Below are 128,697 nucleotides of genomic sequence, written 5' to 3' on the forward strand. Positions count from 1 at the left end.
TGGGGATTAGTTTTGAGAGCATGGATTCCGGCCTGTTAAACTGAGAGTTCAGCCACCTTATACCCTATTTCACAATATTGTTGCTTTTTTTTAACAATTTTATTTCAACTTTCAATGTTGATAAAAGGTCAAACTCGGCTCATAATTTGTTACCTTGATCATTAAGAATGGGCGTGTCAGTGTCAGCATACTGTGTATTTACCCTCAGTAGCTGATCTGGGAACCAGACTGTCCTGTCTGAATCTGCCCTTTTCTGCTGAGAAGCAACAGAAACTTGGCCTCTCAGACATGCTTCACATGACTCCCACGACTCTTTCGCCACATCAGGTGTGTCGTTTGTCTGAAAAAAACAAGACATTTCCTCTGAAAGGAATTTTTCGAATTGTGAGTTATTTAAAATTAAATGGGAGAGCCTCTGAGTGTGGGGAAGGCTACGATTGGAGAAGTGTATAACAACCCAAGTTGGTGCATGATCTGAGATCGCTGAGAACGACTTGACCACAGTTTAGCCTTTCAACCCTATCCTCACAGCTGTTCACTTTCACTTTTCTCACCTGCATGTTGAGCATCGCAGGACAAATGAAAGCACTTCAAGGACACGATGAGCAGACTGACACCTCTATGGACACAAGATACAAATTGATACGCTTACCTCTTACCTGTGTACCTGTTACAGGGAAGGCTTGGCATCAGGAGACGGAAAAGAATGATGTCGACTAATGGATGGCAAGCTACCTGAAGGAACCTGGACTGGATGAACCCTTTGTTTTAAATAAAGTTCCCCCAGCCATTTATCCCACTAGTGTGGCAGGGTTCTATTGAACAAACACACATTTTCCCCCTGCTTTAATATTCAAGATTTAGAGTAACAGACAGTGATGGAGTTAAGGAGAGGCGTGGTTTTGTCCCACTCATTACATAGAGTATTTTTGTGATTTTCAAGGGGCTGCTGAAGATGCCATTCAACTATTTCATTTTTTTTCTGATGAACATTAAAGAGGGGTATCATTATTTCTTTAACCCTTGTATTATGTTCGTGTCACCCCCCCCTTACTTTGATGTTCCCGGTCAAATTTGACCGGTCTGGTTTAACTTCTCTTATATTAACACAAAAAACACCATTCAAGCATAATCATCACAAGATTTTATTTAACACGCTTCCAATGATGTAAACAATGTCTCCAACTCATAGTGAACATTTATGAATGCAGTCAGTTTTTAAACGTAAGATTATGAGGGTGTCTGTGAAAAGATGTGATGCATTGTTTAGTCTGGAAAGTGTGGTTCCCGTGGAGGAATAGGCACATAAGCGCGGGAAAGAGACATGTTACAGAAACAAACACTTATTTGTTTTGTTTGATGTGCCTTTGAACAGGTATGATGCATTAGTTTGGAAAGTGGTTCACGTGGAGGGATAGGCACACAAGGGTGCAAGAGAGAGACAGGTTCCCATAATTGACACCTAATGCTTCAGCCTAGATGTGTGTATGTGTGTGTGCGTGAGGGGAGAGGGGGTGGTGGTTGTGGATGTGTGTGTCTGCATGGATGTTTTCCCATCTAATAGATGAACATAATATAGTATAACCCATTCATTTTCTATGCCGGTCATTTTTGACCGGGAACACCACAGGTGTTTCAAAGTTGATTGGACCAGTCAAAATTCAATGAAAGTGGTGATCAGCAATTTTATCAGTGGGGAACCTTCAGGGACTTCTAGGCCTTCAGAGAAGGCCTTAAAAATCTGGACCAAAAAATATACGTATCATAGATCTATATATATATATAATTTCTCATTTAGTTGAATAAAATACATTTAATACATCATGTAAGTTTTAAAATTAAGTGTACTGCAAAGTTCACTTCAGCAATGAAAGAGTTACTGTCTTGAAACATGTTATCTCTATCGGAGCCCAGTTTGCTGGCTCATTAAGTGGTTAGGACTTCATGAAGGCCAGGCTGTGTTTTGGTTTGGAGAGAGACAGGAAAATTGACCAATCACAATTTGATCAGAGGATGACCATTAAAGAGGGGTATCATTGTTTCTATAAAGATGTTATCCAATTTTTCAGGGCTACTGAAGACCCTGTTCTGATACTTTATATGTTTTCTGATGAACATTGAGGAGGGGTATCATTATTTATTTCAGAATATTATCTGATTATTCAGAGCTGCTGAAGACCCCATTCTACTATTTTATTCTTGACGAACATTAAAGAGGGGTATTATTGTTTCTTTAAAGATATTATTTGTGGTTGAAATCCTGCATAGGGCCATTGTATTATCTAAGTAATATGTTTCGTTTAAACCCTTTCTCAATACAACTGGTAAAATGATTGAACTGGTTTGTGTTTATTGATTTATCCACTGAGCTCCAGAGAGACGAGCCTTGCTTAACATCTAGCTGAATATTATAGAACATAGATTTGTATGCACACACACACACACACACACACACACACACACACACACACACACACACACACACACACACACACACACATACACACACACACACACACACAAACACACACACAGACACACACAGACACACACATAGTTACCTCTATAATTTAATTATTATAGAGGTAACTTAAATATTGTTACTGTATGCAAATACTTTGTAAAATTGTCAGTTTTTGTGTCTTAGATGGAGATCAGAACACACCGTTTTATGCAGAAATTCAGCTCATTACAAAGGTTTCACACACTTTTTCTTGCAACTGTAACGAGGACAGAAAATCTTGTTGGAATAGGCGATCCTCAGGGAGGCTGAGCTCTGTGTTTGTTCCACAAAGTATCATTACAGCAGGTTTTTAGTGGGTCTGTGCTTTGCTTTGCTTCCTCTGAGACCACATGAGGGTCCAGCCCAAACATTCAACAAAGAGACCAAATGAACAGCAACAATTTTTGAAAACTTAAATAACATTTTTTTTTAAATCAACTTCAAGCCAAACACTTCACACTGACTTCAGAAACAAAGATCAGCTGTCTCCTAAATGAGTGAGATTTATGTCACTCGTACAGGAAACACATAACTCCCACTCAGAGTGACCGCCTGTCCCTTAGCGCATATTGTTGGAGTGATTCTTCCACAATGAGCTCTCAGCAATTTGCATCCCCTCATCCAGTCGATGGCTGTGGTGAGTGGGTGTATTTTGGAGGGGATGGTAATATATACACACCAGTATGTGCTCTATATGTACTCTCAATCCCAAGAGGATGATTTGGCGGAGGAGTGAGCTCTTCACTGGTGTTTTGTTCCATGAGTTGTGGCTGATAAATTCATCCGACCTTCAGGATCACATGACGTTAACCAGTCATATCATTTTACCTTCCTGATGTCTTCTCACACTCCTGGTCTGGGGTTTAATAAGCAAGCTTAGAGATCTGTGTGAGTGAGAGTGTGTGTGTGTTCTTCATAGAGAGATCAATACACACCCCTGGCTGACAGTTTTGACAGTCCGTCTTCATCTAAATGTCACTTTTCCTCATCTTTAGGATCGCTCCTGAGTTTGAAGGGCCGTCAGTCAGAGGACACACTTAATCAATCTGCAGTTTGTTTGACTTGTGACAACGGCCTCCTCTGCTGAAAGACCCGTCACAGACACAGGGTGCATAAAAATGTGCCCCTGAGGTGGCATTCGAGGAAAACAAAGGCACAGATGGGGACTTGAGTTTGTGACTTTTACTTAAGTCGCGCTCATGCAGACAGAGATTCAACTCTGACTCGTGTTTTGGAACTTGTGAACAATCATCATGTTTTCTTTTCTGGCATATTAAGATTGAGGAAACTTTGACAAACTTATTGTGATTCCTTCCTTTTTTTCATGGTAGCCATGGTAACCACTTAACACAACAGGTGTGTGCCTCACAGCATCAAAAACTCATGGCTATATAAACTTCAAAGAGGACAGCACCAACAAAAGGAGAGCTGACTGCTAAGTCTGAAGAATCCAGATCAAAGATGCTGGATCCACCACAGCAAAGTTTATCAGGCACCTGAAAACTCACCCAGATAGGTCAGTCGGATTGTGGACAGTTAGCTCGGCATTAGCTACATAGCATTCACTAAGCTTTCTGCTAGCTTTGTAACTGAATATTTCAACAGATGAGTTTTTACATTAAGATGCATTGATGATGGATGAGTAATGTTCATCAACAATGTTCTGCTGCCGCCATCTACTGGCTAACATTAACCGCAGAAAAATACACAGTTACACTGAGTCTGCGCAATGGGGAGGTACAATGTACTGTAACTGTGTTCATGTTGGAAGAATACAGTTTCCTTTAAAGGAAAGCATTCATAGCATTCATTGTGTGCTTTCTTCTGAGTGCAATGGCCTATTTAAAGTGATCATAGATAAAACAACTAATCAGTACCGATACTGTATGCTAACAGACATGAGTGATAATAATACAGTAAATGTTTTGAATGCTTTTCGTAGATATAGCCATGCAGTATTCTTAGTAGATCAGATAGCAGCATATGACTAAAACTCATAAGATTTATTTTTTAGAGAGTTGGGACTTGACTGAGACTTGTGACCAAAGAGTTGAAACTCGACCAAGTCTCACCCCACGAAGACCTGAGACTTGACTTGGACTCATGACCAAAGACATGGGACTAGCAAAAACTGGTATAAACATGTATAGTTTATAGGTGGAAATATAGGCAGCCTTCACCAATAAACTATTTCTATAACAGGGCTCCATCCTGCTCCTTCACTTTTCTCTGTCTGTTTTATCCATCATGCTGAAAGTGTAGTCTAAAGATTGCCTCTACCTTCAGTTCATCACTATGTTAGCACTCAGTCATGTTAGCCAGAGCTAGTAGGGAGCTTAATTTATACTGTGTACGGTGTATCCTATGGTGACGGTTGTGTGACTAACTGACATCACAGAGGAGGAGCTGCTTTATCAGATTACTCCAATAAAAAGAAAGGATCCTCGTGTCGTCACGAAAGTCGAAATCTCGAAGCCAAATGGCAATGACCTATTTTCAGAGGCATCAAATCTCGTTCTAGGATATCAGAAAAAAAAAAACAATATCTCATTTTTTGAAAATTCAGGGGGTGAAAGGTCTTGTTTTCAAATTTATTATTTCATATGTAAGTATCAAATCACAGATCAGCATGATATGTCCCCTTTAAATGCTGCTGTGACTCCTGAATTCCCCCTAGGGGATGAATAAAGTATTTTCTATTTTATTCTATTCTATTCTATTCTATTCTAATTAATACAGCTCTGCAGAAAAACAGCAAGTAGAGATGGGACGTTCATGAACCAGTCAGTCGATTGAACGGCTCTTCTAAGCAAATGATGAGAACTGGTTTGCAGATGATACTGTAGTATGAAAAGTATCAGTGTTTTGATTTAAGGATCCATTTTAGAGCACAGAGAGCTGGCATTGGCAGTATCAATATTTCAGTATCAATCTGTACATCACTAATATTGGTGCTGAAAATCTCATTTTAAAGTGTGGATTAGGATCAGACATATATCTAGAAGGGAGACTTTTAAGACCACTTTCCAACTCCTCACAGCCCCTTTAAGGTCATAAAATTGTCCAAAATTATTGCAGTTGCACAATTTTGCCAATATGTGCAGCACTGATGTTTACAATGAAAGCAGGAGATAAATGAAATCATAATCAATATTTCTGATTAATTCCCGCCAAAGGAGTATAAATAGGTGGGATTTGAATGTTTAAATTATTCTGATCTAAAATGTATTTTACAACTGCTACCAGTGGTTGTTTCCTTCATAGGAATGTTTTACCCCTGGTTTACCTCTGAAGAATAAATGAATATAACAACGAGGCGGTCTTTTGAACGACTCTTTGAAAAAAACGCCTCCTCAAAGCCCCATTTCCACCAAGTTGTCCGGTATGGATCAATACAGTATGGTACGGGTCAGATTGTTAAGCCTGACCCTGTTTGTGTTTCCACAGCCAGCCATGCCCTTCTTGGAAGGCGGCGTTGTAAGGTAGATGCTTCAGTTATATTTTAGCATGACAGCATAGCGACACAGTGTACCCCGCTAATAAATCCAGCAAGGAAGAAAAACATGACAAGGTAAAAACAAAGAGCAACGATGGAAAACATCCAATAATTTGTCTTCTTTGTGATTGGGATGTAGCTCTTTGATACAAAGAACGATCAAGCTTTGTTTCAGAGAACACTGTTTTTTTTCCCCTGAAAATAAGACAAAAAAAACTTGGTAAGATTTCAGTTTTTTGTAGTTTGGCTCCACCATCTGCACTGTAAACCCAGATAAGTTGAGTTTACTTGAAAAATGCTTGTAAACTGGTTACCTTAAAAAAACAAAGTAGTGAAATAAGTCAATTTAACTCAACATCTTAAGTAGTTAAAAATTATTATGGAAAATAATTCTACTGAGTGTCTTTAATCAAATAAACCTGATGCTTATTTGTTACAAATTGAAATATTAAGTAACACACACAAAAAAATGCTTCATATCAGTGTGAAACACAAGTTGACCTTACTCACATTGAAAGGTGTAAAAGCAATTAATTTGCCTCATGAGTTAAGTAAATGTTATAATAAAAAACTGAAGCAGCTGTGAACTAAATTGAATAACTTTTCAAAGTACAGCTGTGTCTCATATCCACAGCGTTCCCTCCTCACTCATGGTTTCAAACGCCATCACATCAAAAACCAGCTCTAATTTCATCACTTTAGTAATGGTGAGTGAGGAGGGAAGGCAGTAGATATGAGAAAGTTATTTATAGAGCACGTTTAAAAACAACCTTGGTTGACCTAAGTGCTTTACAGGGGTACAAAACAATCTCTCATACACTTTATATTAAGGAGCTAAAAATTAAATATGCATAAAAACAGAAATAAAATAAGGATAAAAACAATAAAAGTAGAGTAAAAGATAGGAAAGGGAATAAAATGTAAGGGATAAAAGATACAAAGATAAAAAGATAAAAAGAGATAAAAAAAAACAAAATTACTCATTTAGTTGGGATTGAACTCCAAGAATAGAGATGGGTTTTCAGTAATGTTTTAAAGTGCTTAGTTGACTGTGCAGCTCTAACCTGGATAGGTAGGCTGTTCCACAGCTTTGGTGCCGCCAACGCAAATGCTCTATCCCCCCGAGTGGAGAGCCTTGTCCGAGGTACTGCCAGGTTTGATGACCTAAGCGCTCTGGTAGTCACTTAAAAACAATCAGTAAAACTTTAAAATGAACTCTAAAATCAACAGGCAGCCAGTGCAAAGATGCAAGGACAGGTGTAATGTGGTCAAAGCGTTTTTTGCCAGTCAGTAGGCGGGCAGCTGCATTCTGGACAACCTGCAGAGGGCGCAAAGCTGACTGGCTAAGGCCTACAAATAAAGAGTTGCAGTAGTCCAGGCGTGATGTGGTAAAACAGTGAATAGCCCTCTCAAGGTCTTTCTTTGGAAGATAGGCTTTTGCTTTGGCCAATAATCATAATTGGTAGAAACGGGTTTTTACAGTGGAACGTATCTGCCTGTCAAGTTTGAGTTCACTGTCAAGAATAACACCAAGGTTTTTTGCAAAGCCATAGCCATAAGAACTCAATGTGCCAATGGCGCTATAATACCCATCGAGAATGTTTTGTTGACCAAATAGAACTATCTCAGTTTTATTTTTGTTCATGGATAAAAAATAAAAAATTTAAAAAATAATAATAATAATAATTTCCATCCAAGAATGAATATCATTGAGACAGTTTAAAAGAGCCTGAATAAAGGCTTGCTGATCTATTTAAAAAGATTGATTTATTTTCTTTCGACCCAGTTAGACCACACCACATAGAGCATGGACAGCTGATTGATACCACAGACAGCTGGTCCATGCTGTGACACACAGACATACAGTCTGTGTCATGTGGAGTACAGAGAACCTGTGCCACTGCAGCATATCTAGAGTTCAGAAGGGTCTGAACTGCTTGGTGTAACTGGGGCTGAAGATCCAGTTCCCTTCAAAGAGCCTGAATCGCATCTTCACTTTGTTACTCTGGGTGCACTTCTTGACCTTTTGTATTAACATTGTGAAGGTTGAATCAACACTGCTGTCCACACCACAGTCCTCTTTCACACGTGTGTCTCCGTCTGTTCTTGAGAAGTAAAGTGTTTTCTTCAGCCACTGATGTTCCTTCTGTCAGATTGAGAGTGAAGACTGCAGCACAAGATTCCTATATGCTCAGCATCTAATCTCACAGCCAAACACATACACACACACACACATACACACTCACACTCACGACAGTAGTTTCTCACATTGATGGTGATGCCTTGAGGAACACTCAGCAGTTCATCATCTCTCCCAAGGACACTTGGACATGAAGGCTGCAGGACCTGAGAGTGCAGCACATCGTAAGTCACTCTCTGTTAGACCCGTTCAGTCCCATAAATGATTCCTCTGAAGCACATATGACTTTCATTGCTGGTTACACCCTGAGCTCCTCTTTGTGGACTCTGCTTACATATCAGATTTGAGGGACAAGGACAAAAGGAAAGGACACAAACATCAAGACACCAAACCCAGCTTTTATTTCTTTACTTTAATTTAAATTTATGAAGATAAAAGTATCTCAGAGTAACTTCTGATCCAGGCCATGGACTGGATTACTTTAGCAACAGGAAAATAAAGAGACAGGCAACAGGTCGTGTGTGTCTTTCTGTGTGTTTTTCTGTCATAAACACAATAAAATATTCATTTCAAAGCTTTTTGTATCCACAGCTCTTAAGTAAATTTTATCTGTAAAAACGCTCTACACAGCAAATTTGGCTGTGTTTCGTGGCGCAGCGCAGGGGGCGCAAACCTGGCGCACCCTGTGCAGTGCTAATTTCGTGCAGCGCACCGCTGTGCGCTGCCAATTTGACAATTTGGTAGACTGTCTGTGCAGAGATGGGTGTGACTGCGCGCCAGGGGGAGTTGACCGTGCACCAGGGGGAGGTGTCAGCAGATTCATGTTGGTGCAGTGACAATTTCATGCCAAAAACAGTGCAGAAAGTGCGCTGAAAGTTTGCCAGCTCCAACCTGGTCTATTCTCGGCGCAAAGCGGAGTGCACCCTCCACAGCTGTAATTTGGTGACAGGCGCACATGTGCGCTCACATCATCAAAGCCTCAGAGGCAGGTTTCCAGAGTGTCAGGCACATTTTAATGCAGTAAACAATCACAGCAATCACTATTTAATGTAACCGTCTGAACCAGCATATACATTTGTATCTATATTAACTGTCCCGTCACATCTGATGTCAGATTAAAGCCGTTTGTCATAATGGAAAGTTAACCTGACGGCAGCTGGAAGTTTGATGCACATCTTACAATTAAACAATAAACAGCCCTAACATCTGATACTGAGTAAATATCTGACTTCTCTCATTTCATTTAATTCAAAGAAAAGAGGGAGAGAAAAGACGAAGAAAAAAGAGACAAAATAAATGTGTGTCACTCAGGATTTACCCGTGATTTCTCATATTTCTCTGTTTTAGTCTTTATTTTTAACGTGATCTAAAAAGATGGAGTATATTATTGTAAGAAGGATGAGGTGGAGACACCAGGAGAGTATACAGTATATCACCAAAGGTTCTGCTATTTGGCGATGACAAACCAGGAGTGCAGGTGGATCAAAAGTATTCTGAATGGATAAGCCAGCTGTGTAACTGTCTCTTCATTTTGTTCTCCTATTAATGACAAAGGAACAGATTACATCTGTCCCGGGAGCTGGCCCACACGGTGAAGCGCTTCATGTCCTCCGATGTGCCCCGCTGTCGATTCTCCTGCTGCAGGGACAGCGGCTCTGACCGTCTCCGCTGCCGGGTCTTTCCAGCAGACTCTTTTCCGCAGTGCTGGGGATCACTCAGACCAATCAGACGCTGCGCCTCGGCTGCAGGGCATTTTAAGGCGAGGAGAGGCGCTCATTTGATTGGTGAAAACAGCGCTCGGCTGTGTTAAACCCACTCACGGCTTTTCTTCTCCCTTTCTGCCATTTCTGTGGAGGGAGGCGTGGACGCGCAGCTCTGCGCTCCTCTGCGCTCCTCTGCGCCTTGACTGCGCCTCTCTTAGCACTGCAGGAAACTTGCAAAGTGCGCCAGTCAAGCCCTGTCCGCGCAGCAAAGGCCGGCACTTGCCTGCGCTTGCACCTGGTCTATGAAATGAGAGCCCTGAGGTTTAAAGTTTCTCTTTGCTTGGAGAAGCTTTTTAAGTCTTGTGGGTGTTAAAATGTGACTCCCATTTATAGCTCTTAACTACACTATGCATTCCAATACAACAACAACCATATAATGTAATGAACAGGCATACATGTAAAAACAAAGCATGCATCTCACAGCTTTACTGATCACAAAAGGACACAGCGTCACCTATTGACATGGAGTGAGATGGGCTCAATAAAGTCTAAAGTTAGAATTTGTCTATTGAAATACTACAATTGACTCAAATTTTGTTTTGAGCAGTGCTGTCAAATAATGAAATTCTTCATCAAACAATTTTGCACTTAACATGTTTATTAAACATCTTTAACAGTTCATGTTGACACAAAACTTTGTGCTTCTTGATGGAGTCTTGAACAATGCTTCTGCACAATAGACTGTTAAAAGAAAATCACAGTCATCTTCCTTGGCTCGAAGTGGGGTCTCCACAAACTGCTCCCCCTCGTGGCTGGCTGCAGTATAGGTAAAAAAAAATCTGGCTCTCCAGTCATTCCAGATGGGCTGTGGTCAAACTTTGAAAAATAAATACACCTGGTAGAAATGTTTCTCATGTCTGATTGTTGTGGTGATTTGAAGATATCATTTGGCTGACTAGTATTCAAGTCCTCTTTTTTTTTCAAAGTTTAATTTTCATTAGTTATAAGAGGTTAAAATTAGGTTTTACATCACTTTTAATGATGATTGACAGCTGCTGTTCTTGTGGGGTTTTTTTTTTCCAGGGATTGTAAAATATGTCAGAAGAGAGAGCCAAGAAGAGATAAGACTCTCAAAAGAAAAAAAAACAAAAAAACATTATTTTTGTCACCAATCTCCACCCAGATTCTCCCAGAATCCCTCACAGTCTCTACTGCGCAGACTCTGGCTGCACAATGGATGCTAATAGTAGCGCCTGTGACAGGGGAACTTTGGCTTCAAGACAGTACAATGGTAAATAGCAGAGCCACACTGTCCACTCTATATACAGTCTATGGTCTTCAGAGGCAACTTATACAAACCTTTGTAAAAACCGTGTCCATGATGATATGAATGGGTCTGGAGTTTGGTTCAGTCCACTTGGCAGTTGTGTCGATTTGTCTAAAGTAGACCTAATGAAACCCCAGTGTTCCATGAGTGTGGTTTGTCGCAAGCTGGGCGGCACGTTAGCCAAAGTGCTAGCAGAAAAGAAAACTTCTTCCTGCAGAGTGGACAAAATACTGTGTGGTGGACTTTTCAGTCTTTTCTTTTCTTTGTACTTGCACAAATTACCCAAATGCATTGCCAGAGACATTTCAGAAATTATAAATCACTCTGTGCAGCAGAATAGCTAATTGTGTTAAAATTCTTAACCAGATTAATTATGATGATGGGATAATTTTGATTAATGCATTAATTTTGTTTACATAGACTTGGGAAATTTAACTCTTTCACAATTTTTTGCTCAACTCTGGATTTCTTTCACTCCCAAGTATTGTTGTGTACATCAAACTAAACACAATTCATTGTTAAGGACTTCTTCTGAGTTTGAACATCTGTTGAAAACTGGATATCTGAAGGTCTCCAGTTTACAGGGTCACTCTTTAAACTGGAACACCAGGAGCTGACAGAGACACACTATCAGATTCAGAGAAGACCATTGATTAGGAGGTATTGTACCAGTGTGATTGGGTTACATTAACAAAATCACTTTTATGGGCGCATTACACTAAATATAATGGTACCTACACTACTTGACTAGACTCTAGGGATGCTCTTTCCTGTGTTACTGAAGCTATATTTGTTTGTGGCGCTTGCAAAAATCCTGCCTGTGCGTTTGTCTGGGCTTTGTTTCCATAGAGACCAAACGCAAAGACAACGCTTCCTTCTGACGGTGGAGCCTCTAAGAGAATCGGCTGTGAGTGGAGGTCTGAGGCTGGACTGTCTTGGGAAATCACTGAAATGAAAACCAGTATATGTGTCACATTTAGCTTAAGTGGGATGGGAAAGTCTTGCTGGTTTCTTGACACATTTTTAAAGTTTTCATCGTGTGAACTTGAGGTGAAGGAAGTCCAGGTATTCAGTTTGACACAGAGGAGAAAGAAAATGGGAAATTTTGTGAGGGGAATAAAAACTTTAGCCCTAAAGAAAGTACAAGACTTGACAGAAGAAACAAAATATGGGTATTGTTTTTAAAACCCACCTCTGGCAGCAGGTGCACAGGCAGGGAGATAGGCTGTTCTCTCCATGGGCCTGTAAAACTCAGAGGTAGAGTATTTTGGGGCATAACTGGGCTGCATTGATTTGCTGTCAGAATATAACAGAAATCCAAGAATTCAGCGCTGCTTACAGTAAACCCTGCAGTAAACCCTCTCAGCACTTGCTGGAGAACGATCCTTGGCACGCGCTGCTGGTGAGAATGGAAAAGCCCGTCTTAAGTCAGGATCATTTCAGCCTTCAGAAAATCATCGCTCTGAGTAAAATCAATGTGGTCAGATCACAGAGGAGGTTGTAAAGGTGTCATGAAAGAGCCGGTGAAGTTGTGTTTTTTTCACGAGAGCGGCTCAGCCTACCTGGACACTGTACCGCCTGCAGGAGAACACGCTGTAAATCGCTGCTGCTTGATGTTCCGTCTCCCTCCATCTCCCTCCGCCACAGAGCGCCTCATCTGACAGAGCGTGCATCACGAGCAGTGGGCGCCATCCAGGCGTTCCTGCATCCTCGCTTTGTTAGATTCAAAACATGTAATTACAGCCCTGCATCGACGGTCTGGGTTCCCCGGAGGAGCTGCTGTTTAGAGAATCCCACAGGTCCCTAATGATGCAGCGAGGCCCTGCAGACTTGTTGACATCCATCCCCGGTTCCTCACTGTAAACAAACGTCTTTACACGTCCTTCATTTCTCTCAAAGTGAATCCTTCTGTGTCGCTTTAATAACCTTGGATCAGACTCTTTAATCCCGATTAATACAGCAAAGCGAACGTATGACCCCATCATGACGACACCATGATGTGGTGGTGTTGTGTGGAATGAACAGACGGTGGTTATCTGAGCGTAGCTGCCGGCTTTTAAAACGATGCATCGATTAGTCCCCAGGAAAACAAATTGGACATCAAATTTTCATCGACCCAGCGCGAGTCATAAATATTCAAGGCTCATATTCAACATGTAGTCCACCTAAGCCCACGATTCCTTTTCTTTCTCTCTTTTTTTTTTCTCCCTGAACATAAAAAATCACCAGTATACGCCATAGCTGCCAGCATTTGGGATTCATCATGAATTATACATTCATGCTGCTTTCTGATGCTGTCTCTCTCTGTCTTTGTTATCTAAGGACACAAACACTCTGCTTTTATTTGGTCCCACATTACCTTGATATTTGAGGGGAAATAGATCAGGTCTGACTTGCCTTTGGGATTTTAAATTAAGAATATGAATCATTTTTTCGTCAGGCAGCATCTTTGTTATGTATAAATTCATAAGACTTTTGATATCTGTATATTTATGAGACGGAGGAGAGAGAAACAAAGTTTGATAAGAGTAACCTCTGAAAATCAGGAAGTATACTTTCCTGAGCTGTGTGAGAAAACAGATGAAGAGGGGCTGAATGCACGACTGTTATACAGCCACAAACCAAACCAGAAGAGAGCTCCCTTTAAAGTATTTAAAGACACAGCTAATAATTTACAATGAGAATAAGAGGAGCACTCATCTCTTCTTTCTCCTCAAAGCCTCTGTTTGAAGGTGACTGTTAGTTACACTGAAGGGCCCAGTGATTGTCCACTGCTGTCGTGTTGTCAGGTGTTTCTCTCAGGTGATCAGAATTTATACAATGACCTTTAAGTTTAAAATAATGACACATCAACATCTAACACATTTTCAGCCCAAAAGAGCAGAGTCTGGAAATAAAAGCATGGAGGACAGAGCGAGGCTTGTTTTCTCATTTTTCGTAGAGAGCGTGCTCTCTGAACTAATAGGACCTGAACTTTACGTGTGCAGAGGTGCGGGAAGTCTGGATGCATCTGAGACCTGCCAGCCCTGCTCAGCTCTGAAACACCAGCAGCTTTAACGCAGCCTCCACACAGCACACTGTCCTCATACTGAGTCCACAAAGTCTCACAAAGCTGCGTCGGTTACATCAGAACCTGCTGCTGACAGACCAAGCTGAGGAGAGACGTGGATCTGTGGGCTGAGCCCTCACACTGCTCCGCACAGACTGATGTTTTTAAAACGTCAAAGAGTCACAAAGTTACACAAACAAAATTCAGCAAACAGTCAGCACAGCATGTAGCTTTAGGTGCTCCTGTGTTTTCACTCAGGTCACTTCACTGAGCAACTTTCACAAGTACCGGAGCGATAATTGATCAAGAGGATGTGACTCCGCTAATGAAGATGTGCTCTTTGTTAGTGATGATGTCAGAGGCCTTAATTAGTGCCTCACACCTTCCCACCAGTGATTGGACAGGGTGATAACTAGCTAACCAATTTAGAGATCATCTGACAGTCTTTGGATGTGGACCTTCATGTATTTATAAGTTTAATTAACCTGCCCTGTCAAGATGAGCTGGCTGGGTTCACTTCAGGTCACACAAAGACATCAACACACTCCATCAATGCAAAACGAAGACAGTGTTTCTCTCTAGTTTCTCATGACAGATCTTATCAGACCTAATGTGAGACATATTCACCCAATAAGTCAAGAAAATGTCTTACTTCAGGATTTGGAGCCAAGAATTGACCTATGGTAAGCCACGCCCCCTCTATGCTAATAATGATTGTTGGAGACAGAAAGATCACAGATCATCTTTCAGTCACCAAAAGTCTCTAAAGTCCACATTGGAGGGAGATATGAATCATTTTATTGTTGAGAAGCTCGATAAAAAGCTTCAGTTACAGACTAAATTTACAGCTCCCATAGCAAACCTGATAAACAGCATCTGGTTAGCATCAGCACCTCAGACAACAAGACAGAGGATCAGCATTGGTCAGGACAAAAATATAACCTCCTTTTTACCAACTTTACCAAGAGTGTGTCTCTGTTAGTTTGGAGCTACAGGATTTACACTGAATCATTCAGCACAAGGTTTGACAACCTTTGTTATCTCAGCTATTACAGATAAGCTAATGAAGCTAAGCTCCAGAAGCTAACGTTAGCTTAACTAGAGCCCTTTGGACAACAGTTAACACTGATGTACAATCACCAAAGAACAAAAGCTACAACAAAACAGGCCAATGAACTCCCAACAAACAAAGACACATGATGAACAACACAGCCAGGAGCTAATGTAGGCCAGCAGCGCGGCATGGGTGGGACAAAGCCTCTAGTCTGTATGTTTTTTTAGGGAACTTCAATAAACTTCTTATCCCTTGCCTTCTTTTTGGTTTGCTACTCCTTGAATAAGTTTTCACATATTTACATATAAGTTTTTTTTTCAAAATATGGGAATGATCTGCCACCATTAAGGAAAACACTTAGCTGATGATTTCAAAAGGGGTTAGAGTTCCACAAAGAGGTCATAAATAGGACTGGCCGCTTCACAAGAGATGCGCTATGTTCCCCATCACCAGAGTTAGGGTTAGAGCTCAGCATTTCAACATTCAGCATTTGCTATAAGGACATCCCCCCCCCCCCCCCCCCCCCCCCCCCCCATTTTTCAGCTGGTGTGTCTTTTGGATTCCTTGCTCCACAAACCCCCTTCTCTCTGATGGACCAGCCCTCTGGAGGCAGTGGCGTAACCAGGACATTTTTACCAGGGTGGCCAGGTATGTGTGTATGCAGTGAAGTCGCAGGCAGGGATTGTTGAGTGACGACATCAACAGTTGCTCCGCTTCTATTGGTTGACACAGAAATAGCAGCGTTTGGAGATGGCGTCACAGTCTGATCCTTACAAGTGTGAGATGAGACTGCAGGAGAAAGCTCTGCTTCAAGCTCATCAATATGAATCACTTTAAAATATTTAATGTAACTTTTGCGTTCGCTACCGTGCTGCATGACCAGAAAATCAGCGAAGCTATTGAGACGTTCTTTCTTTTCGTAAACAACGATGCTACCACGTTGTTACTGAAAAATGTTGTTAAAGTACTAACGATGCTATTTGACGTTGCTTCCCAACACTGTAAATTACCATACCTCTCAATTGTCTGAATCCATTTTATCAAGTTACATTGTATGTTGTCTCTGTCCTGTTTCAGGTTTCAGGAGCTGCAGGTGACACGGAGATGCAGCGTGCTCATCTCGTGGCTCTACTGATCCCAGACCTGCATGGTCACTGGAAAAAGCTCAGCTGATCAGAAATCAGCTCTCTGCAGCCTCAGTCCGACCATATTGTGGTAGTTAAAAATGTAAAACTGACTCTAGATCAGTCAGTCAGCCATCACCATTGATTGACAGCATTTCTCTTGTTTCTTGTGTTGACGAACTTGGCCAACTACCTATCAGATCTGGGGTGGCCAAAGGGGTGGCCAATGAGTTTTTAGGGGTGGCACTGGCCACCCCAGGCCAGTCCCTAAAATCGCCACTGTCTGGAGGCCAATTAAACGTGATGAGCCAATCACAGTGCATATTGCCTTCCAATACACTTGGATATTCTCTGCCAGATCATCCGTTGAAATACATCGCAGCAAAGTCACAATCTGCTGCCTCAGATACGATGTCAGCTGACCTTAGAGCAGATGGAGACATCCTTCTTCATTTGATTCACACAGAGCTGATGTTGATCTACTGCTCAACTTTATCCAAAGAAGACACTTGTCTCTGTTCAGATGAGTCTGAGGAAAGGGTTAAAAACACACCCCGTCACCCAGACTCTCAGGATACTTTGTGTCAGAGTTACATGTACCTAATGAACACCATTTGACCATTTTTAAACTGACTGAACCTTACAGAACTGAATGAAAACTGACTTTAATGGCAGCAAATGTCTGAGTATATTTGAATGGCTATGCACACTGTGATTGGCTCATCAAGTTTGAGAAAGTGGCTTAGCCATTGGTTAATTGAGGTTCATTTCTTGAGCTAGGGATACTTATTCAATTTAAGAAACTTAAAAAAAAAAAACATAATTCTTGGTCCATCAGCAGACTTTTTGTCTTTAGCTGGTACTCCTTACTCGCCTTTTTTGACTTCTCATGTCTGACATTTCCCTAACTTTTGAGGTGAAACTTGCTTGCATGAAGTGTGTTTGAAACTCCCCCCAAAAAAACTATAAACAGCACTGTTGCTTGTTTTTGTTTTGCTTCTTGCAGTGCAGTGACTAATTTTACAGCTCTGATAACTTAATCTTCAAAGAGAGAGAAATGTATTCAAGCTGCAACCTTCAAAATGAAACTGATGATTCATAGAAAGAATAAAAAACAGATAGAAATGACAACAAGGCCTTATAGATTTGTGCTCTACCGTCACTGCTTTCAAACATCATTCTGAAGAATTACTGATAAATGAGACTTAATCTGCCCCCACTGCTGGGATTATTAGTGACGGCTGTCTCCGTCACACCCCGCTGTTTCTCTTCCTGTTGTCGCCACAGGAGCACACCTCATCCTGCGTCACTACTTTACACTCTGAGATGTGTTCACAGTGACGCTGTCACCAGGTCAGGATCGTGACCTCTCACATCACCAAACTACACACGTTCTGTGAGTCAGCCTCGTGTTAGGTTTTTAACATCACGAACCTCTTGACACACACAAACAGAAGGTGACTGAACAACCACTGGAACACACACCACACTTTGCTCACAATTTATGGGGAGAATTCCACAGACACGAAATCCCAAACTATCAACATGATTTCAGAAGATAAACAAAGATAAAGGACAACTATGGGTCAGCTGAATGGAAAAAAGGGAGAAGAATCTGGGTAAAAAACACCAGAACAGGCTCTTCTCTTCAGGATTCCACTTGGCTCTGGGTGTAGTCATGTGATGGTTTTCTGCCTTATGACCTGTTAAAATAGACAACATCCAATTTGTGACTCTTCCCAGTCTGCTCCTCTCATAGGTTTTTGCTAATGACTGAAAATTGTTAAAATTCAAGATCCCTGGTTAGGACCAGACATGGACCAGGACCAGTGAAATAACTGTACTGACACGACACTCTTAAGTTTACCTGGAAAATAGATCAATTATAGCATACACGGAATAAGTTCACACACCTTTGACCATGGAGGGAGAGTAATTTATTATTCATTCATTTATTCATTTATTTATCAATGGTGTGTCTGTACAACTGTGGCGGCAGCTGGTCAGTCAAGGAGGGGAAGCTCATTTTTTTCTGGCCTACACCATAAATTTGTTTATTTATTTAAAGATAAATTCTATTTCTGTTCCTTTTCAAGAAAATGATCCGTGTGTCCAGAACAACTGAGAAGATGCTCTGGTGGAGGGTTATACTTCAAGATCGCTGACTGGCTCATTTCACTGTCAATCAAAAAGGGATTCAGCCTCAGACAGATCATCCAATCATCATGCAGAAGCCCAGCGTCCAGGCCAGCCCACTGCCTCATAGACCCCCAGAGACGCTGAGCGTCCGAGGGACAAAGCCCAGCGTTTATCCAATGACCATCCAGTTCCTAGAGTGGAACAACCTACTCTACGCTTCCCCACTGAAGTCAGAAGACACTCAGCGTCCAACTGCGTTAAAGCACTGAGACACTGCGGAGATGAATGAGGACGGGGTGGAGCCAGTTACCTGTGATAGGTGGCTGATTCTGAACAAAAGATGAAGGAATTCTAGCACAAAAATAAACACATTCAAAACTTTCTGAACTGTTAGAAAAAAGACAATGGAAGGAAATTAAACCATTTCTCACTGCATGGCTAAGCATGGAAAACCATTTAAGGAGACTTTCCTATCGATTGTTGATGATTTTATGAAGTATGTATCAGCACTTTGGGCGTGGGTGTTCTTTAAAGTGTATCGAATCATGGAAAAGGTTTGCCTACCCCTGGTCTACATGTTAGCCATGTGAAAGGCTGAAGACTTGTCAGCACAAACACCTTCCTAGTGCCTGTTGACATCAGCAGTGGAATTTCAAAGGGACAAGTTTGATATGATGGCTAAATCTTGTTTCCAGGCACTGTCTGATGTAGAGAGTGTAAATGCTTTCTCCAAACCCTCTTAAGAATTAATAACAATGTAATGTCTTTCTTTCCCCGATGGCAGATTGTTTTTGAGCAGTTCAGGCATGGTTTTTGTCTCAAATCTTGAAATGCGATGTTTTTCTGGTCTTTGGTAAATGCGGCTCATATTAAGACTGATCACATGTTTATTTTGAGAAATAAGACAAACATTTAGATTTCTGTTTTTCCACTGTGGAGAAAGTTGTCTCACTTGGCTGATTGTAGATCAACTGTTGACTAACGTGTACTTTTTTGATTTAACAGTTTTTTGTTTTTTTTGGTGGAGGATTTTGACTTCTGTTCATTGACAACCTGCTTTATTTACTGAGACAGACTGAATAATAAAACGTCCGTCTGGTGTAAGAATAGTTTGATGCATTAATTAACATCCAGGAACAAACATTTTCTTTCCAACTTAAAGTCTCCTCAGTCACTTCTCCCCCTGCAGGCTCACCCTGACAGAGCAGACGTCCTCCTCTGCCTCTTCCCTTCAGAGCTGCAGCGATAAGACGGCCACAGTTTGAGGAACGGACAGACTTCCTGAGCTCTGACGGGATGAGGACATTTTCACTTACATGGGCCCCATTTCTGTCCAACCTGAAAACTCACTAAACTGCTCCTTCAGACTCGCTGTCAGAGACTCAGCACTCTGTGGTGTTTTGAGTGCTGCTCCTTCGGCAGCTCTGTGCAGCTTCTTCGATTTCAGCTCGCCTTCATTTACCAGTTTTATATTCAGGTTTCCTCCAAAAACACTCCTCATGTTTGGAGAGTTAGTTTTCCTTTATCAGGACCGGAGGAGCCTGGGATGATGGTTAAAGAAAAGAGCCTCAGTTGATTATTAAAGAGCAAAACCTGATGGTACTCATTCTGTGAAGTCTGTCAGGTCATATTTTGGAGCACAAACAACTCGGACAGGCTCGAGAAATGAGTGTTTATGTCAAAAATAATGAGCCAGTGCTGAGTTTGGCTGTCAGTGGGGGACACATCGACCTCCTGAGTGAAAGAGAAGTGCTGTGAGGAACGCTACGTTCTCAGGAAGGTGAGGAAGCAGCATTTAAAGTCCCTCTAGGTGAGCGATGACGGAGTCTGAGTCCACGGTCCAGAGGGAACTTTTACCTCAAAGGAGCTCGAAATGTGAAAATACTCTGTGTTTAACTCCATACTACAGAGAGCTGGTCTTTATGTCTCACATGTTTGTCACTGATGGTCATATCAACATGAACACACTCTTTAAATCACAGGAGCTGCTCAGACCTCTCCTCAGCTGGTGTCAAATCAAATCAAATCAAACTTTGTTTATACAGCACTTTTCATACATATTAAAATGCAACTCAGAGTGCTTCACAAGATAAAATAAAATAACAAAACAGAAAACAATCAAAAATGAAAGCCCATCCCTCCCACCTCCACAAATAGACCAGATCCCCCACACACACATATGTGTGCATACACAAACACTCCCACACTCGCACCCACTAACACAGTAAATAGACTAATAACATGACATGGCACTGAGGATCCAGGCGAGGAGAAGCCACCCATGGGTGACCATCCTCACTGAGAAGTAGCCCGCAGCCACAGGAAGCACCGCCACAGAGACCTCCCCCCACAGCGTGGACAGACCCCTGTCCCCCAGGTTTGAGGGATCTCCAGGACAACATCCCCATCCTGCAGACCAGACACAACTCTACATGTGGAGGGCCCCCACGAGGAAGCACTGGAGCACTGGAAAAACTAAAAGATGAAGACAGACAATAATGATAAAATGTCTAGAAATGTGAGGGTTTGGATAATAAAGAATGCACAAGACTTAGAATAATAAAAATAAAATAAAAATCATTGTAGGCATAAGAATAGTAAAATAAGAAAATTAAGATAGTAAAATAAATCAGTTAAAAGGCAAATATCTATATATTTAAAAAAATATCCACAGTCTCTGCGGTCCTGAGGTTCTCTGGGAGGCTGTTCTACAGATAAGGCCATAATGGCTGAAGGCAGCCTCGCCGGTTTTTGTTTTAACTCGTGGGATGGTTAAAAGGCTGGTGCCAGAGGACCTCAGGGTCTGCGAGGGCTGATATGATAAAAGCAGGTCAGATAGATAAGATGGTCCCAGACCATTAAGACATTTCAGAACTCATAAGAGAACCTTAAAATAGATCCTGAAGTGGTCAGGAAGCCAATGCAGTGATTTTAAAGCTGGTGTAATGTGCTCCCGCCTTCTGGTCCTCGTCACCACGCGTACGGTTGAGTTTTGTAATATTTGTAGAGTACAAATACTCTATTTGGGAAGACCAGAGAGCAGGGCATCACAATAATTTAATCTACAGGAGATAAAAGCATGCATCAGCACCTCCATGCTGGCCTGAGAGATAAAAGGGGGGAATCTGGCTATGTTCTTAAGATGGTAAAAACCTATCTTTGATAATTTTTTTTTTATGTGTGGAATACAAGTGAGCTCAGAGTCAGAAATAACGCTCAAGATCTTTACATATTGTGAGGGTTTAAAATCTTGTATTTTTGGAAAAAGTTTCTCTCTATGGCCCTCATGCCCAATAACTAAAAACTCTGTTTTGTCCTGGTTGAGCTGTAAGAAATTCTCTGCCATCCATGACTTGGTATCCAAAAAACAGTCAAAAAGGATGTCAGCTGGCCCTAAGCCATCAGGAGACACAGCGATGTACAGCTGTGTGTCATCAGCATAGCTGTGGAAGCTGATGCCGTGCCTCCTGATGACATCCCTCAGCATAGAGAGATTAAAATGAACTGGACCTAAAATTGACCCTTGAGGCACCCCATACCTAGTTTCATGTCTTCTGGAGGAACATGTATCCATACTTACAAAAAAACATCGGTCTGAGAGATAGCAGTGAAACCAGTTAAAAACAGTACCAGAGAGGCCCACCGGGTTTCTCAGTCTATTCAATAAAATGTGGTGATCTACGTATCAAAAGTAGCACTTGAATCCAGAAGTACCAAGACTGTGAGTTTTTGTGAATCCACGTTACACCTGAAGTCATTTAAAATCTTGAAAAGGGCTGTCTTGGTACTGTGGTTTATTCTAAAACCAGACTGATATTTCTCTAAAATATTGTTTGTATTTAAATAAAAAGTTAATTGGTTAAAAAAAAACAGTTTTACTAAGATCTTACTTTAAAACGGTAAGTTTGACACAGGACAGTAAGTTGATAAAAATGTCGAGGTCTGAATTGCTCTTCTTCAGAAGGGGCCTCACCACCGACGTTTTAAAGGAGGTGGGGAAAACACCCATCTGAAGACAGCAATTTATGATATTAAAAATCTGTTCATCAAAGAAACCACAAAATGTCTTTAATAGTGATGTGGGTATTGGATCTAAAAGACAGGTTGTGGGCTTTACCTGGGAGAAGACTCGACCAAGTGTCCTTACATCAACCAGGGGAAAACTCTCCAGTGTTTCCTCGGATAAAAGCATCTGTCCAGATGTGTTAAAAGTCACATTTTGATGTGTTAAAAGACCAGACCTAATGTCACTGATTTTACTTCTGAAGTGGTTTGCAAAGTCCTCGCAGAGAGCATCTGTTGGTGCCTCAGAGGGATTTTCAAAATTGGTATTGGTTAAGAGATCGAAGGTTTGGGAAGAGAATTTAAGGGTTGTTTTTATTGTCTGTGATGAGTTTTGAGAAATGTTGGTTCCCTTCAGAGGGACGAATCACGATGAAGCACACAGCAGCCAAATATCAGCGTCCCCCTCTGTGATTGAACATTATGGAGTCACTGAAGCATGGAGGCACCACCTTTGAACACACACACACACACACACACACAAACACACACACACACACACACACACACACACACACACACACACACACACACACACACACACACACACACACACACACCTTCAGACAGCACAGACTGTAAATCTGAAAGTCTAGACATCAACATGAGTCAGCATTTCCAGCTGGAAGTGCTGACTCACGTTGATGTGACCACAGTTTAAAACTTCACTGAGTTAAGACTGAACTTCTACACTTCCACACTGGTTTAGAAAGAAGCAGCAGAGACAGTTTCTTACCCTCTCCTTCTCTGACGCTGCGTGGTGTAGAATGATGGACGGACCGTATGGACCCGTCTTCATATATGATGGCTGAAATGCCACGGTTACAGGAAAAAAATGTGACTCATACATATCGGTGCTTCCTCCTCCTAAATATGTCTTTGTGACCAGTCTGTTTTTTTTGATTGGCTTAGCACCTTGTAGCTGTTGAAGTTGTTTTGCTTACATATTTCATCAGTGCTGACGAGAGGAGGTCGACACTGGCTGTGTTTCCATGAAGTCATTAACCATTTGATTAAAACCCACACATTAAAGCTATGTTCTATGATCTGAAACCCAGTTTGGCTGATGAGACACCTTTGAAAAATGCAGCCTCACTCACCCCTCCCCTCCGTGTTCCAAGATCCCACCCCCCAGCTCGTATCGCCCTTTTTCGCCTCCTAACAACATGCCCCCTCTGACAGAGCAAGAAGTGGCCGGCAGAAAATGTAACAAACAAGACAGTTATCCTCCTTGTAACACACAGTGGTAGCTTTTTCAATTGGACCGGCGCGATCAAAACCATGAATTAGCCAGTGAAGCAGGTCTGGCGTTGCCACTGCCAGCTGATCAGTTCAGAGCCGACTGTGAGCTAGGCTTTAGGTTTCTCTGCGTGTCTTCACCAGCTCAGTGTACAATGCTAAAGATGTGTGGCTAACTTATGCTAAAATCTATTGACAGAGCCGACCCGTTCCGCCCAGCAGCATTCAGTCATTAGCCAGTACAGGCACAGACTAACCAGAGTTATTCAGCTGACATCTCCCACTGTGGTAAACAAAGTCATTACCTGTTCAACAGAAACTCAGCTGTCTCTGCGTCAGTCTTCAGTCCCAAATCCCTCTGCAGCTTTTTCCACCAGTCGTACATTTCTCCAATATTCAGTCTCTGTTGGCACCTGTATCGCTCATAATTCTTCCCTGCTTCAGCCTTTTCCTTGAAACTTTTTCATTTTCTTCCCTTCCCTGTGGAGGGTAACAGTAACAGCTTCCTGGTTTTGGTCTTCTCTGGCTCCATGATGCTTCTATAGCTGAGCAGCTAGCTGACGTGAGAGGGGTAGTGGGGAAGGACGAGGTGGGACCATGGGCATGATGGTGCGAAGCAAGGGAGACAGGGGATTGGATGGACTCATGGACCAATCCGAATGCAGCTTTGCAGCAGATATACTGAACAGATTTTTTCCATTCTTTTTGGTCTTTATATTGTGTAGATTGGACCATAGGACCATTACAGCCCTATAAACGGTGTTGTTAAGATGTACAAAGCTTCCAAATAGTACACCATAGCTTTAATATCCACATGTAGTTTTCATGCCCACAGAAAGCTCAGAAACCCATAAAAAAATATATTTTTTATGACAACAAACAGAGCACCAAGCAACCCAAACAGCAGGGAGCAAAAACAGAACATCAGGATGAAGGAGGAGAAGAAGAAGAAGAAAAAAAAAACGTTATAGAGGAGATGCCCAGAAACCAGTTCAAGCTCTGGAAAGTACAACAGAAAGGTAAAACCAGAGATAAAAAGTTGTTTTCTGCAATATGTGTGACTTGTCCCCTTCACTGTCTAAATAACAAAGATAAAAAAAAAAACTAAAATTAAAGAAACAGGTGCTTTTGTCACCATGTTTGCAGACAAATGTTCCCCTGACCTTATGGGAAACCCCAGCACACACCAGGTGTTCGGGTCACATCAGACCTCAGAGCTGTACTCTGCAGAGTGTCACTTTGTCTGTTCCTCATTAAAGGTGAGTCAACGAGCTGCACCTGGTGCTCGTTACCACCTACCCAGGCTCAGTCAAAAGGCAGGTACACTCTGCAGGATTTCCCCTTATGATCAAAGCCAGCAAAGGACTGTCTGATGTCTGCAAATGACATGGTGTGTGATTTTCCTGTGGTGTGGGGTGTGTTCAGAGTGAGTTTGTCTGGTCAGAGCCGCTCCAAGGACTTCTGATTGAGAGATCTTAGATGATGAACATGTTTAATATTTGCGCACTGAAAGGAACCCAGCAGGTACAGTGTGTAATGTCCCTTGTACCGGAGCAAAGCCAATCAAGACCATAGCTGACTCAGCTAACCGAGCAAATAGGAAGACAGAAATCTATCTGTAATCGTGATGGCTATACCCTCCTCCAACTCAGACTGTTATTCATACAGCCCATATACCTGCTGTCTTTACAACTTTTTCCTTTTTTTTTTCTTTTTGAGTGTTTTTAAGAAGCTGAAAACGGGTAAGGTCGCAGGTAAGTGATGCATATGCTGTGACATTGATTCTGAGAGACGGCAGATTCAGTCTTGGCGCGCACAAAACATTTATTCAAAACGTCATACATTCACCAATCCAAACTTAATCTGTCGAAAAGTAGTTAATATCTCAACCGGGACATTCTGGAGGAGAACGAGGACCTGACCGGCTTGACGAACTACATCGATCAGTGTCATGATAGGATTGTCATGGGGAAGCCGAGTATGGCATCAACCCCGTCCACCTCATCCAAGACGAAGAGACCGCGCAACGGGGAATCATCCTTTCCCTTCATCGCTGTTTCTTTTCTGATATCACTATGTTCAGGTCAAGCAGTAATCTTCAAACTTGGCTATATACGGAAACAAAGGAAAAAAAATCCAAAACACTGATGAAGAGTATCATTTTAAAACTCAAGGGGAGCCTTATACACAAATGGCTCCCCTTGGAAAAGTAACTGTGTTCTGCACACATTGGCAGCCAGACCATAATTCTGTTGTGACACTGGACAGGACAAGTTAAAAAAAGTAAATGCACAAAAATAATGATAATGAAAAATAAGGGGCTGAAAACAACCATCATTGCCTTTTCCTGTTAGTCCATCATGTTTGTTTACATCAACATCATCACGCCTTACCATGTGAGGTTTAGAATACTGAGTGTGAAGAAGCTGATGCCATGCTGAAGAGTCGGTTAGTGTGTGGTGTCTTCAGAGTGCACACACCACACATGAGCCATGTTTACATGGACCCAAATATTCTGCTTGCATTCAGTTTATTTGCTCAAACGGAAAGAATTTAACCTTTATACACCTCATTCTGAAAGAAAAATGCTAATCCAAATGGACATTTAATCGGTTTCACAGGGGGTGGAATATTCCTTTCCCCAAACCGATTGAGGTATCATGTATCCACTCAAACAGAAAGTTGTCAGGGTGTGTTCTTTCAGCGCATGCTCAGATATGAAGTAAGACGCAACCAGAGACATTCCTCAACTTAAAAAAAAATGGCTGTGAGCCGTCAGCACTGGACTGCTGCTGAAAGTTTGTTTTTGATCCAAACTTTGAAAGAAATGAACATGATATCAAGACTGGATGGACGACAAACTTGCAATATGGAGTATTGAAACACCGTGATAAACAAAGTGTCGTCTTCCAGCTTTGATAAATCTCGTGATGTTTATGTTTTTATGCCCATGCCCCATTGACTATTCTGTTTGATTATAGCGGCGCATGTAGACCAGAGATTGGAATATTCCTTTCCATGTTTACTATTGTTTTCGGAAAAGTCATTCGAAAAGATTCCATTCGGAAAGACGAAAAACTCCTCATGTAACCGTGGCTACTGTAAGATCAGCATTTTTTGTTACCATCAAGTGTGTGCTCTCGGAATGTGTAAAGGTTTGAATTAGGGCTGTCATTTTATTGGTTAATTAGATTAATTAATTACACCGCAAATTAAAGTATTATAAAAATTAACGCAGATTAATCTGGATCCCAAACCCGCGGGGCGTTCAAAGACACACTTATTTTCAAATGTCTGACATTTACAAACCATTTGTCCTACTTGGAGAAAGTGGTCTCCTCGTCAGATTTTCAAATTCCTGACGGTCCCTAAGTGTGTCACACTTGACGTCAGCATCATGCTTTAAACCGGGGGGGAAGCGAGACTGATTTTTGGGGGACTGCCGTCCACATCTTGTTTATTCACACGTCCTTTTTGAAAATCTGCAGAAAATCAACTGTTTGCTCTAGCTCAATTATGTAAAAAACAGATAATCCTACACTCTTTACTGCTGTAAACAAGCCCTGAATGATCCATATTTTTCCTGTATTTAAATCTAAAGAATTCTTTGAAAATTTCCTTCCATCTTCCTGGTGTCATGTTTCAGCTTGGGGCTGCTCTGCACCAAAGAGCAACAGTTTGTGTGTTCAGAGCATGTGAAACTGAGAATACTTCACTTTTCTTTGACCCAAGACTTGAATTAAGTGTTTTGTACATAGTTCCTCACAGCTTTTAGCCTTTAGCCCTGGTTCTCCTGACCTCATAGAAGTATAGAAGTTCATATTGCAGTGAAAATTGAGTCCACATCGAGTAAAAATGTGAACAGAAGCAAAAACCGTCCTAAAAATCAAATCAGCTTATCTTAGGTGTAGGACTGTGTAGATTTTGTAAAGATAGAACCATAACACTTTTTTCATGTGTTCCTTTTGCCTCAGGGTACTTAAAAATGTGTTGCATATATTCACACCTTATTTTTAAACGTTTTTTTAGTGTCTTTTAATGTAATTTTAATGTCCTGGAATTGAAATTCTTTATTTTGGGACCTTGAGCAGATATGAGATTAAAATGCGATTAATTGGATTAATTAATTACCAATCCTGTAATTAATTAGATTTTTTTTTTAATCGCCTGACAGCACTAGTTTGAAGAATGCTGAAGAATGTAATGTGAGCCAGCCTTCAAAGAGGTCTGATCCACAGTGCTGTGAGCCTGACTTCTGACTATCATAGAAAACAGCACTGAGGAGGAGCTCAGGAGTAAGACCCACCTGTCCCTGTAACCAGTCATGACCCTGGTCCTGTTTGTTGTTCACATCTCTCAGCCAAATATCATCAAGGAAAATCAGTTTCTGAAGTTTCCTCATCACTTTCACACTGTTTTTCAGTTTTCTGAAAGCTTTGCCCCTGGTATGTTACAACATGGACAACCAAGCTTCTTTTATTTTATGCGTACTCATTTCTCCTTTTATTCCTGTCTTTGTTGAGGAAGAGCAATTACTTTGCAGTCAGCATTTATTCTTCAGCAGAATTTAACAAGTATATTAGTTAAAACATGTTTGGCAGTTCTTCAGTAATTGTCCATTGGACCAGATTCTGTCAATTCTGAACCTTGAGGGAGAAGGGCAGCATCTCCAGAATATGATATTGATGTTATTTGAATTTAGTCATCACCAGTAGGGGAATCAGGTTTCAACCATTTCCTTTACAGATCTTTTTTGCGCTAAATTCTTATCACTTATATTCATGCCATCATGGAACAAGTCACCCACATAGACTGCGCTGCAACTAAAAGGGATATCAATTCCAAAAGTATCATTAGCCGTTTCCATTATACAGAGAATTATGCAAAACCTTAATATTGCATAAAAAATGGTAATGGAAACACCCAAATTTCTAGAAACCTCTCAAATACCAGTAAAAAGTTTTTATGTTCTCATGAAGTGGTTTTTTAGAAGTTTTGATATTGAAGTTTCTATAAAAGTGCAAAGGAAACATCTTTTTTCCCAAAACATGTCACGTTGTCATAACACACCTCCCTCACCTCCTCGTACGTGTCCACGTCCACACATACAGATGTTTGTGTTTTTGACGGTCAGTGGGGAAGGCCTCAGGAAAGCTGAGAGCAGGTCAGAGTGCAGCAGGAGGAATGTGTGTGTGTGTGTGTGAGAAGTGTGTGAGTATGTGAGCAGGTGAACACTAATGATCAGGAATCAGCATCATCAGTGCAATACATATAATGTTTATGAGTGTAGCCAGTGTTACGCGTTAAAAATCTGGTATCGTCCAAAAAAAGTTCCAATGAATCTTTTGTTGAATGAATTTGTTGGAGTCAAAATTCTAAGAGAAGCAAAACTGCTCATCAGCATAAATTGAGGTCAGAGGAACATCAGCTCTTCACACTTCTCTGCTAAAAGATCTAAAAAGCACAGAAACCAGAGTTCTGTGAGGTTCACCTGACGAAGGCTCCTGTTTGTCATGCTCCTGTGCTGAGTCCATCTGCACAGTTTATAAAACACTGCCCCCATCTGGTGGTTTGACAGAAGGTTGAGTAGAATAATAACGACACGGTGTTGAAATGAAAAAAAAAATCACAGGTTATTTAATTTCAGAGTCGATTGTTCATTTGTACAGTGTGGCTTTCAAAAACATTTTTAAGATCTCTGTATAAAAAAAAAAAAGAAATATTTGTACCATTACTACTCGGAAATAACATCTGAGAAATACTTTACAATTAAAATATGTCAGCGTTACTGTGGATGTACAATATAAAGTCAATTAAATCTACAGGATTGATCTATACAACTGCAGCCGGCTACGGACTGGCATATAAAGTACCATAACAGAGGCAGGAGAATCAAAATATGTACATTCCCCTGCTCGGATTATTCAGTTATTAACAGAGTTAAAGGCTCCAGACTCTCTGACGGTCTACACACCCGATTAAGCAACGTAAGGTGCCTCATTAGAAAATGATCTAGTGATATGTGCTCAATGAGAATCAGTTTAATGATCGAGGAACATACAGTAAAACGCACACGTTTACATTAAGTTAGAATCAGCAAGGTTCTAAACAGAGGTCCAATAAAAATCAGGTCGATTCAAAAGGATTTACATGTGATTTTTAAATAAGGAGCTCTGCTGGGTGCACATGTTCACAGTCAGTGTGTGAGATCCTGTGAGGAGTAAGGCGGGTGCTGCACAGCACCTTCGATGGACCTCTGCAGTACCAAAAGAAAAAAAAAAAGAAGTGTATAAACTGTAGTTTGGTGGTACCGTGGACAGTGTTAGAACTACAATCTTTATGTGCACAGTCTCATAAAAAATCCAACATGAAGGCAGGTGAAGGCGCAGTGAAGGCGCAGCGAGGGTGCTTTCCCCTCAGGGACACGGTGTGATGCCTCTCAGCTCTCTCACATCCCAACCCAAGAGGAGCAGGTGTGTGTTTGTACTCTTAGTGTTGGCAACAGGTACCTCCATGAAACACGTCTGAACTGATCCACGTCAGCTTTGGTTCCAGTGTCAGAAACAGTGTAGTCTGAAGCTGAAGCAGGTGAGCAGGAGGTCAGTGTAAGGAGAGCAGAGTGAGCCACATGTCCAGCTCGTAGAGGGAGGAGCAGGAGGCGTCAGACTGTCTGTCGTGCTCGTAGGCGGTCAGGGTCGGTGGAACCTGGTGAGGCAGGAAGAAAAGGTCAGGAGGTTATTCTGAAGCACATAGTGGTAAATAAAAACAATCAGAAGAGGAATAGTGAAGTATCCATGCATCTGCTGAATAAACATGTTGAGCAGCTGAGTGAATTATTCATGTGTTTGTGTGTCGGAGCCTGACCGGGTATAGATCCTGCTGTCTTCATGAACCTCCATCTCTGAACTCTTGAATTCATTGAGCTCCTTGCGGATGGCAGCCTGAGGGGGGGACATGAAAGAAAGAGCACTTCAGTGGGGGATTGTTTTATCCACTTATGGAAAGGCAGCAGAGGAAGAAAGAGTACGATCAAAGCTTCACATATTGACACTTTGGGTGGTTTATATTCAGACAAAAACCAACACAAGATGAAAATAACACATTTTATTTTTCAGGAGAAGATCAGATGTCAGGTAGAGCACTGTGTAATAAAAACTCTAGATGAAGAGCAAGCCTTATAAAACAGGAAGCTCTGTGCGTCCTACGTTGTCTCCATTGTGCTGCCTGGTTGGGGATTAGCTTCTGTGTCAGGGGGAGGGGGCGCTCTCCCTTACTGTGATGAGGTAAGCTTAGCATCTCTGTATGAGCTTTCCAAACTGATTTTGAAATGAATAGGATTGTTCCCTTTTTCAAATGTTCCTCATACTTTATCACCTTCCACTGTGACAAGACCTGCTCCTATCAGAGACAAAGTCATCTGTAGGCGCTGCCTGTTGCAGCAGCTCTCTCCTCTATGTTTTTTTTTTTTTTTCCACTTCTTTTCTTCTCTTTTTGGTTCTCTTTGTATTGGTAGCCTTTTGTTGTTTTTATGTCTCATTTTTTGGCCATTGACACCAAACTGGTTGCATTTGCAGCAGTGTTTAACTTTTTTTATCCACTACTTATTTGTGTCTGAAGATCCTAACACAAGATTTCACCTGCTAGCAGCCTGTCGTATGTCGAATGTTGATGCTAACCGGTGCTGTGACTAGTGTTCTCTGCGAGCTGAGGAGGAGAAGGTGAGGACAATGTGCTGGTGCTGTGGGGTGAGCTAAGAAGTAACGACATCAACCTGTCCTTCCATCCATGGTGACTGGGAATGTAAGCTCTATCTCCAATGAGATGGACAAGCTAGCCGTGCTACCAGCCAATGGAGGCAGTACCATCATGCTGTAGCTGCTGTGAGCAGACAGGATCCAGGAGACAGAGACTGAACAGACTGCTGAAGAAGCTGGACCCTGTGGAGGTGGAGGCTGGCTGCAGAATGATGGACAAGCTGTCGTCTCTGATGGAGATTTTTTTTTTCTAGTTAACACAATATATTATTCCTTTTATATATTCTTAAATGTTTTGCACTATGTACTTTCTTGAAGTGCTTCTGTGACTCTGGATTTCCCATCAGAGATTAATAGGGACATTATATTCTATTCTATTGTGTTAGTTAATGACTCTGAAATAAATTTGATTTGTCTTTTAACACTTCATGTTCATAAAACTGGCAGAGATACTGATAAACTACTATTAGTCTTAGTCTGTTTTCCAAACTGACTACTACATACTACATGTGAATGTAGCATGTAGTAGGCGTTACATACTGCCTACTGCTTTTACTCGTAGTATGTAGTATGACTGTTCTATTGGGTCTGTTTTGTAGTAAACTACTCTGGTTTTCAGTTTCAGAAAATGAAGCTACAGGTGATGGATTTTATTTTGCCTTTATTAAAATGCAAAACACAAACTTTGGGTAGATCTTAACATTTTGGTTATTTTGTTAATCATATCACAGCAGAATCATCATTTTTGTTTTTTAACCTTACACCTAAAGTTAAATCCTTTACTGAAAATAGATCTGTTTTTTTTTCTTTACATCTGATGGAAAAACCACTCCCCTATAATCCACATATGGTCTAAAAAGTGAATTAGTGGTTAATATGGGCTTTAATAAATTTGTAGGAGTAAATGCCTCTTTCACCACCAGAAGTGAGAAGATTCACTGGTGTTTCTGTCACATCACTTCACTTCTATCTCTCGGACCATCTAACGTTAATGTTGTTGTGTTGTATTTAAAATGCCGACTCATTCCAGTAGATGGCAGTAATTAACCAAAACCTGCTGCCTGCATTGACAACCTGCGTTAGTGCCGTGCATTGTGGGAAACAGTATACCAGGTAGACTGGTCCATTGCATTCTGAGAAATTTTCCTGTATCAGTAGGACATCTGAGGATTTTTAGTATACTGCAGATTTTTGCAAGTTTTTGCATACTGACTTCTACATACTGACTTTCAGCCAAAATAGTAGGCACTGCTTGTGTAGATGGCGGTTTCAAAAACAGCCTTTATCTTTTTTTCAGATATCATGGCTTAACCTTCAAATATCTTTTGTTTCCTTTTGATTTATTCTTGTCCTGATCCTCTGTCAGACCAAACATTGTTCAGAACAATCCACAGAAATCTTTTAACAGTCAGAGCACAAAATGTCCTACATGAACAATCCTCCATTTAAAAAATATTCAGTGACACAAAGATTTCAGGGATTCATTAAAATAACAAAAATAAGGCATGCATTGGATTTTTGTTGCAAAAAGAAAACCTTTGCACCCTGATCAAAACCGTGAGTGTGAAGATCCTGTGTGAATGTTTATGAACCCAGCCTGATTAACCTCTACATTCAGCCATATTTATTAAAACAGTGTCTGCACATTTGTCCAGTAAAGTACTCTCTTAAACATGTTTTTGTTTTTTTTTATTTCACAACCTGGCACAGGCTGTTCTGAACCTGAGAGTGTGAAGCATGTGATTGGACTTAAAATGATGAGGTTACAACAACCCAAAGTGTCAGTGAAGCTGCAGTCTTATCTAACGCAGAGCGTCGAGGGTTAAACATGCAACAAGAGGCTCTTCCAGAATCTATCATTTCTGTCCCTGTATAGCTCCCAGGCTTCACTGGACCAGGTAATTCACTTGAGTAGCATTCCCTGGATTCCTCTTCCATCCTGGATCTGCTTGGAATGCAAATCCTCACACAGTGGACCGAGGTAAAAGACATAGCTGTCAGAAATGCACATGGCTTAGGCTGCCTCGCACTAAGCAGCTCTAAGCCTTAACAGCCCTGTTAGCATAAAGAGGGGTAAAGTGTGTGTGAGTGTGTGCTGGGTCGTACCTTGTCAGCAGGTGTGAGTTTGGTCCACGGTTTATCAGCCCGTCTGTCGTAGTCGTGGGCGTGCGTGCTCTCCACGTACTCGTGGAAGCGGAGGATCTTCCTCGCCTGGAGCTCAGCCACAGTGGGTCTCTGAGAGAGCTGAGGGCAGAGCCAAGAGGAGTGTGTTTACTCTCATGTTTACATGTCTGAGTGATCAGTCTGTAAAAACAACATGAATGGTGTGGAGCATTTCTCATCCTGACCTTTCTGGTGAGCCTCCGTTTGATCTCACATCTCTCTGCCCGCCGATCCGTCTCGTTCTTGGCTGTGGAGAGAAAACACATTCCATCAGAGAAGGAAACACTGCGGCCATCGGGTAGATTTCAGCCGAGCTGCGGTCGGCACGCTGAGGTTACAGGAATCTTTAATCACTGGCTTTTTCCCACAATGAGCCTTTTGTCTGTGTGTGAGGGAAGCGCTGCCTTGGCAGAGTCATTCCAGGACGGGCGAGACGCCGTGTGGTGGACTGAGACCTGGATCAAAACTTGCTGACAGATTGTGAGTCGTATTATGTTGACACCTGATTCTGGAGGCACTAACAGTGATGCAGCATCGGCACAGTGGGCTGATTTTTACCTTCACCAGTCTGTTGATAAAAGCTGCAGCAATTTTATTGTTTGAAAAAATAATCCATTCTCATCCATTCTCAGTGTTTCAGCCCAGTTGAGACTCTTGAAAACTTTAACACAGTTGGCACATGAATATTTAAGGTCTGACATCAAGTTTTTTTTTTTTTTCCCAGCTACCAGTGCAGACACAGAGTGCTAAACTTTTCTTTTTGTTCCCAAAATCTGCAGCAAGAGACTCCCTCAGGACATGTGCTCCTCTGGTTTCAGTATCGATTTGGTTTCAGGGTCTGACGTTGAAGGTTTTTGGCTACTTGCCCTTCAGGGTGAATGCTTCTCAAATCTACTTACCAATCTAAATTCCTACTCACTCTGTCTACAAGGTATTTTTTCTGGCTGTCAGGTGCATACAGTTTGCTCACAGCATGCTTAGATCTACAATCCACTGCCAGAGGACTGTGTTAGCCCTGTGTTGGCCCACTAAGAACTATGCTTGAGTTTGTATGGATCAGTGCAATGTGAAAGCTGTACCAGGTTGTTTTCTGGGGAAATTCAAACTGAGGAATGTCATATTTACAATATTGATAAGGTAAACATACATACTCAAAACATTTTTTGTTCTAACTGATGACACCAACTATTCTCAGAGGCTTATGGGGTCAGCAACACACAGTGTTTCCTTTCACATTTGAAACGATACAGTACCGATGCCCAGTACCTGGCAATCATTACCGGTACTCAATGGTCCCAATTTTTGTTACTTTTTTATGTTTACATGGTAAAAAAAACAATTTGTTTAATAATAAAACATTTTTTTTTGTTTTTTTAATCAAACATATTTATTCTTCAATATATAACCTTGCAATGCTGTGTTCATGTCCAGCATGGGCCAACTCTTCTACTCCCTCACAGTCACAAGGATGCATTTAGGTACCTAAACATGGTACCTTTTGGTTTTACGTAAACTTAAAGTTACTAAATAACCTCACATCACATCAATAAGGCCTCCTTTGTCCAGGCTTGGGACCGCTGAAAGTGTCCACCTCCGGGTGATTTGAATAAGGGTAGGGATCGGTCCTTCAAAGGTACCAACCAAATTCTGTCTGAAGTACCAAGTACTGAATCAAGTAATATCAAAAGGTACCATGTTTAGGTACCTAAACACATCCTTGTGACTGTGAGGGAGTAGAAAAGTAGGTGATTTTCCATGATGGAAATGAACACAGCATTGCAGGTTTATATATAAAGAAATAAATATGCTGAACTGAATAACTTTGAAATTTTATTGTTCAATTAATTGATATGTATTACCGCATTAACACACACAAAAGTTCCAAAAATTGGTATCATTGAGTGCCGATACCAATTTCAAATAGGAGAAGGGCCCACAGCAGCACCCGCTGTTCCATGGGAAGAGTAAAGTCGATACATGCTCTCACATCAGTCTCCAAACTCCAGAAAAGTCGCTAGATTTGTCGCTAGTTGTTTTTTTATGGAGAAAAAAAATTCAAAAAGTTAATTGAGGGGTCTTAAAAGTGGCTAAGTTGGAGAGGTAGTAGGATCTGCTCCATATGCACCATATTCCGACTTTCGTCTGAGCATTACCTACGTCTAAGGTGTGCACATCAGCAGACACTCTCAGCCAATGGAGGCAGACACGTGCTGCATCTGGCCACTAGGGGGCACCGTAATAACAGAACTGTGCTTCCCTGATTGGACATGTCCTTACAAGTTTTGCTATTAGCTTTTTGAAGTTGCCCTGGGTATTCAGGCAACCGTTGAACCATCCCCGATTTATTAAGTAAAACTGACAGTTTGGTTAAACTGTGCATAATGTCTAACTCTACCATTACTACAAGTACTCGTACATGGTTTTACTAAATTAACCATGAAAACAGAAGATGTTTGATCTGTTTTGCTCATTTTTTGTTGACTAAGTGACCAATCAAGGATAATAAATAATACACATAAAATTACTATTTGAATAATGCCAGTATCTAATGTTGACCCTGTGCATGAAATGCCTGTTTCTATTTCTGTACTGCAATAAAACCTTCACATAGCAGTTTATGTAGTATTAATATGGTCTGTGCTGGAGGGAATCCTGAGACAAAATCTTGAAAATAAAGATAAAGAAAAAAACATCCAGAGATCAATAACAGCTGCTCTGACTGTGGATGTGCAGTAGAGCTCCTAACTTGAAGAAAAGTGCTCCACTTTAAGTGAACTTTATCCTGAACTTCTAAATCACCGTTACAGACTTCTCTCTTCTCCTATGTCTTGTCCTCCAGAAAAGAAAGTTACCATCACCACAGATTGATTGTTTCAGTGATGTGTTTCCTGTCTCGTCTTCCTTTAACCACTCTGTGAAGCAGTTTGCTCAACCTTGATGATTTCTTTTAATGAGCTGTACAAATCAAGCTGACATGACTGGACCTCGACGTTGGATCACTGTGACATCTTTTAACTTGTGTTTCTGATCATGTAGCAGCAACTGACCAATCCATCACCTCCCATTGCCACAGCTGTCAGACTTCAGAAGCCACTCAGTCAGGCCTTAAAGGGCACCTTGCTGCAGGACATTGAGGGCTTCATGAAGCCAGAGGAAAAAGGAGTTGGGCTAAAGAGGCACAGAGCTGAGGTAAGAGGAAAGCTCTTAGTCATTGTGTGAACTCACTAAAAGCCTGAAAGGTATCAGCACATTTGATTTGATCCCTTACCTTAGAGAATCAGCTTTAAGTGCAATATTACACGCTTCAGTCTGGAGAGGGACAACGTTTTCCATGATTTGTGCCACTCTAAAATACACTCATGCCCAAAGTGCCAATACTTTAATGAAATCATTTTTAAATGATCTCCTTTCACAGTATTTTTGTGATATTTAAACATGTTTACAGCAGAGTTCCTCCCTCATCTGTCTTACATCGCTGAATCTCGACACAATGGCCTGCGTGCCAACATAAAAAGCCTCATGTACCAGCTGTGGCACCTGTACCCTCGACTTCCAGCCCCTTATTTGGAGAAACATACTTGGATCTGTCAGAGGTATGTCTTATTTTTAACCATCTACAGCTGCTCATCCTTCTCTGTAAGAAACACAGTTTTATAGTGAGTAAGGGAATAAATAATGAGCCAGCTCACAAATTATATAGTGAAATCATGTTTTTAGTCGTGATCAATACGCCTGAGGCAGGGGGAGAAAAGACCTCCCACACATTACCTAGCTAATAAATGACTGATGCAGATTATTGATTTCAGCAGAAATGAGGAAAAGTGATTTCACCGACCCTGTGTGCAGAGTAAACACACCAGAGTGGAGAGGTGAGGGGTGGGTGGAGAGAAGAAGATGCTTACCTTGAAGGATGTTCCTCTGCTCCAGCTCCTCAGCTGACGGTCTCTGACTCAGCCGCCTGAAGACAAATCACACATGTGACGGCACATTTTTAGAGATTCATATGAATCAACGAAACAGGACTGAGATTTATCGTGAGAGAGCAGCTCTGTGACAGTCCACAGGTGTGAATGTGTTTTAATCTGCAGCAGCAGCTGGAGGAACGTGTCCTGGAGTGTAAACAAAGTGTGTGATCTGCTTAAAGCTTATTTTTAATCAACTCTCACATTATTTAAATTCTCTTAATATTTTATCACCATTTCAATCTGGATTCAGACCAAATTTTTCTACCACCACTGCTCTGTTAAAGTTTACCAATGATGTGTTCTCTTCCTTTGAAAAGGGTCAATTTACTGGGGCAATATACATTGATCTTTCTAAAGCTTTTGATCTGGTAGACCATTATTTACTATTGGATAAACTTTCTGCTATTGGACTGGATCAAAATGCTCTCTTTTGGTTCTCTGCCTATCTTCACAGTCGTCGCCAATGTGTTGTTTTTCAGGGTCATCAGTCTGACTTTTTAATTATTGAACAGGGTGTTCCGCAAGGCTTCACTTTGGGTCCACTTCTTTTTTCTAATTTTTATCAATGATTTGCCAAATATCTGTTCTAACTGTGACATCCACTTATATGCTGACGATACTGTCATTTACAATTCTAACTGACTTTTCTCAAATACAGAACTCTCTACAGTTTGATTTTGATAGGGTTCAAGACTGGTTCAGTTTGAACAGACTTGTATTGAACAAAAAGAAGTCCTGCAGCATGATTTTTAGTATGTGATACCTCCAATCTCATCCAGTGGCCATTCACATTTATTTTTCTGATGGATCTCCTGTTGATAAAGTTATATCATTGAAATACCTTGGAATTTGGATCGATCCAGAACTCACTTTCAAACCTCACATAGATTACATTGTAAAAAGAAGCATATGGTTGTCTTGCATCACTTTATTGTTCTATTAACTGTTTTACACTGAACGTCAGAAAAAGGCTAATATCACAGCTCATATTACCAACTGTTGACTATGCTGATATTGTTTATCAAAACACCTCAGACTCCCATCTGAAATCTTTGAATGTATTATTTAACTATGTGTAGATTTGTTTTGAGATGTCCTTTTAGAACTCATCACTGTTTTATGTTTGATTCACTAAACTGGCTACAACCCAAATCAAGACGGCGATATCATTGGCTTCATTTCCTTTTTAAAGGTGTTTATTTCCATTGCCCTCCATATTTAAAAGAACTCATGATCCCATACAACTCTCCATACACCCTTAGGCATATGAACCACCCATTTTTCTTTGTTCCCAGAATTTTAAAAGAAGTTGGTAAAAGATCATTTCAGTACAAAGCTCCATCAGATTGGAAAAATCTCCCTCTTTCTTTGCATTCTATTACTTCTTTTTATTGTTACAGAAAGACTCTACATGTCCATTTCAAAACAAACAGCTCATGTTTCTGATTTATTTTCTTCAAATTTTTATTTTATTTTCCTATTATTATTATTTTTTTCTTTTATGTTCACCTTTTTGATCTGTTATAATGTTTTGTCTATTCTGGATTTTAGGCGTATGTTGGTTGGGGTTGTGTATGGGAGTGGGGCGAGCAAGATGTCTGTATTTGTCGTACGTTCTGCTGTTGTATGTTTTGTATATTTATATGTGAATGTGTTGCAGTGTGACTTGAGTTTTCTGTTTATGTTTGTTCAGGGACCCCCTTGAAAATGAGATGCTGCATCTCAAGGGGCTATCCTTTAATGAATTCAATTCAAATGTGATGATGGATGGATTCACATCAGTTACCGGTTCAGCGTGGTGCCGATCTTGTTCCTCACAGCCACCCACTGCTCCCTGTTGTTCCAGCTCATGTTGTCGTGGTTCTCCTGGGCGTTCCTTTCTTCTCTCTCCTGTCTCTCCAGCTTCAGGGCCAACGTGTCCTTCCTTTTGATTCGGCTCGCCAGACCACCTGATAGAAACAGTATGATACAGTCAAAGAGACCGACACTTTCTTTCTGCTGTGCTTTAACCTGTGAGGCTCCACACACATCTCAGATATAAAGTAAACAATCACTTTAGAGCTTCTTATCATTTTAATGCAGAGGTTGCTAAACCAACTTAAAAGAGAGGGTATTATCATTTCTTCAAGACTTCATTCAGTTCCCCTGGTGTCCCTGCAGAAGCTTCACATGATGTACAGCTCATAAAAATTCCAGTTTTCCTCACACTGCTGTTTTAGAAATCTCTATGTCAGTCTCTGTCTGAAACACTTAATTTTGGCTGCTGTCTCTTTAAGGCTCCGTGCTCCACAAACCTCCTTCACTCTTATAGGCCAGCCCTCTGGGGGCCTGTTGATGGCTGAGCTAAAGGCAGACCTTGGTGTTTGAGGCCCACCCTCTCAAACATGTCATTTCTGCAAGTCTAATTAAAATCTTGCTTTTATTTTTGACCGATTTTGATCAGTTTAAAGAGATTCAGGGATTTCTACAAGAATATGAAGAGGTTTGAAAATCTGCACACATGTGGTCTGACCATCCAGTGTCATTACTTTATACCCATGTTTGAAATATAGGAAAAGCAGGGTACCCCCTCTTTAAACTTTATTTCACTCTCTTTAAACCCAGAAATGTATTAAACACAAAGTAGAGGTGCTTCAAGCAGCATTATGTTATTTTTATTTGTTTTATGTGAACAACAAACTTTACTGTGCCATAAAAAGCCTCAAGCTTTAATGTCTACACATAATTCATGCTCCTCAGTGGAAGCCCAGCAAAGAGAGGGGACCCTGATTAATTTAGTTTACTGCCTGAGGCTGAAGATACTCTGTGAGGCTCATTTTCAAAATCAATCTCAGATACTTTCTACAGGTGATTTATCGTGAATCTACTTCATTATCTCTGTCATCTTTCTAGATTAGAGCTGCTCTTTATAAGTGTGTGGTAAGCAAAATGTGTAATGTTAATGCAAATTGTATGGGTTTTCTATCAGCAGCTGAGCAGAGGACATTAGTATTTATGAATAAACTGTAGACTTTAAATATTAAAAAAGAAAAACTGACTGGAACAGGAAGTTTATGATCAGCAAAATAATAAGTGAGGGTGAAACCATGGCCTGTATGAACAAAGAAAAACAGTGTCTGTTTAAAAACAGAAAAAAAGGTCAGCCTCAGAAGTTGCTTGTTTGTCTGATCAAACAACAAATGATTGGAATAACAAGGGTCAGCTTTGTTGAGAGCTGTCCAAAACCTCTGAGTGATGAGTGGGAGTGGGCTGTCAGACCCTCAGACAGGTGAGTCTGCACCTGTGCTGGCTCACTAAACTCTCATAACACTGATCATGGTTCGTCAGACTAGACGCTGAGTTTCAGCTTCGTGTTTTGGCAGAAGCTGTTTTTTTTTTCTCGTATCAAAAGACATTTTGTGCTCACAGGACTTAGAAAATTAGGAGGTTGTGGCATCAGATAGAAACTAACAAAATCTTAGATGTAGCAATCCAGTTCGTCTTGGTACGGCACGCATTTTGTGGCGTTTCCTGTGACTAAACCCTAAATTACCATCCTGCACGGTCCCACTTTTTGGTATCCTACTGTTAGGGTGGTAGACAAACCATTACAACCTCAGAAACACTGCAGTTCTTTGATTGTAGGGATGCACCAATCAGATCCTGGTAGCGGGTATTGTCCACGATGCAGCTCCAAAAAGCTGGATCAGGTAACAGGGGGAAAGGACTGGTCCAAACTTGACACTTAGGCTAAACTATGATTCAGTGTACAGAGTATAATAGTTTACAAGTCATTTCTGTGAGCTCTGAAGCTTTAACCAAATTGCTGTTAAATATTTAAACACTTATAGTTTAAATAAACATTAACTTCAGTAATTCCATATGTACTCCAACAAACATAACCAGTCTTATCTCACAGTAGGGCATGCAGCTTATTCTCTAACACTGGTATCAGATCAGGATCAGTATTGGTCGATACACAAAGCCTAGGTATCGGTATTTACACCAGAAAAGTTGGATCGGTGCATCCCTAGATGATGAGTTGAGAGAATTGTGCAACCCGTGCAACAGCGGTAATAAAGAACTACAAATATCCTTGACATGTTTAAATCTTCAGTTGACTTTTTGAAGAGGACTTCCTTTTTGCTTGTAAATTCACTAATTCCTGGATGTCTTCCATTGTTGACCTTTTTTTAACAGTGTTGTGGTTTTCTTCTTAGTTGGATTTATTAGTGGGGTACACTGAGTTGCTCTGCTATGCTCTCAGGCTATTATGTAGCTGACATGGCTATCAGCATCCAGCTTATATGCTGCCTACCAAGCAGAGCCAGTTGGCTGTAGAAATGCAAACAGGATCAGGCTTTTCTGATCCGACCCGTACCAAACTGTATTGATCCAAACTAGACAGATTGGTGGAAACGAAGCTTGGATCTGATCTATTTATAATCAAATTTTCAGCTGCAAGACTAATATCTCAGCTAGTGTTTCAGTTAAAATTGTTTTATTGGACCTAATCCAGAAAAGATTTTTATTTGAAGAAATGAAAAGACAAAAGAGATGCCTACATTTCTTGTTAAGGGTAAAAAAAAGACAATCTGCTTGTTAGGTTTCTTGAAATAGCAATAAAGTGCTTATACAGGAAACTGAACTAGTGATTTGTTTTTACTCCACTGAGGTTGTTCTTTATTCTTCACATAAAACTCAGGCATCAAATTTCTTAACTTGTTTTTTTCTTTTTAGTTATCTTGGGTGTTTTACGCTTTTAATCTGAGGAGGGGACAGTGGATGGAGCAGGAAACAGGTTCAGAGTGGGGATGACCTGCAGAAGGAGGCAACCTCATGACATAAACTGTAAAGCCAGACCTGCGACCTGTCATTCTACTCTTTTAATATCTTGAAATGAGACATTTTACTGGACCAGTCAAGCAAGACAAATTTTCACTAAAAATAAGACATAAGAAACACCTGCTTAGATTTCAGTTTGGCTCCAACACCCTGTTCTCTGGGAAATTAGGAGATTATTATTATTATATAATTTATTTATATATAAATATATGTTGTTATATTATTTGTTATTTTTATTTTACAGCTCGGCTGCACATTTCGGCTATTTTTTTAGACAAAGAAAAATTTGTGATTCTTAAATGATCAATGCAGTGGATGCTAGAGGTGTCCCAGTCCGATATTGATATCAGATATCAGTCTGATATCAATATAAATAAACAAGTATTGGACTATATCGGAATGCATCTAAAATCTCCGACATAAGCACTCCGATACAAGCAGTCCATTCCAGACTGCGCTCCTGCTGTTTTTATATGATTTATTTAGGTTATTTTCTGGGTCTTCTAATTTAATCCTTATTTTATTTGATTTCTAGTATATTCTTATGTTTAATGTTAAAATTTCTTTGTTTGAATAATATCACTTAATCAAGCCTTTTCTAACATGACAGACATACTACAGAATAAGTAATAAGAGTATGCATGTTTAATGCTGATATTGTATCAGATTAATATCGGTATCAGCCAATACTCAATGCTGCAGTATCGGTATCATATCGGAAGTGAAAATGTAATATCAGAACATCCCTAGTGGGTGCAGGTCTGTTCCCTCACATGGTTTAATCTATGAATAAGTTATAATTAGGGTGGGGAACATGTCCTGCCTTTGTTTACAGACAGACCTGAATCTGGACTCTGGAGTCTGATGAATCAGGGTGAAAAAAACAACTTACTGATGGGAGCATCCTCCTCGTCGTCATCATCTCCGTCTCTGTACAGGATGGGGCCGTCAGAGTCGGACTCCTCCTCGCTGTCCCCAGGACCTCCACCCTCATGAATCACACTCACTCTGGGGTCTCCCACTAACCCTCTCCTGCTGCGCGGCTCCAGCTCCGCCTGACGAGGAGGTCTCGGGGGGTGAAGCTTCCTCATCTCCTCCTCGATGTCAAAGTCATCGTCTTCTGGTCTGTGAACAAGTCCAGCTTTGTTATTTACAGAATAATCTGTAATACTTGTTTTCATAACCATAGTCTGAGGATCTAATCTGGTCTGCAGAGGATTAAAGTTGGTGCTGCAGAAATTTGCAGGTGATTAAAAGCAAAATATTTGTTTCAAAGATTAACAAGGCAGTTTGACATAATTCTTGTTTGTCCACTTTGTTAGCAGTGTTGTAAAATATGTTGAGGTTGACAAAATGAGAAAATCTGATAATCTAAGAATTATTGTCTGATAAATGCATTAATCTGGAGAGAGAAAAGGTTTTCCTTCTCTCACACCCTTACTCCACTGATAACTGAGGGACACTTACAGCCTGAGAGGTTCGATGGTGATGGGCAGAGAGTTGCGTGAGTTCCCCCCCGCCTCAGTCAGGAAATCTGGAGGGGACTCAAACAGCAAGGAGTGAGCCCTCTGGGAGCCGTCAGGGTTGGGCTGAGCTGGACCGGGGCTGGTCAGGGCCCTCTGGATGAGGATGTGCAGTGGGATGGCAGGAGGCTGGCTGGGGGGCTCTGTGGTGGGGCTGGGGGGGTCGGTTTGAATAGCGGGCACAGGAGCAGGGTTTGGCGGCTGGAGCGCGTGGACTCTGGGAGGAGATGGAGGTATGTGGGACGGAGGTGAAGGCAGGGACTCGAAGGTCTGAGGAGCTGCTGTGCTGGTCTTGTCTTCACTGCTCTCCCCTTTCTGGGCAGCAGGGGGCATCTGTGCAGGAGCCGAGTCAGCGGTGGGAGATTCAGGGGCCTGACTTGGAGGAGAGGGGTCCACAGCATGGCGTTTGGTGACAGGGGTCATCCTCTTGGGGGGTGTTGGTGGGGAGCGTTTAGCAGGTGCTGGCACTATGATGACACCACTGCCAGCTTGAGAAAGCTCTGCTGTCACAGTAACAAAAAATAAAGTTATTAACAGATACTGATTATTTTTCAGCAAGTTGGGGGTGTCACAATCCTCTGAATCTTTCATTTTATTTCTGTCTTTTTGTGTGCGCAAGTAGCTCATCCTTCAGCTAAATCGAAAACAAAACCGAGAGTTCAAGTCTGATGTTTATGTCGTGAAAATAGATGTTTTGGACACACTGCAACAAGGCTCAAATTACTACAAAGCTGTGTTTACAATTCTAAATCAAGGTAGGTTTAAATTTGGCAAAATAAAATGAATCTTGTACTGAGAAATTATCAAAATCAATACCAATGTGTGAGGTATTCAACTGCAAAAACTGAAATCTAAGTAAGTGTTTGTGACTTGTTTCGAGTATAAACTGTCTTATTCATTTGGTTTATTTCAAGATGTTGAAAGACATGATGCCTAAACTGCTTCTGTTGAGTAACAATAATCTTCCACTAGGGTTAGAAAAGCCTTTTTGTTTGATTTCTTATATTAAGACATTATTCTAATTTAACTCTTTGATGCCTGTTGTTGCAAATTTGCTACATGCCCTGTCAGGTCTTGATGCAGCTGAAATGACCTTTGTATCTCATTATTATCTATTGACTCATATTCTACACAGACCAAAGATCATATCAGATCCACTACGTCACAATTTATTGGTCAGGGGATGAACTTCTCACGTTAACATATATAATGTAACTTAGTCATAACTATTGTGTGTACGATACGTAAGGGATAATGCCCTCCGAGGTGTCCATTATCAGAGGTTAATGGACGACGCGGAGGCGTTGCTTTTGCGTTGTCCATTAATTTCGTTCATTTAATTTCTTTTATACCATGGTCACTTACGAGAGAAATACATATTTAATCAATAATTAACACGTTAATGTTGTTTTTATACCATTAAAATCATTCGTTTTAAACAAGAAGCGGCTGAGTGGACTATTTAATGTCGCTCGTTGTGAGACGTTGCTAAGGTAACCTCCTCTGGCCACAGAACCTGCAGCCTAATCAGTGGAGGGAAGTGAGATGATTGCTTGATGTTGCGTGAAAAAAGTGCTATTTCAGAGGGCAAGTGCACCTTTTGTCGTTTGTGTATTCAGAGACTGATGCGATTTCTTTTTTTCAAAGAATCAAAGTCAACAGATAGTTTACTAAATCGTTTTTATTGCAAGAAATATTGTCCACCTTTCACTATGATCATTTAATGTGCTATCAAGAAAGTAAGTTTATCCTACATAGTTTTTATAAATATCCACCATTCACTCTGATCATCTGATCACTCTGAACTTCTGTTCTAGGTGTCCATTATCACCTTTTAACGGACACTCTGCAGCCAATCAGAATCGAGTATTTACCCAGACCATGGTATAATCAAATTTATAATCTCCACTTAATTTAACATCTGTAAGAATGCAAAAACAAAACACAATCTGTTTTTATAATTGTTAATTAATTTAGGCAGTAAGGGGTTAAAGAGAATTCTCTTACACCTTTGGTAGTTTTTTTCTTAAGCCATCAGGTGTCATGTTTTTCTGTTAAACGTGCTGTGAGGAGGATCTTTTTGTATTGGACTGCAGTGCCACCTTTTGGCCCGGAGTCACGCACACTGTCGTGAAGACATGACTCCTAACGAGGCGTGTGTTTGCTTTGGAATTGAATAGAGAGCAGATCCTCTTTTTAACTCTACTTAACTTTTTACCAGATACAACGCCACAAGGTAAGGTATTTATCAACAGCCAGGTAGAGCTACACTTTGAAGCGTGACAACAAGCTAACTTTGTCAGTTTGTACTGTAGTTTAGTAACCAGCCATATTTAGCTCTACTTACAGCCTGGTGCTCTGAGATATGTCTGTGATGTGTAACGTTACTGAATCCTGGTTATGTTCATAACTACAAAATTAATCACAGGAATCGTTTTCAGCAGAGAAAAACACATATCTCTTTCTCTCTAGTAAAATTTGTCAGCCTGCGTAGTGTTGTCATACAGACTTAGACCAAGTCAATCAATCCAGTCCTGCTCGACCCAAATAGCATTTTAAAATAACGTATCTTGGTGCTGATAATCTCATTTACGTTACGTTAACACCAGCTTCAGTCACAAGACCAGAAAAATGTCTTATTTTAAGATACTAAAATACATGAGGCCTTCATTTCTATTAAAAAGAGAAAAATGCATCTGTATTAGGGGGAGAAATTTTCAAACCCCTTTGGGGGATTTTTTTTTAAGCAATCAGGTCTCAATTTTGTCCTTTAATATCTTGAAAAAGACAACTTTCTGGACTTGTCAGGTGAAAGTGGCTTTTATAATGTGAAATAAGACTATTTATACAGGAAATAAGACAAACACGTTCTTCTATTTCGCTTTTACTGTGTTTGATTACCGTCAGATGAACACAGACACAAAATAAAACATTCAGACACTATCTAGAGAAAAATAAGCAAAACTTTTTCCATTATGGGCAAAGTAAACAACTTAATGGGAACATTGTCTTTTTGGAAGTAGGTGCAAATCAGAATTTGTGCATGAAAATGTTTTTTTTTTTTCTATCAAACACTTGGTTTGGGTGAAACCAAATCAGTGGCTGGGGAAAAAAAATGAACTTATCAAAGAATTTTCTCATCTGTCCTTTGAATAAACTGACTGCTCTGTGTTGATGAGCACATTCCCTTTCAAATGAAGAATCAAGACTGTGACACCCCCTAGATGAGAAAACACAAAATAACATGGTCTGCCTCACAACACATGAAAATGCAAATGACATCAAGCAAAGTTAGTTTAACAAACAAAACACAAGCAAACAGGCCGATTATGGCTTCAGACGGAGAGAGGAACGTGTTCCTGTTACTGTGGAGCTGGCTGTTGAGTCAGGGGGAGTTCAACACAAAATGAAAGCACAAATGTGTCAGCGGTCTTTAATGGTTTTTAATTAAGATGACACACACTCCTGCACATGGCATGTCAGGTCAGAGTCCATGCAGTCTTTTCTTTGCTGAGTCAAGTTAGTCCATGCACTGTGCTACTGGTGTTAAATGCAGCAGAGCTTTTTCATTAGCAATGAGCATGGTGAGTCTGTGAGGCTGGTCTGCAGGCTTTATGAAGATGCACTGTGACCAGGCAGCCTGCTGGGTACCTGAGCAGGTCTGGCAGCCCCTGTGCCGCATGTATACAGGCAGAGAAAGGTAGAGGCCGAGCTCGCTCTGCCGTCTCCAGCTGGTCCAGTAACAAGGCTGCCTGACTCTAGAGCTCCTGTTCAACGAGGAGGCTGGCAAAAATGAGTGGAGATGTCAGGGATGGGGCTGCGTTTACATTCCAAGCTCAGAAAGACATTTGAGAAAAGGGGGGGTTTAGATAAGTCTGGACTGGTCTGATACTGTCCAGGAGCAGAGTATGCACCCATTAGCTGATGTTATAGAGGATGTGTGCTGATAAAACCCATATCATCAGGAAACAAGATAAGAAATGCTGCTGTTACTCACCCTAGTTATATAAAGTGATGATGCAGTGAGTCATAGGCAATCTCTTTCAGGGAAATAGTCAAAAGGAAACTTTATTTTGTTGTTCTTTTTTGTTCCTCTAAGCCATCTTGAATTATAGCGTTTAGCTAATAATGAAATGTAAACCAGCCACCAGATTGGTTTGTCTGTCTCTGCTCTACCCTGCAAAAACTGAAATCTTATCAAGTGTTTTTGTCTTACTTTTAATAAAATTGTCATATTATGCTTGGTATGAACCACATTCAACTTACAAGTCCAAAAACATGATATTAAGAGACAAAAATGAGTTCTGGATTGCTTGTATCAAAGAAAAATGTTTGCCAGTGGTTTTAGAAAAATGTGCTCATCAAGTTTCTTAAAAAAGAAACAATGTCTTAATACAGTAAACTTTTTTTCTTGTCCCACTGGTAGATATATTTACTTGCTACAAGCAATCCAGACCTCATTTTTGTCTTTAAATAACTTTAAATAAGACATTTTTCTGGACCGGTCAGGTGGATGTGGCTCAAAATAAGTCCCAAAGGACATCTTTTACTGAAAATAAGACAAAAACACTTTTTTTTATTTCAGTTCTTTGCAGTGTTAAGTGCTTCTCAAACTGTTTGTCAGTCAGATTACAGTGTGTGCAGTTTACTGGGTCCTCTTCTTCCCTCCTTCCTGTTTCAAAGGGGGTACCTCAGGGCTCTAGACTAGGACCACTCCTTTTTTTAAGTTATGCAAACAACCCCTGTGATAATCTTGTAGATGCTGCTTTTCATTATTATACTGATGATACCATTACTTATTGCTCGTCACCATCAGTGCTATAAACCTGTAAAACTTTGCAGTAAGGTTTTGATGTTGTACAGTCTCATTTAACTCATCTTAAGCCCTTAGTCTTTCCAAAGACTTTAACCTCCCGTGGGGCTGAAATCAAAACTTCTCAGTATTCAAGTTTGGTTACTGATTAGAATTTGTCCTTCCAGTTACATATCAACAACACTGTCTCTAAATTGGAACTTAAACTTGGATTCTTTTTTGGGAACAAACTCTGTTTCCCTTTTCTGGCAAGGAAATGCCTGAATTCTGTCACTTTTTTCTTTTACCTTTGTTGGACTATGGTGATCTGTTGAATATGAAAGCATCTGAAAAATCTCATAAGAGGTTGGACACTGTTTATCACTGCACTTTGGGATTCATTACTGGCTGTGGTCGTCTTATGCACCACTGCTCCTTGTACGCTGCAGCTGAGTGGCCATCTCTGCAGCTCCACAGATCTACAGATCCTCACACTGGCTGGTCTTCCTGTATTATTCCTTTCTTCCTGGTCTGCTTCCACCCTATCTGTATGTTTACGTGTCTAAAATCGACACTCATCACAGCCTACACTCTCAAAATGTTCTTCAGACGTTGATCCCCAGAGTTAGGACTGAATGAGGCCCAAAAGTTTTTAAACATGCTGCTCCTAACTCCTGAAACAAATTTCAGAAAGATCTGAAACTGCCCTGTGTGGTCACTTTGGGGGAGTTTCAATCTATTTTAAAAGATCCTAAAAATAACAGCCAAGAATGTTCTTTCTGTTTTTAGTAGCCTCTGCATTTTTTATACACGTGTGTTATTGTCAAGGAGGTTATGTTTTTGGGAGAGTTTGTTTGTCTGTGAATAACACAACTCAAAAAGTAATGAACAGATTTTTATGACATTTTCAGGAAATGTTGAAAATAGGATAAGGAAGAAGTGATTACATTTTGAAGGTAATCCAGATCACTGTCTGGATTTTTTTAAAGGATTCTTTATAATTGTGAGATAGGGCCATTTTCACCACATGCATCTACGATGAATTGTTGGATTGTTTTGCAAAACAATACAAGAAAGGTCACCATAATTTTTGACGGATGTAAAAGTACGATCCAGATCCTGCCAATATTCTGGATACTAAGATCCTGAATATGAAATATGTACTGGGTCATCATAATTTTCAGCACTGTCAGGTAATAATTTATCATACAAACCTGCAACTAACAGCAAATTGTAGCAGACAGTCTGCTGAGAGGGGATATAACATTAAAGTAGGACTAAGGTGTTGGTGACAATCACAATATGCTTGGTGGAGGTCTGTGCTCTCTGACTGCTTTTGAGTTTTAAGAATTGTAATAATTGTTGCACTGTATGCTTTGTTAGTGTGATTTACTGCATTTTTATTGTAATTTGTTTGTGGGAAATGCAAACTGAGTGTGTGCAAACGTACTGTCTGTAAAAGACTGTATACTGCCATCTGACCCAGGTCATTTTTGTAAAAGAGATTTAAATCTCAATTAGGCTTTCTACCTGGTTAAATAAAGTTATGTGTTATATAAATAATGAAGATGAAGATCATGAATTATGAAGATTTCAATTTTTCAGCTCCATGTCTTCTTATCTGTTAAAACCTAAAATGTATTTTTTCAAATAACAAACTGCAAATATCCATGAAGAAAAGGTTGCATCTAAGAGGAATGAAACACACAGAAACAAGAGCTGCCTTCAACGGAGGCTACGTGCACAAAGCCAGCGTGTGGGTGTGTGTGTGTGAGTGTGTGTCTTTTTACAGTCAACACACACACTCCAATCATGTCAAAGTCCATTACAAAGTAATCTCTGACTGCCATTACCACAGACCTCTCTGTACAGGCACATACCGTGAAATGTGACAGTGAGAAATGAAATCCACTAACATATGTATGGAAACGTGGCCTAACAAACAGCAGGAACGAGTCCCTGCCAAAGATTCTGTTACAGAAACACAGCACTGGAGATGGGCTGGAAATGAGCACAGCTGCAGCATGCTGGGACAAAGGATGAATAAATGAAAATAAAACTAAAAAGCTAATCAGCTTCCATCTAACCTCCAGAGAAGTGCTGTCGTTGCATAAACGGTACAAAGACAAGCTGGTACGTGTTCGCTCCTCAGGGGCTGATTGAACCTGCACAGCTGCAACATACCAGAAAAAACAACTACAGGACAGAGACATGAGCTGCAGGCTTCTCAAACACTTTCAGGTCATCATCAAATACTTTTCTGATGAGGATGTTTTAACTCATATATAAAACTGAACCATCAGCTGAAAGTCTCAAGTTTACAGGGTCACTCTTCAAACTGGAACACCGGTAGCTGACAGAGACACATTCACACTATCAGGCTCAGAGACGACCATTGATTAGGAGGAACTAAACCAAGTCAATCACAGCTGGGGGTCATCTTATTGACGGAGGGAGGAGGAACAAAACACTGTGGCTGCTCCACCAATCAGAGACATTTAGTTTGCAGGCCGACCCAGGCAAGGCTGTTTGCAGGTCTACATCAAAACCCCAGAACTAAACTGAGACCCTAGTTCCCGCAGTCAAAGCATTAAGTTTTTGAAAAGTTGCGCGTTCCTCAGTAAAAACTCCCTGTAGTTGAAATGCACCATTTGAAACAGGTGTGGGGAGAAATGTCTCACACCTGATATTCCAAGTAAATCCTGACTTGAACTGACATTTCTCAACATGTTTGGGGTTTTACTGTCATTATGAGCCCTTGATGTACCAGAGGATGGAGCAGAGAAAAGAACTCTTACCTTGGGAAGGTGGTCTTTGAAATAAAGGATATATATAACCATGTTTTTAAACCTGAGGCTTTTTGTTTTTACATGTTTTAAGCTCTACATGTTCTACTGAAATGTTAGATTTTGCAACTTGTAGGCTCAGGCTGGTTCTCTTGGAGCCTGATGAGATTACAGGATGATTTAATCTCATGGTTGGGCGGAGAATAAAGTTGTTTTCACCAGTAACAGAAGCTGTATGAGTTATTTTAACTTGGTGCTGAGGTAGTTTGGATTGTTGTGTGACTTTGAACTCCAAAGAACTGTCATGTGTTTTTGTCTTACTTTCAGTAGAGAATGTCTTTTTAGACCAAATATGAGCCACATTCACCTAACCAGTCCAGAAAAATGTCTTCTTTCAAGTTGTTTCAGGACAAAAAGGAAGTCTAAATTGTATGTAAAGAGTAACAAAAATCTGCAAATGGAACAAAAGAAAATTTAGCTCAAAATCTCTAAAGTAAATTTTTTACTCCTTTGACAGACTTTTTTCCCTTGTTACAAGCGATTTAGACCTCATTTTTGTCTCTAAATATGAAGGATCTGTTTAAATTGGACTGCCTCACCACCTTCTGGCCCAGAGTCTACACACACACTGTCGTAAAGATGTAACTTTTAACCAGGCGTACGGCAAATTTTCTTTGTTCAAGACAATTTTTTGCTAGATACAATGCAATGAGGTAAGGTATTTATCAGTACTGTTACATAGCACTGCCGCTTAAAATATGACATCAAGCAAACGTAGCAGTTAGCTATACATAGCGTTATCGGCAGCCTGGTGCTCTGACGTTTCTGTAGGCTCACAACAACAACTACAAACAACATACAAACACTTTCAGTTTGTATGTAGTTTAGTAGCTGTTTATGCTTAGCTCAGCTGACAGCCCTGTGCTCTGAGACATGTCTGTAATGCGTAACGTTAGTGAATCCTGGTTCTGTCCTGCCAGTCATCTACCAATCAGAGCTAACGTAACCTCACTCTTCATTTTATTGATAGACTCTCAAGTTTGAACAGACCACTGCAGAATAACTGCTGACTGTGGGTTGGAGTCAACATTAGCACCAACAGACTGTGTTAGCCTTTAGCTCGTGCTCTATCACTCTCCTGTTTAGCTTTCTTCTGCTCTTCTGTCCTTTTTCTGTCTGACACTCTTGCTCAACCTGATTGGGAAGTTAAGAGGAAGCTAGGAAGTAGCATTTAGAAATAACCTATATTGGTGCTGATAATCTCATTTTAAAGTGGGATTAGGATCATGCATATATCTAGGAGGGAGACTTTATTAAGATCACTTTCAAACTCCTCACAGCCTCTTTAAATAACTTAAATCAAGACATTTTTGTGGACTGGTCAGGTGAATATTGCGTATAACCAGACAATTGTTACTCAAAGTATGACAAAAACACTTGATTCCAGTTTTTTTTTGCAGTGTGGGGTTTTAAACACATTGCTTAGATGCAACTCAACACGTTAACAGAGGCAGATTATACGACTGAGGCAGCCAAAGACCGGTTACCTCTGTGTTCTGAAGGTAAAATTACTGTTTTTGTCATGAAGGCGGCTTCAAACAGAGTGATGTAGCTGCTGTTAAGGTCTTACTTGAACAAACTGCTCGTCAGTGGAGGAAAAAGCACTTTGAGGAGACTTCCTCTGAGCAGACTGCTGTTCTACCTGACAGATTATGTTACAGTGAACAAAAAAGGCTTTGTCAGTCTCTCCTATCAGTCGATTTATCAGGCTCTTAACACGGCAACAGTTAATAAGGAATAACTTAACACCTGCCCCGAGGAAAGGCATCTCGTCCCTGTGGTGAAACCTGTTTACAGTGACATAGAAAGACTGGAACACTTTAATGAATTTAAGACTGTAATGGTGATAGTTTGAATCCATTATTAGGTTTTTATTAGTGTATGTTATCCTGGGGTGCATTGAACTCTGAAAAAGCTCTTTTTTATTGTTGTCTGTGTTTGTTTCCAAAGCAGCTGTTTGATTCCCAGAACAAGAAGAAGCAAACTACAACAAACTCACCAAGCACTGCAGGGCTGCTGTTGCGGTTGGAGGGTTTGGGTGGAGGGACAGGAGGCTGCTTGGCGTGGGGAGGAACAGGGGGCGGCGTGTCAGAGTCAGCTGTGAAGGAAGCTGCGTAGTGGAGCCGAGATGGGTCCTCAACTAAGAGGGAGACCGTCCTGGGAGGCTTTGCCACAGCTACAGCAGGAGAGGAGGAACCAGAGGAGGTGGAGGAGGCAGAGGAGGAGGAGGAGGAAGAGGAGGATGGGGCTGAGTTTCTGCCGGGCTCAATGGAGGAGGAGGAGGTGAGAAATTTAGGGGGGAGAAGGGCCTGTTTGGGTGGGGGAGGCTCCTGCTGGGAGTCTTGTGATGGATGAGGGTTGGGAGCGAAGCGGACACCAGCGGAGTCTACAGAGGAGGCACACACATAAACACAAACACATGAACACAAACACGTGAACACACACACATTAAAGCAGGGGTCACAGCGACAACAAAGCACACACTGCGTCTTTATGGTAAAGACTGGGAGGAACAGAAAAAGGTGATGACATGCTCTAACACGCTGAAGAAAGAGCTGTCACAGCTTCAGCTCTCATCATGCGTCTACAGGTGTGAGGGGAAAGTGAATCAGACAGAGTGAAGTTCACAGAGAGCGCAGGGAGACGATCAAAGCAGCGCAGGGGTCTGATGTGTTCTTTAAACCCCTGAATCAAAGCTGCATGTTACTCAGGCTTCTGATGGAGGTACAAGCCTCATTATTCCTGTCAGATCCTCAGCTTACATCTAAATCCTCTCACAGTACCACCTGCAGAGTGTGGTTAGAGCATATGTTAATATCTCAAGATCAGAACACTGAAACTGTTACTGTACCCTCCAGACGACACGTGCTCACCCACAGATCAACCCAAAAAGTCATGATGGATTCATTCACTGATGCTGGTGAATAAAGCTAAGGTTGTAAAGGGAATCTTGTCCTAGAAGCTGGGAGAGTTTCTCTGGATGAAATGAACGTTCAACCGGTCAAAGAAGGAACTTTATGGAAACGCAGAGGGGTCAGTCCTCCTGTGATCGCTTCATGACATCTTCTCATTTCTTTCAGGAGTGAAGGTGTGAATGTAGCATGTTACATAGAGAGCACTTTAGCTCTGTTTACACCAAATAGTTCAGTTTGGTTCATCTCGGTAAGGGACACATTGTTTGGCGTTTCCTTTGACTAACAGGTCCCCCAAATTACCAACCTATGGTAACCTTCTGTTGGAAACCAGACATCCTGATCCCACCCTGTTGTGTTATAGTGTTAAAAGAACAACATTAAACAAAGCTTGACTGTGGTTTGTAACAAAGAGCCACATTCCAATAAGGGTAAGTATTGGCGAGAAGAAGAAGAAGAAGAAGAAGAAGATGAACTGCTGGATGTCTCTCATTGTTGCTCTTCGTTTACTGTGTTGCGTTTTCCTTCTTCATTGAACTTGTTAGTGCATGTGTCGCACTGCTATGCTGTCACGTTATTACACAGCTAATGCGGCTATGAGCATCAGTTATGTAATATCTTACACCAAGGGGGCACGGTTGGCTGTAGAAATGCAAACAGGACCAGGCTTAACTGATCTGACCTGTACCAAAGTGAACTGATCCATACTGGTCTGCTCGGTGGAAACAAGTGCTCAGAAGACAAGAGATAGTACTAGGCCTGTCACGATAACACATTTTGCCAGACGATAATTTTCCAAAATATTATTGCTGATAAACAATATTATTGTCAATAATATTTAGATTTTTTTTCCATTTTGTCATTGATGTAATTATGATAAATGGGATAATAAAGTGAGTACACCATATCAAAAGCAAGAAACTTTAATTTCTTAAGAGTATTTCACTGTAATTAAAAGGTCAGGATCTTTTAAATAAAATAAATTAAACAAAAAATATGATAAATTTAACAAACAAGAAAGAGAAAAAAATACAATGAAAATGAAATGGACTCTCTTTTAGAAAAAAATACATGTTAATGAAAATAATTAATACTAATCAAAAACAATAAAACATAGACCCTGTCTCTAAAGAAAAAAAACGAAACTCCCAAAAAAAAAAAAAACAATAAATAAAAGTGAATTCATACAGTTCCTGAATTGTTTGTAACATGTACTTTTTCCCAGTCAATCCGTACTGTCTGTCAAACATTTTTAACATTTCTGGCTTTCAACCGTATTGAAGGCTGCATTTCTTTGGCAATGTATCTGTCTTTGAGCGCCCACCATTTGGCGCTTTTATTTCTATTTACTTTGCCGACCAAAAGCCTCAGTAAGAGCAGATTGTCAAAGAACAAGGCTCTGGTGCACCTCCCCTTCTTCTTCTTCGTTGCCACTATTTTCAAACAAATGCAACATATCAGCTGGTTGGTGTTCATGAGCTCATACTTTGTTCATTCTGATAAAAAACAAAATATTCTCACTCTGGGACTGTGGCAGGCGGCTTAAGAACCGTATCTTTGGTGCCATCACTCATATTAGTGTGTGTTTCCTCCTTACCCCTCAGGACGCTCGCTTCAGCTCTCTCTGTGTGTACACGTGAGCAGCCCTGTCTTCACCCCAAAGATCGCATTTTTGACAGATGCTCACTCCGCTATAAATCCACTATAGAACCTATGCACCCAAATGTTAGGAAAGATAGACGTAGTGAGCCATCTTCTCATTCAGCCTCTTTGGTCGAAAGAGAGGAGGAAAACAAACATGCATGCACGTGTCAGTTTATTGAGGCTGGCAAACTTACCGAGGACGTTTATATTTATCGTTCGGTTCATTGATTTATTGATTATTGTGACAGGCCTAGATAGTACCAAACATAGACATTCTAACGTTTAACTGATATCCTGGGTGAATTATAGGACTCATCCCAGTCATTGGTGCTCTTAACAGAAACACCACAGAACAAAAAACAGATGTTGACACTGGCCAGCCAAACCTAAGTCAAGTAAATTGATTCAATAAAGACTTGATAATGTGACAGTGTTAGGCTACCGCTATGGGACAGAATGAGGAGTCATTTTCCTACAAACCTCCCACACAAAGTCATGAATAAACTTTGGAAAACAACATTAACACCCCGCAATATATCTTTGTAGACACTGTGAGACACAGTGGTGTATTAGAGTCTTTCCACTGAGATCACAACAGCAATCAAATCCTGTTAAGCTGGCCTCTGCTTTACATCGTAAAGCTTTCTTTTTATTGCTGACTGTAAAGAGCAGTATCGACAGCACAGCATTTGAGAAGAAGCCTGTTTTGCTAGGTCACAAATATCAATTCTCAATGAGGCGATTTAAAAAATTAAAAAGGTCAGAGCTTTTTGCAAGTTGTGTAAATGTCACTTCAATATGAAATATCGAGCTCCAACAACTTAGGAAACGAGAGAAAACTGAACCTTACTTCTTGATCCACTTACCATCACCTTATGAGACAGGTATGTGTTATAACTACACGCCAGAGCCACAGGAACAAAGCCATGTAAAGTTCATGAGGAGAAAAAGCCTTTCTAACATAAGATTAACTTTTTTGAACTGTGCAGTTTTTCTGGGATTATTGTTGAACTACTTGGTGAGGCTTAGAGCAGAGATTGTAGAAAGGGTCGAAATAAGTTCAGGGGCCAGTGAAGGAGCAGAGACAGGCTGTGTGATACTGTAAATGGCATGAGAACATTCACTTTCTGTCTAGACAATCTCAACGTGTGAGCTCTGTTGGTATTGTTTCTGTGGTGTTGACACCAAACGTGTGATGTAGCGGGGTTTTACCTGAGCGTTCCCTCAGCTCTGCAGCTGGCATGTACCGGGGCAAAGTGCTCCTCCTGTCAGACTCTGAGGCCGGGCGAACTTTTTTGCTGTCCTCAGAGGAGCTCTTCTGAAGAGGAGGCCTCAAGTCCATCTCAGAAACCGGTCTGACGATAGGCCGGGAGTCCTCCGCAGGACGCTGAGGCTCAGGCCTCTCTCTTCTCTCCCTGTCGTCTCTCTTCTCCTGCTCGTCTCGTCGCTCTCTTTCATCTCTCTTTGCCCAGTCTTCCCGTCTGTCCCTGTCCTCCCTCCTCTCTCTGTCCTCTCGCCTGTCCCTGTCCTCCCTCCTGTCACCATCATCTCTGTCTGCTCGTGCGTCTCTTCTCTCCCTGTCTTCTTTCTCTCTGTCTTCTCTCCTTTCCCTCTCAAGCCTCCGATCCCTGTCATCTCCCCTGTCTCTCCTCTCCCTGTCATCCCGATCCCGCCTTTCCCTCTCATCTCGATCCCGTCTTTCCCTCTCATCCCGATCCCGTCTTTCCCTCTCATCCCGATCCCGTCTTTCCCTCTCATCCCGATCTCTACGCTCCCTCTCATCCCGATCTCTCCTTTCCCTATCATCTCCTCTGTCTCTACGCTCCCTATCGTCGCGATCCCTCCTTTCCCTGTCGTCTCTGTCTCTGCGCTCCCTCTCATCCCGATCCCTCCTTTCCCTGTCGTCTCTGTCTCTTCGCTCCCTCTCATCCCGATCCCTCCTTTCCCTGTCGTCCCGGCCCCTGCGGTCCCTGTCCTCCCAATCCTTGCGCTCTCTATCGTCTCTGTCCTTCCTGTCATCTTGATCCCTCCTGTCTCTCTCTGTTCTTTCATCTCGCCGGTCTCTGTCTTCCTTCCATTCTCGCCGGTCTCTGTCTTCCCTCCGATCCATCCCGCTGTCTCTTTCCCTGTCCTCCCTGTTCTTTCGTCGACTGTCCTCCCTGTCATCTCGAGCATCTCGGCGCTCATCCCTGCGGTATCTGTCATCTGGTTGAGGTCCTCTGGGTAAAGACCCGGCTCTTTTATCAGCGTCTGACGGCAGACGGCTTCTTCTGTCTGGGTCAACAGAAAGTCTTGCATGAGAGTCCACATCTAACGGTGCCCGGTTACTTCGAGAGGCATCAGATGGCGCTCTGCCACGGCGTTCATCTGCTTGGGGCAGCCTGAGGGCATTCCCCTTGATGTCCGATTCCCCTCGGGACACTCTTGAACTTGCCTCGGACATCCTGTCCACATCCATCGGCACTGGGTGCCCATTTTTCACAGGTGGAGCTTTTGAGTGGTTTACATCATTGCTCTCTGTCACGAGAAGATACAGGAATGAAGCACAGTCGTCAGACTTGGAGGAAAGTTCTGGATGTAATATTTCCTGATCCAAACAACAATTCAAGTTTCTACCCACCATTTTCTGAGATATCCTTTAAAACTCCTCTAGCAATCAGCTCTTGGCGGCTCTTTCTGACAGAGATCTTCCTCTCCAAGGCTGGAAACAGGAGCGATGTATTGATAAATACTCTTTAACTTAAAGCACAAAACAATTTAGCACATTAAACTCAGCTTACCTATTGAAGTCTGAGCAAACTTTTCACTCTGCTTCTTCTTCCTCCACTTCCAGGGTTTGAAGATTCGTCCCATTTTGGAGAACTTTCCTTTCCGCTTCGTTTGAGGTGATCCTCCACCGGAGCTCGCCTCTTCACTCTGAGCCGTGTTGTTTTGCAGGTCGACCTCATCGTCTGCATGAACAGGACAGAGAAAACAAAAGTTGACTCAAGCTATGAAATATCATTTGGACAAAGCCAAAGCTGTGTACACGTTTTATACTACGGGGTGTTTGAGAAGTGAAACTTTGGACTCAACTCCAAAACAACAAGAAACAGCAAAAACATCCAAAACATCCAAACTGCTGACTCCAGTTAAAAAGAGAAGCATTAGATTTACCAACCACCTGATGGAGTCTGAGCCCAACTCGGACAAACACAAAGCTTATCTAGAACAGCAGCACTCTCTGTACCCAGAGGAAAACACCACACGACAGGAAATAAGATCTGAGTCTCAAAATAAAGACCAACAAGTCATCAGCAACTCCCAACGACAGAAATCAGACCACAATAATAGGGGGAATTTTCCATCAGTGAAACCTTGAAATTCAATCAATCAACAAATCAGAATGTTATAACTTATCAAAGAGAGAATTCAAATCTGCATATTATTATATAAGTTATTTACAGGTTTTGCTTTTCCTCTGCAAATGTGCCATACCAAAAACTGACGTCAGGGGGCAGGTCTAAATTATCAGAAGCCGCACATAGTAATAATCCCATGCGAATAGTACTTTAGTCAGTGTTTCAGGTGGCTGCTTCGACAAGTTGTTTAGTTCAGGTGAGGCAGGTGAGTGCTTGTGAGGAGATGCCACAGCAGGTGCCACAAATGAGCGGTCTGCTGGCCAGTTCAGGCGTTCTGTCCATGTTTAGAGGAATGTGGAAAAAATTGGTTCTTATTTACTAGGGGTGGGAGAAAAAATCGTTATAAGATATTTGGAGATTTTTAGTTTGACAATACCAAAATCTGGATTCTCCATCAAAAAAATGTATTTGTTTTTTTTTTCAAATTCAAATTCTACATTTCAGTCTTTGTTCACAAACTGGATTGAAAAGTGTTACCACTGTTCTCCAGCAGAGGGTGAAATATTTCTCTCTGACTCACGTGATGTGCATTTTATGGAAAAATATGGCTCCTGATATGGTCTGTAAACATTATCATCATCATTCAACTTTTCCACATGCTCTGCTGTTAAAAAAGCAAACTAAAAGTTGTAAATATTGAAGAATCGTAATCTTAATCAAATCGACACCCCAAAGAAATCGTAATAGAATCGAATTGCGAGAATAGCGCATCATCCCAGCCATAATATAAATAGTCGGGCTGAGACAATATGAGGGAAAAAAAAAAGAGAAAAAATTGCAATTTCGTTGTACTTGTTATAATGACTAATAAAGTTCTATTCTTTTCTGTTCTAAAAAAGGAGATTTTTTTGAGGTGTTAATCATAAATTTTCATGATTTACAGTTTTTAGCTGATATCTCTGTAAGGCTCCCTCAGCCACAACCCCGTCCCTCTGGAGGCCTGTCAGGGACATGAACCAGTTTGGATATCCTGTGTGAAGACCTCTTTTATTCAGCAAGTCCCATGAAGATCTGTGCTAGATGTTTTGATCAGTTTACAGATAAGTTAGGGGATTTTTAATATCTTAATATCGATGTTTCTCCCATCCCTGTATTTCAATGTCACTTTGTGTTCATATATGTCTTGGAAGGGATGTAACTGAAATCTAACTTCCCCTCGAGGACCAATAAAGTATTTCTGATTGAAATATGGCAAAGCAGAATGGTGTTCAAATCAGCTGACTGATAAAGTAGAACATTAAGATTTTGAAATGATTTTATTTAGAGACCAAACTCCTTCATCAAGTTTTATGACATTAAATAACAGCCCAAGAATACTTAGAAAGTGTGTGTCTATAGTTCCTGAATATCAGTGACATTAAAAACATAATAAGTGTGCAGGACTTGGCCTCATATAGCCCTTCAGTCTGCCATGTCTCCATTATGACAGAGCATTATCAGAGTATTAAAATTGGACATAAATGTCTCTCCTGTGTGGATACAGCCTCATCAGGTATTCACATCCACACAGGGCCAGGCTTCGGCTCCAAACCGCTGCTTCAATTATCTGTCATATTAAAAAACCAAAGCTCAAAGCAAGGTTGGCCCAAATTCCACTCCTGCTTAGCTGTCTCAGCTGTCACCATGGAGCCAGACTGGGAAATATGGCCACTAACAGGGCAGTGTGAATTAATGTGACTCTCGCCATAGCAGTGATGTGTTCATGGTGTCTCGCTAACGATACAAACAGTAGAGTTCAGGTGGTTTGTGTATTAACTGGAGTAATGTGAAGGCGTGACTCAAAGCTGGTCTTGTGCTGCTGAAAATCCACTAACAGAAACTGCTGGGCGTGAAACAACCGGTGCAATTCTTGGGTGATGAGTCGTGCAGCAGCAGCAGTTGCACAACAGACCACAAAGCTGTGCAGAAGGTCGGCTGCATAAGAGCTGAGGGGGAGGGAGGGGGAGGGGGCTGAAGACAGGTGAGCTCATTTCCACATTCTGCGTTACTACAACTAATAAAAAGAAGAAGTTGGACCAACTTCAATTATTTGCTTCAATTAGTCATACCTAAATAAATTAAGTTCTTTGAAATGAAATTAACAAGTTCATTTAACACAACTTAATAAGTCAAATTAAAATCAAAATCAAATAATTAAATATTTTAATTCTTCTCAAATCAATATTTTGCATTAATCCAACTTAAAGTTTTAAGTTGTTTCAACTCAATAATCTGCAAAACCCAAAAGGAAAAACCATGGATGAGGAGGGAACACTGTGGATATGAGACCCTGATGCATATTAAGATACCAGGCGGGGATAGTGTGTCTGTGCTCCATGGCATGGACCAGCTGCCTGTCTGTGGTCCACTGCGCTAGCTGATTGGCTGGCTGGCTGGCTGTCTGTGCTCCACAGCACTGGCTGCCTGGCTGTGCTCCACGGCATAGGCTGCTTGTCCTGGCTGCACGGCCGTCTGTGCTCCACTACAGTGAGGGCTCCAATTAAAATACTCTCTCAGTAATGGTAATTTGAATATAACTGAAGACAAAACCCAGTTTGCCATTTCTGATCATAATTTTAGCCCATCAACACATCTCATTTATTTACGCATAAAATATCAAACATTCTTCAAGGTACACGGTCCATGCCACAGGGCACAGACAGTAGGTCCATGGCACGTGGAGCACAGAAAACCAGTGCCCTTGGCCGGTTAACATCTTAATGTACAGCAGGGTCTAATATCCACTGCACTCCCTCCTCACTCACGGTTTGAAATGAGTCAATTCAATAATTCAATATAATTTAGTTCGATGAACATGGGTTTAGTTGTGATTTCTTAGGACATTTGAGTAAAATCTACTATGTGTATTTGAGTTACTACAACAAATGTTATTAATTTGAAATAACTTAAAGATAACATGTACATTAAGATTAAATAAATTATCTAGATCTAGATAAAGATATTGCGTGCAACTGCTAAAATTAATAAAATTGGGTAAATTCAACAAAACATTTTTTTCAGTGTAGAGGTGATAAAATGCACAACACCAAGGAAAACCCAAAAGTACACCACACACACACACACACACACACACACACACACACACACACACACACACACACACACACACACACACACACACACACACACACACACACACACACACACACACACACACACTTTACGCTATCACAGGACAGTTTATAAGAAGTCTGACAGAGTCAGGGTGCACCTCCAACATTCATTCATGGAGAGGTGGTCATAAAACTCTTCCTAATCTGTCTTAAGTCATTTTTTCATGCAAATTGTCTCGTTGAAATGTTTATCTCAGCACAAACTAGATTATAACTTCAGCTGACTTAAATGCCACTCAGCAGCTAAAATGATGATCTTGGATCAGTTATAAAAACGCAAAAGCCAGCCTTGATCTGACACTTGAGATCACGGATGCACCAGGCATCACTGTATTGGTGCCCCTCAAAGCTTGATCTGTATCAGTGGGAAGGGGCCGATCCATGGTGCCGATTAGGAATGGAGCTGTATATGAAAACAATCCGAACCATTCGGATTTCCCCACACCAGGGTGCGTGTGCTTCGTTCAGTTGGTGTTATTCTTTTTTCTTCATTTTACAGCTCAGTTTCAAAAATGTATATAGCTCCGATCATACATGGGTGCAAGGATACAGTGGAACAGTTGTGGGGAGACCTGTGTGTTGTTTACATGACGAGCAGAAGAGGCAGAGTTAGGGGGTGTACCTGTGGCGTTCAGTTGTTTTGCTGTCTTGGAGCACTTTAGATTCAGTGTGAGCTCTGATGATGGCCATAAGAAAGTGGGGGATAAAATCAGGACTGAGTGTTGCTACATTTAATGACTTTTCAGACCCAGTTGCAAAGTTTTTCAAAGACCACAATTCTTGCGACTTTTCTGGAGTTTGGAGAATCTCTCAAAGCGTGTTTTGATCTCCTCAATGGTCAGCATGTAAGCCCCTCCCCTATCTAAAACACAGACAGGCAGTCCTCCTCACTCACTGCAGATAAAATCATACAAGTGTGTGTCTCATTATGGCCACTTCTACAGGTCCCCAGCCCAGATAAAGGAGGAGGGTTGATATTTAGACATAAAAAACAAGAATAGACAGAGGACTGTTAATTTGTAGTTGTAAAGATATGACGTTGTGTTTTACCTGCTTTCTGTCACTGCCACCCTATTTCTCTCTCCGAAAGAGTCCATGACAATTACATGCTGATAGATTATGATACAAATTAGATAGCAGCGTCATTTAGTGACTTTTAGTGACTTCTGGGACAGCCAATAGTGACTTTCCTTACTGAGGAGTTGCCATGTTCAAACTTGCAATGTTTCACTCAGCTTTAATGATGTTTGAAATGGGAAACAGCCTCATTCTTCAGGTTTTTCATGGCTCTACATGACAGACCTGATCAAAACAAATCTGTTATTAGTCGACTATTAGGGTATATGGAAAAACTAAAGGTCTTCAAAACAACAACAATGTACACCGAACGGAACTCAAAACTGTGATAAGAAGAGAACTGCAGATTTTGTGATTTTCCATCCCTAGTGCCTATCCAGGCATCCAGCTTTTTGCCTTTTTTCTTTCTGGCGCTTGGATACTTAAAATGTTACCTCTGATGCACTTTCTTTGTTTACTCTGCATTACCAGTCTACTGGGTATAAAAGTTTACAACAAAATAGATTTTTTCTGAAGCTTCGTTTTGCTGTAAACGTAAAAGTATTTTACAGTTTAAATAAATATTGACTTGAATAATTCCATATCCTCATTTTTTGCCTTTACCCAAAACATTTCCAGTCTTATTCCACTGTAGGGTATGCAGTTTATTATTTCACCCTGGTATCAGATCGTCACAGTAACGCTCAATACTTAAAACCCTGGTATCGCAATAAGACATGCCTCAAATAAATAAGAATATTAGAAAAAAAAAAAAAAAAAAAAAAAGCTTGATCATTACTTTTTGTTAAATAGAGTATATAAAATATAGAATAGCTATCTATTCTTTTTTTTCCATTTTGGAAATGAGTGCATCATTACAAAAAATAAACAAAAGCATTGTGGGACTTCTGTTAATGACAATCTTAAGGCATTGAATGCCAGGGGATATTACTACTCTAACTTGTTATTGCATTTATTGCACTTTTTCTCTGAGCTGCTATGGAAAAAACAAAAAAATTCCCCCATAGGGACAAATAAAAGAATATTCTATTCTATTCAAACTTTGAGAGATTTGCAGAGCACATCTTTCTGTTTAACATTCCCATACAGCAGCTGTCACTTTTATTTAATAAGACGACAACAAAAAAGACAACATAATCTCTGGAGAGGTCCCAACAATTACAGACAAGTTGCAGCCTTTAGTGGTTGTGTTACCGTTAATGCTCACATCATGTTTGTGATTGTAATTAGATTAATCATGCAGCATTAGTTCACTCTGCAGAAGGTGTGCTGAAAACACACTACACTGACTGCACAGGTGACACTGCTGTGATGAAATGTGAAGGAGTAATTAAACTACCTGTAAACACATGCCCAACAACATAATCACAGTCTTAAACACCAGCCATCTACAACTGACACCAGCTAATTACAACAACACATCATGTAACAATGCTACATTAACACACTAATCACACTAAGTGTCAGTTAAAGACAACACAAAACACAGAGACAAAGTGAGTTTGGAGAGGAAAGACATGACAAAGAGATTGTTGCCTTTTACAGCTCTCATGACACTCTGGCTTTGAGATTGAGTTTTTCCAAGGACAGAGATAAATGTAGCTGGTATCAGGAATCCGAGAGGAAAACTCAAAGTATCAGCTGGAATCTACAGAATCACCAACTAGAACATAAAAATAAGAGCTGACAGTGTGGATCTTCAGTCTGTGGTTCTGTTTTTTTTTTCCTTAAAGCTGTCACCTAACTCCAGGCCTTGGAGGTAAATTAGCTCGTATAATGAGAATAACAGTGTGACTAGAATGAAGATTCTCTGTGACACACCACCACAGATTGACCCAATCAGAAAGACATGGTGGTTTATGCCTTTAACTCATTGGCTTCCAGCCCTTTTTAGAGCATTTTGACCAATCTTTCAAGACCCACAGAATACTGTGTTCTAAGGCTAAAGCCTGGTTCACACTACAGGATTCTCGCCCCGATTTAACCCAGATTCGGTCCCCCTGACAATCGGGGAAGAAATCAAGTCAGGGACTAAAATCGGCCGACGTTCGGCAAAGATTATCTTCTAGTGTGAGTGGTTGACGGATGAATCTTTAGCCCCACGATCGTCTCACAGACTTGTTGGAGCCGCCCCAATAATTTTTAAACATGTTTGTTATTTACCTGGATGATTACAACATTCATTCTCACTGAGGATGACAACAGCCAATTAGAAAGAGCCCCAGAGACCGGACAATAGACAACAAACGCAGGCTCAAAGTGCAACTGAAAGACTCCGGGTCAGCTCCACTGGCCCACTCGAGACAGTTCAATAATGTCTTTAAAAATAACACATAACCACGCCATTTTATTCAGTAGCAAACTGTTGTTTAATCAGTGATGGGTGTGAGATCATGCCATTATTGGCTGATACAGCAACAGTTTCACCTCTGTCCCTCTGCGTGCGCGTAATGGATGAAAGGCACCGCTGCAGACAGCTCTGCTTCTCTCTCCTCCTGTCCCACCAGTGCACTAAAAACCTCAGATCAAACAACTGAGCTCATGTGGTGCATCACTCTCTCTGGTCAAATAATCTTGGTGAAATCCTGTAGTGTGTGCTGGTCAGTATTTTCAAATCTTGTTGTTAGAGTGTGCTTAAGATTTAAGAGAAGATGATCTGTGAAGATTCTCCTTATGTGTGAGATACAACCCGGTTTCAGAATCTTTTAAGATTTTTAAAATCCTGTAGTGTGTAGTTTATAAAGAGATTCAGGGATTTGTGCAACATAAGAATATGTAGAGGTTTGAAAATACGCACTTTTAGTCTGGACATCCTGGATTGTTATTTTATATCCACGTTTTGTATATAGGAAAACTGAATCCCTGTTTTTAAGTCAAATAGCTACTGCCAGGTCTAATTTCTATAGGCACATGTTTTAATTTCTTTCTTTTTTTCTCTCTCATGACAGAATAGAAAAATTTGCAGTCTTCAGCTTTGACCTCCTATTTGATTAATCCTTTGTGTCTCTGCATTTAGTGTCATTTACCTCCACTGGGGGCAGATTAAAAAAAACACTTCACACTGGCAGGTCAAATTCTTTGACATCATATTAGAAAGCTACATATTTCACATTCCTCACTCTGTGTGTATTTCTATTTACTAATAATGATGTTAAATCACTGACCTTCCATGTCGGCCATGTTTGTTTGGTATATGAGCATTTTAAATAGGGATTGTTGGCTCCCATTTTTTGCTCTGATTTTGTTCTCAACCACACAAAGTGCTAACAAATGTGTTGGACCACCACCCAGTGTAAGGTGTTTGTCACTGCTGCCTAAATTAACAGAATATTTCTCATTATCAAAATATTATTTTATGTTTCTGCAGTGGTTAATCAGGCAGTATGTCCAAGCCTAATTCACATCTTTAATTCTAAAATACTTATTGTTGTTATCTAAGAATTTTTGAATTCAAAAAAGAAAAAAAGTAAAGCACATGATTATTTTTGATGACCAAATTGCAGTTGTTGGCTTGCATTCCTGAACAGAAGTTTTTTCAGTGGTTGTTTGTTGTTCCTGATTAATCTTTAACTTCTCCCAGAATTCCAGTGTGCTGGCTCACTAACATGGACTCAGTTTGAAGCACTTCATTATGCTGGATGTTTTCTCTGTTGTTATGACAGGTACTCTATGAAACTTGTTCAGCACTGTGTATTAGCAAGTGTTTTGAAAAAGCCTCAGTTTATGACTTAGCTTGCATCTTAGAAACAGATTGTAAAGGCTGCAAAGGGATCTTTGATGGTTCATTTACTCAACAAAATATGTCTGCTTAGTCAGCTTGTTTTTGACAAAGGGTTGGAATTCAAAAGTTATTAATGAACCCCTGCAAATAGAGAGCTTTTTGTTTTTATATGAGCTGAACTCCAACAGCAGCCAAATTGATCTCTTTAAAGGCAGAAAGCAAAGTTTAGACATTTTTCTAGCTTGTCTAATACTGCTGTCTTTACTGGTAGGTTGGTTTGTATTGTAAATTTACTTGGTGATTAAAAGGACCAACTAAATGCCAGTACAAAGCAGTAACTCAAAAAAACACAACAACACTCTACATGTTGATTTGTTTCTTTAAACATAATTATTGTGCTCTAGCTTCATCTTCTAATAACCAGAAAAGCATTATATCTAGGCCTGTCACGATAATCAATAAATCAATGAACCGAACAATAAATAAAAACGTCCTCGGTAAGTTTGCCAGCCTCGATAAACTGACACGTGCATGCATGTTTGTTTTCCTCCTCTCTTTCGACCAAAGAGGCTGAATGAGAAGATGGCTCACTACGTCTATCTTTCCTAACACGTGGGTGCATAGATTCTCTAGCGGATTTATAGCGGAGTGAGCATCTGTCAAAAATGCGATCTTTGGGTTGAAGACAGGGCTGCTCGCGCGTACAAACGGAGAGAGCTGAAGCGAGCGTCCTGAGGGGTAAGGAGGAAACACACGCTAATATGAGTGATGGCACCAAAGATACGGTTCTTAAGCCGCCTGCAACAGTCCCAGTGTGGGAATATTTTGTTTTTTGTCAGAATGAACAAAGTGCGAGCTCATGAACACCAACGAGCTGATATGTCGCATTTGTTTGAAAATAGTGGCGACGAAGAAGAAGGGGAGGTGCAGCGGAGCCTTGTTCTTTGACAATCCGCTCTTACTGAGGCTTTTGGTCTGCAAAGTAAATAGAAATAAAAGCACCAAATGGTGGGCGCTCAAAGACAGCTATGTTGCCAAAGAAATGCAGCCCTTCAATACGGTTGAAAGCCAGAAATGTTAAAAATGTTTGACAGACAGTACGGATTGACTGGGAAAAAGTACATGCTACAAACAATTCAGGAACTGTATAAACTCCCTTTTATTTAGACTATAGTTTTTATTGTTGTTGTTTTTTTTTTTTTGGAGTTTCGTTTTTTTCTTTAGAGACAGGGTCTATGTTTAATTGTTTTTGATTAGTATTAATTATTTTCATTAACATGTATTTTTATCTAAAAGAGAGTCCATTTCATTTTCATTGTATTTTTTTCTCTTTCTTGTTTGTTAAATTTACGATATTTTTTGTTTAATTTATTTTATTTAAAAGATCCTGACCTTTTAATTACAGTTAAATACTCTTAAGAAATTAAAGTTTCTTGCTTTTGATATGGTGTACTCACTTTATTATCCCATTTATCATAATTACATCAATGAAAAAATGGAAAAAAAAATCAAAATAATATTGACAATAAAATCGTTTATCAGCAATAATATTTTGGAAAATTATCTAGCAAAATTTGTTATGGTGACAGGCCTAAATAAATCCTTAAAGAGCAAAGTGTGCTTTGTCGATTGTTAATGTAACTTTATGTTGTTAAGTAAATGCTGAATGTATAGATAGCTCTACTTTGATAAAGTATTATTAAAAAAAGTTTGAGTTTAACTTTTTGAACTTATTTTGCAGATTGACTCCTGTGCTTAAGTTAAAAAAAAAAAAAAAAAACTATTTAATAAAGCATATTTATTGAAATGCTGGTTGTCAGAGATCGAACTCATGCTGCTCCTTGTATTTCTCTATAAAGTGTTTACTGTGATCTCACTCTATGAAGTACAGCAGGCTGTTGAACATATGTGTGAATTCTTGAGCTAAAATGCAGGCGACAAAGGTCAGTCAACTCCCAGCTATTTTTGACACATAACACAGACTCCAGTGCGTGTTAAACTGGGAAGGGTGGGCTGGTAGTAAACTGGGAGGGTACAGATGTGGTTTAGCTCGAACTGAGACAGAGTTTGATGTGGTGACAAGCTGAGACGGCTGCTTCTTACAGAAGAACCAGAGAGTAAAAGGGACGGACCTCCAACAGCTGTTGGATGGAAGCTAACAGACCTGGGGCTAACCCTGCTTTTATAAAGCCACTCTTAGCTGGGAAGCCTGTTCAAACAAAACCTGAGACTGTGGCAACAACGAGAGCTTCTGTAAATGTTCAGCCTGTCCAAAGCAAAACATGAAACCTACACTCGCTGTGAGCCACTAATGCAAGACCCAGCAGTCGTTTGGTCAAGAGGTCCACATGACTCATGCCAATCACATGACACCCTGTGTTGACACCAGTTCACAGAGTGGCACTCCTGAGGCAAAAATACTCTCTGAAGGGTGATATCCCCCAGTCTCTTGTTTCCATAGGCAAGTGTGCTGAAAGTGTTAGCACAAAAACCCTGGACTACAACATGCAGCTGTATGGAGTTTGAAAAAGTCTCCCTTCTAGATAAATGCCTTATTCTAATCCAACTTTAAAATGAGATTATCAGTGCCAATATTACAGCTTACAGGTTATTTTAAATGGCTACTTCTTAGCTTTCAGATCGGGTCGAGCAGGATCGGATTGATTAATGGCACCTCTAGGTTTCTATGACAACACCACCCTGGCTGTTAAAGTTTAGTAGAGAGAAGAGAGATCTGTGTTTTTCTTTGCTGAAAACTAGAGCCTGACCGATATGGGATTTTTGGGGCCAGTGCCAATACCCATACTGGGGGCAAAATAAAGCAGATATCCAATATATCGGCCGGTGTCCGATATATCGGCTGATATATATAATAAATTAATTGATATACACAGGAAATATACTGTATATGAACATAAATTATTATAATACCCATATGATTCAAGACAGAGACAGAACACTATTAAATCAAACCATGGAACTAGAATTATAAAACTGTCAACAGAAGAACTGTAGTGTAAACCAATGATAAATAAGAACAAGCTGTAAACAAAAATAATAAGTAAAGAAGTCAAACTTATCTAATGTAAGAAGTTTTACATTAGATAATGGTGGACAGAGGGGGCAGGCACTTGGGCAGTGTGCAGCCTAACACACAGAGACACAGGAGCAGGAGTGACAGAATCTCCGTGGAGCAAAATTTTTTATAATCGGCTACATTTTGGCCGATGTTGATTAATCGGTGACAAGCATAATCAGCCTGATTGATCAATTGGCCCGATTGATTAATCGGCTGAAAACGATTCCTGTGATTAATTTTGTAGTGATGGTGGACACTGGAGCCTAACTGTCAGACAGAAAAAGAACATTACAGCAGAAGAAAGATAAACAGGAGAGAGATAGAGCACGAGCTAAAGGCTAACACAGGAGCTTAACTCTGCAGTGGTCTGTTCAAACTTGAGAGTCTATCAATAAATAAAGAGTGAGGTTAGGTTAGCTCTGATTGGTAGATGACTGGCAGGACATAACCAAGATTCACTAACGTTACATATTACAGACATGTCTTAGAGCACTGGGCTGCTAGCTAAGCTAAACTACAAACAAACTGACAGTGTTTCACATTAGCCTACAGATACGTCAGGGCACTGGGCTGCCGATAGCACTACATACAGCCGACTGATACAATGTTTGCTTAATGTCGTGTTTTAAACTGTAGCGCTACGTAACTGTACTGATAAATACCTTGCCTTGGCACACTGTATCCAGTAAAAAGTTGACTTTAACAAAGAAAAATTGTTTATATCACACACCTCAGTAAAAGTAATTTATGACAGTGTGTTTGAGATTTTGGGCCAGAAGGTGGTGAGGCAGTCCAGTTAAAACAGATAATTCTCATAGCATCTTTAAAGCTGGGACAGAAACAGTCTGAACATCATCATGGATAGCTTCAACAGCCAAGCATATCCAGTTATCCAGTTAATAATAAGGCTGCTCTTCAAACTGGCAGTATGTTCAAATTATACATCAATCATGTTTATGTCATAGCAGCCAGCCCTTCATTAGACCATAACCTACACATCCAACAAATGAGAGGCTGTGAAATTCCTCAGAAAAGAGGTGACAGGCAGTGGGTGGCCTGTGTATTACATGGACACTGAATTCCAAAAGCTGCAGGCTGTGTTATTAAAGGGAAGCATGCGTGTGTGAAGACAGGAGCCTGCATCTGACAAACAGGTTCTGAAAGTTTAACGTATTAGCTTAACCAAAGAGACTGAAAGGACTACACTTTGACTTCAGAGCATTGCTGAGTGGTAAAACCACAGTGGCGTCATGCTTACAACCCCCCAAATGTTGTTTTCAAACAGCCTCTGCTAAGACATGAGCCCTGCATCAGACAGAGAGCAGTTTGTGTATTTCACAATCACCACATTCCATCTGCATACATTCTTGTACACCTGTCTGAGCCTGCCGCCGTACAGTTTCTCTCCACTTTTCAAACATCTGCTCAGAACGACAACGCTTCCACCTGTTGATTTATTAAAATCACAAACCCACACCAGCTCCATGAATCAAACATTCACAGCAACCAAGGACTCCACACTCACCCGTGATGTTGTGGGCCGGTTGCTGGGCCACTGTCTCACTGCTTGCATTCTGTCCCATGCTACAGCTCCTGTCCCTGCTGGCCTGCCGGGCCCTGCCTCTCCTGAGGCCCACGGCAGGAGAGGAAAACCTAGAGCTACCTGGCTTCTCTGGAAGCAGACATCAGAGCTCTCGTAACTGAAGACAGTCTGGGCTGCTCGCTTGTGTCGCTCAGTCTGTCTTCCCTCTGTAGTCTCGCCCTCCGTCTCTCCCTTCAGTCTGGCTGATACATTCTCCCTCCTCCCTTCTTTTGCTTTAAAACACAAACACACTCGCTGGCTAACTTCTTAGGTCCCTCCCTTCTTGCTGCTCTGACTTCACATGTGAGGTACACCAATAAGGTAATCCCGCAGTCTTAAATGCCTTTCATTCCTGAGTGCAGATTTTTCAGGGGCAAAGTTCACCGCAGGCGGGCTTTGAGGTTTGGCCGAGCGAGCCATCAATCCTTGAGGGATGTGGTGGGCCCCCCACTAGCAACATTTCACACACACTGACAAAACACTACTCCCTGAAGGATGAGGGGCGGGCCAGGGGGCGGGCCCTGCGGGGATGAAGTAACTTGAGAAGTGGAAGGTGAGTCAAGCCAAGGTGGAGCTCAAAGCCAGAGAAGAGGAAGTGACACAGCAGAGGTGTCCAGTGACTCTCCAGGGATTGTCCTTTTAAACCACTGAGCACATGTGCCACCCAATAACAAATCTGTTAAACAGCTAGATCTCTCCTTATCTCAGCCTCCCTAAGGTTTATTCACACATTTTTACAAAGAGACATAAGTAGAATTCGTTATGGAATTCAAGACATTTAAATCTGTAGTTTCTAATGAAAAAAATGAAATCTTGTTACAGGAAGCACTCACGCTGCTTCTCATTTAGGATTTCATGACAGTGAAAAACATGCCACACTGAGGTGATGGCATTTTGAGGAGAGGACAAAATTCCAATCATTGTTCAAAGACTTTGCAAATAGGTACAAGGATGCTAGAAATCTAACACTCGTCCAGAGAAATGTGGTTTACGAACCCTGATTTAAAAAATACTGTCAAACGGTATTTAATATCATAACATAACCGGAGCATACAGTTGCCCTCATCCATACAGGCAGCCTAAATACATTTACAGCTTTGTTTTTCCCCAAGTATCCCACACACACTCTTCCACAGCATCAGAATGTATCTGAGTGAAACCAACATTGTTTCCCTTTTCTACACCGGCTGCTTCTTCCATTTGCACAGGTGGAAGTAACTTATCTAATTTTCTCCATTTACTGTGATTGAGTAGCTTTTTGAGTAGATTTTAAAACAAGCATTTTTAAATACTTAAAGGGGACATATCGTGCTGATCCCTGATTTAATACTTACATATAATATAATACATTTGAAAACAAGACCTTGCACCCCCTGAATTAAAAAAAAATGAGATATTGTATTTTTTTCTGATATCCTAGAACGAGATTTGATGCCTCTGAAAATAGGTCATTGCCATTTGGCCGTGAGATTTTGACCTTCGTGACGACATGAGGATCCTTTCTTTTTATTGGAGTAATCTGATAAAGCAGCTCCTCCTCTGTGATGTCAGTTAGTCACACAACCGCCACTGAGGGATACACCCACCAAGAGCCGAGTATCCCCCCTCAGATGCTGGATGCAGGAACTCTGCTCGGCTGAGCAGCTCGGCTTTACATGGTGAATTAGCAGATAAAACACTGTAGTTTTAGCAGACGTCGTAATACTTGTGAGACTGTGATATTTGCATGCTTGTTCTGACATGCACTGTGAGCCTGGACCACAATAATGCTGCGGTAATAACATAGTGACAAACTGACGGTAGAGGCGATCTTTAGGCTACACTTTCAGCATGATGGATAAAACAGACAGAGAAAAGTGAAGGAGCAGGATGGAGCCCTGTTATAGAAATAGTTTATTGGTGAAGTCTGCCTATATTTCCACCTATAAACTATACATGTTACAGTACTGGTTTGACTCACCACACTGAAGCGTCCTGAGATGATCTGTGTCCAGGTGGATTTTCTTCCTCCTGAGCTGCAGAACCGTCCGGGTCTGACTCGGTGTCCAATACAAAAGGACATATCCTACACTCTGCCATTTTATTAGTGCTATCAATGCCTTATGGTGAAGTTTTGGCAAACAGCAAACTCGCTCGGTCTGCTCCATTCAATGTGGTGATTTTGTAAATACTGCCATGCTGCAAAAACCGCCCCCTGGCTCTACCCCCTCCGCCCCTCTGATAGAACTGACTAATCAGAGCACAAAGGGCTGTGACGTTGCGAGGTTACTGGAGGACATTCTGGAAATGGAGCATTTCAACGAGATCTTCAGAATGGCCTAAAATGAGGATAGTGAGAACGCTATTGTGGGGCAATGAAGGAACTAAATGACTTGTACTGAGGGCAGAAATGCTTTACAGGCATCCTAGTCTGGCATAGTGAAAAGGACAAACAAGCATGATATGTCCTCTTTAAGTATTCTTTGTGGGAAGTTTTATACCTTACTACATTTTGCATTCAGCATCAAATGCTGAGTAAAAAAGGGGATCCAAGTAAGGGTTGGGCGATTAATAGAAAAATAAATTAAAAAACCAACATTTAGAGCTTCTAACTGCTGGAAAACTGCCCTGACAGTTAGGGGTGGGTAAAAATATTGATGAATCAATGCAGCGCAATATTTCCTCTTCCAATTGGATATTGATTCAGCAAATCTTCCGAATTGATATTAAATTGGAGCAGCAGCATAACGCCAACTCCTTCACCTTCAAAGTCTGCCGTTTGGATTGCTTAATGCTCCAAAATGTGAGGTTACATGTCACGTATGTTCACGTGGGCATGAAAATTAAAAATCAAAGCATTTAAGTTAATATCAAATGAAATGGAATAAAATTGATACCGAATCCGTTCACAATCTAAAAAATCAAAATCCAATCAAATCGTGAGGTTCTAAGCAATACCAAGCCCTGACGGTTGTTAACAATTAATGTCTTTGCTATCGGACTAAAGTTTGGTTTTGGCAGGACTCGGCAGGTCACAACATGAACAGCTTGTACCCAAAAGTAATTTAGTGCCTGTTGTCTGGACACACTTTGGTTACAATAAAGATGATGTCCAACAAAAAGTAGGGAAATACCTTTCGTATAAGGTGAAAGTTATTTCCTACATTATCACCTCAGCATTAAAATGTTTTATTTTCCTTACAAGAAATGATTTTTATTCTTTTAATTTGTCCTTTTTTAGGGAATTTTATTTTCTTTTTACACAAAAGAATCAAAACAATCTCTTTGTGTCATCTTTTCTCTATTCAAGATAATCTGACTTTAATTTGATGGTATATGACATACAGGTTGTCCAGTGTTTCCCCTCACTCTTCATGAGCCTGTCCTTGACCTCACAGTGGCTCCCCCTGTAGCCCGATCAGGGCTTCAGAGCAGAACTCTGACACAGGAATTTGTGGAATGCAAAGACCACAGTCAGTGTTTGGGTACAACAACGTGACCAGGACAACATTCCTGGAAAAACAAACAAACACGGACCTCAACCTCTCACATCTCTTATCTCATGAGTCAACACGGCACAAACTTCCTGCTCAGTGTTTCCATCGAGCAGCAGTAGATGGAGACAAACACTCGTCATAAACACAACATGAAACCCAGCTGAAGTACAAAAATAAACGTGATGACTCAGAAAGATGCCAATCATATATCATCACGACTGAAAAAAACATACAAACACTAAAAATAACTCAACATGAGAAGACATGTTGGATGACTTTCCCCCTCAGATCAAAATAAAAGTCAATGTAACGTCTCTATTTTATCCACATCAGTATTAAAAACTCATCCTGTAAAGAGGAGAGCCAAAGAGGAAGCCCAGTTTCCAGAGGAAGTTCAGCTCAGCCAGAGACTGGACATGGATAAGCAGATCAAGCTTCTTTAATCCTATAGTTTCTTATTAGGTGATAATGAAGCCATGCCCTGATCTGTGCTGGCCTTAGCTGAACCAAACCAAGAACCTTACAGCTACAGTTTCAGCACAGGATATTCAGCCACTGAACAAGGGCATTTAACTCAATAAAAGGAGCTCAAATTTCACAAAACCCAACAAAAGACAGAAATCTAATACTCACAGATTAATTCAGACTGGACGGCCATTGATGTAAATGTAGCAAATGTACTCCAACAGTTCAACAAAAAAATTCCTCTGAGCCTGCTGAGTGTAAACTACACCTCGCTGTTGTTGGTGAACAGGTTCAGTGTTGAAATAGACACGCGGCCATGAGCAGCAGTGAGATAAACCAGCTCAGGTGACAAACAGGTGTGTCCTCTGAGTGTCAACCAATCAGACAGCACGATGAGTCACAGGGCCCACCCTCTAAACAGACAGCTCTGTGTGCAACCTGTGCTTTGTTGATGCAATACTCTGTGTCATCATGATGCCATGATACTGTAGCTGAGATAACATCAGTTTCACTTCCACCAACATCTACTTCTAAAATGTAAAACTGGAGATGAACTGACAGACTGTTTTCTGAAACAGAAGTGATGAACAGAAAATGAAAGGGGGTTCTCTTACCAGGATTTTCCATCACAGGTAGTAGAACTCAGCAGGCAGCAGCTCCTGAAACAAAAGAGCAGATTGCATCCTGAAGAAATGTTTGAGACGGTTTCAAACATTCAGAAAATAAATAAATGTGTCAAATTCATTTTCTCAATCAATTACTGTGCTTGTCTTGTTGTTGGACGGACAGACACAAAAGTGCTAAAAGGATGAACTGATCCCACCATCTTTGGCTGCTCGGTTTATGGGGATGATGGTTTTCTTCAGACTTGGAAAAGAATCAAGTTGTTCCTCAGATGACGGACCAAAGAGTTTCAGTCAAATGGAAAACTTGAGTTTTTATCTTTAAAAAGTTTCTGTTTTTACACCTTTATTCAGTCATGCCAGATGAACCTTCCCGATAAACTTGTCCTCAATCCTCAAACTCCCCAGTGTCTGTCCTCCTGTTAATCTGATATTACTAAACAGTATTCCTTCAGGTAACAGTAAGGTAACATTTGTTTGTTTTGTTTGTTTGCATTGTCGTTTCTGTGACATCACCCATCTGTTGCTGATACAGAGTTTAAAGCAAATTGTCTTTAAGGGCTATATTATTATGGCCCTACCTATAAATACACTTTGTATGTTAAGCACTAAATTAGATCAGTGTTTCTCAAATTGTGGTCTGTGGACCACTAGTGGTCCACCAGCACCGTATGAGTAAATTGTGTTTTCTTTTGTTTTCTTTTTAAGAAAGGGAGAAAAAAAGCAAGTTGTTGAGCTGCAATGAAAAACTGAAGTCTATTAATAAAGGTGCTATCATTGTATTTTTATTGTCTATAACAGGGGTCTGCAACCTTTACTTTCAATTCAATATACAATTATACTTTTGATATCTTGTTTTTTTTTATTTAAACATATAAAAAAATTGGAAATTTGCAAAAATGAAAGAAATGGAATTTCAAAAATTTGCGAAAAAAAACTAATTTTATTGGACTTTAAATAATTTGTGTTTATTTTTTTTTTAAAAAGTGTTAATTCTTTAAAATTTGCAAAAATTTCCAAAAATGATGATATATCAAAAATGCGCAGAAAACTAAATCAAAGATTATAAAACTTAAATTTAAATATTTGCAAAAATTTTACACATTTTTGATTTTATTTTGTGCCACTGTGTTTTATCAGCAATACTGTATAAGAAAAATAAAAATTCTTTATTTCAATAATATTTTTTTAAAGCTACAAGGAGCCACTGCTAAGGAATCAAACGGCCCCATGAGGCTCCAGAGCCACAGGTTGAGAACCCTTGGTCTATAATATATATATATATATATATATATATATATATATATATATATATATATATATATATATATATATATATATATATATATATATATATATATGTGTATATATATATATATATATATATATTTGCCCATTTACCTGTTTTTTAATGCTGTCTGTGTATAATCAACCAGAGACAACCAGATTTATGTCTCACTGTTTGTCACACACTTCCTGGGTATGGAGCTTTTATTCTTTATTATCCGGTGGACTTTCGCACCGGATTACTGAAGACTGTTAAACAACTGTTATTAGTGTTTTATTACACTGTTGGCACAGTATTTGTGAAAAACACTACTTTCTGAATAAAGAGAACAGAAGAAATAAGGTGTATGCTTAATGTCAAATCTATTGATTAACGGAAAAACCAAACCAAATAAAATATTATAATCAGCAGATTGACTATTAAAATAATGGTTGGTTACAGCCCTAGTGATTTGTAACATGTAATGAAGCAAGTTTATAATACATCAGTTTGCTATCCAAGCTGCTGTTGCGGGGTTATTCGGCTTGGTGCTCTGTGAGGTCTGTGAGAAAAAAAAAAATCACAAACACAGGGGCGCTCCCAGGATTGTGTAGCAGTTTAGGTCACATGCCCTTTGAGGTTAGCTCTAGTGGGTGGCCTGGGTTCCAATCAGTGGCCTCTCTAATGTCACTCTCACCCTATTTCCTGCTCTTCCCACTGCCCTGTCCTCTTTAAATAAAGACAGAAAAAGCCAGGGAAATAACCTAAAAATGATGTCACAGGTTATGAAATTGCACAACTATGAATCCAGAAGTGGCACTTTAAAACCACCATAGAAACTCTCCATGAATTCACCAAACCCAGATCAGCTGATCCTTAAGTTGCACTGCCAGGAAATCACAACAGTGGTTCTGGAGAGTAAAAACTTTGGAACTTCATTCTTTCCCAGTGGAAGTCTCTCAGAGCGCTGTGATAAACAGGCTGCTCTGTGCAGCTAATGAGGGTCCAGGAGGAAGCTGAACAAAAGCTTTGTTGTGTAATCCAAGAACAAAACACTGCACTAACTAGTTCACAAACAGAGTGAATTCATTCTGAAGTTTTCTGAAATTAAAAGGGAAAAAAAAATATCCCACAAGACAAAAGACCAAAAGTAGATCAGACCAAAGCTCAGTCTTTCTTCATCGGACTAATTACAAAAGTCTGCAGTATTTGATTTAAAGCCTGCCCCACAAAGCATCACACAGGAGACAGGTTTAAGAGGTACAAAGAAGATGAAGAGAAAGAAGCAGCTATGCTTGGAAAAAAGGCACCAAAGAAAAAGGTAAAAATATAAATGTAACTTGAAAACATAAGGTAAGTAAAATAAAAAATGTGTTAAGTAATCACTGCTACTGTGAAATATATAAAAGGAAAGGTCAATTTTGGAGTCATGTCCTGAGCCTGCAGTTAACGTCTGATATTGATGCTCATTTTTCAGTACTTGTATTTAAGTTTTTGACTTACAAAAATGTCTAAAAAGCATTGAAGTTCATGCGCACCAAGTATGTTGGGCAGTAGAACTGCACAGTTTGTTTTTGTAACAACTCGACTTCACCAAAAATTAATAAATGAGTTGCTGCTACACCTAGGCGGGTTTCTATGTCCTTGCCGTCAGCATATCTCCAGACCAACTATCAAAGACTCCAGGTACCTAATAAAGTAGCTCTAAACAAGCTGGTTAGGGAGGAACACATTTCAGTAAATGAAAAAACACATCAGACTGGAAGATAACAAGTATAATATTTCTCAATAAACTCAAAACTCTAATCCCATCCAACCTGGATTAATCTAAACAGAAAATACTCAGTTCCGACCATTGACTGTACAGAGTGGACGCTTTGCTCTGCCATTTACTATTGTACAGTTTTGAAGCAAAATGCGCCCGTCACAGACGCCGCCATTGGCAGTTGTTGTGCAGCCATGAGTCTGTGCAGTAGAGGCTATGAGAGAATCTGAATGGAGACGGGTGACAAAAATAATATTTTTCTTTGGAGAGTCTAACCGCTTCTTTGCTCTACATCCTGACATGTTTCGCAACCCCTGAAAAAAATACACAAAAACGGCAGCTGTCAATCATCATTAAATGTGACATTAAGCCTCATTTTTAACCTCTAATAAATAATGAAAAGGAAACTTTTCAGAAAAAAGAGGACCTCAATACAAGTCAACCAAATAATATTATCAAAACAACTCAACAATCGGATATGATTAATATTTCTACCAGGTGTATTAATTTTTGAAAGTTTGACCACAGCCCACCTGGAATGGCTGGGGGACATGGATTTTTGATACTTTTGATACTATACTGCAGCCAGCCACCAGGGGGAGCAGTTTTTGTGGAGACGTCACTAAGAGCCAAGCAAGATGACATCCATTTTATTTTTTACGATCCAGATGAAAACATAACTCCCAGTAATCCAGTAAATCCACAGTCTGAAGAGGGTCCTATCCCATTTGGAAGCAGTTTAAATCCAACAAAAAATACTTGGTGGGTAAAACAAAGGAGAACAGCTGCTTACAGCCACACAAACATGAGGTTGTCTCTCATGCTTTGATCCTCCAACACAGGCCGGAAGCTTATCCATTCGGGTCCTATTTCAAGGTTTAGGGCAGAAATTACCCCTACAGCAGTGTTTTTGTGCAGCAGTAGCCCAGAGCGCTCACACCAAACACCCCCTCCCTGCTCCTCTGCCGGTTTCCTCTGCACTCTGACGGGGCCATATTTTAATTGACCAAAAACACAAATAAACGGACTCCCACTGAAAAACTCTGATATCGGTCTGCATTCACGCTTTATTTAGAGAATTTTCAGTGCGTTACTTTCACTCAAAAACACAACTAAACAAGGCTTTAGTTCTCATCGTGTCGTAAAACGCCTCTACCTCCGCTGTGGAGCCACAGCTGGCTACGAGGCGCTCGCCGCTTAGAGTATCAGTCCACGCGCACGGCATGCCAGATATAAACAAACGCAGGTAGTCTGCCAGGACAAAGAGACACGATGAGAACTAGAGCCGTATTTAGCGGTGTTTTTGTGTGAAAGTAACAAGCTGAAAATTCTCTAAATAAAGTGTGAATGCAGACCAATATCAGATTTTTTCGGTGGGAGTCCGTTTATTTGTGTTCTTGGTCAAGTAAAATATGGCCCCGTCTGAGTGCAGATGTAGCCTGCAGAGGAGCAGGGAGGGGGTGTTTGGTGCGAGCGCCCTGGGCTTCTGCTGCACAAAAACACTGCTGTAGGGGTAATTTCTGCCCTAAACCTTGTGATAGGACCCAACTTGTTACATCCCAGAGTATCACTTTAAATGAGCTTGAATGGGAATGGTTTCTCACCACTATCATTCATGCGCTGACAAAATTGACTCAAAAACGACAAAATACATACACAAAAAAATATTTGGAAAATATTCCTTTCCCTGTGTTCATGAGCTGTCATAAGTCACTGTGCTGGCTCCCCCACCAAAACAGGAATATATACACACAAATGGAAAAATGCATTCTCCTCTGTCTGGGGCCTGCAACAAGAACTTTTCCTCTGTGGGCGTTACTATGTGAAATTGCATTTGAAGTGGAAACTAAAGCTGTTTTGACACAATGAATAGTATTATGATTCTGATATTAGAGATAGGCAGCCTCCAGTTAGGAGATCCTTATGTGATGACCTCATCATTTCAGCTGGTCTCATGAAGATTTAGTGCTGATTTTTGGAATGGACTGTTTTGATCAGTTCAGATTCAAGGATTTCTAGGAAATAAGAATATGTTGAGGTTTGAAACCTGCACATGTTTAGTCTGAACATCCAGAACTTTTACTTTATATCTGTGTTTAAGACATAGTAAAGCGAAACACGTCCTTTTATTGAAATTTTCTTCTTGCCCTTCTCAGGTGGTATCACACAAATCCAACACTGTGGAAATATGCACAGTCCTGCTGAGTGTATAAGTACGCTCTCAGATGAGTAGCCTACTGTGACGTAGATCTAAAAATGCAGAGTGTAAGGGATCTAAAACTACAGAAAACATCATTAAACTTGGCAAACACAGAGCCAAGAATTAATCAGTTCTTTCCTTTCAGAGAGCAGACATTAGGGAACTATTTAAATGCAAATTAGATTAAGAGCAGCATGTTATTAACCCACTGCGGTCAAACAATGACAGCACCAAGCAGGAAACAGGAAAGAGCACGTCCTTTAAAAACTTCCAAAGGGACAGAAATATTTCAACAAAAATGTGTTCATGACGAGCGATGAGGAATCCACCTGTGGCTCACTGATTCAACACACCAGGCTGATGAGTGGCTAATCAAGCTCAGCCTTGGATGTGTGTGTATGTAGTGTGTTTCTGTGTGTGTGGTTGTGTTTGGAGATATAGAATGAGACTGCTGCCAGAGATCTGGACAAACTGGTCACCAGTTTATCTTTCTCTTGCTAAAGCTCAAACGATGAAGTGTGATACATTCACACTCATTCATTTGCTGACTGAGTCATCATGTAAGTCCCGTTCCCTGTTATCAGCAGAGAAGGTGTGAGGACACTACTTCAGACCCAGACAGTCCACTGGATGACTTGGTCAGCTTTTCTGGTCCCGATCCTGATCCAGTTTTAAACACTGAATATCAGTGGATACAGAGTCTTGATCCAGTACTTAAGTGCTTCCTAAGATAATAGCTGAAAAGAAGGTAAGGAAGTTGAGCGAAATTTTTGTTTGGGGTTTTTCTATTAAACTTACTTGGGGTGACATTGCTGTAAACTCAGAATCAGTTTTACATGTTGTGCTCTATGAGACTCACATACTGAAAGCAAGGCTGCTCTGTAGATGATGTGCTATTCACAAAGTCAAATCTCAGCCAAGAACACACATAACAAACATCAATGCAGCTTTTTTATGTTACTTTTCACATTATCATTGAAACTTTGATTTGATTTTAACCAGAAAGTCCCTGCAAGGACTTTCTAAGTGATCTTAAAAGTATCTTGTGATCCACAATTGAAAATGAGATTATCTGCCGTAATATAGGTTATACCTAAATGCTATTTCTGAGCTTCCTTCCGGGGTCATCCAGGACCGGTTTGATTAATGTCTCAATAGCAACACCGGCTGATGGAGTTTAGGAGAGGGAAGAGAGATCTGTGTCTTTCTTTGCTGAAAACGTTTTCTGTGATTAATTTTGTAGTGATGGTGGACACTGGAGCCTAACTGTCAGACAGAAAAAGGACAGAAGAGCAGAAGAAAGAGAAACGGGACAGAGATAGAGCACAAGCTAAAACAAGGGCTAAACGGTTAGTGCTAATGTTGATTACAACCCACAGTCAGTAAAGTAAACTGAAAGGGAAGAACTGCTCTCCAGTAATTTGCTTCAAACCAATGTACACCTTGGTCTACTAATATTGCATTTAATGACCTATGCTGCGATCAGTCAGCAGGAGGAGCTCTCAAACTGATGCCTTCACAGTAAGGGAACACTTCAGGGGCTCATTTTCCAGACCATGGGCTCTAATTTCGTGGCACAGCGCAGGGGGCGCCAGCCTGGCGCACCCTGCACAGTGTTAATTTCGTGCGGTGATCAGGGAGCAGTCAGACCAATCAGACGCTGCACCTCGGCTGCAGGGGATTTAAAGGTGAGGAGAGGCGCTCATTTGATTGGTGAAGACAGCGCTCGGCAGTGTAAAACCCACTCACGGCTTTTCTCCTCCCTCTCTGCCATTTGCGAGGGGGGAGGCTTGGACGCGCACCTCTGCGCCTCTCTTCGCCTCTCTTCGCCTTGACTGCGCCTCTCTTGGCACTGCAGGAAACTTGCAAAGTGCGCCAGTCAGGCCTTGTCCACGCGGCGAAGGCCGGCGCAGAGCAGGTGCGCCTGCACTTGCGCCTGCACTTGCGCCTGGTCTACGAAATTAGAGCCCTACATGTTCATATTAATAATTGTATAATCACTGGTACATTATTTCATGACTAATGTGTTGTTCAGATGTATTTTCATAGTTTATCCTCTCATTGTATCAACTGCTGGTCTTAACTGGGACTTGGCTGGAGATATAAATAAATATAACAGGACATTAGTGCCTTAACCAGTCTCTGTTAATAGTATAGAAATAAAAGAATATGAATGATAACAAATACTTCTGGGTTCTGCTGGTATCTAAACACTCCTCACAGAGCTCTGCAACCAGGAAGGAAGTGTTTTCACTCAAGATGATCTCTTATCTGGATCTTAACCTGCTTCAGAACAGCTGAGGTGTGGAGCACTGGTTACCTTGGCCGTGTGCCATCGTAACAATTAAACCAATGATGCAAACAGGTTAACCCAGAGGTTACGTGGAGTAGTTATGAAGTCAATCACACATGAAGGAGGACACCCAGCGAAGAGCACTACTGTCTGAGATGTTGTGTGTCAGATAAAAGCTGTCAGCCGACTGCTTCGTGTGCTACGAAATCTGAATTAAAAATGATTAACAGGAGAGAGATAAGGTCACCTACTTCAACAGGCCACAAAGCCACAGCTTTAAGGAAGTAATGATGGTGTAAAGATCAGGATACTGAGCACTGATAAGCAGATGACACTGACAAACAGACAAAATATGTGCTTTACCCTTGTGAACACCACTGTCACTATGCAAAGACAGCCCTGCCCTCATTGGTCAACACTAGTGGGTGTGGCTAAATGATGATGCCGACAGGAAAAAGCTCCAATCAGCAGTTCAAGGCTGAACTTTGGAAGGTCAAAAGTCCCTTTAGAACAAAGTGATGCAACCCATCCTGTGTGACTAAGCAGACTGGTATAAAAGGAGAGTGTGGACTTCTCCAAGTTCCCCTGACACTCTGTACACATTCAGCTTTATTTAGCTTTGAAATGTACTCTTCCTCGGCTGACTTACCTCTAATGAGGCTCATCGATCACTGATAAAATGTTGTCTCGTTCTGCTGTCCTTGCAGTTTGTGGCTCGTAGTTCCAGCAGCAAAGTAATTAGAGGAATCCTGGAAGATATATGAACAGAGAGATGTGTTTAACAGGAGGTCAAACTCTCTTTTAGCAAACCCTCAGCCTGAAAATAAAACCTCATTTAATCAGATGGACTTTTAGTGCTTGCTGTTTTCTCAAGTTGTATTACAGATCTCTCTTTTTTAAGAGAGTCATCCTGACAGATGAAAACACACTTCATAAGCTCAGTCCACAAACACAAACCAGAGCAGCTCTATCTGACACATTTAAAGCAGCTGGTGTGCTTTCTACAGCACACAGCGCTCTCCCTGGTCAGCTTTGGTTGGACTGGTTTGGCAGGTTATTGGCTGTAATGTACACACGGCACATGCTCAGCAGCTGCAGGCAAGACTGTAACTGCATGCCGCTCATCACTTTAAATAGTCCATTTGAAAGACTCATGTCTGCCAGTGTTACATATGTGTCACTGCTGCTTTGTCTCTCCTGTGTGAAATAAAATATAGATCCAGACTCAGGGTTTTATTATTATTGTAAGAGTGAGAAGAATGTGCACGTCAAACACATTGCAAAAGACTCAATGAGTTTCAATGAGCATTAGAACATTTTAGGAAAACTTGCAAGACCTGGTGTTGAAAAGAGCAGCTCTGCTGGAAGTAACAATTTGATATTCAGGAAAGACAACTCAAACAACAGACTTAACGACTCAAACATCCTCTGCTGGACGTCCATCAAAAAGCATAGAAGCTCAGTTTTATTTGGTTTTAAGAGGTTTTTCTGAGATCTCAAGTTCAAAAATGGTCAAACAGTGTTCATGAGGTACATGTGACTCTGACACAAAGTATCCTGAGAGTCTGGGTGACAGGGTGTGTTTTTAACCCTTTTCTCAGACAGATCTAAACAGAGAAAAGTTTCTTCTTTGGATAAAGTTGAGCAGTAGAGCAACATCAGCTCTGTGTGAATCAAATGAAGAAGGATGTCTCCATCTGCTCTAAGGTCAGCTGACATCGTATCTGAGGCAGCAGATTGTGACTTTGCTGTAAAGAAATATAAAGTTATCTTTAACACTAGAACCACCACTGCAGTCTGACGGACTCTTTGGGATTTTCTCTAATGTTAGCTAAAGTTAGCCTAACGTTAGCTCCTAGCTGTGTTGTTCATCATGTCTCTTTGTTTGTTGGGAGTTCTTTGGCCTGTTTTGTTCTAGTTTTTGTTCTTTGGTGATAGTACATCATTGTTTGCTGTTGTCCAAAGAGCTCTAGTTAAGCTAACGTTAGCTTCTGGAGCTTAGCTTCATTAGCTTATCTGTAATAGCTGAGACAACAAAGGTTGTCAAACATTGTGCTGAATGGTTCAGTGTAAATCCTGTAGCTCCAAACTACCGTATTTCCCACACTATAAGGCGCTTCGGAGTATAAAGCGCACCTTCAATGAATGGCCTATTTGAAAACTGTTTTCATATATAGGGCGCACCGCATTGTTAGACGCATAGAGTAGAAGCTATGGTACTGGCTGGGGTTGTGTTACGCATCCGCTAGATAGAGCTGCGCTAAAGAGAATGTCAACAAAACAGTCAGATAAGTGAGTCAAACTCAGGCTACATCCACACGGAGCTGCACATTTTCCTATCCAATTATTTTCTGTGCCGTTTTAAACAAAAACAAGTGCGCTGTAGAGACAAAGCTGTTTCTGCCGTCCACAAAAGCCGTTTCCAGAGATCAGTTCATATGCCAGAGCTTTGGGGGGCGCTGTATTGCTCTGACAATAAACAAGAGAAGAAGCCCAGGCCAGCCTGTGAGCTAATGTTAGCACTTGGCAGAATTCCTCTTTACAGGTTCTTACTGCTTACCGCTGTTACTACGGTAACAGAGACACACTCTTGGTAAAGATGGTAAAAAGGAGGTTATATTTTTGTCCTGACCAATGCTGATCCTCTGTCTTGTTGTCTGAGATGCTGATGCTAACCAGATGCTGTTTATCAGGTTTGCTCTGGGAGCTGTAAATTTAGTCTGTAGCTGAAGCTTTTTTATCAAGCTTCTCAACAATAAAATGATTTATATCTCCCTCCAATGTGGACTTTAGAGACTTTTGGTGACTGAAAGATGATCTGTGATCTTTCTGTCTCCAAAAATCTCCAAAAATGAAATGTCTCCTACTGTGACACCTGCCATAGCACCTGTCACTGAATGTTCACTGTTTGTCTGAGTGTGGCTTAGCCATAGGTTAGTTTGTCTTCTTTTAGGTTCAGGGTAAATCCCGCCATCTCACATTTTAAACGCGTCAGCTGAATTAACAGCATAGTTTGAAATGTACATAATGTATCATTTAAAACAGGATGTTACTGCTGTTTGCTTTACAACAGACATGTGAAGCTTTGAGATGTCGTCACATGTCATTGCTGAGCCTCGCTGAAATCTGGATTGATTCCTCCACCTTCCAGTCAATGTGTTCAGTACACGAAAAAAAAAGATTATATGCAAGTTTTAATGCTAGCATGGTCACTCTGAACTCAAAGTTACCAGTTTCTCCATAACCATCATAATCTTGTTATCCTCATGGATTTAATAGAATTTTCCTTCTGATTTATCCATTCATTTTCATCTTACTTTTTAAAAAAAGAAGTTTGGTCACAAAAACACAATTATTAATAGAAGAAGAAATATTACTGGATGTAATTAATCCAATTTTATCATTTAAGGCTCGATCCATTCATTATTCATTGTGTCTGTCCTGCCCACAGACGGAGAGAAGTTGATCTGCGTCTGAACTAACAAATAATTCACCAGACAAAGTTCAGCAACGCTCTCAGATATCCTCACACAGCAGCTCAGGTGAGCTCAGGCTCTGAAATGCAACAGCTAGCTGGTGCAGGCTGGCAGTAAAAGCAAACACAAAGCTGGGTTAATGTGCAGCACTTTGTTAGCACACAAGCCACTAAAGTAGAGCAGCTGAGCCGGTGGCCTCTGTCCCTGTATTGTAATGCGGGAGCCCTCAGGACACCACGTGAGCATGTACAAACAGGCACAAACAGGCACACAGGTTCACACCCAGTCCTGTCATTATTTCACAGAGCATCAAAGGTCCAGGAAGGAGAAAGCTGGGCCAAGCTTTCCTTCATTACTCACATATATGGAAAACAAGCCCACATGGACATTCTCAGAATAAGCAGGCGGTGAGCGCAATTTATGAACAGTCGACAAATTGGCAGCCAGATTTTCAGGTTTGGTAACAGGATCTCAGAGTGGGATTACAGCGGTATACACTTTCACATGAGTGGAAGTGCAGGCCTACTTGTATTTCTGATGCAGGTGAGGCCTCATTCCTTTTCACTCTGCAACAACTAAACACTGGACACAAGTTCCACGGATAACAAAGCATTATTGATTCAATAAAACTTTTAAAACATAGAGTCTATTGTGCTGCCATCCATGTTTTAATGAAACTGATGAGAGTCAAAAATGAGGTTATTAAAGATATGACACTTAAAGAGGGATTTTTTTTTTTTTTTTAAGGCTTTAAGTAGCTTATGGGCTAGGACCATATGAATTTACCCGATCTCATTTCAAACGCAATTCTTTGATTTTGCCAATTTTTTGCAACTTTAAGCTTTATTTTTTTTCTGAAAAAAAAAAAGGGATGTCTCTCTTTTTTGTCTGAAACACTTTGTTTTTGCTGCTGTCTCTTTGAGACTTTGTTTTTGCTTGACATGTCCACAAAGTCCACACAGCTGTGTGCAGATGAATGACTTAATTTTGGCAGCCTTGCCCTCTAGGTCCTTTTCCAGTGGAATTCACCTGCTATAAATCTATGTAAATTTCAAACTTCCACATGTAGACTCCCTACTTAAAAAAGGAGCTCCTTGTATCAGAAGCACAAAAATTGCTGGCATTTATCACCGTGTTAACCGTGTGTTGAACAATTCCTGGTGTGAAATAGTAGCCAAACTCAGCAGAAAAGCAGATAAGCAAAATAAAAAAAGTATGTATTTTGAACAACTTCTACTGTAGTGTAGTACTGTGGTGGGTATGCGTTTCTGATACACTGACCCCCAGAGGTTTGGGAATGAAATGGATGCCATGCAGAGCGTTAAAAAAAAAAGCCACACATGTTCTCTCATGCTGATTTTACGCGTCTCACTCCTGTCTGTAACATTCGTCTGGAAAGAACGACCCAGCCTTAAGGCTTCCTGCTCCACCCCCCTACACTCTAACTGGCCAGTTCTCTGAAGGCCGGTTGGGGTAGAGCTATAGGCAGACCTTGGTGTTCGAGGCCCACGCCTCCAACCAGGCATACACCAAGTTAGGAGCTTCTCATGTGATGACTTCATCATTTCTGCAAGTCCTACAAGGATCTCGCCAAGATCTCGAGATTTTACCATTTATTGATCTGACAGAAAGCTTTACCTTTGATTAGAGCATAATCCTAAAATTTTCTGCATAAGACGCACTTGTTAGACCCTTCTGAACAAGTAAAACAGAAGCTGAATCCTTTTCACCAATGAACCACTCTAAAATGTTGACAGATATTACAGTGTATTATGGCATTTGAAGATGTAGGCGAGTACTTGCCAATACCAAGTACCGATACTTGGTACTTGGTATATGAGGTAGCGATGAAATATTCAGCAAATTGGCAATGAGTCCCTGCTTGCACAAGCCAAAAACAAGCACTTGCAGTCTACCTGTACATCACAACCATAAAGACAGCCTTTACAGATCTAAGTTACTTTGTGCTAGCAAACAGGACAGACAGAGGAAACAGGTGATACTAAAAAGAGCTTCAGTGTTACAGACAAACTGAATGTTGTGGACTTTGTTGAAAGCAATGAAAGTTTTCAAAGAGAAATATGATTAAAACGCTTTTCTCTCGGGGACAGCCCCTAAAAAAGTGAAGCCTATGCACCACTTACTTGAATTCTGGGTTTCAATATATTATTTCCATCCCAAAAGTACAAAATTTCTCAAGTTGATTTGAAATGTTTGCATCATGGTGCAGATACAGGAAATTATATTCGGTTTCTGAGTGATAAACATGGTAATTGTCAATGCGCACTTGATTTAACCTTTCAGTGGCTGAGAGCAACATCAGCTGATTCAGCTACTGCACTGCAGAGAAACTATACATTTCAATCAATGATGAAGTGACATGTGAAACACAGCTGTTTGAATGATGGCAGCACCTAATGAAGGTTTTCAACCCTGTAATTATCAAAGTCACATCTGTTATCTGTTTCCTCCATGTCTGTTCTTTGCCACTCTGTTGATGCTCTGCTCTCCAGCTCTATGTGTTTAACAACCTTGTGTTTCGTGCACTGTTTGTAATCTTCCTGACAGATTTACTTCAGTAAAAGGATGTTACATTCATGAGAAAATGAGATTGTCACGACCTGATGTAGCCCCAAAGTGTAAAAGATCACAACCTTTTTCTTTAGCAACCACTTATTTAATGTAACCACAGGCAGGAAATCAAGATTAAAACCCAGGACACAATGAAGTAGTGTAAAATATAATGGACATGCTTCAGCTTATTTGGAACAACTAGTCCAGTACCTTAATTATTTTGATAAAACATTGCTCTCACCAATTCACCAAAGATCTGAAAACTAAAAAAATTAAAGAGGGGGTATTGTTTATTTTACTTTTTTAGGCTTGATACTGTCCCTCTGGCACCCTTGTTATTGCTTTACATGATTTGATTTACAGCTCAAAAATTCTCAGTTTCTATCCCACTGCGTTTTTTAGACAATTCTTTATTTCAGTTAGTGTCCCACTCCACAATCCCCCTACCCTCTGATTGGCCAGCCCTTTGGAGGTCTGTCCAGGATGGAGCTAAAACAAACCTTGGTGTTTGAGGCCTGCCCTTCCAACTTCTCATGAGCTAGTCAAGAGATCCTTATGTGGTGACCTAGTGGTAATAGTATGACAAAAAAAAAAGAAAAAAATCATCACAGTATTTTGTAAGATTGTGGCAGCATCATGGTAAATCAAGGCTTTTAATGAAATGATAGACTAATTAATTTAATTTATTCAAAAATCATGGATGGGCTAAACCAATGTTTTGATAATTCTAATTAAAAAATTATTCTAATTTATCTAATCGTCACTTCTCCTTCCCATCACTATCAACAATATAAATATATATTCCTTCCAAGTAGGCCTGTCACAATAACAAATTTTGCTAAACGATAATTTTCCAAAATATTATTGCCGATAAACGATATTATTGTGAATATTATTTTGATTTTTTTTCCATTTTTTCATTGATGTAATTATGATAAATGGGATAATAAAGTGAGTACACCATATCAAAAGCAAGAAACTTTAATTTCTTGAGAGTATTTAACTGTAATTAAAAGGTCAGGATCTTTTCAATAAAATAAATTAAACAAAAAATATAATAAATTTAACAAACAAGAATCTCTTTTGGATAAAAATACATGTTAATGAAAATAATTAATACTAATCAAAAACAATAAAACATAGACCCTGTCTCTAAAGAAAAAACAAAACTCCAAAAAAAATTAACAACAGTAAAACTATTGCCTAAATAAAAGGGAGTATATACAGTTTCTGAATTGTTTTTAACATGTACTTTTTCCCAGTCAATCCGTACTGTCTGTCAAACATTTTAAACATTTCTGGCTTTCAACCGTATTGAAGGGCTGCATTTCTTTGGCAATGTAGCTGTCTTTGAGCGCCCACCATTTGGCACTTTTATTTCTATTTACTTTGCAGACCAGAAGCCTCAGTAAGAGTGGATTGTCAAAGAACAAGGCTTTGCTGAACCTCCGTCTTCTTTGTCGCCACTATTTTCAAACAAATGCGACATATCAGCTGGTTGGTGTTCATGAGCTTGCACTTTGTTTATTCTGATAAAAAACAAAATATTCCCACACTGGGACTGTGGCAGGCGGCTTAAGAACCGTATCTTTTGTGCCATCACTCATATTAGCGTGTGTTTCCTCCTTACCCCTCAGGACGCTCGCTTCAGTTCTCTGTGTAGGCGCGAGCAGCCCCGTCTTCACCCCACAGATCACTTTTTTGACAGATGCTCACTCCGCTATAAATCTGCTTAATCCGCTATAGAACCTATGTACCCCAATGTTAGGAAAGATAGACGTAGTGAACCATCTTCTCATTCAGCCTCTTTGGTCGAAAGAGAGGAGGAAAACAAACATGCATGCACGTGTCAGTTTATCGAGGCTGGCAAACTTAATGAGGACGTTTTTATTTCTTGTTCAGTTGATTGTTTTATTAATTATTGTGACAGGCCTACTTCCATGTTTTGAATATGGGAACACATTTTTTTTTTTTTTTAGTTTTAGCTTCGAGCCATGAATCAGTTGCTGCTTTGCTAATTCACAGTAACAACACCTACTGTGGACAGACAGAGCACTGTATATAAAATGATAAATCAGCACACACAGTAAAGCCACAGAAAGGTTTCCAAACCACTATGTTAACTGTTATCATGCAAATTGGACAAAATTGTACCTCATCCAAGGCCACAGCATTTTTCTGCATGACGGCTGACACACTTTACGGGGACATCAGAGGCATAACTGACACACTTAATAGATTTGATCCCTCAGGAAAGTCATTGTTTAAACTCAGCTGAGCTGTTAGTCCACAACTTCCACACAATCCTGTTTGTTCACTGTAAGCTCCCAATTAGCTTATTAAGAACTCTCAGTTCATCGGATAAAGAGTCCAATCAGCCAGAGGGCCCAGCTCATTCTGCAGACTCTGCAGAATCTAAATGAAGAGCTGAGTTGGAGTTTGAGAGCGAGCTGCGTGGATTTCAATGAGCTACTGTCAACAGATAATGAAACACAGGGCTGATTATGTAAGTCCTACTCAGACCCACACTTCCCAACTGCTCCAACAGCTGAAATGTCTCTTTCCTTTCATGTTTATACACTAAACAAAGATGCTGGTGTTACGAAGTTTGCTAACTTTTCACAATGAAATTTTTGATGATCAAGCATGGAGATGTTTACTCGATATGACAGAATCAAATACAGTCACATCATTTTTTTATCTTTCTTACTGCAAAACTGAAAATACAACAACCCCTCTTTTAAATAGGGAAACATAGTAGTTTAACAAATGAGGCCCAAAAGCTTGAATGTTAGCTCCTGTTTATCCCCAAAGAGCAAAGAGGAGGACATTTCTTACAGTAGGGTTATCACAGATTATAGATTAGCAATTAGAGATCCTGGATTCATGGGAAAAGTTTCAAGAGAGAAGCTGGTTTCTAAACTCTTAACCTTTTATGTAAGATAACAAAAAGTCTGTGAATGAGAGGATCCATTAAAAAAAACATGAGTATGAGTCATGAGCAGTGCATGAGTCTTCATCCAAAATCCAGCTGAGCTATTAGCAGCAGGCTCTCAGCCCTTCCCCTACACTGATGGCCTCATCAAACATACTACATGGTACAAACAGAAATTTAAAAGAAAAGAAAAGAGTGGCTTATATAATGGGAAAAAAGGGTTTAAAACATACTCAGGGACACCAAAACACAGCCTCTTTGGCAGAGGTACAGTGTGCCCACAGACATCAGTTGGATACCTGCCAAGGACAGTGTCATTGTAAACAAGATTACTGTTAAGAGCCATGGTAGGCGTCCATTTCTCACCGTTTTAATCCTGTGAAAATCAATGCCAAATCCCCTGCACCACATAACACCACCATCGGTCAACACATTGTAACTCAAACCATACCCACCTTTCTGAATTTTGAATTAGATGAAAGTTTCCAGCACCTCCTCTGCTATAAAAGTGAAAAGTAATCCCTGTTGACCGCAGCAATTTACAGCTAACTGTACACAAAGCACAAAAACATGACTGACCCGATTACAATGCTGCCTATCTAGAACACATACAATAAAGCTGCAGCTCCTTTTGTCTTCTCTTTCTGAGAGTCTGTGTCGTACTTTAGGGCGTATAACTGCTTTCAGCCAGTTCTAAAAGCACTGTGTGAGCTTGTTCCAACAAGTAGACAGGCCTGTGAATGGAATGCTGAGGAATGCCTCTCGGAGAAACAAGCATGTTGTTTCCCTCCGAGCTTAATGTTGTACACCTGACGCCTACCTCCAGAAACAGAAATGTGATTTGAGTTGATGCTGCATCTGCAGAGCTATAGTCTAACCTGCAAAATAAAAAATGCTAACTAAGAAATGAACCAAATCAGAGGAATAGACAAGTCATCAAATGATGAAAGTGAATTTCTTTATTGTTTTATGTAACTGCTGCTGGAGTTGCCATTGCAGAAAGATCAAGTTTTGCATAATTATTGCAGCTGTACAGCAAACTAAAAATAACTAATCACAAATTAAGTTGGGTAAATGCATATCAATAATCATTTAATTAATGTCACAATCTACAATTTTTATGTGTGTTAGCTATATATCGATTTTATTGCTAATAAGACCCTGTTTAAGGTCCAATAGTCTGCACTGCTACACCAGTTTTCAGTATCATTATTTTTTTAACATATTATATATAAATGCACTTTCACTCTTTGTTACATCAACAACTGCATATCATGCAACATAAAAACATGAATATAATGTTCAACACCAAACTGTCAAATACCAGGCAACACTTTTTAAATTTTTCACTCCTGCTAAACTGTATTACCCTAAAATTTGGTGCAAGGGCTCATTTTTCATAGCGTTTTCATCTAAAAAGTTGGCAGTATATTAAATTTGACCAATATGCTAGCATAAAATGCAGAGGTGTAATGAACCTTGTCAGGCACCTGTTAGCTTTATCATAGACATGAATTTGTATCACAACTTCTCCCTTCTCAACAAGCGACCACTAAAAGCTATGGTCTACGATTTGGAAGCTTTGTACAACTTAATAATACCGTTTATAGTGCTGTAATGGTCCTATGGTCCAATCTACACAATATAAAGACCAAAAAGAACGAAAAAAATCCATTCAGTATATCCGCTGCAAAGCTGCATACTAGTTGACCTGTCCGAACCGCGCGCATGGTATGTGCCACTGTAGCCGAACTCATGCCAAACTACTTAAAAACCTTCCGGGACCGCTCCAGGGTGGATACAGGTGCCTACCTGCTCTGGTGAGTGCTTCCTCAAAAACCACAGAAATCTTGGATAGAGTTTGGTTGTGTGTTGTGCACGTCACAGGGAAAACTGAGGCTGTGCTTCACGTATCAGCTGGCAAACAGCTGTTCGCCGCAACAGGTAATGACTTTGTTTACCACAGTGGGAGATGTCAGCTGAATAACTCTGGTTATTCTGTGGCTGTACTGGCTAATGACTGAACGCTGCTGGTCAGAACGGGTCGGCTCTGTCAATAGATTTTAGCATAAGTTAGCCACACATCTTTAGCATTGTAAACTGAGCTGTTGAAGACACGCAGAGAAAGGTAAAGCCTCACCCACAGTCCACTCTGCTCTGATCAGCTGGCAGTGGCAACGCCAGACCTGCTTCTCCGGCTAATTCATGGTTTTGATCACGCCGGTCTAATTGAAAAAGCTACCACTGTGTGTTACATGGAGGATGACTGAAGTGTTTGTTACATTTTCTGCCGGCCGCTTCTTGCTCTGTCAGAGGGGGCGTGTTGTTAGGAGGCGAAAAAGGGCGATACGAGCTGGGGGGTGGGACCTTGGAACACGGAGGGGAGGGGTGAGTGAGGCTGCGTTTTTCAAATGTGTCTCAAACTGCCAAACTGGGTTTCAGATCGTGGACCATAGCTTTAAGGTGGGTTGCACAACTCCACATGACTTGGTTGTTTAGCAGGTATCAAAGTAAGCTGGGTTCAACTTTCCTGCTAGAGGAGAGCAAAAGCCAAAACCAACAGTACTGGTAAAAGCTACACAGCTGCACAGAAACAGCACACTGCAGACTCAACTTACCATACTTACAATATGTACTGTATTTTCCCATACCTTTCATTGCCATGCTGTTATATTTCTTTTAACAGACTGTGTTCTTATTACCATGAGAGGCATATGTGTTATCCATATTAGGTGCCTGTGGGAATACTACTAAGAGTGTGTGTATGTATCAAGGACAACATTGTTTTACAGACTGCTGTCAACCAGAAACAGACTGTCACAGCATTAAAAACCATTACAGCCTGGCTCAAAAACAGATTGGGTCTTAATCCCTAATTTCTCTATCAGCACATACTGAACAAGAGGTGAATTTTCCAATGAGAGGTGCAGCTTACGTGACTGACAGGTCTGTCACCCTATAGCTAGTAGTGAGAAGGCTTAAAGCCCGCCTCTTGAGTCAGCATTTCTGATGTGGACCCCTGCTGACAATCAGCTTTATTACTCTGCATCGGGAACAGACTGGTGACAGAGACTATGTCCATGTCTCATACACTCTATGATGTGAATGAGCACGTACTGTGTTTACAAACCATGAACCTCATGCCACTGTATCACAAGCTGCAATATGAAATCTCACTATTTTTCCACAGTTTTCGAAAATTACTAAAGAGGTGGTGACTGAACCTCACATTACTGAAATCTAAAGTATAAAAAAGTAATTGTATTTACTGAAAGGAACTTTTTTTTTAAAGTTTGAAGCTGTCCAGTGATTTTATCATCAATGCTTGATTAAGAAGTGGAAGTTTGAAGTTATAACTCAAACATACATTCACGTAGCTCTGTATAAAACCACGACATTTAAAGGTTTAAAGGTTTTCTTTGTTGTTTGTTTTCTGATAAATCAGTTCGGAGCGACTGTCAGCACAGCAAACATCTATGTCAAAGTGCACACAGTATGTCCTCAAATTTCCTGTTAACACTGTACACAAACATACACGCCTACACACAACCATTTTAAATAAGGAATTAAAACTCTTTCATTTTCCTATCAGTATTATCCTTAATTCCAAAAATTATACAGTCATACATTTATGTTGCTGTTTTGACAGTGGTATGGTAGTGATTCACTATGAAAAACCCTGGTTTAAGTTGTGAAAACTAACCCCATACAGTGAGAAAACCTGCCCTGTGATGGGGTTAGCTGTCAGAATGCCTCAGACGATTGGTTATTTACAATTAAAAGAGTCCAAAAACACAGTTCACTGTTTATCTCGTTTAGGAACTGCTACTCTTAAGATGTTTATAAGCAACTGACACCGGAGTCAGTAGGGTGACAGCTAACCCCGGTCTCCCCCTAAGTGTAGCGGCAGCTAAGACTACTTTTGCGCCTTTAAACAAACTATAACAGCCTCAACGAAGTCCATTACACTGTTTCCAAGCCCCCGTATCTATTTCTCCTGTCAATAAGGCCTGTGAGCTAAAGATAGACCTGATTACTACGAGTACTGCCATAATGCTAATCCTCTGCTAGTCAAAGTAAAGGAGAGCCAGCAACAGGTGGCTAACTGCCATAGCTTTAGCTCTGTTAGCTTATATAAATTAGCATCCACCTTGATGTATACATTAAAAAAGCCACTAAAATGAGCTGTAAGCAGGATACTCACCCTTTGACTGGTTGTTGGAGAAACACCCGAAGGTCAGGAGACGTGTTTTTGTTGACTCTCTTTGTCCCCTGATTACTTCTGACACTTGTCGTCTCGGTCCATTCACAGACACTGCAAGGCGGAACTAGCTTCTCTCACCACCTTTAGACCTGGATAAAATCACTAAAGTAACTTCCTCGCGTCGGCAATGAAGTCAAGCCAACAGGGACTCCCTGCTCTTAACGCTAAATGTCAAAGGAGCACTGAACTACTGTGTATAAAACTTCTTATCGAACACTTAGCTGTCAAAAGGTGTTCCAAGTCAACTCGGTAGGAAGATTATATGCGGCTGCGCATGCGCACGTCTCAGCAGGATGCTGCTCCCCCACCTGGGGAAAAAGTAGGAACCACATGACCGAGCGCTCAGGATGTCCTAACAAGTGACATTTCTTGGTTCAGGTTTTACAAAAAGGTTGTGTTATGACAGCAGACAGCATATGATCAAAGTTTGGTGGCTCAAAAGCGTTAATTAATTCCTCCAACACGCTTTTAAACTCAGATGTTATCATTGAAATGAAGGATTCATGCCTATACTGTCAATAGTTTTCTGTGTCAGTCAAAGTCACTTAATCAAGCAAACAATACAGTTGTTGTGCTTGCTGTCAGTTGAATCAGATGGCTTGTCATTTATTTATTTAAAAAATACGGTCTTTGATAGAAAGTTTTGCTTTGAAGAGTAATTAGGATTTTTTTTTTTTTTTTTTTTTTTTGTTATGCCCGGTAGCGAAGAAAACTGTACTAAAAATGTTCTACGTTTTGACACTGCACAAAAAAAAATTTAGTCTGAAGTTTTCCAAAGAACCAAAATCAGGAATAATTGTTTAATTTAAAATGTTTGATTTATAAATAAAATAAAATAAAATAAAATAAAAAATAAAATATATATACATATATATATATATATATATATATATATATATATATATATATATATATATATATATATATATATATATATATATTAAAAAAGGGTGTTGCCATTGCTCTTCACACAAATACAGTGGTACGAAATAAAATACAATAGGGATAATAAAACAAACAAACAAAAAAAAAAAACAATGAGATAAGGCAAACAAAATAAAGCAATATTTACATTATAAATGTTAAAAGTTGAAGTGGGTTTAACAGATATTGAACTCTGTAAGTATATTGCGCAACATAGTGATGCGTTTGCAGACAAATTGTAAAGTCTAGAGTTAAATAAATAAAGATAAGATAAAGATAAAATATACTATATTGATCCCCGAAAGGAAATTCATGTTGTTTGGGCTCATCTTCCGATTAAAGAATTATACACTCTGAAAAATATAGCAAAAAAGCAGAGTAATAACAGAGAGCTGCCAAACTTTGCTGCTACCGCTAGAAGCGCATCATTCGAAAAAAAAAAAAAAAAAAAAGTGTCCAGGTTAATAACCAATGTCAGTTTTTTTAAGGGAGGAGTTATGAAGTCTGATGGCCACAGGCATGATTGACCTCTTGCTCTGTGGAGCATCATGGAGGACTCAGTCATACACTGAATCTGCTCCTGTATCTGACCGGTACACTGTGGAGCGGATGTCAGACATTATCCCAGATGCTTCACAGCTTTGACAGAGTCCTCTTCTCAAACCTTACTGTCAGAGAGTCAAGCGCCAGACCAATAATATCACTGACCCATAAGTCTGTTGGCATCCCCCACTCTCTTGCTGCTGCCAAAGCAAACAGGGTCATGCTGGACATCACAGACTCATAAAACATGCTCAGTGTTGTCCTGCAGGTGTTGCAGGATCTCAGCCTCCTCGGGTGGTAGAGTTCAGACCCTTCATGCAGACAGCCCCAGCCTTTGTCACATAAATTATGTCACAGAAGATTTTTTTTCTATGAAAAAAAAAAAGATTAAAAAAAATTAAAAAGAGCTCTGTAATGCTCTGTGTTTTATGGTATATTAGAAACAACTGGATTAATGTTTATTGAAGAAGTTAGATTGTTTTCAGATTTGTATCTGTTGCCCTTCCCTCCATAAGGGTTCAACACTTAAATACTGCTTCTATGTATGACAAAATGAATAAATTACAACACATTTATGTAAATTTAACAATTCACTGCACAACAGATGGCCCAAAATAAATTGTGCTGCATATAGGCTTTTTTAAGTTAAAATATAGCTGGAATTCTGCAATGAAATCATTTTTGTTAATTATGCAACATTTGGGTATGAACAGGTTTTTGTTTTGCAAAATCTGATTATGTTTTCGTATCTTTTCTTTCATATTAAAAAACAAACAAACAAATAAATAAATAAATAATATTTTAATGTATTCTTTAAAATAGATTTTTTGACTCAAAAAGGGTCATGGTGGACGGAAAAGGATTGATTTTAGCATATATAAATATAAAAGCTTTAACACAGCTGGGTACATCATATTTTACTGATAACTAAATCTAATTCAACTGTGCTCAAACCATAGGGCTTCGTCTCCATGAAAAGTTTGAATGTGGCGCCCTCTTCTGGCTGTTGTCTGAACTACAGCACCTGAGCTTAGTGTTTTTACCACCAAGCACATCAGATGAGTAGAAAAGATTTGTCTGCCATCTGCTGGTCAGGTAAGGACTGTGTCACTGGGTGCAGACCAGATCGTCCTTAAAAAAACGACATGCATCAAGCATCACAAACTTTAGAACAGCTACAGCTGTGGGTATCACTCTGATAGAATCACCTATCTGTGTTTTCAAATGAACTTTTAAGCTCTTACAAAAAAAATATAAAAAATAAAAAAATGCACGTCTTTACACACACTCCACTGTTGGTTAAAATCTTCGAGAGAGGCATTGATGCCAGAGCTGATAGTGGAGTGGTTCAGTTTGTGTAACTCCAATAAAATTTATGCGCCCTTTGTTTTTCTGGCATTAGGAAGTAAACACACCATGAAGTGCTGCGGCTGTGAGAACAGCTGCCACAGACATTCCCAGTCTGGACTTGTTTTCACTGCCAAGGAGGATCACTGTATGTAAAGGAGAAACCCCACAAAAACAAATCTGCCTCTGACCTTTAGGTGGACCCAGTCTAGCCTGGCTGCCCCAGACAGGGTTTCCCATTCCCACCCTTTCACTGCTCTTAATTATAGAAGCTTTTTTCCTTAGAGCATTTCTGCTGGGTCACTGGTTGAGGCCAGCAAAGGTTCATGACGTTGAGTCTCTTATTGTTAGAGTGCTGCTATATTAGAAAGAGGTGATGGAGTCTGAGCTGTAGGCAGCTATATTTTTAAGCTTCTATCAGTTTATTGGCGAATTCCTTCTGAGCTTATTGTTAGTAGATCTGAGCATGTGCAGTCAGAACATCTCTTCCTGTGCTGAAAGCTGAAGTTTAACCAACAGGAGAGCATTATTGTGAGAAGAACACACATTTAGGTTGAAGTTACTAAGTATTTTAGTTTGTCCTTTTTTTTTTATTTTGCACTTTGTAGACGCCCCCCATGTCAAGTCACAGCCTGCTGTGAGTTCAAAGAGTTAACTATGAGGTGTCTGGATTGCAGGACAGCACACAAAGAGGTTGTCAAATCTCTGTTTCTCTGGGATTTGTTGTTGATTTCATCATGAGCAGCATGTTCTCCTTTTCTTCTTTGTTAGCTCACATGATCACAGGACAAGAGATGTCAGCCAGTCAGCTGACGGCACGCTGCTGATGGACAGTGTCTTCCTTTCATATTCAGAAACTGATGTGATGTAAAACATACTTACCACAAGAAAAGACTCAAGTTAAGTAAGAGTATTGGTTTTAAAAGTGAAAAAATAGTACACAAAAAGTCTCTCAGTTACAGTATCTGGATTATATGTAATCACTTACTTTCAGTTAGACACCCCGGTGAAGCCCTTTTAGAGCCTTAGTTGTAACAACAAGGTGAAAAGTAATTAAAAAAAGATGTAATAAAGCCTGCAAAAGATAAGCAAGGAAACAGATGTTATAAAGGAATCTGTTGTGACTCTTTAAAAAGCAAACAAATGATTTGCAGAAGTAATCCACACATTTAAACATACTGATTCAGTTTCAACTTTTTTTTTTGCTGTTTGTACAGTCTGTCCCCATAATTCAAGCAAGTCCCTTCTGAAAGTTTTTATTTACATAGTTTTTTTTTGTTTGTTTGTTTAAAATTATTGTTTCCTGCAGTTTAGTAAAAGATTGATCACTCACTAATTAAAAAAATCAGAAACCAATTAACAGACACTAAAAACACTCAGCAGGAGGTTCGTACACTGTATGTCAAACAAACTTCACGACTGTCAGAGAATCACATTTTTGCATCATGGAAGTTCTCGTCCTGTCCTCTAGGTGGCGACATAGTAAACTCAGAGAGGCACAGATACTGTTAAGGGGAGCGTTTTTTTTCTTATTAATGACGCTCTTTTACATTTTTTAAATTTATTTTTATTTTTTTATTTTACAAAAAAAAATATGGACAAGGCAGTACACCTGACTCACATTACAAAATAATATAAAAACAAAAAGAAGATATTGCTTTCATGTGCAATACTACATGGGTTCTGACTGCCTAGTTGCACAGAAAGGCTGGGGGTGGGGGGGCAAAACCATCATTAGCACATTTTAAATAATTATAGTTACTTTACATGCACAGACATGTCTACATAACCAAGGATCTTAAAGGTTAAATTACTTAAACTTTTATCCTCCAGTCACATGGTTTGTGCTTGCTCATGCTTTCCAGCTTGTGAGTTCTTTCTTCTCTTTACATTTGTAACTTTAACACACTCCTGGACTTCTGGAGAATGTGAGCAGTGGACTCACAGCTTTTGATCTATTATCTCAAGAGGACACAAATATTTCAGCTGATAATTTGTATGTTCTGTGCCTTCTAAGTTTACCCATTTGACACTGATAAGAACACAGAAATGTTGCCCCCGTTCTCTTCAAATAGAAAATACATTGTCACAATAAAATCTGGGACATTGATTGTCTCTCTTTTTAGGCATGCTCTGAGGTTTTTTATGAATATTTTAAAGATATGATCATATATATACTTATTTATATATATTTATACTTCTTACTTTTCCCAGAATGGTTTGGTTCCTTTCTTTGTCACTTACAGGCTGTGGTGTTTGAAGTACTTGAAAGCCATACAAGTAAAAATATACATATCTCAGTTGAAATCTACTCCTGTAAAAGTGAAAGTCACCCACTAGAAATCACTTGGGTAAAAGTCTTAAAGTAACTCAGATTAAAAGTATTAAAGTATCACAGTTAAGAGTAGAAAGAAACAAAACAGCTAGAAATAGTTGTTTCTCTCACAAGCTTTAAGATTAATTCTCCCTCCTTCAACTCCATTCACCTCCTGCTTCCTCCCTCCCTTCCTCTCCTCCCTCCCTTCCTCTCCTCTTGCTCCTTTTTTTAAGTTTGACAGTAAGTTTTAGAACTCTAACATATTGTTGTTTTTCAGCAAACACAGGCCCTTCATCCTGTAGGATGAACCTTTAATCCTGACATAGTGAAAATGCTTTTTAGATATGGAGACAGGTGTCCATCTTCTTCTGAAGCTGAACTAGCAGGAGGTAGTGGTGTCTCTGCTATCACCAGTGGACCAGAGGTTACTTCCATCATACTGTAGACACTGAGGAATATTCCCAGGCTGTGTGTGATCTCACTGAGATGAGTCTCAGTTTGATATGAGAGCAACAGTTATTCACTGAGAACGCACAATTTAATTAACCAGTTGGATAGCTGACTTTTAACCTTGCCCAGTTTCATCATCTCCTTTAGTATTTTATTTTTAACCCCTTGAGTTTTTTTTTGTTGTTGTTTTGTTTTTTACTGTTGCTTTATTGTCAACCTGTCTTTGTTTCTGTTTGAGTTTTATCTGTCTTGTGCAAGCCGCTCCACACGAATTGCTCCATGTGGGATCAATAAAATTGTCTGAATCTGAATCATTATATTGACATTTTAATTTGTAGCGTGTAACAACGGTGACAATGTAAATGTAGAGGAGTAAAAGTGACAGTTGCAATAGATATAGAAACTTAAGTAGATAGCTCCTTAAATCAACTTAGCACTTTTAGTTTGTATTTTACACCACTGCTGACTGTAGCAGTGTATACAGACCAGACAAGATCCCTGAAGACCAATTTTCAGTACTTTTTTGTGTTTATGTGGTAAAAAATATCAATTTGATTTATAATAAAACACATCTTTTATTTCAATTTAACATATTTATTCCTCATTGTATAACCTTGAAATGCTGTGTTCATGCCCAGCATGTAAATCTCCTACTCTTTCACTCCCTCACATTCACAAGGATGCGTTTAGATACCTAAACATGGTACCTGTTGATTGTACATGAATTGGTACCAGTAACTTTTGACGGATTTCGGTTGGTACCTATAAAAGTATCTATTTTGGTACCCATCTCTACTCATGATGTGTTCACTGTCAGGTTATATTCCTGTAAGTCATCATAGTCCTCCTCTCTGACAATTCAGCATACAAGTGAAAGTCAAACAGCTCAGCCTCCTTAATAAATGATCTAACACTAACCCCAGCAAGCTGATAAAATGTTTGTCAATAAAACATTTTAAATAATATTCTCTCTATTTTCATCAGAGAATGTTTTATCTATGATGATCTCTTTATTCATTCATTCATTTTTGTTTTGTTTTGTTTTCTGTTTGTCTTTTGTATTCATTCATCAATCCATCAGTTCATTCATTTGTTGGTTTTTGTTATCTATTTGTAAATATCCAAATTCATTCCTCTTTAAGTTTATAAGTAAATGTATTTAAATATTTATACATCTGATTTATTTATTTTTTGTTGATTTTTTTTAATAAATAAATAATAATAATAAATGAATGAATTAATTTGCTTATATATTTATTCAATCACTTGTTTTTTTTTTTTTGGGGGGGGGGGTTTGTTATTCACCTGTTCTTTCATTTTTTCAGTTATCTATTTATCGATCTTTTTATATATTCATTCAGATTTCCATTAGTTTGTTCCTTTGTTTTGGATTTTTTTTTAATTTCATGTATTCATTTTGTTTGTTTATTTGTTTGTTTTTGTTTTATTTTATCTCATACATTCATTGAGTCATTTTTTTGTTTTTGTTTTTTTTAATTATTTACATCATCTATTCAATTAATAATTTGCTTGTTTGCTCGTTTCTTTATATTTTTCATTATTTATTCAAGCATTGTTTCAATTGATTTTTTATTATATGTGTATTATTTTATTGTTTTGTTTATATGAGTTCTTATTTAAGATCTATAAACTAACATTTTTGTTAACCTTTTGTTTTGAAGCAAATGAATTTTAGAGCTGTAATAAAACAATTCTTTATAAATTTAATCCCTCTTTGTTTTATGAACCCTCTCGGAGTCGATCCTTTCAAATTAAAATAACACTAATAATGACCCTCTGTATATTTTTGACAGCATCATATTACAAACATTTCGTAATGATTGTTATTACAGTGAAGTGTTGTTGTGTTTCACTTTAATCATCAGATTCCGAGAAATTAAAACATGTTACAAAAACAGCCTCCTCATGTCGGATCCATCCAATGAATCAGTAAAATCAAGCTCTCAGATGATGCCTTCTGGCTGACCTGACGTTGTAATTTCCCATCAACATGGTGGTCTCAGTAACATGTTGTTCTTGAACACGCTGTACATGCTTCCCTCTTTCTAGTATTTTTCCATGAGACAGGCCGTGTCGCCACATCCAACGTGCCACCATGGCTGCAGTGTTAATACAGTCCTCTGCTCCTGCATGAAACAGCCTTGTATTAAACTTAGAAACAGTGAACAAACAGAGGAAACCTGCGCCTCTGAACCCTGAAAAGGGGAGCTATAAATACTGTGGATAGTCTGAGCATTTTATGTTGAATAGGGTCTGCACAATACAAGTGCTGCTTGATCAGCTACACCCACGTCTTCACGTCTGCCACGAGTCAGCAGGATTACATTACAGCTTTTGTCTTGTCTCTAACTCAGACACTCATTTCCTGTGAGAAATTATGACCATTTGACCGCAAATTCAATGGACACATTAGAAAGAAAGGGTTTGGTTATATCAGCTCCACTCACTCAGCCACCTCTGATCTCAGGATTTAACAGATTCCAATTCAGTCCACATAACATATTCTGTTCTGTTCATTTTTTTTCTGTGCAAAACATCAACTAGAAAAATAAAGCCAAAAAACAATCAATTTAAATGAGAACAACAATAGAAGAAGAGACTTAAAACAGCCACTGTGGGCGCAAAAACACAAGAAAAAAAAAAACTGCATGCACTTAGAAACACTGAAAACGCTGTAGTCAGCATGCCAGGCCTGTAGTTGGCGCTATAACTGTCTTGTCCAGAGGCAGCTTTTGGTAGATCTCCACCAAGCTAGAGTTGGGCTGATCATCTGATGTATTTGTGAATGCTAAAAGCAGAAGTGGAGCAACAGATGTTCATTTTGTTAAAGACAGTCAGCAGATTCAGCAGATTGAGAAGCACAAGCACAGCATGGTAGACCACCACGATCTTAACAACAGTACTGTTGGACTGTTGGATGCTCTTGTTCGAAGTGGAGCATGATGTCAGCATATCCACTGAAAACTTTGGCTTGCTGTTTACAGGACACTGGTGGCAGCAACGGTTCAGAAAAAAAAAAAACCCTCTGGAGGCTGTTCTCAAAAGTTTGTGTTTGAGGTCAGCTAAAATGCTGTTTCAATATAAATGAGAGTCTGATACGATACCTTTGCATTTCATTCTAAAACTATTGTTGTTTAAGTCCCCTAAGTCTTATCTTGGGCATCATGAGCCGGAGTCGACCCTCAGATCTTGGGGCTCGTGCTGATCTGAGATGTACTGTGGGGCTGGTCCATTCAACACTTTAAAAACAAACAATAAAATCTGAAAACCCGTTCTAAAATTAACAGGAAGCCAGTGCAGACACAGGTATAGGGTAATACGTTCCACCTTTTTTTTTTTTCTTTGGTTCCTGCTAAGAGTCGTACCGCAGAGTTATGGACTAACTGTAAACGTGAAAGTGCATTATGGGAGATGCTAGTATAAAGTGTATTACATTATTCACACATGAAGAAACAAATCCTGCACAACTTGCTCCAAGTTCTTAAAAGATAAAAATAACTTTACTTTTGATAAAAGACAGAGGTGCTAAAAAAAAAAAAACCTGATTTGATGAATGTGCTTATGGGGCGCTGATTGTAAAGTTGCTCACACTGCTAATAACAACATTTCTCCACATTTAGCTCTAAAATATCACTTTTTCTGCAGATTTAGAGAAATATTTGTGAAAAGTATTGTTCAAATATGAAATATAAATGTTGAATATTTTATCTAAATTTTAAACGTTAAAGGTAAATGTTGAATGTTATTCATAACTGTTATAAATGAATGCCCTGATTCTAAATATTCAGCTACATCTTCAAACATTTAGTTTCCATTCTAAATATTTAGCTTAGATTAATAATTTATCAAACATTTCTGAATCTTGAGCAAAGATTTCTAAATGTCTAGTCAAGATGTATAAAACTTTTGCAAAGATTTCAAGATATTTGCTTAGATTTCTCAATACTTTGCTGTGATTTCTAAATATTAAGCCAATATGCAAATTTACACTCCCACCCGCCAGGTAGAACCAAGATAAAAGTTCAAGGAAGCAATTTTGAGATTGTCAAGCTCGACTTTTTCAGTGTCAGCCACAGGATCTTTAACAGCGCCATCACAGCATTTGGGACTTTTATTTTCCAATGGCTGATTTAGCCGACTGGATCGCTTCCTCAAACTTTTATTTTGGTATTCCTGGCAGGCGGGAGTGTGAACTCACATGTTAGCTAAATATTTAGAAATCTTTGCTCAAGATGAAGAAACCTTGACTTCATGTTTAGAAATCTTTGCTAAATATTAAGTCTTAGCTCAATATTTAGAATGAAACTATATGATTAGAAATATAGCTAAATATTTAGAATCAGGACATTCATGTATAACATTAAATAACATTCACCATTTACATAAAACATCCAACATTTATATGTAATATTTGACAAATATATTTCACAAATATTTCTCTAAATCTGCAGAAAAAGTGATGTTTTAGAGCTAAATGTGGAGAAATGTTGTTATTATTTGTAGTGTGTGCAACTGTACAATTGGCGCCCCATACATGCTGATCTGTTTGCTGAGTTTAAAATCACTGTCCAAGGTGACGCCAAAGTTGGTGACAAAGGGTTGAACATTACCTTTGTAGTCCATAAGGGGAGCTGTTAGTCTAAACAACACAATTTTCCCCTCATTTCATCAAAGACCATTTTGGGCCAACCAAGCTTTGACATCATCCAGGCAACTCAGCAAGGGTGTCAGGGTCTGTGGCTCTCCTGGAGATGGGTAAATAAACCTAGCAGTCATCAGCATAAAACTGATGAGAGATGCTGTGCCATCTGAAAACCCAGCGGGAGGAGGTGGAGCAAAAAGAGGACCGGGCCAAGAACTGAACCTTGGGGGACTCCACAGTGAAGAGGGGCAGCAGACCCCCAGCCTGACAGTACAGGATCTCCCTGACACATAAGACCTTTACTGATCTAATGCAGTTCCCTTGACACCAACACAGTCTTCAAGGTGGTTTAAAAGAGTTGAAGCAGTCAGGTCTATAAGCAGTAAAATGTCAGAACTCCCAGAATGGATCATTAAAAACAGGTCAGACCTTTAAAAGTGCAGACTCAGTGCTATGCAGAGCCAGACAGCCTGACTGGAAACTTTCCAAAATACCATGTTCATCTAAAAAGGGCTGTGATTGAGTTTTATTGTCCTGATAAAGTTAGATCAGCTGGTGAAGACTCATCACTGCCCCTGTGAGTGTGAATGGATTTCTCTTTGGGACAATACAACCATTCAAAAGCTAAAATAAGGAAAGAAAAAGTGAAATAACAAAAACAGAAATGTGGGTTATATTTGGTACAGCGGGTGAAGCCGCAGCTCTGATAATAGAGCCGCCCACACGTTCCCTGTGTCACCCTGCAGGAAACAGACAGGAAAACAATGGGCTCATCTCTGTGGACATGACGGCTGATTACACACACAGCTGTATCACAGTTTCACTCCAACTTTAGATAAGCTCATACCAAACAATCCTGAAAACAGATTACTGTGTGACTCATGGCGACTTTTACAGCCATGAAAACATCAATTCATGGCACATTACGCTGGCACTGAGCACCTACTGCTTCATGACAAGACAAACCAAACCAACCATGACAGAAATTCAGTGTTTTATATGGGGATGATACTATGTTTTTATTTATTTGATTTCTGTGGATTGGTCTGTGGTGAGTGTGTCAGTCAGAACGATTGTTCAATCACCAGCTGCTGATTTTTTTTGAAGTTTTTTCTTCTGAAAACAAATCCAAAGAGCTGTTACCCAGATGGACTAGTGAAATATGTCTGAGGCAGGTATATGAAGCTGTCTTTCTGGCGTGTCAGGTTACTTATGTTACGCCAGCCGTCCTCTGGGGTAACAGTCTGCACCTTCAGGAGACCATAGTTAGATGTCTAAAAACGTTGGTGAAGGGACGTCCTTGGAGTGTCTCTTAGCTCAGTAGTTTGGGATTGTCCCTCACAGCACATGCAGGATGAGGCAGGCAGTCTGCCTTCTTTGTTTCAAATGTTTTGTGGACATGTTATCGATGACGACTATTTCTGTTTGTTTCATGTTTTCTTTCCTTTTCTTTAGGCATGTTCCAAATAAATTTTTCAATTCAAGTCAGTTCATGTTAACTGTTAAAAAAAAAAAAAAAAAAAAAAAAGTTATTTTACAGGAAATGGTTTGTAATTTTTGACTGTTTTTTCCTGTTTTCTTATAAAACAATAAAATGCTAGGAGATTAACAGGTATTTTTTTTAATTTTACACAGTCCACAAAAAAAAATCTAAATTTCACTGGTACTAACTTGTGCTTTTTTATTTTTTCCCCCTCTTTTTCAAAAACATTATACAAAGCCGTAAAAAAAAAGAAAACAAAAAACTGTGAAATTAAAAAAAAAAAAAAAAAACGGCATAGGCACTTGCAGCAAAGTTTCCAAATACCATGAAATTATAGTCAAACTCTGTAAAAAGATGGAAATACATAGAATAACTGTAAATATACAGGACTTAACCAAAAAAAAATAAAATCTGAAAAAAAGGGTAAAAGCTGTGGCAGCAAAGTTTCCAGACAAATGTAAAAATTTTACTGTAAAATTACAGTCAAACGCTATAACATAAAACTACATTAAAAACACTGTTAAAATACAGGAGTTAATCCTTTTTTGATCAGAGAATTTAAAGAAAGCAAAAAACATCCAAAAAGAATACACTGCAAAATACTTTCCTCTCATGCATCACTGGTTATTTTGTATTTTGCTGTAAAATAATGGTAATTTTTGGCCTCTGGGAGCAGCAAGGCCACATCTGCATGATCACACCTTGGCATGATCACCTGACCTAAATCAAACCCAATATTCTGTACTGCCACCTGTAGCCCTATATGTGTAGGTGAGTATATGCTTCTGTGTATAGATCTATATACGTATATGTACCTTTTTACAATTGTCGTTGTTGTGCTCACTGCTACTCATGATTTCTCCAGTTCATCTCTCCAGGTTCTTCTTGTGATTATGATGTCAAAGACCCCAGGATACTGTCTCCTTTCAGGCTCAGTAGCTGGTTGTTTGTTTCTCCTGTCTGTAGTCATTTGTTCAGTTGTTGTGGTTGTTCTCTACAGTTGTTTTGTTGTCTCTCTCCCCCCCCCTGTCTAGTCTCTTCTCTACAATCTTTTCCTTTATCACTGTTTATTACCTGATATCACCTTGTTCTGGTTAAGCACTAATCTTCAAACTTGGCAATATACGGGAGGGAAACTGTATGGATACATGTATGCGTATGTATATATATGTACATATATACGTATGTGTGTGTGTGTGTATGTATATATATGTATGTGTATTTATGTATAAAATATATATCAAAAAACACTAATAAAGAGCATAATCTTAACACTCAAGGGAAACTTATACACTAACAGCTCCCTTTGGAAAAGCAAATGTGTTCTGCACAATACGGCAGCCAGACCATAATTCTGTTGTCGTGACGCTGAACAGGACAAGGGGAAAAAATAAATAAATAAAAAAAATGGTAACTTTTTTTTTACAGAACTCTTTGCATTGTCACTTTATTGAAGGTGTTTGACTATAATAATTTAGGAAAATCTGTTGAATAATGGTATTTTTTTTTTCTAAAATTACTCAATACTGTAAATCTGCAGACATGTATCTTAAATGTAATGGACAGTTTGTTTTAATACATTGTACATGGGTAAGATGGTATTTTCACAGAAAATTACCGTCGATTAATTTGACTGTTTCCTTGAATAAATAATTTATTTCATGAAATTAAAGAGATTAACCTTAAAGAAATCTGATTTGAATGTGTTTTGACTGAATTTATATGTAATTTTACAGTAATATTGTGTTTTGATTTATTTTGACTGTAAAGTCTAGTCCTGTATTTTTACAGTTATTTCATGTAATTCCATGTTTTTACAGTGTTTGACTGTAATTTTACAGTATTTGCCTGGAATTTTTGCTGCCAGTGCTTCTTCTTCTTCTTCTTCTGCCGTGTTTTTACAGATTTTTTTTTTCCTGTGTACTCAACTATCAAACTCAACAAACCAAACATTTTTGTTGTTTTCTTTCCGTGTTGATGAGGCCACCCTGACACGTGCTGCAATCAGCCTGGAGATCCCCCTCCAGCTATCTGACACTTAATTTGTGTTTCTGTAATGATATGAGGGGGTATCATACAACTGCTCACGGTGTGCCGGGTCACGTTACATCGCCACATCGCTCACGTGCAGGAAAGAAAGTTATTTGGCTGATCTTCACATTGCAGCTTTAAAGTTCTGTCACTGCATAAAACTATGCACATTTGTATACAGAGACTGCAATATCAGAGCCCTCACAGATTATTAAGCCTTATATTTTTTGTATCAAACTAAACCCACCTTTAAGTAAAAACTGGGTCATGGTGTAAAAAGTGACGGATGGTTTTTGGTAAAAACACAAACCTGTGACACCTAATCTGCATCAGTTCAACAGAAACCTGGCGAACCAAACACAAACAAGGTATTATGTCTGCTTTCAGCGCGTATCTTTCCTCTTCCCTGCTCATGTTTGTGGTTTTGTTGGTGAAATAGGCACATGCATTTGGCTTTACCTGGTGTCTGATACCACAAAAACAACTAGTTTCTGGAAAATATGACTTTTTCTTCATACCCCTGGAAATCACGTGTCTGCTTGTGTCCAGATTTCTAAAAAAGCAGGCTCCAGACTCTGGACTGGGTGTTCAGATAAATGTAGCAGTAAAAGGAAACAGAAATTTCCTGATAGTCAGCTCAAAGGATCAGCAGGATCTAAGGTTTGATAGAAATCACTTTCAGACTATGACAAAATGCAAAGTTTCTCTCATTTTTCTTTCAGGTCTTGATCTTTCCTCCTGAAATATTTCATTTCATTTATTGTGCTTTGCAGCATAGGTATGTCCACACACTCAATGAATCGCAGAATCTACCCTTTAAGGCTGAAAAATAAGCATCTGATGGGACATAAATCCCAGTCACGCTAACAGCAAATCATTGCTTTGAGTTTTGGCATTGCACGACAACATTTTAGGGACGAAAAGCAAAGGTATTACTGCGTGTCAGCCTCTCCTTTACACGGAAACAACATTTGAGCAGTTGAAAACGGCCTCCAGACTGGAACTTTTCTGAAACATGCAGCCATTATCCTGTGTAAACAGCTTAAACTGGAGTTTTCAGTGGATACGCTTTAGGCATGACATTTTTAATATGGCAACTTAAATTGCCATGCACAAACTCTGCACCATTGTCTGTCCAGAAAACTCTCTGAAGTTTCACAAGTTTAGTGTCTATCATGTCTTTTTTCTTCTTGGTTTATTAGCAGCTGGCTGGACTTCTTCTGATCTGTAGTGGAATGGGTAGTGGTCATGTGGGGTATGTTTTTACAGTTAAATTGCCAACTACAAGCCAGGCATGCATACTACAGCATTACCAGTCCCTCAGGGTTTCAATGTGAACACAGAGTTTTTTTCACTGCCTTTTTTGTGTAAAACATGGTTGGGTAACTGGCCTTGCAGTACGGTGGCCAGTAGGTGTCAGCCGGTTTGCAAAAGCATCAACACTAATGCAAGGGCAAAAACAAGAACGTAAAAGCCACAACATAACAGAAGTACAGCCACAACAAAAGTTAAGAGGACAGTTTCCAAGTGGTCACAGAAAAGTTGTGAAAGTAAGTTAATGATTGTTTTCTTTTTTAACTTCAGCTATAATAAGTATAGCTCTAATGCAAATGTTGTGCATTTGATAGGCGCCGCCCTGTTGGCTATGGCTGCCTTTTGCAGCAGCTCTCTCTTCTTGGACACCAAACTTTTTGTGGCTTCAGCGATATTTTTACCACTTTTCTCCTGTGTTTGTCTGAAGATCCTACATGGAACCATGGCTGCATTGTTTATATGTGAAATTAGCTGTTAGCAGCCTGTAGCATGTCAATGCTAACTGTTATAAAGCCTGATGTCTTCCCACAAGGTGAGGAGGAGTTGAGGACGACGTGCTGGTTCTTAGGTGTGAGCTAAGAAGTGACGACATGGACCTGTCCTTCCATCCATCGTTATTGGGAACTTAAGATCTATCTACAATAAGATGGGCTTGCTAGCCATGCTAACCCAGCAACAGAGGGAATATCAGAAGGCAGAGTAGCATCATGCTATTCACAGACATGGCTAACAGAGCTAACATCAGACACCAACGCCACATTGGAAGAGCTTCACCTGCTGTGAGCAGACAGGATCCAGGAGACAGAGACTGAACAGACTGCTGAAGAAGCTCAGTCCTGGACCCTGTGGAGGTGGAGACAGGCTGACTGGACAATGATGGACAAGCTGTCAGCATCTATTTTCTTATGGACCTTTTTGTACTTTCTATACACTTTCTTACTTTTGTTTTTTTGATTGCTGCTGTGACTTCAATTTTGTTTTACTTGTTACAATGACAATAAAGTTCTATTCTATTCTATTCTATTCTATTCTATTCTATTCTATTCTATTCTATTCTAGGGATTCACAAGGTTAAATAAAAGATGATGTTTTTTTTTCCGGTAAATGCAGAAAAATAATTACTATGAAGGACATCACAAGATGAGATCCCTACAAAGCTACATTTATCATAGATGAAGTTAAAACAGAAAATCAATTACTTACTTGAGCAACTCTTCTGTGGCCATTGAGAAAACTAACCTCTTTAAACTTCCGTTGGGGCTGCACTTCTGTTGTGACTGTACTTCTGTTGTGTTGTGGCTTTTGCAAATCATCTGACACCCACCGGCCACCTTACTGCAGTGCTCAGTGAGTGTCAGCTCCAAGAATCATCAGGCCACACTTGATTGATCTGGATAGGGCCTGTGTGACAGGGCAACTTCAACCTGGTGGTCCTCAAATCCAAGTTGTGGCATGAATCAGAATCAGGAATGAATCCTGGTGCCATCTCCAGACAAAAGGCCAAACTTTATATAACAGGAGATGTCAGAGTTTCCTCACCCCGTCAGCACTTAGGAACCATAGGCTGTCTTCTACAGATTTACAGTCAGTGTTTGCAGGATGATATGTGCTGACGGTCCTCTGCCCGGACAATTAGGAACAGGCTGAATGCAGCCAGTCTCATAGACCTGCCAGGAGACCTGCCATGACTCCTCATGACTGGGTTCTCTTCCCAGAAGAGAAAGAGTTTTGGTGTCATTTAATCAACTGCCAGCCTCCATAGTGCAATAATTTCAAAAGGGAAGCAACAACAACAATGGCCACTGTAGCTCAGCGACCATGTTTATCATGGTCATCTGCTTCCTCCTCCGGGTGAAATTTGCTCTCGCTGAATGCCCAGGTGTACCAAGACCTACTGAGACCTGACAAGTCTAACTGCAGTCTGATAGCGATGGCGTTATCTACGTATGTTGATTGAGCTGTGCTCAGTCTGTTCTTGGTCTGACTAAGTGGTTTACTATGCTGCCACCAGACAGTCCAGCTCAAACCTGACATCTGTCCCACAGTGGGAAAAAGCCTGTGTGATTTTTTCAGTGGAATTGACTTCGGACCTGTTAAGTACAAATGTGCAGTCATTTCATTGTTTACTTGGAGCATTTGTATGAAACTGTTGCATTCTTGAGTTTGGGTCAGAAACTTTTGATTAATAGGCCTAACACATCTTTAAATACCGAATGTGCCATTTCATAGAATAGTCAGACACACTTCTTTTCTCTCTCTCTCTTAGGACACAGCCGTCAACCGCTGAGAAGCGTCAGCTGTCTCATTTCAGAAACTAAAAACCTTAAAAACCTGTTTTTCTGGGATTTTTGTGAACATAATCAAAATCACGTGGACGTGGAAACTTACAGAGTCTCCCTCAAATTTTTCCAAACCGTATAAAAGTGTGTGGGAAAAGTACAGAAGCTGTATCTGAGTGAGGGTCTGACAGGTGACCTCTCAGTCCGTCTGTCAGCGATGACACATTGTGTGTTCACGGGCTCTCAGACACAAGCAGCCGCACGGTGACTGTGCAGAACAAACAGTGACATGACAGGAGGACAGATTTATGCTCTGCACACTCACTCACAGGGAGCTTTACAGCTGCTCACTGTCCACTCATAACTCAGAGTGTTTACTCCAGACAGATTCATGCACTGTAATTCTAGATAAGGGAAAAGTCAGAGGAGGTTTACCTGGAGCTTCCAAGTGTGGCGTTGTTGAAACGTGTCCTCAGACCTGAACTCATCAAATGAGGCCTTGTGTGGCTCTTCTCCTCTATTGTTTTCTCCCTGGTCACAGTTTCCTCAGCTGTGACCCAGCTCCTCAGTCCAATTAGCAGTGATAAAGTACAGCTTGTGGTTGGACTCCTTTGATAATCTAAAACAGCCACAGTTTGGTTGTTTGGTGACTTAAATGTCTTGTCTAGTTTTGATCAAGATAACGCGTTGGGTCTGCAGCATTGAGCTGTCATAAAAAGTCTGAGGCCCTGTTTACACGACAACGTGCATTTAAAAATGCATTTAAATGAAAATGCTGTAGTAAGCATGCCAGACCTGTAGTTGGCACTATAACTGTCTTGTCCAGAAGCAGCTTTTGGTTGGGCCGATCATCTGGTGTATTGGTGAATGCTAAGAGCAGAAGTGGAGCAACAGATGCTCATTTTGTATAAAGACAGTCAGCAGATACAGCAGTTTGAGCAGCACAAGCACAACATGGAAAACCACGACAATTGTAACAATATTACTGTTGTCCTGTTGGATGAGCATGTGTGAAACTCAGTGTTTACACGACAAAAGTGTTGTCAACTTTCAGAAAAAAACTGACTCAATAGGCTGTTTTCAAAAGTTTGCATTTTAGGTCGGCTAAAACCTTGTTTCTGTGTAAACGGGAGGCCAAAATGCAAAAAAAAAACTTTTGCATGTCATCCTAAAAGCATTGTAAGCAGTTAGGGTTAGGGTTAGCCCCTGATAGGTTGTGTATCTCCACCAGAAGAATAAGTAAAAATTGTCTTAAGGCGCAGTGGCCTGGATCAGGACAAAAAGAAACAAAACGCAAAAATGATGTGTTTTTGCCACCCAGGAGGGCCGTTAAGCACATGTTTTGGCTCTCATAGGACACTTCACCTCACACTTTGGCATCCAAGAGGGCCTGTTGCATGTTTCCCTCACACATTTGGGCACAAGTTTACTTATATAGCACAATTTAGAAGGCAATTCAAAGTGCTTAACAAAGACACAAATCAGAAAAAACTTATTGAAAAACAATTACAAATCAATTAAAAAGTAAAAAAGTTATAATAAAAAATATGATCAAGCAAAATAAAATGGCAAAAAAAGAGAGGATAAAACTGATATGAAGATGTTAGCATGAAAGTCGCAGTGCAGCCTACGTTTTGGCTCTCAAGCAGGCACTAAAGCGTGCTTTTAGGCTCCAAAGGAGCACTTCAGATGAACTTTTGGCATCCAAGAGGGCACTTTGGCATGTGTCTGTGCCACATTTGGCCACTCAAGGAAACTTTGGCTCTCAAGATGCGCTTTAGCCTTCATTTTTTCTTGCCCCAAGAGGTCACTTTAGCACCTGTGATTGCAATGTTGGGGCACTTGAGTATGTGTTTTGGTTCCCAGGAGGGAACTTTTGCATGTGTTTTAGCTCCTAAGGGAACTTAAGCCTGCATTTCCCAAAGAGATCACTTTAGCACCTGTTTTTGCCAAGTTTAGGCACATTGGCATGTCTGTTGGCTTCCTTTGGGCATTTTACCTGCATTTTGGCCCCAAAGACAAGCTTTTAGCCCATTTTTGCCAAGTTCAGGCACTTTACTGTGTGTTTTGGCTCACAAGAAACACTTTGGCCTCCATTTTGGTCCCAAAAAGAACACTTTAGCACCTGTTTTTGCCATGTTTGGGCACATAGGCATGTCTTTTGGCTTCCTTGGGGCCCTTCAGCCTGCATTTTGGCCCCAAAGAGGAGCTTTTAGCCCATTTATTTTCAAGTTCAGGCACTTCACCGTGTGTTTTAGCTCCTAAGGGCACTTGAGCACATAATATCGCTCCCTGGGGCAATAAGGCCTACCAAGTTTGGGCCCTTTAGTATGTGTCTCTGTGCAAGAGGGCACTCCTGATTTTTTCCTAAGTGGGCACTTAAGTGTGTAATTTGGCTCCCTAAGGAGCACTATTACATGTGATTTGGCTCCAAAGAGGAATCTTTTGCAGAATGCTTTTTCAACACTTGCCCCCCACCCACTGCCTGTTTAGTGTTAATTTAAACATGTTTATAACATGATACTCAAACATTTTTGTTTTTGCTTTGTTTTTAGTTGGCAGGGTTATTTTGATTTTGACATACACTTCAGTTGCATCTAATTTGGTACACTGTGTATGATTACAAATGTAACATCCCACACAAAGTAGAGAATATGAATAGAAAAGACCTTCTTCATCATTGCACGGTCAGAGCAGCTGTCCCTGCAGCAGGAGAATGGACAGCGGGGCGCATCGGAGGACATGAAGGGCGTCACCATGTGGGCCAGCTCCCGGGACAGATGTAATCTGTTCCTTTGCCTTTAATAGGAGAACAAAATGAAGAGACAGTTACACAGCTGGCTTATCCATTCAGAATACTTTTGATCCACCTGCACTCCTGGTTTGTCATCGCCAAATAGCAGAACCTTTGGTGATGTACTGTATACTCTCCCAGTGTCTCCACCTCATCCTCCTTACAATAATGTACTCCATCTTTTTAGATCACGTTAAAATTAAAGACTAAAACAGAGAAATATGGGAAATCACAGGTAAATCCTGAGTGACAGACATTTATTTTGTCTCTTTTTTCTTCGTCTTTTCTCTCCCTCTTTTCTTTGAATTAAATGAAATGAGAGAACCAGATATATACTCAGTATCGGATGTTAAGGCTGTTTATTGTTTAATTGTAAGATGTGCATCAAACTTCCAGCTGCCGTCAGGTTAACTTTCCATAATGACAAACGGCTTTAATCTGACATCAGATGTGACGGGACAGTTAATATAGATATAAATGTATATGCTGGTTCAGACGGTTACATTAGATAGTGATTGCTGTGATTGTTTATTGCTGTAAAATGTGCCTGACACTCTGGAAACCTGCCTCTGAGGCTTTGTTGACATGAGCATGACACGTGCGCCTGTCACCAAATTACAGCTGTGCAGGGTGCGCTCCGCTTTGCGCCAAGAATAGACCAGGTTGGAGCTGGCGAGCTTTCAGCACACTTTCTGCGCTGCCAAATTGTCAAATTGGCGGTGCACGGCGGTGTGGTGCACGAAATTAACACTGCGCTGGGTGTGCCAGGCTTGCGCCCCCTGCCCTGCACCACGAGCCCAGAGTGCAGATTCCCTGTCAGGACAGGTAAATTAAAAGAGAAGGTAAAAAGAAAAAATGATTAAGAATGTGTAATTGTCAAGTTCATCCAGGGTGGGGAGAAGGCAGCTGAATATGCTCTGATCAGTGGTTTCTATCTGCTGCTGAGCAGCTCACACATAAAGTCTATCTAAACACTCTCCATGAAGCAGCGGTAAAAAGAGGAGGGCAGTTTTTGATGCAGATGGTTCCTCTTGAGGAGTCTCAGGAAGTGAAGTCTCCGCTGTGCTATCTTTATTGTCGCCTGCTCCTCAGTCTGGACACCCAGGAATTGGAGTCACAGACCCTCTCCACACTGACTCTGTTGATGAACAGGGGCTGGATGTTAGTTGTTTTTCCTGCTGTTCAGTGTTTAGGACCAGGTTATTGTCTCCACACAGACAGAACGCTGCTCCACCTCGATCCTGTTCGCTGACTCGCCCTTATCTGTCATCATATTTCAATGACACTGTCCTGTCTCTTCTGGTAATACTTGGCAAACCTAAAAGTGTTCCTGACACAGCTGTTGACAACCATAGCTGGATCCACCCGTCCTGCTGCCTCCTCATCTCTTACCATCATGGACAAAGGCCACACTGGGTGTCTCTCCCAGATAAAGGTGAGGAAGGGAGCACACCCAGAGGAGCAGGAGCTTCATGGAAACCTGATAAAAAAAGGCTGTTACAGCCTGCACTCTTTGTTTTGAGGAGAGATTCCTCAGACTATAATTAGTTTCCGCTGATCTGTGGAGTGTCAGAGATATTTAGGTTAGAGAAGAAAACAAAGGTGTCCCAAGTCGTGGAATCTATGAGAGTGTAGATTGATAAGATCGTGGAACAATCCGGAGACTGGACTGTTTATAAGAAGATAAACATTTTTAGCAGCATTAGATCACACACCCCCCACCCCAGCATGTGGTAAAGTGATGACATGTCAGCGCCGAGTGGAATTCACCAACTGGAATTTACATTCTTCTTTGAACGAGGTCATGAAAACGGTTTTACCTCCCACAGCTTCTGACCAATGACACGCTGAAACCGGAACAATCCGACCAGGAGAGGAGCTGATGAGGGGCTGACGGATGCTGGCCACATTAGAGCATCATTAGATAATAGCGTTGGACACGGTGACCATGCTAATCCTCAGCCTCATTAATCCCACCTGAAGGCTGAGTTCATGTTTGAGGATCAGCTGCTTCACAGCGTTCACTGCGGTTTGAGTGGGCCGCGCTAATGAAGGGTGTCATTGTCATTAGAACCAGGACCATCCTCTGATCTTAAACGGACCGTAGCGTGTTCGCCTCGAGCCCAGCAGGGTCTGAGGCTGAGGTAATTGTTTTGGTGAATTGAGATGTGGGTCAGGATGTCTTTGGCTCTGCTGGAAAACACGGGTGTGGTGTCCTCTGATGTCCACTTAGAGGAACAGGCAATGAAAATGTTTGGGAAAAGGAGGGGTGATTCTTTATGAATGTATTTGATTTGAATTTATATTAAACAATTGTCAGGTGCAGTAATAATACGGGGAGTGGGGGGCAGAAAATTATCTAGTCAACCACTGTTTTTTCAAGTTCTTAGAAAGATGAGAGGGGTCTGTAATTTTCATCAGAGGTACACTTCAACTATGAAAGACAACATGAGAAAAACAATCCAGGAAATCACATTGTAGGATTTTTAAATAATTCATTTTAAATTATAAGAGGAAAATAAGTATTTGGTCAGTGACAAAAGTTCAGCTCAATACTTTGTGACATAACTGTTGTTGGCAATGACCAGACAATTGTACAAGTCCCTCCGATCTAAGTCCCAAGCAAGTAGCAAGTCATTTGGTCCAAGTCTCAAGAAAGTCTGAAGTTTTTCTGTTGTGGGCAAGTCAATTCAAGTCAACTCTAGTCACTAGGTTTCAATTCAACCCCACTCTTGTCACAAGGTTGTCAGTTTAAGTCAAGTCTAGTCACAAGGTTTTCAAGTCAAGTCACGTCAAGTCGACAGGGTTTTAAAATTCAAGTCAGCTCTAGTCACAAGGTTTCAATTGAATTCAACTCTAGTCACAAGGTTTCAATTCAAGTCAACCCAAGTCACAAGGTGGATGAGTTGAGTCATTGGTTATATCCCAGCTTTTTATTTTGAAGAGAGGAACCTTATCTTCCTTATGATCCTTATGCTAATTTCAAATCTAGGGAAGATCTGGTGCCGTCCCGTTTTCAGCAGAGAAGAACACAGATCTTTCTCCTTACTACTTAACTTCATCAGCTGGGGTGGTGTTGTCATAGAGATAGACGTGCCATAAATCAATCTTTCTCGACCTGATCCTGATCTCATCTTAAACAGTGGATTATGATCAGTCATATATTAAAAGGGAAAGATCACTTAAAAACTCCTCACAGCCCTTTTAAGAGTCACGTCTTCATAACAGTGTGAATGAGACTCTGGGCCAAAAGAGGGCGCTGCAGTCCAATTAAAACAGATCGTCTTCACAGACCCTTTAACAAGTGATGTAGATGATTTGTTTTCAGGTCAACCTGCCCCCCTGTGCTGATTCTTTCAGCTCTGCAAGTGAAAGTAAAAGAAAAAATAATAATTTTAGGGGGAATTTTGATGAGTCCCAATGTTTTGTCTTAGATTGTGTTTTTTTTTCTCTCAGATAAATGCATGAAAATGAAACTATGAGCTGAATACCCGTGGGAACCGTAAAGGTTGTGTGTGACTGTTTTGTCTTGAATGGTGAAGATACTGTTCTTCTGTGGCTTTAAAAAACAAAAACAAGAAAAATATTCTGGGAAGGGAATTCAATTCTTTGAGAAGATGGGACGAAATTACTGAAGAACATGTGAGTCATAGAAAGTTCAATGTCGAACAATTCGAAGGTTATTCACAAATGTCTTCCTTTAAAAATGTTGAAATCAGATGGATGAAGCTGTCCTGCCTCATCCACAGCAGGAAGCTCTGAAATGAAACACTTAAAGCACGTGTAGTGTGTCTTGTGTGATTGATGGGACTCTAATCTCTCAGTAATGACGTCTCATCTAGTTTGATATCTTGAAGCAGCGCTCTGAGCACATGGGGGTGATAAGCCGGGTTAAACAGAAAGTCCTGTTCTTACACCTCAGGTGAGTGTGATACCAATCAAAGTCTCACATTGTTTATCTGAACAAAGAGTTGTCATCAAGCCGTCTGCTCTATTTTTGGCTCTCTCTTCTGTTGTTTGACCTTCTGAGATGACGCTCTGTACTTCAGTATCAGATGATAGAGAGAATGATTTCCTGGAAATCCGTCTCCGAGCTTTGTGAGATGAGGTGTGAGGAGAGATCTCTGCAGGTCTGTCTCCTTCTCAGGAAAACTAACGATCTCTGCATGCCTCGTTTCTGATTGATGATCAGGTTAATGATTAAAAAGGTGAGAAGGAACTTAAAACTGAGCGCAGACCCCACATGGAGAGGAATGGAGGGTGAATTCTTCAAACATGACTCTTCAGGGTGGACACGCAGGTGGATATGCAAAACACAGCTTCCTTATTTGGAGATTCTCTGTGTTCAACGCGGCAGGTTTAAACATTAATCAGCTGAGCCCTGCCCCGCCTCCACAGAGGGGGTCGGTCCATATTTAACAGGAAGACTGAAAATGTCAAACATTCCTTATCTGTGCTCTATTTTTGACACAGCTTTGTGTGACTGAAACTTTTAATTTTGGGCAAGACTTTAAATTCTCAGAGTTCCTCCAAAGCAATCAGCAGCTGTCACGTGTTTTCCTCTCTGACTGAAAATCAGTGTGCTCCATCAACAGTTTTCATTCACTCTCAGTCATGCATTAAATGGAAGTTTAGAGCTGTAGCCATAAAACCAATGACGTTTCAGTTTGCTCATCATTGTCTTCTGTTGTTGAAGTGAAACATATGAATGCTCTCTTTGTTAACTCTTCTTCTGGTGATTCATCGTCCCTCAGTGTGCTCACCTGTCCCTCAGGTGTCTGTTGATCCCAGATGGTCAGTGGTTAGTTTTTTGCAGTGTTACATGTTGTGTTAACATCAGCAAACTCTGCTTCTGACCAGGAAACATGTTCTCCATTAGGGGGCGATATGGAGAAAATGTGTCAGGATGGTTTTATGTCAGGATCAGGATCTGGATTTGATCAGGATTGTTTTTCATATTCAGGCTATTTTGACCTCAAACAACTTTCTAAACCCAAATATTTCTGACCCCGCATTCTGAACTATTGTTCTGCTCCAATTTGTGTCTTTTCTGCCCCATCTTATAGCTTCAATCTCATCTTGTGTCCTCTGATATGTGTCTTTTTTTAACTTTACATCTTTCATACAAGTAGCCTATGCACAGTCTGTATGTAGTTTAGTAAGGCGCAACTAGATACACATTATTAATAGATGAATTTCAGTGACATCATTAATACTTCTCTGGATGAAAGACTGGAGCCTTTATGTAAATGGACCTTGGGCTAAGATTGACCCCCAGTCTGACTTTGAACATGTTGGGTGTAAAATAATCCACACGTGTACCATAGTGATGTGTCATGTTATGTGTGAAAGCTGTGGCTTCGGAAGCTGATGCTCCGTAGTGAATCAGAGGAGCGTGCTCCAAACTTTTTTTCCTTTTGTTGCTCAGCTCTGCTCATGGCAGAACTTGTTTTGATTGACAGCTTGGTAGCCATGCAGCAAATCACATGTGAGGAGAAAAGATCATACCATTATGTGATGTCAGAGAGGGGGATACCCAGGTAAAACATTAGGATCTCTTTTGATTTTAAATTGCAATTCTTTGATATTTCAAATTTTTGCAGTTTTTAGTTTGCTTTTTTAACACCAGACCATGTAAAAAAGTTAAATGTTGATGATGACGTCTACAAACTATATCTGGAGCCATATTTTTCCCAAAAATGCACCGCACATGCAAGTCAGTTTCTGAGATTTATTCAGGAGATCTGACATCCTAACTTTTTCCAACCCAGCTCATAAACAAAGACTAAACAAAGGACCAAAATTTGATTTAAAAAAAAAGAAAAAAAAGATGTAAAATCATTAAACAGAAAATCCAGATACCACCATACATCAATTTTGTCTTCCACCTCTATCAAACATCTTGTTTGTTTGGAGAGTGTTGTAAATGTAGCAGAATCTGGATCAACTAAACCTGTGGATCAGCATCTTTAGTTCATTTTTTTTCTGTGCAAAAAAAAGAGTCAGATCAAAATGATAAACTTAAGTAAGAATGCGTTCTACTGCAACAGAACAAATGTACATAAGGCTTCCCTTAAAACAACAAATGCAAAAGAGTTAATCAATACAAAAACCATTCATAATTTCCAAGTTTAGGCCAAAATATGAGGTTTTAAATGATACTGAATGAGGAGCTGTTTGGGAGCTGAGAGTCTCGTCCTTTTTGGGAGCCAGGCCAAAAGAACCAGCTCCCTGAAAAGAGCTGAACTTCTCATCACAAGTGTGCAAAACTTATTGTGAACCTACCAGGAAGCGCATGAATTCATCCACAAATATGTAACCAGACCTGAAAATAGGTGAAAGGTCTACAGATGCAAAAGTGAAACCATAAACGTGTACCCATATGTGGAAATGTTGAGACCAACTTGAAGATACACATTTTATTCATAGTGACTTTAAGGTGTTTACACTCCAAACAAGCGCCTCATGTGTCAGGGTGTGCACCCTCAGACCAAGTACACCCTCGGTGCTGAAGCTCTGCAGCGCAGCAGGGAACCAAAATAGTTTTTTTTTTTTTTTTTGGCTGTAAATCATGTAAAGCTACTACAGGGGTAACAGAGGGACAGTATACCAGAAAATACCCCCTCATTATAGAAAATTATAACCATATACCCCCTCTTTGAAAAAATTATAGCAATTTACTCCCTCTTTAAAAAAATTAAAACATATTACCTCCTCTTTAAACAAATTATAACCATGTACCGTCCTCTTTAAAAAAAATATAACCAAGTACTCCCTCTTTTAAGTTATTATGACCATATACCCCCCTCTTTAGAAAAATAAAAGCAATGTACTCCCTCTTTAAAAAAAATATAACCATGTACCCCCTCTTTAAAGAAATTTTAACCAATTACCCACTATTTAAAGAATTTTTACCAAGTACCTCCTCTTAAAAAAAAAAAAAAAAAAAAAAAAAAAAAAAAAAGTAACCATGAAGCCCCTTTTTAATTTTTTTTTAACCATGGACCCCCTCTTTAAAGGAACTATAACCATGTCCCCCCTCTGTAAAGAAATTTAACTAATTACCCCCATTTAAAGAGTTGTTACCAAGTACCTCATCTTTAAAAAAAAATAAAAATAAATAAAAATAAAGGTAGCCATGAAGCCCCTTTTTAAAGAAATTATAACCATGGACCCCCTCTTTAAAGGATATACAACTATGTGCCCCCTCTAAAGAAATTTTAACCAATTACCAAATTATGACCAAGTTTAGTTATGTAGAAATTTGAGAGATGTTTTCTTTATGAATATCTACAGTGTATCATAAATCATCCTCACATTAGTTCAATCCTCCTTGTGTATCATCCAGCCTCATTCCGCCCTCTGAACTCGTTCACTCCACTCTCACAGTTTTTCACGTTTTCACCTGTTACGCCCTCACCTGTCTGACAGCAGATGGACATCTCCAGTTGCCTGAATGGCAAATTAAGATTTTAATCTGCAGTGTCACCCAGAGGACAGCGACTGTTTACAGAACTGTAGCTGGTTATGTACACTGCTACGACGTGTGACAGCAGAGCACTAATGCAGCTATCGCTCCATCAGACGTACGTGTGCCTGGACACAGACGTGATGACAATCTGCATCATGATGCGTAGAATGTCGTCCAGTACGGGCACGCCGGTGTGCTGCATTAAGGAGGGAAGATATGTTTATGCAGGGGGAGGAATGTGTGGTGGTCTGAGACCATTTGAGGAGGAAAAATGACACAGAGGGTCATTTCTCACAGGACACAATGAGCACATGCTCAGCTGAGTTTACATCCAGCACGCTGCCTGTGAATGATTACTCTGCTGCTGCTGCTTAATGAGTCTCACCTCTGAACTGGGTGAGGAAGCATCCAGGAATGCCAGCTATTCCAAACATCTATGTAACTGTTTATCCTCTGGACTCTGAGTGCTGGTTGAAGTCCTGGTGCTGAAATGACTGGAAAGTTCCCCGTTCCTGAAACAGCGTCTCCAGCTCCTGCTGACCGAGCCGGCTTCCTTCCTGCTGGACCTGGCTCTTTGGTTATGGCTAGACTTCATGTTTTGGTATCAGCAGGCATGTTTGGACCGGCGGTGCTGATAGGCTGGTCTGTCCCTGAGCAGCTCAAGTCGCAGCAAACAAAACCAGGAAGAGGAGGAATGTACGGACGCCGGCTTTTACTGTAATCGCAGCCGGTCGGGACTGGAACTGCTCAGCAGAGGGCAGAGACATGAAAACAAATGAAGTGGCACAAAGCTTTATTATGTACCAGTAAAAGCACAATTGATTTTTTTATTGTTTGTTTTCGGTTTATTTGAGCAATGCAAGACCAACCCTGCCAAACAAGCATCTGCACATGTGCAGAAACTCCAAATGTTTACCCCAACATCCCTCTGCAGCATTTAAACAATATCACTTTAGTGTTTAATGCTTATAAGCAATCAATTAGCCACATGCTATCATGCTGATGGATGTGGTACATGTCATGCCTGCATGCAGTTAGCATGCCTTTTTACTGTTTTAATAACCACCAAATGGCAAAAGCACTCCTGTAAAAGCTGTGCCCCTTCAACAGAGCCCCTGACCCAGCTGTAGATGCTCAGTGAGAGAGTTTTTCTTAAATCAACACAAGCTCTTCTAGTTGTGTTCAGGTTATCGTATAATGATCTATTTAATGGTTTATGACATGTTGAAGGGAAGCTATCTACTTGAGGTGAGGAGTGACCGTGTCTGTGGTGAGAGTGTGGCAGAGTGGGCAGCTCTTGGGGCACTGAAAAAAGGAAGACAAAGGAAATAAGTTGATGGTCACACCCTGTGCGCATGGCGAAGGCCGGCGCAGGGCAGGTGCGCCTGCGCCTGCGCCTGCACCTGCACCTGCGCCTGCGCCTGCGCCTGGTCTACGAAATTAGAGCCCAGAGACTTACGTTTTAGGGATGAACTAAGGATTTTGAGAAGGAGTCTAGCTTTTGCAGGTAATCCATGGTGTTTTGCTATTTGTACAAGCTGTTTTGAGAAATGCACTGACTGTTTTGCAAATGGCGAGGATGATTCGAGAAATGAACCAAAGCGACTGAGAAAAAACTGTAATTGCAGAGTGGTGATTGCAGATTTCACATATTTACAAAACGTTTGTGCTGTTGAACCTTCAGGGCTACTGTAGTTAAACATTTTGCACGTAGTTTGAAACCAAAACTACGTAAAACCACACCGTCATATTTATGTTCATAAACTCAGGAGCCAAAACATCAGAGATAAGAAGCTGTCACCCGTATCCCTGTGGGACCACACTGGATTATGTTTACTACTCCTCTGCAGGCTGTGGTTGTCTGGCTCTATCTGTGTTGTCTCTGTGTGCTGGCTGTGTGTTTATAAAGGTGTTTGTCCCTTTGAAAAGCAGTCTCAACACCTCCACCTGTCAAAGTAAAGCTTTATGTTTGACTCTTTCAACCCGACTCTTTGTTATTCAGTTATTACAGCACATTGAGCAGTGACTCATGAGTTATACAACCCTGGATGTGAGAGCGAAAACAACAGGTAGGACCCACTAAGACACAAACAATCATATAATCATGATTTATCATCAGCCTCCATGTCAGGGAGGGAAAAAAGGAGGTAACAACGTCTCATAAGGACTCAAACAAAGCTAAACAATGCACCTCGTGTTATGACAACAGCGTGATTAAAATGCAATCTCAGTCCTCCATCCAGGCCGTATCAGTTCCCCGCGCACACAGCAGACGTGCTCCTGTTTTCCCTTTGTTCCCCTTCCTCTCCCGGCTCTCTCCTGTGCCGCAGGAATTCAGGAGGAATGCAGAAAAAGCATCCTGTTTTCATTCCACGCTCTGAGTCAGCTATTCACGCTCTGTGCTGAGCACCAGGGGGTCTGAGAGTTGGTCCTGACGTCACGGTAAATAACAAGGAAGCCATGTCATGGAATAACCAGGACACAGGTGCAGAGTGTCACTGTATGACCATCCTGCTTCACCTCCACCACAATCACTTCACCTTGAACAAGACAGCTTGATAAACCTATGAAATATGCTCATGTCCCACTTTCATCATCTGCCGTCCTTAAAACTCCTGACCTGTCACCTCAGACTTCCTCAAGATAAGTGAAGGTCGAAGCGTCTCCAGCATCCTCTGAAATAAACACTTTCTGGGACAACATCACTCCAGCACAGCAGCTTAATCTAGAGTAAACATCAGCATGTGGAGCATCCAGGGGACAGAGGGAACCAGGAGGAGATAACCACAGCAGCTCGGGCTGTTGATGAAGACGTCCTGCATGTAGAGACCACGTACTGCTGTCACTGTGCTCCAGTTCTTGTCTTAATCTAAATGTTGAAGCAAGGCTTTAAAGTCGACTTGCAGCACTTCCACCTTTCTTAGTGAGACCATTAAGTTTGGATTGATGTATACTGAGTGGGTGGTTATGTGGAACAAAATCCTGACACGGTGAGACAAAACTCATGCAGCAGAAAATGTGAAAACATAAAATTAATTCTAGGCTCAAATTTGTTTCCTTAAAGGGGCTGTGAGGAAGCCAAAAGTGATTTTTAAAGTTATTTTAACGCTACTTCAGGTCAAGCAAAACCAGATTGATTTACAGCATGTCTAGGTCCCTATGACACCACTACACTGGCTGATGAAGTTTAGCTGAGAGAAGAGAGATCTGTTTTTCTCTGCTGAAAACGATTTCTGTGATTAATTTCGTCGTGATGGTGGACACTGGAGCCTAACTGTCAGACAGAAAAAGGACAGAAGAGCAGAAGAAAGATAAACAGGAGAGAGATAGAGCATGAGCTAAAGGCTAACACAGGAGCTAATCTGTTTGTGCTAATGTTGACTCCAACCCACAGTCAGCAGTTATTCTGCAGTGGTCTGTTCAAACTTGAGAGTCTATCAATAAAATGAAGAGTGAGGTTACGTTAGCTCTGATTGGTAGATGAACGTTACACATTACAGACATGTCTTAG

General features: G+C 40.3%; 1 protein-coding gene across 7 annotated transcripts; it reads right to left on the bottom strand.

Moving 5' to 3' along the window:
- Positions 1 to 29,472: 29,472 nt before the first annotated feature.
- Positions 29,473 to 97,845, bottom strand: phactr4a (phosphatase and actin regulator 4a). Of its 7 annotated transcripts, none has more exons than XM_074686724.1 (16): positions 97,511 to 97,845; positions 84,971 to 85,070; positions 76,788 to 76,832; positions 59,040 to 59,210; positions 58,880 to 58,960; positions 57,472 to 58,776; positions 53,703 to 54,089; positions 47,717 to 47,848; positions 44,010 to 44,568; positions 43,435 to 43,667; positions 39,505 to 39,667; positions 37,656 to 37,711; positions 33,939 to 34,000; positions 33,697 to 33,834; positions 30,701 to 30,777; positions 29,473 to 30,541 (listed from the first exon to the last, which is right to left on the bottom strand). In XM_074686724.1, the coding sequence occupies exons 3-16, from the start codon at positions 76,798 to 76,800 to the stop codon at positions 30,526 to 30,528; spliced, it is 3,393 nt and encodes a 1,130-aa protein (XP_074542825.1). In that variant the 5' UTR covers positions 76,801 to 76,832; positions 84,971 to 85,070; positions 97,511 to 97,845; the 3' UTR covers positions 29,473 to 30,525. The 7 variants fall into 7 exon arrangements, with proteins under 7 accessions (XP_074542825.1, XP_074542826.1, XP_074542830.1 ...); XM_074686725.1 differs by lacking the exon at positions 97,511 to 97,845 and adding an exon at positions 93,762 to 93,929; XM_074686729.1 differs by lacking the exons at positions 76,788 to 76,832; positions 84,971 to 85,070; positions 97,511 to 97,845 and adding an exon at positions 72,176 to 72,494 and having other exon boundaries at positions 53,703 to 53,879.
- Between the last annotated feature and the right edge of the window lie 30,852 nt (positions 97,846 to 128,697).

This window comes from Halichoeres trimaculatus, unplaced genomic scaffold (genome assembly GCF_033239565.1).
Source record: "Halichoeres trimaculatus isolate MK-OKI-2021-1 unplaced genomic scaffold, fHalTri1.1 fHalTri1_scaffold_14, whole genome shotgun sequence".
Lineage (NCBI taxonomy): Eukaryota > Metazoa > Chordata > Actinopteri > Labriformes > Labridae > Halichoeres > Halichoeres trimaculatus.

Coding starts and splice junctions, on each gene's coding strand:
- phactr4a (XM_074686722.1), bottom strand. CDS start 72,233: ATGGGACAGAATGCAAGCAGTGAGACAGTGGCCCAGCAACCGGCCCAC. Junction 58,961..59,039: donor GTTTGCTCAGACTTCAATAG/GTAAGCTGAGTT, acceptor TCCTGTTTCCAG/CCTTGGAGAGGAAGATCTCT. Junction 43,668..44,009: donor ACCATCGAACCTCTCAGGCT/GTAAGTGTCCCT, acceptor ACTTGTTCACAG/ACCAGAAGACGATGACTTTG.